Raw genomic sequence first — 144,179 nt, 5'->3', positions numbered from 1 at the left:
GAGGCACAGCCCAGATTAATTATCCATCACTTATAACTCAAATAATGAGGAAGCTTTTAAGGTGGTAGAAATTAAGGCTCAAATGAGTCCCATACTGGATGAGCAGATGCCTGGCTCATTTATGGACAATCTGTGGTTAACAGGTCCCAGGAGAGGATATGCCCTTTATCTGGCCTCCAACCTTTATGGGATGGGGGCAGGATCAAAAACCTATAAAGATAAGGAGATATTAATAAATAACCTCATGTAATAATGAGTCTTTATAAACATTAACGTGAGCTATATCTCCATTTAAATATAGGACAGGAAAATGGGAAGGTTTTTAAGTTTGTGTGAAACAGTCAAGGGGCATTGAACTAAGAAAGATTATAGCTGAGACAAGGTAGAGACCCATTTAGGGGTTTATTTGTAATTTTGTCATCTAAATAGAAATGTTTCGAGGAACTCACTAGGCTGCTTAGGCAGCCTTAGCAGCTTAACCAGCTGCTTAGGACCTAGCAGGTAGATGAACATTTTACCAAATGTCTTTTTCAAGAGTTTCAACCTTGTATATTTTGAGTAATGAAATATGTGACTTGATTACCATCGGTAATGTCTGGAACTCTGAAGTGATAAGGAGTGTCCTGGTGAGACCTTGTTTTGTTACCTTAGTATACATAAGGATATGTGTGACCTTGATTTATATTTTGAGTATTTGCAAGGCAATGAGTTCCCAAAATTATCTACTCTAAAGGGAACAACTCTTAGGCAATGGCTCATTTTTATTTTCATTTTTTAGTCTGTGTATATAGAGTCATTTGCTAGCCAGAGCAGCCAGTGGTAAAATGACTGAGGTTTGGCCTGATTCTTCAGTCCCTTCTGAAACTATCAGGAACATTCTGTTTAAAAGATGGAAAACAGCAACAGTAGTTATGATGGTGGTAATGAAATATGCAGTCTATAAACTCCCTTTGTTATTCACTCAGTGAATCCCAAAAGACTCCCCTGATACTCAAGGAGTCTTGGGGAGCTGTGACCTCCCTCAGAACCACAGCATCTGGCAAGAGATTGAGGCCACAACCTCCTGCAAGCAGAATACACCAGAGGACTAGGGTTTGACTATATTCTGTATCAAGGAGGCCTCAGTAACTGTGCAGAGCTTGTGGAGTGCTCCTTTTATGATTCAAGTCATAATGGGAAGCTGGATATGAAGGGTCATAGACAGAGACTTTGAAAACATCTCTTTCCAGGAAAGCACAGTATAAGACCAATAATTTTTGCTCTAGTAGTGTATAGAATGAAGGCGAGATGGGGTTTCTTGCATTAGAAATCCATGGCAACTTGTTGTCATCATGTGTGGTCCAGAGACTCCAGGAGGCAGGAAAGGAGGTGGTGAAAGCCTCTAAAGTGAAGAAGTCTCTGAAGACGCTAAAGGGAGTGCCTGACAATTTTAATTTGGACAGATTCTAGAGCCTTTTTAAAAGAGGGTACCCCCATTTAAATAAGGCTGATTTGTAAGTAGCAGCATCAGTGAGATTAAGTAAAATCTGTAAATGAAGAATATCTTGCTTCATAACCCAGACCAAACTAAAAGATCTTAGGCTAGTATGCCCTTAAGGAGTATCTCAAATGGCTGTCCTTGGAGGAGGATCTCAACAAGGTTATACCAATGGTATACCATCATTGTTATACCATACCTGTACTCCTGGTGAAAGGAAAATGCAACCAAGATAGTAAATATGTACTGTGTCCTATTGAAGGTAAAGACAAACTGTGGCTGAGAGGCTGTTTTGGAAGTAGGCACTGAATAGAACATATTAGCCCATTCTATAATAGCAAAATATTTACTAGTTGTTGATTAGGTGAAGTTAGTTATTATTGTAATAATTGGTAGCGGATATGGGGGACTTAATGGCTGTAACCACAACATTAAGGTGGTAGTAATCTACTATAAAGCACCATTTATTTTTTCCCGATTTTAAAACAGGTAAAGTCGGGCTATCAAATGAAGAAGCAATAGAGATAATTATCTATTTATTAATAATATCCTATATAATAACTTTTCATCTTTGAAGGCCCTGTTTTAACTTACATTGTGCCATATTCACTATTTTAACTGGGTGTCCATGAAGTCCCATTTTGTCAAGCAGTTTTGTAAAGTGCCAGAAACTTAATTTAATTCTAATTTATTCCTCCTTGTATTAGAGTATACATGTGTACTAAGGCATATTTTAGGACATTATTCAAGGCTATAAATTAAAGCATACCTATTTTTTCTCTGTTTTATATTTTGTTACTCTCCTTAGTTTACAGAGAGCACAATGTTTAAATTTAGTGGAATCCTCATGTATAACTGTAATTTGAGCCCCAGTGGAGATTCCTGTCAACTTAGAATGGAGTTATATCCCAATAAACCCATTGTAAGTTGAAAATATTGTAAGCAGAAAAAGTATTTAATACACTTGGCCTACCAAGCATCACAGCTTAGCCTAGCCAATGTTAAATGTTCTCAAAACACTTAAATTTGGGCAACATGAATTTAAAATTAAGGCTATTTTATGACAAAGTGTTAAATAATTTATTGAATACTGTACTGAAAGTGAAAAACAATGGTTCTTACAGGTGCTCAAAGTATGGTTTCTACCGAATGCATATTGCTTTCATACCATAGTAAAGTCAAAAAATTGTGAGTTCAACCATTGTAAGTTGGAGACTGTCTTATGAAGTCAGTGAAGCTTTGCTAATTGGTGCATTTTAGCAAATGGTAAAGTTAATTCACAACCTATGATTTACATGAACACAAGCCCATAAGTGCCATTTTAACCATTTTGTTCAATACATTTTAAGTAAATTTTGAATGTGTAATTGGGTTAAATTATGGACCTTGATTTCAATTTAATCACATATGATTAAATAATCATATATAATAATATGTATGATTAATAGATAATAAATACTATATATTCTAATATATATGTTATTTTATTAATGTTGGAATATTATATATTATAATATATGTATATTGTATATAATTGTGTATATATTTATATTATATATAATTATGTATAATCATATATATAATTGTGTTAAATATGTGTTATATATGTGTGTGTGTCATACACATAGATTTTATTTGATATTTTTCCTCCTGTATCCAGGGTTTTTTATTTTTCCCCTTTTTTATGAGTGGGGAGTGGGTATCAGGGATTATGCTACCAGAGGTCAGGAGGGTGGGAGTGATTCTCTTTATCCTGATAATATTCATAATTTTTTCCCACTAGAGAGCCTCAAGCCAATATCATCATTAGGGTTACGGACCTGCCTGGTGGCTATGATCGTATGATTTAAGAACCTTGGGCTTATGTTGGATTTAAATCAATGGCTTTTCTTTACCAAAGGAGATCACTCATATTTTTCCTCGAAACCTGGAGGATTATATTTTTGTTTGTAACACAGGCATAGGTTGCAGAGTGGTACAGCTGAAAATTGCTAGGCTACAACCCAGAGGCTGATGAATCAAACCACTCTTTGCTATAGCTCTGCCTTTTCTGGTTTCAAGGCTTTCAGCTTCTGTGTCCATCCCATAACTCATACTGTGGACCTTCCAAGTGGTTACAGAGAAAGGGTATGGGGAGCCCCAGACACCTGCCTCCTAGTGTTCTCTATTTTAAGGGTTCCCAGTCCATCTCTAAGGATTCAGGGTTTGTACTAAAAAGAGCTATAGCAGCCTCTCCTTGGGACAGTGCAGTTAGCTACCTTGTTCCTTTGCATGTAGATATATGGTGGCACTTAATAAGTCCCAAGCATACTGTCTGCAGTCTTGTATAATTTAAGCAATTGGATAACTAGTTGGTGTTCTGGTGGGAAAGGGAGAAAGGACTGCTGCAGGAATGAGATATTTGTTCCCTTGATCCAGAGGCCCCTTTTGGAGTAAACATTGAGATATTGTCTTCCCAGGGCACAACCCATGATACTTCTAAGGGTCTGGAAGCAAGAAGTTCACTGGCAATAGTAGTTAGGAAAACAACAGCAAGTAAGGCAGGTAATACCACAGTCCTTACATGGGCAACGTAAAATTATATGCTGGGGAGCCATTATTTCTCCCAACTAGGAGCAACACCTCTGTTGCCCTTGATACAAGGCAGTCTGAGGCACATGAGCTAATAAGAGATCAGCCCCTTATACACCCCCCCAAAAGGTCTAAGCTCTATGGCCAGTGTCAAAACACATGTAACATTGGGTCTTAGGGGATGTGGCTCACGCTCAAGCTTCCTTTGCTTATTAAGGTGGCGCTCATACCTAGGCCCTTTTGTTCTTGGAAAATTATACCATTAAGCTGTTTTGCTTTTATTATAATTATTGTGGAGTTTTCCACACTGAAGCAACTAGGTAAGGTCAAGATAAGGCAAACATTGACCACGCACTAGCAAGGACACTCAGCTAAAGCAAAGCTCTCCAACAGACAGGAAATCCATCCACCCAGACAAGGTAGTGGTTTGAACACATTTTTTCAAGCAAGAGAAATCCCCTAAGGAAGATGCCCAGGAGTCAGCAGTTAGCCACTGTACTCATTATACCAGATGTTTTTTAAAAATTTTTAATTTTTTTTAATGGTAGGACACAACACAATGACACTTGGCTAGATGGAATGCAGAACCCTCTTATTTACAGATGTGAACTAGAGAAGGCTGTGAGAAAAGACCCCATAGGTGGTTGTAAACAGTGCCAGGGTAATGGCAAGCTGGATCTTTAGTGGGTAACATGTATGGCAAACAGGGTGTGGATACCTAGATTTTACAGGGTCACTGTGGATTGGCTAATCTGAATAATTTTATCAGTCTCTGGGGTTTAGGAGCTATTCTCAGTTAGCTGGGAGCTGGCTCTCAAGTGATTAGATTAGGTATATAATGGCCTGGAGTGTGAGAGTTCCATAAGGGAAGGGGTTCTCATGTGGATTTAATCAGCTACTCAAAAAGGGGAATTGATCAGTTTCTAGCCAGGGTCTCAAAACTCTGTCGAGATAGCATTTTACAAAATAAAACCAACAAACAACTATCTGTATTACAGGGGAATTATCACTGCTGATCCCATGAACATTAAAAGGACAATAAAGGAACACTATAAAGAGTACACCCACAAATTTGATAACTTAGGTAACAGCAGCCAATTCCTTGAAAGCCACAAATTATAACACACACAAAGATAAATAAATGACCTGTATTACTTTCTGAAATCAAATCAGTAATCAATAACCTTCCAAAATAGAAATCTCCAAGTCTAGATATACAGTGAACTCTACCAAAAATTTATGAAAAAAAAATGTGATCTTTTTACAATATGTTCAAGAAAATAGAAGCCAGATGGAACACTTCTACCTCATTCTATAGGTCCATGATTACCCCAATATCCAAACCAGATTAAGATATTATGATAAGATACATGCACCCTAAAATTTAAAGTATAATTAAAGAAATGACAAAATTAAAAAAAAAGATATGATAAGAAAAGACAGTTATAGATCAATGTTTCTCTTGAGCATAGATGTGAAAATTCTCAAAATATATTAGCAAATCAAATCCAATGATGTGTGAAATGAATTATACACCACCACCGAGTGGGATGTATGCCAGCTATGCAAAGCTGCCTCAACATTTAAAAATCAACACTATATTTGATTTTTAGGCTAAAAGAGAAAAAGTAATATGATCATACCAATTGGTTCAGGAAAAGCATTTGACAAATATTAAAATCGTTGATAATAAAAACTCTCAGCCAACTAGAAATGGAAAGAACTTTTTAAAATTGATAAGGAAAGCCTACATAAAGGAAGGAAAGAGAAAAAGAGAACATAATAAATATACTGCAGCTAAAACTGATCTACAGAATCTCTACATTTAGCATCATATTGATGGTGAGAATCTGGATGCTTTCCCACTAAGTTTGGGAAGAGGAGAGTATGTCCTGTCTCACCACAATTATGTGACATCATGCTGGAAGTCCTAGTTTGTGCAATATGGTAAGAAAATAATATAATAAATGGATGAATTTAAAAGAAAGACATAAAATTGACTGTATTAACAAATGACATGATTGTCTATGCATCAAACCCCAAAAGATTTACAAGAAAACTTATAGAACTAATAAACAGTTATAGCAAATTTGCAGTATTCAAGGTCAATACAAAAAAATCCAATTATTTCCTTATACACCAGCCATGCAAAATTGAAATATAAAATTTAAAAAGTTGGAAATGCAGTTATATCAGTAATAATAAAAAATAAAAATAATAAAAATGAAATGTTTTCATATAAATTTATCAAAATATGTACATATCCATATTGTTAAGATGTCAGTTGTTCTTAACTTGACCTATAGAGTCAACACAATACCAAACAAAATCCTGCCAAGATTTTTTATACATATTGGGAATCTGATTCTAAAATTGTTATGAAAAGGCAAAGAAGTCTAGAATAGCCAGCACAATACTGAAGAAGAAGAAAAAGAAAGATAAAGGACTCATACTAACTAATCCCAAAATTTGCCATAAAGCTGCAGTAATCAAGATAGCATGGTATTGGTGAAAAAAATAGATACATAGATAAATGGAACATATTGGAGAGTCTAGAAATAGAACAACACAAAGATAGTCAATCGATATAACAAATGAGGAAAGGCTGTCAAAGGAGAAAGAATAGTCACTTAAAATAATGGTGCTTGGACAATTAGAAATTCACGTGCAACAAACAAATGCATAAATAAATAAGTAAATAAACTTAGTAACAGATCCCTCACAAATATTAACTCAAAATGAACCATACACTTAGATGTAAAATGCAAAATTATAAAATTTCTAGAACAGAACATAAGAGAAAATCTACATGACCTTGATTTTGGTGATGAATTTTTATATACAACACCAAAATCATGATCAATAAAAAACAGATGATAAGTTGAACTTTATGAAAGTAATCATTTTTGCATTGTGAAAGACATTGCTAAGGGAATGAAAAGACAAGCCACTGATTGGGAGAAAATTATTTGCAAAACATATATCTGTTAAAGGACATATATCCGAAATATAAAAAGAACTCTCAGTAACGTACAAAGACTCAACAATAAGAAAAAATTCCAGTGTAAAAAAAAAAAAAGACCAACAGTCTAACAGACACCTCATCAAAAAACATATATAGGGGACGATAAGCTTTTTAAAAATACATTGGGCATTTTTTTTTTTTGGTCATTAGGGAAACTCAAATTAAAATAACAGTGAGAAACCATTATACACATATCAGAATGACTAAATTTTTCTAACATCGACAATACTAATTGCCGGTAAAGAACAGAGCAACATGAACTTTTACTCATTGCTGATGGGAATGCAAAATTACACAGCCACTTTGGAAGACAATTTGACAGTTTCTTACAAAGCTAAACCTTTTCTTACCATATGATGCAGCAACTGTGTTCCTAGGTATTTGCAAAACAAGTTTGAATCCTTTGTCCTCCCAAAATGCTGCACGCAAATGTTTATAACAGCTTTATTCATAATGCCCCAAACTGGAGGCAACACAGATCTCCTTCAGTTGGTGAATGGATTAAAAAGCAAACTGTTTTTTTTTTTAATATATATAAAGGCATACTATTCAAGGATAAAGAATGAGCTATTAAGTTACTGAAAAACCTGGGTGAAACTTAAATGCATCTCACATGAAAGAAGTCATTGTGAAAAGACTACGGTATGATTTTATTCAGATGACATACTGGTAAAGAAGGACAAAACTATAGAAACACCGGACATATCAATGGTTACCAAGGGTTCAGGGCCAGGACAAAGGAGAATTGAATAGGTGAAGCACAGGGACTATCTTGTGATGGTGTGACTATTCTGTCTGATACTGTAGTGCTGGATATGTGACACTGTGTTTTTCAAAATCAATAGAACTCTACAGGGCAAAAAGAGTAAATTTTAATTTATCCAAATTTAAAAAAATTGAGATCATGTGATCCAAGGATAAAATACAAATGGTGGCAAACAATGTAACTACATTATAAATATAAGAAATAATGTCACTAAAAGTGGTGGGAAGAAACAGTACTGATTAAAGCAACTTGAGTTTGTAAAACTAAAGGCAAAATAAACTGCACATAAGCACTGTTCTCTAGTTGATGAAGTTGCTTCCCATATGGTATAGATCAATGATTCTGAAATCTATATATATTTGTAACAGATTTGAAAAATTAAATAATGGATGACAGATAATGGCTATCATGTTTCTTAATACTGGGGCAGGAGATTTCAGATAATCAAAGGAAGAAGGCTAAAATGATTCACAAGGTAATGGGTTAGAATTAAATACCTAACTGTAGTCCACAATCAAAATGGATTTGAGTTATAAATTCATGTTTAGCTTAGTATATAGAAAAACATATAAATGTATATGGAAATATTTGTAGATATGTGTATATATATGGGTTAGTATATTCTTAAGTATGTCTTTGATCTGTCATCTGTGAAGGCCTAGAAGGAAAAATATGCTAATGGCAATAAGTGTACCTAGTGCCAAAATTTCAGTGTCTAATTCCATTCTCCAATAAAAGGAATCATAACTCCAGGAGAAATGGCTGATTCTAAGAGTGAAGCAATGAAGTATACAAGATGAGCCTAGACAGACTTGTAGTGCCTAGACAGACTTGTAGTGCCAGAAAGTAAGAAAGTACTAAACACACACACACACACACACTCACACACACACACAATATGTGGGATATGTCAAAGGGACAACTGACAGAATTTCAGGTTCAAAGCTGGAAAAATTTGAGCAAGAAAGTATATAATACAATGTTGGGTTAAAACCCAAAATATAAAATATCCATGAGTCCATACAGATACAAATAGATGACTGAATTTAATAATGAAAATAAAGAGACAAATATTAATTTCTGAAGAACCCCAAATAATTTAAGAAGTTGTGTTGCTCTCAAAGAGGTGGAGCATAATTCCCTACTTCTTAAGTGTGGTCTGTGCATCTTGCCTTCTTTCTAAAGAGTACAGTATGGAGGGTGGGAGGGAAGTAACTTTACGGTGAGGAAATCTGACAAACAGTACCTTAGCCAGCTGAACAAGACTAACATCATAAGTAGTACGTCATGTTAATAGTAGACACCTAATGTAATATGATGAGAATGGCAATTATCTATGAGATTTTCATTTTAAAAAGCCATTAACCAAGCACGATCATAAGAAAAATATCAGACAAACCCCAATTGAGGATTAAAATACCTTGACCAGCACTCCTCAAACTGTCAAGGTCATCAGAGAAAGAAATGTCTGGCAGAAATATCACAGTCAAGAGGAGCTCAATGAAACATGACAACCAAAAGCAATGTGGTATCCTGGATAGGATCCTAGAACAGGAAAAGAACATTGGGTAAAAACTGAGGATACCTGATTAAAGTATGTACTTCTAAAAAGGACATGAGGTGAAAAGGAAGGATATTTGATTAACGTATGAACTTCATTAATAATAAATATGAATTCATTAATTATAACAAATACTGATGTAATGAGGGATAATAAGAGAATGTAATAATAGGAGAAACTGGATATTGATATATACTCATATTAACAAACAAGGCATAAGAACAATGTCATAAGAGGAACATGCTTACAAGCCACTTCAGAGAAGAATGAGAAAATGTTTGGCTGTAAGTGAAAGATTATTTTATATATAACAGTTTTACAACACTTATTAATGATACATCATTCTGGCTTCTCAATAAATTATTATCATTAATACTTTAAATAAGATATTACAATATTTCCAAATATTTCCATGAGAGTATGATGTATAATGCTTCATTGCTTCCAAAATGCTTTAATACCCAGTGACGCTGACTTTTGAATATCTAAATCTAAGTCACCTCATTTATTAATTTAAATGTAATACAGATACATGTCTGATAAGATGAATAAATTCTAGAGATCTAATTCACATCATGGTGCCTATAGTTAATGGTACTGTAGTGTATATTCGAAATTTGCTGAGAGACTAGATCATAAGTGTTTTCACCACACACACACAAACACAAACACACACACACACACCACAAATGGTAACTGAGAGAAGTGATTAATGTATTAAATAATTTGATGGTGGTAATCATTTCACAATGTATATTTATACCAAATCATTACATTTACACTGTAAATATATACAATTTGTCAATTATTCCTCAATACAGCTGAGAAAAAAAGTAATGTAAACACAGAAAAGTGCACACATCTTAAGTGTATGTGTGGCGAATTTTCAAAAGTGAGCACATACATGTAACCAGGATCCAGATCAAGAAACAGATCACTGCCCACATTCCAGAAGTGCTTTGCACACTTCGGATGAGGAGGACAGGGAGGTCAGAGAAGGCTGCATGAGGATGATGTTTGAGCTGGATCTTTAAGGAAAGCTTGTTTTATCAGATGGAAATAAGACATGGTAGCAGGAGCATTCTAAGCGCAGAAAATTAAGTGGGAAAACCATGCATGTGCATTCCAGGAACAAGGAATAGTAAAATCTGCCAAACTCTTTGGTACACAAAGTGTACTGTATGCTCTGTAAATTCAAAGTTGCTTTTTCTGTAATTTCTAGATGGCGTCAATGATCATATTTTATTTTATCTAATAGAGAGGAATTAGAAATAATTTTAAGTTCAGAAGTGACCTACCCTAAGATGATAAACCAGAAAAACTACAGAGTAAATTGGAAAGAAACAAGATGCAGAAAATCCAAATAGAAGGCCATTACTCCTTGTAGTTTAGTCTCTAGATGCTTCTTTACATGGAAACCAATAACATTATGCATGTATAGTTTATGTATCAGAATCTGTGAAGCGTTACAACTCTTCGAGGCAACTTGATTTGTCTTCTAGTCTTTCCTAAACAAACATATGCATCTATAGGGAATATGACTCTAGATCTCCCCTTCCATGCCACTGATCAAGTCAGCTCTGGATAGAAGCAGATCATAACTTTCTTTATGTATTCTTGAGAGGAATTTCTTAGTACAACATGCATATGATCCATATAATATTATAAACATGAATCTTAGTGACCACACAGTATTCTTTAAAAGTCTCCCTTAGCACCAGAAGGACTCATATGAAAAAATTTACCCAAGAGAAGTAGACAAACTAAAGAATAATAACCTGGAGATGCAAATACACATTTACACAGTTCCTTCTGTGTGTTTTGCATTATTCTTCCATACATAATGCTAAATTCAAATACCTATTCAGTCCTTACATAATTGATTATTTCACTGGAAGAGAGATCCACACATATAAAACAGCTATGTATAATCTGGCATTTTCAACTGCTTCAATTGATTCTATAGAATCATAGGGGTAAAATATATTTCTGTTGAAGTGAAAGAGTGTTATAGGATGGAGGAAAAGGAACAATTTAAAGGAGAGGAGCAGGGAGAACATTTCAGACTTGAGGAAAATATGAGCAGAGAAATCCTTTCCATAGAAAAAGGATGGAAATCTTTATATCCAAGAGAGTTATCCAATATACACAAAAATACAATAAAAACTATTCACCAGGATAAAATATGGTATAATAGTGATTTTGCATTATACCATAGATAGTATAGATACCAGTTCAGGTACCAGGATAGTATCTGAACATATTCGTAGAAACCCAAAGACCGAGTACAAAACTGCTTCTTGGAAGAAGTTCCTGTCCCCTTGCTTCCAGGTTTGTTCTACTATTTGAAAAATAACTGTCCATTTATGGCCAAAGAAAGGAGACCTATAGATTCCTTTTATAGTGAACACATTGGCAAACAACACATTAGACTGCTCTTTATTACATAATTATTCTCATTTTCATTTAAATGTAAACTTGATTGAGTAATACATAAAAAAGAGAAGTAATAGATTTATTTATTCACATACCAAAATCTGTATTTAGCGGTCTGGCTTCTTGGAGTCACATAAAAGGTGTAGACACTGCTATGTCTCAAAGAGTTGAGAGACTTTTATTGATTTCATGAAGTTTAAGACATCATGGAAGCTAAATGTTAAATTTCTGTTTCTATGTCAAATTGGTATTCCCATGTAATAAAGAATTTGGCTAGGCCTCATTTCTGGTTCCTGGGAGGTAGCCTCTAGAACCTTGGAATTTTCTGAGTGATAGGAGTATCTTTTTTATTCACAATGTTTCATGCTATGAAGATGACTCATGATAGATCCTTAATAGTTTATACTAACAAGATGACTCAGAATGGGGTCTGGCTATACCAGAAAGATGGACCATGTGATTAGAGGATTGAGGCTTTGAGACATGCAGTATCAGTTTGACATCTGGAGAGGGAAAAGGATGCTAGAGATTGACTTCAGATGTGTAGCCAATGAGTCCTTTGATCAAATCTATGTTATCAAACCTCAATAAAAACTCTGAACATTGAGGCTTGGGTAAGCTTGGGCATACTCTGCATATTTTCACACATCAGTAAGCCAGAACATATCCTGATTCCACAGACAGAAAAAATGAAATCTTTATGTTTAGGATCCTACCAGACCTTGTCCTGTGAATCTCTTCTTATCTAGCTTTGATTTGTACCCTTTTGGTATAATAAAACTGTAATCATAAGTATACTGCTTTCCTACGTCGTATGAGTCATCCTAGTGAATTATTGAACCTGAGAGCTTAGTGTGAATGTCCACATTTGGAACCAGTTATTTGAAAGTGAGGATGGCCCTGGGTACCTCAAAACTTGTGGCTGGTATCTGAAGTGAAGCCAATCTTGTACAGGTTTATGCCCTTAACCTGTGAGGCTTGTCTTAATTCTGTGTAGTTGGTATTAGAAATAAATATTTGTAGGTAACTTTTAATACCTTTATTACAGATATCTTTTTGCCAACTATAAATTTTAAAATTACTTTTTTTCTGACTTTCATGGCTTATAGGAAGTGTCTCACATAAATAATAAAATTACAGTGAATACAATGGATTTTAAGTGAAAGCAAACATCATACATTCTAAGACTAAGAGAACCTCACTATTATTGCACAGCTCCGTTTATTAAACAAAATAACAGAGGTTCCAATATTAGCTCATGCTGGGGAATTATTAGCAAAAATGCCAACCAGATTAGCTTTGACTCAGACCACTACTTCTTAATCAGAGAATCTAAATAAATGGTCCTAAGTCTAATTAAAACCATAAAATCAATGCAGGCATTCAACAACTCTATCTGTACTACTGGACCCAAATGCAATGCCAGAGTTAAGTCCAGTAAGTTAACTGACATGTATTTTATCTGTAATTTTCAATATTAAAATCGTGTTTGTGCACAATTGTAACCAGCAATCATGCTTCCTCCTTCTGTCCACCTTCACGCTCCAGTGACCAGAATCTCTTGACAATTTGCAAATTGATAGATGCTTTCTGGGGCTATTGTTATTTTCTGATAACATAAAAGTGTTTTCTTAGTCCAAAATAGAATTAAACAAATGATGTAGGCAACATAAAGACGTAAGATTCAGCTTTTCAGTGTAAAATAATGCAGATCAATTCAATCTAACTTGTTTCCCATAAATGCTATGAAATGTAAAACTGCTGAAGAATAAGTCATTGGAATACAAGAACTTAACCGTGCATAGTTTGATTGAACTCTTTTGGAAATTACTGAGCGGGGGTTCAAAAAATAAGTCACTTATAATATGCATTAAAAACAAGGCAAAACAGTAAAATGGCATTTGGTCCAGCTGAGGAACTCAGTCATGCAGAACTGCCTGTAAAATCTTATTCATCAGATTAAATTTAGATTTGATAAACACTTCAAGGATAGACTATATTTACAGCCATAGTAACATACACAAGCCCTGGGAACTAAATAGATTTATTTACCATTTATGTATATGAGAAGTAAAAAGGTATTTTATTACAAATAGAAGACATTTTGCTATTCTAAAAAAGTTTAAAGTTATTTTATTTATGCCAGTAAAATGTGGGAAGAACAATCTTGAAGAATTTATATGCCTGCTAGGTGATTTGAGAACCAGCTTTCTATTACTGAATGCACTCTCTTATTTTAGCTAAAAATTTCTGGCATATTAAAATATAATGAAAGCTGAATGTTGAGCATTGCTGATAAAAATAAGACATTTTGAAATTGACAAAAATTTTACATATATTTTATAATCTACCTTATAACTCATTTCTTGCCTCCCTCCCTTATATATCCTAGTCTTCAGTAACACAATTTTCTTTAATATGCCATGTGCTGTCAAGTGGTGTAGTCTTACCTAATTGAAGTCTTATTCCTTCTTGGGACTTGTAAATGAATGACTCAGAGTCTGAGGTGGGGATGAACCTTAATGAATAAATTTCTGTAGCAGGGTCTTACTAGCATGGATACAGCCTTGCCTAGTGAGATTTGAACTTCATCACTTGAGAATTCTGTTGGCAGCCAACAGACCCAGAAAAACAAGTGAACATCAGTAGGCATACAGTAATACATAGCTTAGAATAGTACGATGATTTAAAAGATATCCTTGGGAAGATGTTATACCTAATTTAGTATTATCACAAAGAAAGTACCATGTTTGTGATAATATTAGGCTCATTGGAACTGGAGGCATCCTCTGCTCTACTAAGAAGAATATGGGACTTGAAGCCTGAGTCATTTGAACACTTATCAATTTTACTTTCTAATTTGTACAAGGAAACAGAAAAATTACTTCACACATTTTTATGTGTTAAAGATTTTATTCAGTTTTAATGGGGAAGCAGGCAGATGCCACAATCAATTCAAAATAGAAGTTAACAAGTGCAGATTTATATGTAGTAAGGAATAGTTGAAATGATGCAGAAAGACATGAAACTTTCTTCATCCTGGAAGGGGAGGTCAATTGAACCTTCACCAGAAATAACAAATAACTTATTTTCATGGCTATAGATGAGGATTCTTTTGCATTGCTGTGAATTATCTGCACGGTAAAGAGTGTGAGAGCCAAATAGCAGAGAAAGGATAGAATCGCCTATAAGGATATGTTCTAAAAATGCAGTCTTCCATTAGAGACATCTAGTAGACTTTTCTTCCTTGTTTTTTTTATTTTATATCAGTTTTCATAACAGTCTCCCCTTTGTGATTTAAGAAAACTCAGTGAAATAATATTCTTGAGCACAAATTAAAGCTGGTTTTATTAGGTTTGGCTTCATAGATACATGGAGAATGTTAATTTTTCACATAAGTCTTCTTACATTTACTTTGCTGAAAATTAATTTGCTGAAATTACTTTGCTGAAAATTTTTGTAAGGAAACAGATTGAATTTGTAAAAGCCCCTATTATTTGCTATCCTGATTTAAGGAATTAAAGTCCAAGAAAATCTCTCGACTGTATTTTACCTGTGACACCTATACATTTGGGAGAAGTCCTCTCTTCTCAAAGTTCTTCAAATACTCTGAGGTCCTTTGCCTGCAACGAAAAGATCTTTTTCAGCATCTCTAAACCTGAGACCCTACAAAGCAAATCAGGTTTTTCTGAGAGGGATTTATGAGTTTTTGGCTCCAGAAAGTGGACCTCAGTTCTTTAAAGTAGCGTACCTTTCTGATTAAATGAGCAGCATTCTCAAATGTGATATTTCAGACAAGGCATTTGTTGCCTAATGAATAGTTCCCTTTATATTTTTTATTTAAAAAGGACAAATTCTTAATGAATCTATGCAAAGATATTGCCATGGGAATTGAGGAAAACTTAAGGGGAATTCCTGATTTGGAAAAGGGATGATAGTTAGAAAAATATATTATTTTTTATTTTAATTTATTTTGTTGAGACAGGGTCTCACTCTGTCTTCCAGGCTGGAGTGCAGTGATGCATTCTTGGCTCACTGCAACCTCCGCCTCCTGGGTTTAAGCGGTTCTCCTGCTGGTTGATTGCAGAACTTCCATGGAAGCCTGAGAGTAAAACAAAACTTATCTGTAGGTGACAGAGACTTAATATGGCTGTGATTAAATCAATTACTGATAACTTTCAAATTAGAAGGTCTGATGAGACTTCATGACAAGAATAATATATAACTGACAAGGAAATCTGGTATTTTTGTGGCATGCAAAAAAATAAAGCCATTTCAAATGCATTTTAGGAAAAATGTCTCCAATTATGGTAAGTTTCATTTTGAAGAACACAGGGAATATCAGGTCTAATTTATAAAATGAAAGGACCTAATTTTAACAGGAAAAAAAGTTGATTTAAAACATGCAATAATCCTAGAGCATTATACATCTATACAAATTATAATATCATATAATATGGTATTATATTATATAATATACTGACTACATACCAAGAATTTAATAAGAGTATCAACTAAAGAAATTCTATGATTGTGAAATAGGTCCTAGATATTTTTGTCTTTATAAAACTCTATAGGTAAGTCGAATATCCATTTCCCAATTGAAACCCACTAACCTAGAAGATAGTAAATTCAAATAAAAGAAGTAAAGTTCTGAACAGGTTAACATTTTAAATAATAACTAAAAGTATGACTTATAACATTATGCTGTTGTTGCCTATTATCATTAGGCAAAGCATCACCAGCTCTGATATACAAGAAAGTTTGACAGAATGTTGATACTAATTACATCAGTGTTTTCCTTGAGTTTAAGAGACAGTATGAAAAGCGAAGACACTGATAAATCTCTAGAGACTTCTCATAAAGCATACAATTTCTAAAATATTTATATTAATAACATTATTACTGATATAATTTAAAGAAAACTAGCCATATCATCTGGTTCAATAGCTCTTCCATTCTAGTTTATCAATAGTACCATATCAAATAAACCTGATTATCTCCAGCATCCTACTAGATGGTGAAAGAACAAGTCTTTGTGATTTTTTAGGGGCCCTTCAGAGTATTTAAAAATTAGTTTTTAGTGTAAAATATATCTTAAATATTTTATTTTATTTTTTCTATAGTTAGGATATGATGTGGGAAGTCACAAAAAAATTGTTAGAGGAGATTTAAAGACAATTAAAATAGAATTGTAGGTCCCTGGTAAACAGTATGTGGCTACACATTTTACTCAAATGACAATAAAACATTTAACAATAAACATACAAAGTAATACAATTGTAAAGAACCTTAGCTCTTTTATAAGGTAGGAACTTTTGTGTTTTCCTGAATAATCAAGGGCATGATAAAGCCCAACATAAAGAACAGAAAATTATTCTTGTAAATCATAGAATCTAAGCATATTATACAGAGAAAAAGAATATTCTTTCATATTGCAATGGCAGCAAGTAATAAATCATGGAAACAAATCCACCAATATCAAGTAAACGTTGCTAAGAATTTAACATGTAACTTTTCAGACTCAGATATTATAAATAAGGACAAATAAAATTCACTTTGAGATTTTGTCTTTTATTACACTAATCTATTTTCTTTATGATGTAACACACTGACATCTTACTTTAAAATACATCTGAGGGCATCTGGAAGTTTAGACTAATTTCATAATAATATAGAAGATTATTCATATATCATGTACTTATTGTTGCCTCGATCAAATGAATCAATAAATAATGTTTTAAAAATTCTTAGTTCAAGTTTCTGCAAGGTAAATATTGATAGTTTTTCCCACAAAGACAAAGGTTTTTAGGGGATTCATCAAAAAGTTTTAGCTCGTACAAGCATCTGAATGCAAAACATGTAGATGCGCACACGCACACACACACACACCCACACACACACTCAACCCTCCGTTTTTTGAAAAGCAGAAAGCAAGCATTGTTATATTTCTATATCACTATTTCTCCTAAGTATGGTCAAAACCACTTACAATGATTATAACTTTTAACTATTATAACTCAATATTAGTAGGTTAATCCTCCTGGTTTTTGTAGGTTTTGGCACTAAAAGTCCTACATCCCAAAAGAACTTAGCTTGTTTTCTTAGCTCCAGACAAATTCACAGGCGGAGTGAAGAATTGAGAATTGTCTTTCATACACCAGTACCTTAGCAGACTTGCAGAGCTTACGGCTGCATGGAACACAGCTTTCTGCAACTACAAATGTTTCATGCATAGCTTCTCAAAATGGCAAAATTTAACACCTTTGTTTACATGGCCCAAAGATATAACTTATTTGTAGCATGTAAAAAATAGGAGGAAAATTCATGTAGCTTAAAATTGTACATAATAGTCAATGATGTTTCATCATTTCATCTTCTTAGGAAGATTGCCGTATAAAGTATTATCTATTAATTAGCTTGGTATCAGTCAAAGGTTCTGAATTATCTGAATATCTTGGAAATTAATTTCAAGTGGACTTACTGCAAAATATAGTTTCTGCTGAAATTTTTTAAAATGTCAGAATAATTATTCAATTTAGTTAAAAATGAATTTGCATTTTTCATAACTTTGAATATTAAATATGAATGTTAACTTATTTGGCCATTCAACTTGAATACATTTATGGAAACATCCCCAAATTGAATAAAAATGTACATTTGTATTGTACTTAACATTGATAAATCAGAGTAGACATGGCTATTTTTATCAAACTAAAATTATTAAATTAGCCTTGTCAAAGTTTTACCTAATTTCTGTGAACAAAGACTCATAACATATTTCTGAATTAGTTTTTATAAAAATTGTAAACTACATGTAAAACACACTAAAAGTGTTAAACATTAAATTTTATTCCTGTGAATTTTAGGATTATTCAATTTCTATAAGGATTTATTATTTTCCATAAGTCAATCCAGTAGTTTTAATTTAAGAGCCTTTGGAATCTAAGTTATTAATAATACTGTGGAGGAATTAAAAATGTTCCACAACCGGACAACAAAGGGCAAATGCCTTTCTGAATAACAGACACTTAGAAAAATAAACACACAAAGAGATTATAGCTTTAATTCCATAATTTCCATCATGGATCACGACTTAGTACAAAACCATAAAAATGTCATTGGTTCTTGTATCAAAAAACTATTGTCCTTCCCAAGGGGCATAGGATTCTTAACTGAGTTAAGCTTAAATGGAGAAACAAACAAAAAACACTAGCTGAGCAGAGATATTTCATTATCTCTCATCCAACAGAACGTTGCTATCTCTAAATTATTAATCCATTTAACAAATATTCAGAGGATAAAATTGGAAAATTAGATTTTTTTTTTTTTTTTTTTTAAATTTGAGACAGGGTTGCCCAGGCTGAACTGCAGTGGCGCTATCTCAGCTCACTGCAACCTCCGCCTCCCGGGTTCAAGAGATTCTCCTAATTCAGCCTCCTGAGTAGCTGGAACTACAGGCATGCGCCACTACACCTGGCTAATTTTTGTATTTTTATTAGAGACAGAGTTTCGCCATGTTGTCCAGTCCGGTCTGGAACTCCTGACCTCAAATGATCTGCCCGCCTTGGCCTCCCAAGGTGCTGGGATTACAGGCGTCAGCCATGTTAAAATCAGATTTCAATCATTGCTGCCACCAATGGGGAATAGCTTAACAAATGTAAGTTAATAAACCAAAACCAAAATACATTATAGGAAAGAAAACTGAAATTAGAAAAAAGTAGATTATATTTCCATGTGGGGCTTACCACTGAGAGCTAAGAAATTGTGTCCGGAATTGGGGGGTTCTTGGTCTCACTGACTTCAAGAATGAAGCCGTGGACCCTCGCGGTGAGTGTTACAGCTCTTAAGGTGGCGTGTCTGGAGTCTGCCCTTCTGATGTTCAGATGTGTTCGGAGTTTCTTCCTTCTGGTGGGTTCGTGGTCTCGCTGGCTCGGGAATGAAGCTGCAGATCTTCACGGTGAGTGTTACAGCTCATAAAAGCAGCGTGGACCCAAAGAGTGAGCAGTAGCAAGATTTATTGCAAAGAGCGAAAGAACAAAGCTTCCACAGTGTGGAAGGGGACCCGAGCGGGTTGCCAATGCTGGCTCAGGCAGCCTGCTTTTATTCTCTTATCTGGCCTCACCCATATCCTGCTGATTGGTAGAGCCGCGTGGTCTGTTTTGTCAGGGCGCTGATTGGTGCCGTTTACAATCCCTGAGCTAGATACAAAGGTTCTCCACCTCCCCATCAGATTAGTTAGATACAGAGTTTCCACACACAGGTTCTCCAAGGCCCCACCAGAGCAGCTAGATACAGAGTGTCGATTGGTGCACTCACAAACCTTGAGGTAAGCACAGGGTGCTGATTGGTGTATTTACAATTCCTGAGCTAGATATAAAGACTCTCCACGTCCCCACCAGACTCAGGAGACCAGCTGGCTTCACTTAGTGGATCCCGCACCGGGGCTGCAGGTGGAGCTGCCTGCCAGTCCTGCGCCGTGCGCTCGCATTCCTCAGTCCTTGGGTGGTCGATGGGACTGGGCGCCGTGGAGCAGGGGGTGGCGCTCGTCGGGGAGGCCGCACGGGAGCCCATGGAGTGGGTGGGAGGCTCAGGCATGGCGGGCTGCAGGTCCCGAGCCCTGCCCCGTGGGAAGGCAGCCAAGGCCCGGCGAGAAATCGAGCGCAGCGCCGGTGGGCCAGCACTGCTGGGGGACTCAGTACACCCTCCGCAGCAACTGGCCCGGGTGCTAAGTCCCCCATTGCCCAGGGCCAGCAGGGCTGGCTGGCTGGCTGCTCCGAGTGCGGGGCCCACCAAGCCCACGCCCACCCGGAACTCCAGCTGGCCCGCACGTGCCGCACACAGCCCCGGTTCCCGCTCGTGTCTCTCCCTCCACACCTCCCTGCAAGCTGAGGGAGTGGGCTCCGGCCTTGGCCAGCCCAGAAAGGGCTCCCACAGTGCAGTGGGGGACTGAAGGGCTCCTCAAATGCCACCAAAGTGGGAGCCCAGGCAGGGGAGGTGCCGCGAGCAAGCGAGGGCTCTGAGGACTGCCAGCATGCTGTCACCTCTCAAAATGACACAACTAGGCTTAAAAGCTCAAATAAACAGCACTGCTCTGGAAAAAAAAACCACCATCTCTCTCAGGTGAATTCATTGGGCATCTTGTTGGAAGACCTCCAAACAGGTAAAAGTCATAAAATTATATAAAATTATTATATGATACTTTCTTACAGCTTTTCTAATGAGTAAAAGTTTTTATGAGTAAAATTGTGACTCACATGGATTAAAAAACCTGTGGAATATTTAATTAACTTATTAATGAGGAAATGAGGTAGATGTTATAAACAAAGCCAGAACATCTTATTAGTTCCAATTTATTGATATAAAAATATATTGTAAAACATGCCATCATGCTATTTTATAGTTAAGGAAACTTATAAACTAGTGCTTTTCCATTTTTAGAATTAAATTTTAATTCAGTTTTATGTTTTAGTACCAGAGAGATATTTGGGCTTTCTTAAATTTTGAATATCTTTGTATTTTGGCAGTTTTATACATGTCCCATATTCTTTGATCATCACTGATTTTAATATTCATGCTAGTGATCAATTTAAAATTGACTTTAAAGTTATCAGCTTCCTTAATTTAGAGAATATTTCTCTACTTTCCACTTAAGACAAATTGTCAATATGACCAAAATTTGAACCTGACCATTAGGCGAAAATACTGTATTACCAAGATTTCAAATTTTAGTTTTTTAACTGATACCATGGTTTTGCTACTGTATATGTTGATCAAAATTGATAAAATGAATTCTGGTTCATGCTTGCAACTTTACCATGGTTACCTAGGACATGCCACATATGAATCTCAAATACTCCTTTTCCTGTGTGGACTGAAATCAAACCTAAATATTGACTTTTTTCTCTTAGTACCATATTACTAATGTTGGCCTTCTCAGTATTACCACACTAACGGTCAGAAGAGTCACAGAAAACTACAAGGAAAGACATCAAGGAGAAGAGAATACTTTTTATTTTTAAATAATATCAACATGTAACTTGACTCAAGCCAAGTTTATTTTAATGCAAAAAGCAGAACTGCCAAGGGACTTATTCATGGAGTCATTTTCTCTCTCAGTTCCTGAAAAGCATGTCACAGAATTCGTTGTGCCTTTTCTAATGGCCCTAATTATCTACCTGTTACTATCTTATTTAAGAAACAACCTGTTTAATCCATTAAACAGCAACATTGAAATATTAATTCAACAAAAATTTGCTGATGCAAGTTTTTACATAAATGCGTTTTATTAAAAACACGTCAGTCAAATATTTAGAAAGACACATTTAGCCCATTTTGCTTATGAAAAATGCCAGTCACATAAACTAATTTTCAAAGCCAGTCCTTGTTGTCAAACCAATCTTACTCTGCTAGAAAAACTCTGACACCAGTTTTAAGTTTAAATAGCTATATCAAAATTTATTCTGAGGAATATTATAAAATGCATTGAAAACCAAATTACAGCGAGTTTTTGAGACATATTATTAAAAGCAGTCAAGCCAAGATGAGATGATAAAAATTTAGATTGACCATATAATTATCCAAACTAGAATTTTAAGAAGACATTATTAATAATAATGCCGAAAAACTGATAGAAAACAGAAGTCTTCATGTTTAACTCAACCATATGATGATTTATTCATCTAATGACAAATAAAAAAGAACAAAATAGTCAATATAATGACCCTATCCACTTCATTTAAATCAATGCAACATAATATACAGCTAAAATTATTATATATTAAGTGAGAATTACGAGAAAAAGGGGATTTTCCTTCATTAATCACAAATGAGGGCAGTGTCAAACTGATGTAAAACTTTAGTAATTTTTAGTAAGAATTATTGGTAAAAGTTGGACATAATTCCAAAAATGTCATACATTGTGAATGTTTTTTCTGTATTTAGCACATAAATGAATTACATGCTGTCAAACCAATCAGTATATTTAAGCAGAGCGTTGTTTTAAGCATTTTTAACATTATTCAAAATTTTAATCTCTGTATCAGTCCTATGAAGTAAATATTTCTGCTATCCCTATTTTAAAGATGATCAAATTAAGGTGTGGCAAAGTTGAATGGCTCAACTCATGCTATGCATCATGCCCAGGCAGAAATTTCCAGCCAGGCCATCTGGCTCCAGGTTGCAGTGTTAATCACAGTGCCCTCTGCTGCCTTTGGTCAGTCATTAAAAAGGGTCCTCCAGAACAAGCATTGTCTTTTTGGTCCCCACAAGGGTTTTTTGCATTCTGGGGCAATGCATAATGCCAAGATTAAGGATTACTGAAGGTCACACCTTTATATTTATGTATTTATTTATTTTGAGACAGAGATTTGCTCTTCTTGCCCAGGCCTTTATTTTTTTAAACTGAGAAGGAGAAAATGAAAGATGGAAAAGCAGAATGTATAGAGTGCCTCAAAGGCACAGTCTGAGACAGATCAATTATAGGAAGAGTTCATACAGAAGTTAATGATATGGGCACTGATTACTTGAAAAACATCAGGAACCCAAAAATACCTTTGAGATTCTTCAACTACCCTCCAGGGTACAAGTACTCCAGTCAGAAGACCATGTAGTAATATTTAGTGGAATAGGGCAAGGCTAGCAAAATTCCTGAAAACAGTTAGTTGTTTCTGAAAGCAACGACTCTAATAGGGTTTATGCATTAATTACGTTTTTAATTTTCAGCTATATAGTATCTTAAATGAAAAGAAATTTTATGTGTACTGTCCAGATATATTTTCCTTTTGATTAATTGTTGTCATTTAGCTTTTTGTTTCAGATTGAAAAATTAAATAGAAAAGTCATCTCTAGTCTGCTAATAATTTAGTTAAAATAAGAGTATTTCTTAATATATTTATGAGAAATAAATATTCATCTTGTAGGAAAATTTCTTAAAGTCTTGGTGAAATTCAGGTTATGAAAACTTCCAAAGAGAGTTCAACCAGAGAGGTTTTACCAGACATTATGAATTACTCAGAGTAGCTTCCATTTTATATGCCTATAAATGTGTGTGGTATTATTCCATTAGTCTGTGAGAAAAAAATTAAAAAAATAAAACCTGAAAGAAGAAATTAAGCCTAAAGAAACTGCAAAATTAGCTTAAGATGTTGGACAAATACAATGCAGAGAAATGCATTGCTCCTTTTTAAGAAGTTGAAAATGGTATCTAAATTGCTATAATTTCTATTGCATTCAAGTAGTAATCAATAGAAAAAATAGTTTAAATCTAATTAAATGTGCTGTGCAATTTTCAAAAAAAGGATATATCCAGAAATTAAATAATTATGGTTAGTATTTTCAAAGATTTATCTTAAAATAGAATTTTCTCTAATTCTGTTGTTTAACAAAATATCAAACTATGTCAGAATGAAAAGCACACTTATTACATGGGAATATTACTTTTTCTTTGACATGCCTACCCTTTTTTTAAAGGAATTCTATTTTGTAAGGAGTTGAGCTATATCTGTTTATGTATATAACATGCAATGAAACTTCTTTGATTCCAATAGAGACCACAGTGTCTGCTAGAATTAGAGGTTTTTGTGGTGTTTTTTGTTTGTTTGTTTTTCTCCACCTATGAGATATTAAAGAACATCTTGCAGAGATAAGTAAGAAATTAAAAGGTAAAAATCAATGTGAAAAATAATAGGTCTATAATTTAGGATATCTGAAACCCTAAATGGTATTTAATAGCATTTTCTGAAACATATCAGATTATTACATTTTCATTTTGCAGTTTCAAAGATCTTGTTAATGTCTATTCAATAAAGGTCTTGATTGCAACTAATTTTTAAAAGTAATGAATTTCTGTCTGCCCTATGTAAATGACTAAGCTGGATGGACTAGTTATGATTATTATGAGATTGCAGATGTAATTGTGTAATTTTCTTCTAAATTAAGAAAATAAGCTTTACCACATCATGAAATTATTTTACAAAGAACATTTGAAAACACTAGGCTATATATTTTTATCCTCATTTCTCCAAACACAAAACTGATTGAAGAAAATACTTAAGAGATTTCAGATGTTTATATAGCCTATTACAATTAACTCAAAACTATATTATACTAGGGATTATTTTGCTCAATAACTTCTGGGTTTTTCAAATTTCCAAATATTGGTTGGAAAGCACGCTAACTAAAATGACTGAATGCCAATATCACCACAAACTTCATCAGCAGTGACACTAATATTTCCATATACTTGAATCATGAGCTTCTTCTCTGGACTCTTTTACCTAAAGTTTTTTATCTTGACTATTGTGATTATTCAGGTAAACAATGTGGTTTTTCCAATGAGTTTTCGTCTCAGAAGTCCTACGTTTCCCTTCATAAGTCATTATTGCAAGTATTAATTTTCAAATTTAATATTGGTATTTTAAATGATTTTAAATATAACAATTAAGGAGAAGTTGAATTTGTTAAAGTATCATTAATAAGAAAGATCAAGTGACATGAGTTGATTCATTTATCCTTTGTTCATTCCTTTCTCTGTCCCTTTCCTTTACAATTCTTACAATTTACTAAGGGTTTGTCCTGAAGACACACAAAAAAGGAAAAATATGTGTAGGTCTGTAGTAGCAAACAGCAATCAAGCAGAGAAGTGCCAAATTTAACATCTGGACTCCATCTATTATTTTATAAAGTATATCCACAGCACCAACAAAAGTTAACGTTGCATGTTTCACTATTTGGTTTTTAACCTACATTCCAAATGGCTTTTACAACAGTTATAATAAAATGATAATTGCAAAGGCATTGTGTAGCTAAATGAAAATGTTGTAAATGTGATAATGAAACACGGCCAAAGTTTTGACAATTAGGCAATAGATGGAGATAAAAATTTTAGACTAAAGTGTACAATGAAATACACACACACACAGCGCCAAACTCACTCCAAAAAAAAAAAAAAAACAGCAACTAACTTACTGCTGACCAATTCTGTTCACTTTGGAAGAGCAATATTTTGTCTGAATTCAACTCAGAAATAAACCAAATAGTATTACCAACTACTAATAAACCCACTAGACCCTGGCCAAACATCTGATCTTCTCTGATATATCTTTGTTCTTGATGGACTGAGAGGTATAGTAAAAATCATAGAATTTTCTTTTAACTTTTCTTGCAAATACATTGTGAATAGAAAGCAAAGTGTATGGAAGTTTGCTCTAAAATAATGCCAAGTCCTAGTCAACCATGTTATTAAAACGAACTGAAATAGTTGAAAGGTTTTATATTCACTTCTGTAATTCCTTAACACTTACATAATTTTGGACTCTTAATTCTACTATCTTAATTTATACAACTTTCAGCATGTTGAAAATTATTTTAAAATGAGTTTTCTGAGAACAGCAAGGAAAATGTTATTGCAGATAATCAACTTTACAGATAAATGTTCACACTTTGGATCAGTTTGCTATCTTCTCCTCCAATATTGAAGGCAGGCAATATCCAATTTTGTGTCCGAAATTTATGCCTTCTGGTGGGTCCTTGGTCTCGCTGACTTCAAGAATGAAGCCAGTGACCCTCACGGTGAGTGTTGCAGTTCTTAAAGATGGTGTGTCCAGAGTTTGTTCCTTCAGATATTCAGATGTGTGCAGAGTTTTTTCCTTCTGATGGGTTCGTGGTCTCCCTGACTTCATCTCCCTGACTTCAGGAGTGAAGCCGCAGACCTCCGCAGTGAGTGTTACAGCTCATAATAGTATGGACCCAAAGAGTGAGCAAGCAGCAAGAGTTATTGTTAACAGTGAAAGAACAAAGCTCCCACAACTGGGAAGGCAACCTGAGCAGATTGCCGCTGCTGGCTTGGGTGGCCAGCTTTTATTCCCTTATTTGGTCCTGCCCACGTCCTGCTGATTGGTCCATTTTAGAGAGTGCTGATTGGTCCATTTTACAGAGTGCCAATTGGTCCGTTTTTACAGAAAGCTGATTGGTTCATTTACAAACTTTAGCTAGACACAGAGTGCTGATTGGTGTGTTTACAATCCTTTAGCTAGACAGAAAAGTTCTCCAAGTCCCAACCCAAACCAGAAGCCCAGCCAGCTTTACCTTTCAATTTTATAGGACTTGTGAGTAAAAATAAAAGTATCCATTATGTGATATGTGGTAGATACAATTCCAAGATGGCTCCCCAGATTCCCATGTGTACAACCTATGTATTTATTTCCTTTGAGTGTGGGCGAGCCAGTAAATATAATGTGATAATTCTCCCTGGATTAGGTGACTAAACAGTTTAGTTTAAGTTTAATCAAAAGAGAGGTTATTCTAGGTAAGCTTTTAAAACTCATCTAATCATGTGAGTTTTTACTGCTCTTTGAAGATGAAGCCTCCATGAGTTATATAGCTGCAGGGTAATGCATTCTGCCAACAAACATGTCAGATGGGGAGATAACTCAGAGGATCAGATGAGACTCAGTGCTCAGCTCTGTGCTAGGCACAGTAGGCACTCAGTAAAAACTTTTTGAATGAATATATTTCTTGATATATGTGATTTAAGAAAAATTAGTTATCAACAATAAATATTCACTAAATGTGAAACAAACTCTTTAATCTTCACTTAATATGTAAAAATAGTTTCCTCAAAATAGTATTGAGATTTGAATAAACTAAGCATAACCCTATATTTATTGTATTTCTTTAGAAGTTTATGTTCCCTATAAGTCTTGAGAGCCTGTGTTTCTTACCTACTTCTGTGCCTGGTTTATAACACACCCAATTAATGCTCATGGATGGTTCTTTGAGCCCACGTTTACCTTTCTTTATTTAAAAAACCTAATAAAACTGTCAAAAAGGCCAGATGCGGTGGCTCACGACTGTAATCCCAGCACTTTGGGAGGCCGAGGCGGGCGGATCATGAGGTCAAGAGATCAAGACCATCCTGGATAACACGGTGAAACCCTCTGTCTACTAAAAATACAAAAAATTAGTTGGGTTTGGTGGCAGGCACCTGTAGTCCCAGCTACTGGGGAGGCTGAGGCAGGAGAATGAAATGAACCAGAGAGGCAGAGCTTGCAGTGAGCCGAGATCGCGCGCCACTGCACTCCAGCTGGGCGACAGAGCAAGACTCCGTCTCAAAAAAACAAAACAAAACAGAAAAAAAAAAAAACCTGTCAAGAAATGTGTAAATAATGAAGGTGGTGGTTGTGTCAGGGGAAGAAGGACAGGGCGATATTAATGGCGAAACACATCAGGAAGGATTTTGGAAGAGAACTATAAAGAGAAAATGGTGACTTTACAGTGGAGGAGCATGGCAGATACCACATTAGAAATTTGATCAGCAAAATTAATATTACAAATATTAATGTCTACACCAGGTGACTGTGATATGATGCATTGAGAAAAGCACACCATCAGGTAAAAACACATAGCCTCAATCTAATCATGAGACCACATCATACAAACACTAATTGAGGGACAATCTAAAAAAACTGGCTTCATCATTTCAAAAGTGTGAAGGTCATGGAAGAAGAGGGATAGATGACATTTCATATATCAAAAGATATTAAAAATTTGACAGTATAATACAATTAGTAATCCTGGCTTGAATCATAGACTAGAAAAAGGACATTATTGGACATTATTGGAAAACCATCAAAATTCAACGAATGTCTGTAGATTGGTTAAAAGTCTCATATCTATATAAATGTTTTGGTTTCCACAATTTTACTGTCTTTGCATAAGATGTTAATATTGGGGAAAGAATAGGATATATGGGAACTCACTGTATTATTTTTTGTTAGTTGTCTTTTATTTAAAAAAAATAATATATACACCTTGATTAATTTGGGGATAGGTATATACCCATGAAACCATCACCACAATTAAGGCCATAAACATGAACGTCATCTCTCGAAGTTCCCTTCTACCTCATTTATTATTGTTATTTTTGTGCATGCATAAGAAACTTAAGATATACCTTCTTAGCAAATTTTAAGTATACAGTAAGTTATCAATAGATATCAACAGATATACCATGCTGTATAATAGATCACCAGAACTTAATTACCTTGTGTAATTGAAACTTTGTACTCCTTACCTTATATTCCCCTTTCCTATAACTTTTCTGTAAGTCTAACATTATTTGTTTTTTAATAATTAATTTAAGTTAATATTTTAAATTGAGGGTAATTTTACATATTCATTGGGTACCTAGCAATGTTTCAATACATATAATATATAGAGTGATCAAAACAGAGTAATTAGCATATCCATCATCTCAAACATTTATCATTTCTTGTGTTGGGTGCATTCAATATCCTCCTAGCTATTTAAAGCTATAGATGTTATTGTTAACTATAGTAATCCTACAATGGTATAGAACACTAGAACTTATTCCTCCTATCTAGCTGTAATTTTGTATTCTTTAACAAATGTCTCTCTACCTACTCTCTTCTTAACCTTCCCACATATCCTCTGTTCTACTTTCTACTTCTATGAGATCTTTTGTTAGATTGCATATATGAGTGAGACCATGCAGTATTCCTTTGTTTCTGGCTCATTTCACTTAACATAATGTCCTCCAGTTCCATAATGTTGACATGAATTACAGGATTTCATTATTTTATGGATGAATAGTGTTCCATTTTGCATATATACCACCTTTTAAAAATCCATTCATCTATTGTTAGACAACTAGGTTGATTTAAGATCTTGGCTATTGTGAACAGTGCCGCAATATACATGGGCATGCAGATGTCTCTTCAATATAATGATTTCCTTTCATTTGGATAAATGCCTGTGTATTAGTCCATGCTCACATAGTTATAAATACTTGATACTGGGTAATTTATAAAGAAAAGAGGTTTAAGTGGTTCATGTTCCATAGGCTGTAGAGGAATCATGACAGCTTCTGCTTTTGTGGAGACCTCAGGAAGCTTACAATCATGGTGCATGGCGAGGAAGAAGTGAGGCATCTCACATGGTGTAATCAGGAGTGAGGGGAGGGGAGTTTCCACACACTTTTAAAAGACCAGATCTCATTAGAATTCACTGTCACAAGAATAGCACCAAGAGGATGGTGCTAAACCATTCATGAAGGATCCACTTTAATGATCTAATCACCTCCCACCAGGCCCCACCTCCAAGACTGGGGATTAAAATTCAATATGAGATTTGGGCAGGGACACAGATCCCAACCATATCAGCCTGGTAGTAGGACTGCTAGACCATATGGTAGTTCTATTTGTAGTTTTTTTGAGGAACCTCCATATTGCTCTCCATAATGGTTGTATTATGCTATTTTACATTCTCACCAAGGGTGTATAAGTGTTCCCTTTTCTCCACATTCTCACCAGCATTTGTTAATTTTTATCTTTTGGATAATAGCCATGGTAACTAAGATGAGAAGATACCTCATTGTGATTTCAATTTGCCTTTCCCTGATAATTAACAATGTTGAGCATTTTTTCATATATCTGTTGGCCATTGGATGTCTTCTTTTGAGGAATATCTGTTCAGACCATTTGATCATTTTTAAATCAACTTATTTGTTTTGCTTACTGTTGAGATGTGTGAGTTCCTTATATGTTCTGGGTATTAATCCCCTGTCATGTGAGTAGTTGGTTAATCTTTTCTCCCACTCTGTATGTAGCTTGTCCTTTCACTCTGTTGATTGTTTCCTTTGTTGTGCAGAATCTTTGTAGTTTGCTATAATTCCATCTATTTTTGTCTTGTTGCCTGTGCTTTTGAGGTCTTATTCTTAAAATCTTTTTGCAGGTCAATGTCCTAAAGTGTAACCCTCATGTTTTCTTGTAGTAGTTTTGTAGCTTTGAGTCTTATATTTAGATCTTTGATCCATTTTGATTTTCCTATAAGGTGAGAGGTGGGTGTCTAGCTTCACTCTCTGCATATGAATATCCATGTTTATCACCACCATTTATTAAAGAGACTGTCCTTTCCCCAATGAGTATTCTTGGCACCTTTGTCAAAAATTAGTTGGCTGTAGATACATTGATTAATTCCTGAGTTCTCCATTCTGTTAAATTGGTCTATGTATCTGTTTTCATGCTAGTTCATGCTCTTTTGGTTAGTATATCTTTGCAGTATATTTTGAGGTCTGGTAGTGCAGTGCCTCCAGCTTTGTTCTTTTTGTTCAGGATTGCTTTGGCTATTAGAGGTTGTTTTATGGCTAGATTACAAATTTTAGATTTTTTTTCTTCATTGACTCTGTTGATTGCATTGGATAGTATTGTCATTTTAAGAATATTAATTCTTCCCATCCATGAGCATGCAATGTCTTTCCAGTTGTATCCTTTATCCAATTTACTTCATCAGTGTTTTTTAGTTTTCCTTATAGAGGTCTTTCACCTCTGTGATTAAATTTATTTATAGATGTTTTTGTTTGTTTGTTTTGCTACTGTAAATGAGATTGCCTTGTTGGTTTCTTTTTCAGCTAGCTTGTTGTTCCTGAATAGAAACGCTATCAATTTTGTATGTTGATTTTTTTATGCTACAACTTTACTGAATTTGTTTAGCATTTCTAAGAATTTTTTGGTAGAGTCTGTAGGTTTTCCTAGAAGTAAGTTTATGTCTTCTGTAAATAGGGGCAGTTTGATACCCTCCTTTCCAATTTAGGTGAACTCTATTACCTTCTCTTGCTTAATTGCTCTGGTTAGGTAAAATTATTTTAAAGTTTCTTAAAAATTGAAAATAAGGGCCATGAATTAAAAAATGAGTTTAGAAATCAAGCAGTCATTTAGATACATTGCAATTATATTTCTATTTCTAAGAACAAACAATTTTTAAGTTTCTTGACTGAAAATCAAATGGAGCCAAATAAAATGTCTTTAAGAAAGAAAGAGAACAAAAATAGTATTCCATGTCTTCTCTACCACTCTATGCAAATGAAGACACTAGAATAACATTTAAAAAGGGTTGTGAGGAGAAAAATGTGTTTTCCTGAAAAAAACATACTTGAGCAGACCTTTGCAATGGGTTTCTAACTGATCTTATGATCTACAATCCAGTTTCTCCTTTGCAACCATAGTTTATTTCTAAAATTTAATTTTCTTATTGTCTTGCATAAAGCCTGTCAGTTCCCCATTGACCGAAAGTCTGTTGTATAAAATTGTTGTTTGGTAGCTTATGTGGTAAACACAGGTGGCTGCCTAACATCTGAACCCACTTTCTAAGTTCAGAGATTTTTGCCAGCCACTATTTATTATAATGCTGAAAAGAAGGTCTTTGAGTCATTTTTTTCCTGTTTTGAATTCTGTGACATGTAACCTTATCTTCCAATCAACGGACCAATCCAAATTATGAATCTGCAATACATACAAAAAAGAAGCAAGGATAGTGCAGTCTACTCTAATCTTCATGATTATAGTAATAATGATTTCATCCCTTTTCTATGGTCAGTAGTAGAAATAGTTGTAGGAGTAGTGTTCAGGGTCTGTTGTCATTGGTGTTAATGGGTGAGCTAGTGTCTATGCCCAATTGTAGCAGCAATGTCTCAGGCAAATTCTATTTCTATGTTGTATCCAAATCTGATTATTTGTCCCACCCAGAAGTTTTGAAATGTGAAAATCAACAGTATCCTTTATGAATTCATTTTTTGCCTGATTTCATTTTTGCTATTTGCAAGTAATAATTCAGATTCTACTAGCTCTTCCATTATGCTTCCAATAAATACTTCTTCAAAAGCATGTCAAGGATTTGAATAAGCAAAGGCATAGGCAAGAATTTTTTTTAAATGTGATAAAAATTGACGTGACTTAGAAACAATGACTCAGGTTTAAAGTGAATTAATATATTTTCTCTATATTAAAAAATACTTGTTCACATTTAAGTTTAGTAGTTTTGAAATGCAATTAGTTTGTGTTGAACCTAGACATGCTTTTTTGGTCTTTCTCAAAAAAACTCCTGAAATTAACAGTAAAATAAAATTTTTCTAGTATCTTAGTAGTAGGAAAATGTTGTATAACAATCTTGAGTTTCTGTTTCCAGAATTTGTTCATTTTGTTTTGTCTATTGCTCTGCTTAACACTCCTATTTTGTGATTCTTCTTGAGATCTAAGTTTGGATACCTACTTAGCCAATAACAAACACTCAATTAAAAAAATTATATATAATATACACATATGTATAATTTTTATATATACACACACAATAGTATGCTGCATTTGTTACAATTAATAAACCAGTACTGACACATTACTAAGTGAAGCCTCCTTTATTCAAATGTATTTAGTTTATATTCAGTGTCTTTTTTCTTTTTCAGAATCCCATCCACGAAAACACCTTACATCTATTGGTCATGTCTCTTTAGGCTCCCCTCAGCTGTGATAGATTTCCAGACTTCCCTTGTCTTTGATGACCTTGACCATTTTAAGGATTAATGGTCAGGTATTTTGTAGAATGTCCTTCGATTAGGATTTCTTTGATATTTTTTCCATAATTAGCTTGGGGTAATGTGTTTTGAGGAGGAAAATCACGGAGGTAACATGCCATTTTTAGCATATCATATCAGGAGTACATGCTATCAACATGATATGTCACTATTGATGTTGAACTTATCACCTGGCTGACATAGTATTTGTCAGATTTCTCCACTGCAAGAATCATCGTTTGTTAAAGTTTTAGCCCCCCTTTCAATATTATGGTCTTTGGAAGGAGGTCACCAGACCCAATCCACACTTAAGGAGTGGAAAGTTATGCTTTAACTACTTAAGGTGCAGTATTCATACAAATTATTTGAAATTCTACAGGGGAAGATGTCTCACTTCTCCCCCATTTATTTACCTGTTCAGTAATTTGATTATGTCACTATGGATTAATGGATATTTCTTTTAGACTTTGGGTTGTAATCTGGGACTACTTTATTTTATTATTCAAATTCTTCCAGCTTTGGTCATTGAACTCTTTTGCATTTGACTCCTGATCCCCTTTGACATATCCATTAACACTTGTTGTTGCTATTTTATAGGAAAAAAAAACATTTTCCTCATATTCTGGCACTACAAGATGATTTAAACTTATGTATTTTCTGCTCCAGTCCTAGAATCAGCCCAAATTCCACTAATGTTAATGTTTTGTAATGTGCTATCCTTTATTATTCTTTGTTTCTTTCTCACTTTTTCTTTCCCATTCTCCATCTCTCTGTTCTTCTCTATCTTGCTCTTTAGAATACTTTTGATAATCTTTCCAACTACTTCTGTAATTTATTTCTCAATATATTTAAAATTCTTCAAAATAAATATTAACATGTTTATTTGGATTGAAAAATACTATAAGCTAGTCCGCAGAACTTATAATTCACGAACTATTCCTGTAAAATCTTTTACAGCAAAATAAAATAATATTTCCTAGCCTAAGATCTAATTATGAATTTTCATGGCATTGATGTCATGGTTTGTGTTAGTAAACTGTAATTGGGAGCATCCTCATAAGTATTTTTTTTTTTTTTTTTGTCTTTGATGACCTTGTCATTTGTGATATTTCCACATAATAAGATTTTGGTTAACATTTACAGCAAGAATAACAGATACATCTGCATTATATATCAACCATATTATACAGTATTTTTTTTCTTTACTGGTGATATGAACTTCAATTACTAAGGTAATGACCATTACATGTCTCAACTGTAAATTTACTATTTTTTTTCTCTGCAGATAAAAGTACCTTGGAGGGAGACAATTTAAGACTCTGTAATTATCTTATTTCATTTTTTAAAACATTTTTTATTTTATTTGTCTTAGAGACAAGGACTTTCTCTGTCACCCAGGCTGGGGATCAGTGGCATTAACATAGCTCACAGCAGCTTCAAACTCCTGGGCTCAAGAGATCTTCCACCTCAGCCTCCAGAGTAGTTGTGATTACAAGTGCAAGCCATTGTGCCTGGCAAAACATTTTATTTCTAACCAAATGTTTTAGTACCAATTATTTGTTTTTCTGCCTGAACCTACTGTTTCTATGGTGATTACCAAATGGCAATTTAAAAAATTCCATAATTTCTTCAGTATTTTGCATTTTATTATAATGAAGAACTTTCTTTCTATATCTTTATTTACTTGACTACATCAGTATGGACTCATGCATTATTTTATTCAATGGCTCAAAATACCTTACTGTATTTATTTATTTAAATGCTCTATTTACCTCACATTTGGTGAGATCCTCTCCAAGTTACAGTCTATATATTTTGATTTTTGCAATTGATTGCTATACAAATAATAGTATCTCAAATAATGCTTTCCAGGAATTTAGACATACACAATTATTATTACAATATAAATTCTCATCCTAACAAATTATTAAATATTTAGATTGCATTAACAAAACATAAAACAATAATAGCATTTTAAACAAAATTTACCTAAAAATAATTATTACAAAACCTTAAATCATTTTAATAAATGTAGATATACTAGCTACAAGAAGAATGATTTTCGTTAGTTTTATTTTCCAAAACAAACAATCTTAAAAAGGATTGACTGAATGATAAAATTAGATTTCCAACCTGGGGATACATGTTACTGTGAAAACTCCAAATGAAGTGCATGCATTTCTTCAACCTATGTTCGTCAGGCTTCAGTTTTTCTGGACTTCATTTGGAAGTGACCTTGCATAGTAATAACTATTGAACTTAGTAGGTATTCGTGATTTCTGAAGTTAATTATCATTCTTGCTTTAGTGCCTTCCTGCTGTGTTTGCTCATTTAAGAACAATAGATGATGATGGCTAAATAATTAATTCCAGATAGGGAATTTGAGTAGGTTTTGTTGTTGTTTCTGTTTGTTTAAATTTATGCATAATTTGAGGATTGTGAGGGAGAATGAAGGAATTCCTATTTTATTTCGAAAAGACTTTTGTTATTTTTCATAACGTTTATGCCTTTGCTGTTATGCTCAGAATTCTGGTTGAGTATTCTAATAAAAAAGGAAAAGTTTGCCATATTTGCTTTATTATACTTTAAATAAAATGCTTACTATTTTAAAAGTTAGACATTTGACACTATGTATAATGTTTAATTTTATTTTTTGTTTTTTAATTAAAAAGTAAATATAGTATATATTTATGACACAATGTTTTGATGTATTTGTACATTGTGGAATGGCTAAATCAAGCTATTTAACACATGCATTACCTCACATACTTATTATTCTTATTTTGTGGTGAGAGCACTTAAAATCTATTATCTTAGCAATTTTCAAGTATACAACGCATCATTACTAGCTGCAGTCATCATGACATGTAATAGATCTCCTGAAGTTACTCCTTGTATCTAACTGAAATTTTCTGTATTTTGACCAACATCTCCCCAATTCCCAACTTATGGTCGGTCTCTAGTAACCACCATTTTACTCTCTGTTTCTATTTTAACTCTTTTACACTCCACATGTGAGATCATGTGGTGCTTGTCTTTCTGCACCTGGCTTATTTCACTTAACATAATGTCCTCCAGGTTCATCCATTTTGTTACAAATGGCAAGATTTCCTTACTTTTAAACAATAAGTAGTATTCCATTGTATATATATACCAAATTATCTTTATCTATTCATCCCCTGATGGACACTTATGTTGCTTTTATATGTTGGCTAATGTGAATAGTGCTGTAATAAACATGGGAGTGCAGATAACTCTTTGGCATACTGATTTCAACTCCTTTGTATGTGTATACCCAGAAGTAGGATTGCTGGATCATACAAGAGTTCTATTTTCACTTTTTTTGAGGAAATTCCATACAGTTTTTTATAATGGCTGTACTAATTTACATTCCCACCAACAGTGTACTTTACAAAGATTCTCTTTTGTCCACATTCCTGACAACACTTGCTATCTTTTTTGTTTTGATAATAGCCACGTTGATAGGCATGAGGTGACATATCATTTTGGTTTTATTTGCTTTTCTCTGATGATGAGTAATGTTGAGCATTTTTCCATATACTTATTGGCAATTTATATGTCTTTTTTTAAAAGAAATATATATCCAGGTATTTTGCCCATTTTAAAATCAGGTTTTTTTTTTAACTATTGAGTTTTTTAAATTTTCTTTTGTATTTGGATATTAGCCCCTTATCAGATGTATGGCTTGCAAATATATTCTCCCATTCATAATTTGTCTCTTTACTGTGTTGATTGATTCCTTTGCTATGTAGAAGATTTTGTTTGATGTAATGCCATTTGTCTATTTTTGTTTTTGTTGCCTCTGTTTTTGGAGTTGTTTCCAAAAGGTATTTGCCTAGACCAAAGTCATGGAACTTTCCCCCTATGTTTTCTTCCAGTAGTTTTACAGTTACAGGTCTTATGTTTAAGTCTTCATTTAATTTTGAGTTGATATTTGAGTATTGTATGAGGTAAGGGTATACTTACATTTCTCAGCATATGGATATCCACTTTGAATGCCATGTTCGTTGCAGAGACTGTTCTTTCACTATTGTGTGTTTTTAGCATCTTTTTGAAAGATAAATTGACCATAAATGCATGGATATATTTTTGAGATCTCTATTCTGTTCCATTGGCCTATATGTCTGTTTTTATGTCAGTGCCATGCTGCATTGATTACTATAGTTTTGTAGTAGATTTTAAATCAGGTATTGTGATGTCTACAGCTTTGTTCTTTTTGCCAAAGATTGCTTTAGCTAATTGGGGCCTTTTGTGGTGTTATACAAATTTTAAGATAGTTTTTTTTCCATTTCTATAATGTATGTCATTGGAAATTTGATAGAGATTGTAATGAATTTTTAGATTGTTTTGAGTCATATGAACATTTTAACAATATTAATTCTTCCAACTCGTGAATCTGGTTATCTGGTTATCTTTCTATTTGTTTGTGTCATCTTCTCTTTTATCATTGTTGTATAGTTTTCAGTGTGCAGATTTTTCATCTCCCTTGTTAAATTTCTTCTTAAGTATTTTATTATGTGGTAGCTATTGCAAATGGGATTGTTTTCTTCATTTCTTTTTTGATAGTTCATTTTTAGTGTACAAAAATGCTACTAATGTTTGTATGTTAATTTTGTATCCTGCAAATTTACTGAATTCATTTATTAGTTCTAAGAGGTTTTAGTGGAATTTATAGGTTTTTCTATATCTATGATTATGTCATCTAGAACATTACTATAATGTGTAAGAAAATTTCACACATTCCTTTCCAATTCTAATGTCTTTTATTTTTATTTTTATTTTTATTTTCTTTTTTGCCTAATTGATCTGGCTAAATTTCCCAGTAATATGTTAAATACAAGTGTGATATGGTTTGGCTCTGTATCCCCACTCAAATCTCACCTTGAATTGTAGTTCCCATAATCCCCATGTGTCATGGGAGAGACAAAGTGGGAAGTAATTTAATCATGGAGGTGGTTACCTCCATTCTGTTCCCATAACAGTGAGTGAGCTCTCACAGGATCTGATCTTTTTATAACTGGCTTTTCCCCTTTTTGCTCAGCACTTTATCCTTCCTGCCACCATGTAAAGAAGGACATGTTTGCTTCTCCTTTTGCCATGATTATGTTTCCTGAGGCCTTCCCAGCCATGCAGAACTATGAGTCAGTTAAAGGACTTTCCTTTATAAATTACCCAGTTTCAGATAGTTCTTTATTAGCAGTATGAGAACAGACTGATACATAGTGACAAAAGTGTTCACATCCTTGTTTTGTTACTGATCTTAAAGGGAAAGTTTTCCTTTGTTCACTGTAAAGTATGATGCTAGTTAGGAGTTTGTCTTATACGGCCTTTTGTGGTGTTAAGGTACATTTCTTCTATACTTAATTTGTTGAGAGTTTTTGTAACAAATAGATGTTAAATATTGCCTATTGTCTTTTCTACATCTTTTTAGATTATCATATGGTTTTGTCCTTCATTCTTTTAATATTGTGTATTACACTTATTAATTTGCATATTTTGAAACATCTTTGCCTTCCAGAGATATATCCCACTTGATCATGGTGAATGATCTTTTTACTATCCTGTTGAACATGGCTTTCTAGGATTTTCTTAAGAGGTTTTTCATTAAGTTCATGAGGGATATTTGTTGGAAGTTCTTTTCTTGTAGTATCCTTATCCAGTTTTGGTTTCATAGTAATGCTGGCTTTCTAAAACTTGTTTGGAAGAATTCCCTTCTCTTCAACTTTTTGGAAGAGTTTAAGAAAGATTGGTGTTAGTGTTTCTTTAAATATTTGGTAGAAATCAGCAATGAAACCATCAGGTCCTAGGAATTTCTTTTATAGGAGACACTTCATTAGAGAATCAATCTCATTACTTATTATTAGTCTATTTAGATTTTCTATTTTTTCATGATTCAGTCTTGGTAATCATATGAATCTAGAAATGTATTTATTATTCTAGGTTATCCAACTTGTTGGCATATAATTGTTCATAGTTATCTCCTATAATCCTTTGTGAATCTTTTGTATCAGTTGTAATATATCTTCTTTCACTTCTGATTTAATTTTTGTGAGTCTTCTCTATTTTCTCCTAACCTAGCAAAGGTTTGTCAATTTTGTTTATCTTTTCAAAAAACCAACTCTTATATTTATTGATCTTTTCTATTGTTTTTCTAGTCTTTATTTCATTACTTCTGGTCTTTATTATTTTATTTCTTCTACTAACTTTGGGCTTAGTTTGTTCTTCTTCTATTTCCTTGAGTACTAACATTAGGTTGTTTATTTGGGAATCTTTCTTCCCTTTTGATGAATTTGGTTATTGCTCTATACTTCCGTATTAGACCTGCTTTTGCTGCATCCCACAATTTTGGTATGTAGTGTTTTCACTTTTGTTTATCCGAAGGTATTTTTATATTATTATCCTACATATTTGTAAATTTTTTGAAATTTCTCATTGATTTCTAGTTTCATATCACTGTGGTTGAAAAATATCCTTGATACCATTTCATTCTTTTTAAATACGTTAAGGATTTTTTTAAGCCTAACATGATCTATCCTGGAGAATATTTCACATATAGTTGAGAGAAATGTGGATTCTACTATGTATAAATGGAATGTTCTGTACATGTCTGTTAGGTTCATTTGGTCTTAACTCAAGTTCAAGTCGAATGTTTCTTTATTGATTTTTTTGTCTGAATGATCCGTCTATTATTGCAGGTGGATCACTGTATTGCAACCACTCTTTCTCTTTAGATCTACTGATATTTGCTTTATATATTTAGATGCTTAAATATTGGGTCCATATACACTTATAATTGTAATATCTCCTTGACGAATTGATCTCTTAAACTTTTTGGTCTCCTTTTATAGTTCTTCCTTAATTTCTATTTTGTCTTATATAAGTATGGCTACATCTGCCCTGCTCTTTATTGATTTCAATTTGCATGAAATATCTTTTCTATCTTTTTATTTTTCAATCTATATGTGTGCTTAAATGTGAAGTGAGTATTTTATAGGCAGCATGTAGTTGGGTCTTGTTTTACTCAACCATTCGGCTATTCTATGTCTTTTGATTAGAGAATTTGATCCATTCACACTCAAAGTAAGAACTCATTACTGTCATTTCTTTTTTTTTTTTTTGTATATCCTTTGCTTTTTTCTGCCTTTCTTCCTGTTTTCCTTCATGTTTAGATAATTTTCTCTAGTATATGCTTTGATTTATTGCTGTATCTTTTGTGTATCTACTATGGGTTTTAGCTTTGTTATTACCATGAAACATGCGTAATATATCTTATAGTTATAACAAGCTTTTTTAAGCTGATAATAACTTAGCTTTACCACATAAAATAACTCAATAGTTTTACTTCAACATCCCCAATTGCCAGCATCTTATTATTGGTGTCACAATTTACATTTTTTTATATTGTATATTGTTTAACAAATTATTGTATCTATTATGATTTTAATAGTTTTGTCTTTTAACATTCATATTTAAGATATACAAATGATTTACACACCATCATTATAGTATTAGAATATTCTGAATTTGACTGTAAACTCACATTTACCAGTGAGTTTGATAAATTTACATATTTTCATGTTACTAATTAGTATCAATTTCTTTCAGTTTGAAGAACTCCCTTTAGCATTTCTAGTAAGACAGGTACAGTGATGATGAACTCCTTTAGCTTTTGTTTCTCTAAGAATGTCTTTATCTCTTCTTTATTTCAGAAGTAGAGCTCTGCTAGGTAAAATATTATTGGTTCCCAGTTTGTTCTCTTTTTCTTTTCTTTTCCTTTCTTTTCCCCTTCCCCTCCCCTCCCCTCTCCTTTCTCCCTTCTCCTTTCTCCTTTCTCCTTTCTCCTTTCCTTTCCCTTTTTTTGCTTTCAGCACTTTAAATATATCATGCCCTTTCCTGGTCTGTAAGAATTCTGCTGAGAAGAAACTCCCTTATATGTGATATTATTCTTTTCTCTTTCTGCTTTCCAAATTCTCTTTGTCTCTAATTTTGACAGTTTGATTATACAATGTCTGGTAGTAGCTTTTTTGAATAGCAGCTAATTGAAAACCGTTGACCTTTCTATACCTGAATATTTACATATCTCCATAGATTTGAAAAGTTTTATGTTATTATTTAAGTAAGCTTTCTACCCATTTTCTCTCCTTTCTTGTCTTTCAGCTCCCTTGGTTGCTTCACAAATACCTGTGCCTTGCAAACTATTGCCAACACAGTAACAAAGGTGTCTACACACTGGCACCGATGCCATTACTGGCCCAGGTCCCCAAACTGCAGTCCCTCCACATAGGCCCATGTTTCAGGCCTCTGCTCTGTGGCCGCTCCATGGGCACCTATAATTTAAGGTTTGCTCTCTTGGTCATGTTCCATATATCCTGTAAGCTTTCTTCATTTTCCTGGCTTCTTTTTTTTTTCTCACTTCTTTTTTTTTCTGCTCTCACTGTATATTTTCAAATAACCTGTCTTCAAATTCAAATTTCTTTCTTCTGCTTCGTCAGTTATGCAATCGATGCACTCTATTGCATTTTTTTCATTTCATTCATTGTAGTTTTTCAACTTCAAGATTTCTGATTTTTTTTTTTTTTTTTTTTTTTTTTTGAGACGGAGTCTCGCTCTGTGGCCCAGGCGGGAGTGCAGTGGCGCAATCTCGGCTCACTGCAAGCTCCGCCTCCCGGGTTCACGCCATTCTCCTGCCTCAGCCTCCCGAGTAGCTGGGACTACAGGCGCCCGCCATCACGCCCGGCTAATTTTTTTGTATTTTTAGTAGAGACGGGGTTTCACCGTGTTAGCCAGGATGGTCTCGATCTCCTGACCTCGTGATCCACCCGCCTCGGCCTCCCAAAGTGCTGGGATTACAAGCGTGAGCCACCGCGCCCGGCCGATTTCTGATTTTTTGTAACTTCAATTTCCTAGTTAAATTTCTCATATTTGCACTTATTTATTATTTTTAGTTCCATTGAATTATTTTTTGTATATTTTCTTAAAGTTCACTTATATCACTTTACAAAATTATATTGAATTCTTTGGCAGTTCATATATGTCTATTTTTTTAGCAATCAGCTACTGGGAGATTACTGTGTTCTTTAGGTTGTGTTATGTTTTCTTGTTTTTTTGTATGTGTTTCTGCTGCCATATATTGATGTCTGTGCATTTCATGAAGCAGTCATCTCTTGCAGACTTTATGGACTAATTTCAGTGTGGAAATATTTTCCCCCAAAAAAGACAGTGTGATGTTCTTGCTGGGTGGGATTCAGCACTTCTGGCACAAATTATAGCGCAACTGTGTTGTCTCTATGCAGCCCTGTCAGCTGACCTCTTTAAGACTGCAGAAACACTTAGCAGCAAATGCTGTAGATTTCCATAGTGGCAATGAGTGTTGCTGGGGTCTTTGGTGGCAATCGCTGGTAAGGTCCTTGCATTTTTTTTCTCCCATCAGGGAATTTGCAGTTAAGGGCGTTTCTCTACCCATTGGGTCTGGCTTGTGGTCCTGCTCCCAATGGTGGTTGTATCAGTGTCTTGTGAGTGATGCCCATGAAGTAGCCACAGAGCAGAGGCCTGAAACATGGGCACAGGTGGAGGGACTGAAGATTGGGGACCTGGGGCAGTAATGGCACTGGTGCCAGTGTGCAGACACCTTTGCTACTGTGTTGGCAATAGTTTGCAAGGCACAGGTACTTGTGAAGCAACCAAGGGAGCTGAAAGTAGGAGCACAGCTACATTTAGAATTGGAGCAGCTCCAAGGTCAGAGTGGGGCCTAGCTGTCTATGGTGGCTGAGCTGATGCCTGGCTGTCATGCAACCCCATTGCTGTGTTAGTAACATTTTGTAAGAAATAAATGCTTGTAAAGTCTCCAGGGAGTCAGGAATGGGAACATAGGCATGCACAGAGTTAGACTGGCTCTGGGGTGTGGTCAGTGCTTAGTTCTCTATGGTGGCTGTGCCAGCATCTGGAGCACAGGCATGCACAGTGAGTGATTGGCTCTGAAATGAAATATAAGCTAGTTCACTGTGCCAATGGCTTCAATGTCTGAGATATGGACAGGGCCACTGCAGCCATAGAGGCTTGGCCTAGAGCGTAGACACTTGTGGTTTAGCCATAGCTCCAGGGTCAGGATACACTCAGGTTTGGGAGAGGCAGGCGCTCCTTTTTTTTAACAGCTCAACAGCAGTCACTTTTGTGGTTGGAGGGGGTTGTATGGCTGTACCACCTTCTCTGGTATTCTCTGGCAGGAATACCTGTTGGTTACCTCAGTGGCAAGAGATGCTTGTGTCTTCTGCAGAGCAGGTTCATAGGGATGGTGGTAATTCCGGCCATGTGGCTTTTACTTATAGCTTCTACCTTTCTTCTTTACTCCTAGCAGTCTATTGGTATCTCAGATATGCTGATCTCACCAATGATCCTTTTCATGTGGATAATCTCCATTGCTTTTGCCTTTTTCTTTCTTTTTTCTTATTTGTATGTGTTTTTTTTTTTTTTTTTTTTTCCTCACTGTGTTGCTGTAGATTCTTTAGATTGCACTTAAGTCCTTTCTGGGCTAGTCTGTTTTATGAATAGCTGTCTACATTTTGTGTGTGTGGGTGGGGGGAATGTGGTCTGGTATCTCCTACACTGTCATCTTGGTGACATCATTCTTAATCTGTTCTTTATAAAAGAAAATTTTAAAGGCTAAATATTTGTATGCAATAGCTTGCATTTTGAAATAATAAAATAAATAACAAAATTATAATATTCATGTGAGTTGAAAGAAGTGTGTTTTCTGTGGGGAATATGAACTTAATCTAACTTCCTGAAGAATGTTGAAAGATGTGATTAATTTTATGTACTAGATACACTATAAGGGGATATCATCTATGGGTACCAATACAGAAGTAAGAAGGACAAAAGGTGGTAGTAAGCCTGGTAAAGAATGTCAGAGTAAGCACAATGTAACTCCTGATATAAGTTGAATATATGATAACTATTTTCTAAAAGTAGGATGATATTTAACAACCATATATACAAATTCTACATGAATAGACTGAAAATTAACTACAGCTTTTTACCATACTACTTGTAGTTCTTAGGGTATTTGCTTACCCAAAAGTAAAATCAGCTAATTTTATATTTATGAATTTATATATTCCTTTGGGTCTCTATTTCTTCCTCAGTACTCCATGAAAGTTTACTTCAACCAACTGGAACCTCAAAGAACAGATTATATTATAGTCTTAATTTGGGTTTGGGTTACATGAATCAAAATAAGAAAAACAAGTTAGAGGTTTTTTCTCTAAATGTATCCTTGTGAGATGCCTATCATGTAATCATGGAATGACATAAGGTGGAAATGCAGTTAATTCACAGGACTTTTTTATTCTCTTGTCTTAAACATGAGATATTATTAATGACTTGCTCTTTCAGAATCACTGAAAAAGCAAAGAATGGTGGTGATGATGGTTAATTAATCTTATTCTAATGCAGACTACTCAAGTAGTTTCTTTAATCATATTTTCAATTTGGAGATAGTGATGGTGACAATGGCCCATTCAGAGCAGCCCCTGTGAAGACACTGGCTGCAACAGGGGAGGTGTGTGGCTGGGGCTATGCCCTCTGTAGGGCCAGCAGACACTAGGAACAGTTGAGATACACCCACAGTTCCAGCCCCAGCATTTCTGAGTTCTTGGAGGCCCTGGAAGTCCCTTTCCCTGACAGGCTTGGAAGTGACTGATCTCACTCCCTGGCCTCTCCCAGCTCCCAGAGACTGTTCCAGGGTGGAGCAAAGCTGTGGCCAAACCCAGCTGCTATTACAACCCTGCTGGGTATGTGGGTGTTCCAGGGGGGACTGACATGCCAGTCCCCTGCCACCTCAGCCTCCTCTGGACTTTGGGTGCCAATGAGCATGGAATGGATGCTGAGGGGCTGCTGAGGGTGGCTCAGCATGGACCTGCAAGCCCCCCATAGAACAAGCAGCCTGGGTGCCATGGACAACATGTTGACAGTCACAGGAGGCAGAAAGCCTCCTGGGTGGAAAGGGGTGGCTCCCTTGTGAAGCCTCACCTTCAAGCCAGAGACGGCATGAAGCCTGGGGGCCAGGCTGTCAGTTGCAGGTGGAGTCTATGGCCCAGAGGGAGAACTTATGATGCTTTTTCTGATCCAACCCATGGCCCAATCAGCACATACTTTCTCCCTTATGAACCCAAAAAAACCCAGCTGGACTCACACAGATGTCGAGACTACCAGCTGGGGAAAGGAGCTACCCACTCCAGGTCTCCTCTCCACTGACAGCTAGACACTTACTGGGGTAACCTGCCTGCAGAATGGAGCTACCCACTCTGCGTCTCCTCTCCACTGAGGGCTGCACTCATGAGAACAACTTGCGTGGGGAAAGGATCTACCCACTTTGAGTCTCTCAAGAGCTGTTCTATCACTCAATAAAGCACTTCTTTGCCTTGCTCACACTCCAGTTATCTGCGTACCTCATTCTTCATGGATCTGGAACAAGAACTTGGGACTTGCCGAATGGTGGTACGAAAAGATCTGTAACACAAACAAGGCTGAAACACACTCTCCATCTTGCCACATTGTGGGCAACAAGGAAAGAAGAGCTGTAGCCCTTCAGGGAGCACAGACCTAGGGGCTTTCTGAACCAGTGTTTGACAACCTCTTTGGGGCTCTGCAGTTTCTGGAATCTCTAAGCTTCCAGGCACCAGTGCATTCCCCTCATCCAGATGAGGGTGCCCACAGCAGAAGCCACTTGCCATTCATCTGATCCAGCGACAGGTTTGCATGGAGCCAGAACCTGTGCTGGCACCTGGAGCTGATTGCCCCACCACACCACAGTGGCTGGACCCTGTGCTCACTCACTCACACACCCCTTGCACTCCACACCTGGCTTGCGCTTGGCAGTCATGGGATCTGGGCCAGTAGCGCAAACTGAGCACGGCCTGCCAGGCCAAGTAAGCAGAACGAGCCCAGCAGGCCCAAGCAAGACTCAGGCAAAGATGCCACTGGCCACAGAGGTTTCTGGCTGGAAAAGTGACACCTGAAATATCCCAAGACAATAGTATTGTAAAGGTGATGTTTCATTCTTGGGCTTTCAGATCTCCAAAAGCAACAAGAATGAAAAAATAAACATGCAAACTTTATATCTGATGAAATCTAAAGAAATTTGAAACCGCAAATGACAAAAACAGAAAAAATAATTTGTAAAAATCAGAGATTGCTAAACAAAAGGATAGGAGAAAAAAATTGCCAATGGTTGATAATCTCAGAAAGCTCCAACATAATGTACATTTCACAGATGAAAGATGCATTAGAAGGAACTGCACCAATATTTCAGTGGTGTGGGTCATGTACTATTCACCCGAGCTCTCCTGGATTGACTAGTTCTGTAATGCAGTGGAGCCAGTGACCAAGGGAAATTTAGGCACTGATTATTTGTAGAAAGTATTGTAATTATTGCTATATGGTATTGAACAGAAAAGATAAATGATGATATGAACACTCACACAATTTTATGTTTTCATTGGCTAATTACACTCAATCATGCCAACACTGTAAAAGAATCACCACACAAAAAGAAGTACAGCAATGGGAAAAGTAAATAAATGACAAGTAGAATATAGAAGGAAGGAAAGAAGGAAGGAAAGGAAGGAGGGAGGGAGGGAGAGAGGGAGGGAAAGACACAAGCAAGCAAGGAAGGAAGGAAGGAAGGAGAAAGAAAGTAAACAGGAAGGAAGAATGAGCTGACATAGAACAGGGCTTGACATGTTTTTCTGTCTAATGGAGCAGATGGTAAATAATGTAACTTTGTTGGTCATATCATTTCCGTTGTGAACTATTCAAATCTGCCAATGTAGTGTAAAATTAGTCATAAACCATACATAAATGAAGCATGGCTGTGTTTTAATGAAACTTTATTTGTGGAAACTAAATTGATTTTTGTAAAGTTTTCATGTATTATAAAAAGCTATTCCTTTGAGTTTTTAAAAACCATTTAAAAATGTAAAATTCATTCTTATCTCATGGCTATACAAAAACAAGAATTGGAAGTGATTTGTTTTCCAGGAAGTAGTTTGCTCATTCCTGCCACAGAATATATAAAAATAATGAACACAATTAAATATCACAAATTAAATATCACTGTATATATCAAGGTCATTGCTCATATAAAACAGTAGCACAGAATAGAAATATAAGAACAAAGAAGAGATTTTGAGACAAAAGTAGATAAAATGTGAGCTAGAAAAGTTTATGAAAGAAGTGGAAAAAATCACTTAAGTGTGTGTAAAAATAGCGACAGTATAAACAAAAATATTTATGAAAATATTATAAAAAGAAAAAGTAAAAATACATTGGGGAAGAAGAGCAAATGATGGTTATAAACATCTAGGCAAACACTATATACAGATTATCCTGAAGAAAGAATATGGAATAATGTAACAGAAAAATATTTTGCCATGATATAATTCTTATAAATTTTCAAGGCAGAGCCAATAGAGTCTCCTTATGTTATTGTTCTGATGTTCACTTCTACTTTACTTTGAGACAAAGATGGCAGTCAATGAGTCCTAGTTTTGGCCAGGAAATATGGAGTGAAAACAGAAAACAGTAATTATGTTAGATATTGAGGGAAAGATAGGAAGTTTAGCTATTCAAATTATAGTTTGGGATATCTGCATTCATATTTTAATTTGTTTAATGAATGCAAGACATCCAATAATTAGTAATTAGTAATTTAATCTTGTTTTGTGAACACTTCAAATATTAACCATATCCGATTAAAACTTCTCATCTATACCATAGTATATTTTAATGAATCTGAGCTATCCTTACCTCATTATTTGTGAGAATGCTTTAAATGAATATAGCATTTGAATATTTTGTTGAAAAGTTAGAAATTATAGAATTTCAGTAAAAAACTTGGAAGTAGAATCAATGTCTATGACTATTGTTTAAAATGATAATGCTTTCACCAATATTGCCAATAATGTGAATATTGGCAATACTGGTTAGCTCCTTAATCATATTTTATTCCCAGATATAATATAGTCACTGATACTACTCCCCAGTATATTTGCATATTTTTATCAATATCAACCTTATTTTCTTAGAAATGTTATAACATTTCATGTAAAATTTATTTCTTGGAAATCCATTTACTAATATTTTAATAGATGTGTTTAAATCAATAGTAAAAGGATCATCAACAAACAGATAATCTCTCATATTGCTAAAGTGCCAAAAGATGAGAACCACCAAACTTCTGAAAATTGCTCAATTGGCTATTGTTAATCTTAAAATTCATCTCTGAACAGCATCTATAGGTGTCATTCTCAAATAATGAAGCTTATAGATTGATGAGATCTAAGATAGTTCCCTGTTACAGAAAATTCCCCTTCATAGAAAATTGAGTAAATTTGTTTCTACTTACACACAAGTACTTGTTTCTCTTGGTCAAACAAAATATATTTAACAAAGACATTATATAATAATAATCATAGTATCTCATTGCTGTGATAGCCTCACAAATATCTCAAAAAGGACTTTTGACAGGACTTATGGCAATTTTCACAGTAACACAACATTTTTAAGGTAGTTGTGATTTTTGCAAAGCTAAGTTTAGACTCCTTTATAATAATAATTTTATGAGATTACTATGATGCTTCTCTCTCTCTCTCTTTCTCGTCTACAAATTATGAATTTAGAGACCTACCTTTCCTTTTTTTCCTTCTCACCTATTTATTTCAGAATAGGTGATTTTTACATAAAGATTAACAAATTACAATTTTTAAATAAATGCTTTTTTTCATCCCAACAAATAAAATTTGGCAGGGAGCAGTGGCCTCACACCTGTAATCCTAGCACTTTGAGAGACTGAAGCAGGCACACTGCTTGAGCTCAGGAGGTCGAGACTGGTCTAGGTACCATGGTGAAACCCATCTCTACAAAAAATAAAAAAAAAAAAATTAGCCAGGTATGGTGGTATGTACCTGTAGTCCCAACTACTTGGGTGGCTGAGGCAGAAGAATCTCTTGAACCAAGAAGGTGGAGGTTGCAGTGAGCTGAGATTGTGCCACTGCATTCCAGCTTGGGTGACAAGGTAAGACCCTGTCTCAAACAAAAAATGAAACAAAATTTGAGGACACAAAACATTTAAAATTGCATGGTGCATTTCAAATTAATTTTGGTTTTAAAAATTACCCCCAAAGGAAATACACATTTTGATGGGCATATATGGGCTTTAAAATATTGTGATTTGAAAAAATCATGATCTATTTAATAAAGATTTTTTATGAGGTAAAAATATGTAAGATTAAACTATAATTAGAAAAAAATTATATACCACCTGAAACTGAGATTATTATGTTTGCTGATTTTAAGATACAGAGGATTTTAAGATACAGAAGTCTATTTTCATAGCAGAAGCTCTTTCAAGCTCTTAGAATAATTTAATAACACTGTGACTAAATAATTAAAAAAATGAAGTCCATGTTAATGAGTTGTAATTTCAGCTGGAACAAGTATCAAATGTATGCTTTGCAAGGAAAGAAATAAAATATTATGTGTACATGGAACTAGCAATTACTGCAGTGAGATCTAAATCAAGTTATATTGATGAAACACTAAAAACCTACAGAAATATTGTTTAGATGAGATTAGATTTAAATAAATCCAAGCGAAAGAAAAGCAGTCAAGCAGTTTAAAATACATTTGATGTGAATCATAATGTTTCTAAATTGTATACCTGGGTGGCCTGAGAAATATCTACACTTCTTATCTTGAGTATTTCATATACTTGTGCATAGGCAATATAGATATAAGTGTAAAGTTTAAAGAGATTCAATACTTGAGCTGTACTATTTTCACTTTAATTGCCACACTCACTCTTTTTCTAGGTACTTTCTGCTTTAACATTTCTGACTACTTAATTTTTAGATTGGATTTTTTGATACATCACATTCTTCATTTTTGGTAGGGTGGGAAAAGGAGATTGCACTGCCGAAGGAGTTTAAACTAGCTCAGAAAATGAATAGAACACTGCAACCTTGAAAAGCCCTTTTTCCTTTTGATGTACATTCAGATAAACTCTTAGCAATTATTGCATCTTTTCTATAAAAATATTTGTACAACTATCTATCACGGTAGGCAGAATCTTTCCTTCTGACACTTAGAATTTTATTTTCATTTGTTAATCATCACTGATAGATTCAGGAAAACTTAATATTTTGTTGCAGTCTAACATTGGTTGCAGCAGAACCTGAAAGTCTGGCCGTATTCATGAATTCCTCTCCCATCCCAAACTGTCTCCAGAATCTAGTCATGAGTTAATTTTTTGAAGAACATTAATTTTCAACTCTAATAATGCTAACATGCCATTTTTTAAAGATATATATTTCAGAAATTCCATCTTCACTGTCCTGAAATTAAATTTAGAATAATACCTACTAATATACTTTCAAAACAAATAGTATAACAAAAAGGTGAAATCCAACAAAGGTAATTTATAGAACACTAATCTGTATTGAATATGTAATGCTTGCTAAAACTGCCATTATACACTTTGGAAGAAAGTCACTATGTGCAATGCACACCAAGGAAACAGAGATTAATTCTCCTCCTTCTTCAGAGCAGTTGCCCATAAATTATTTAAAAATTGCATGGAAGATGTGATGTACAGACATACTGTTCTCACCTATTTATTTACTCATTTAAATATTTAGTTATATCGGTATGTACTTATGATTAATTGCTTTATACTTTCGGGTGCAATTCAATACACTTTTCTTGCTCAAATTGTTCAACCTTTGGTCATTGGAAGCTCTTTCAATTGGCTCCTCTATCCCTTTAACATTTCATCTTAACATAACGTGTATGTGTGTGTTTGTGTGTGTGTGTGTGTGTGTGTGTGTGCCTGCATGTTCAAGTGTATGCCAGCTCTTTCTTAGCTGCTGACACTATGAGATGTTCCAGGCTTAGTATGCTTCTTGTACCAGTCCTAGCATCAACCATTTCTTCAAGAATCCCTAAGTGTTTTTATTGGAGAATAGTATTAGAAACCAAGATCTGAATACTAGGTGTGCTCAAGATGTCTCTATTTGATAATAATTATCTCACGCATAGAAGGAGTATAAAGCACAGCTCTTGGGAATATCCAGAGGATATTTCTGGCTCTTTAAATACTGCAAAATTCACAGACTTGCTAGAACTTCTGGCTGCTCTAAAGCTTCTTCTGATTATTGAACAAATTTCCAAATAGTCTTATTAAACTCTGCTGTCATTTTAGAAAAAGACAGTGCTATATAGTAGTTATGGGCATGACCTGCCAACGTTTGAATTTCAGTTCCATCACTAAATGGCTGTGTGACCATGGACAGATTATTCAATCTCTCTTTCGTCATCTATAAAATAGTAATCTAAATATTGCCTGGATTGTAGAGTTGTAGGGATTAAATGAATTAATATATAAAAAGCTATAAAACAATGCTGGCATATAGTAAGCAATCTGCATGTTAGCTATTATTACCCGTATCCTTAGAACTAGAGATATCATTTATTTGTTTATATTAGTATGTATAGGAGTTTGATTTCACAGGCAATGCAAGATATGGACAGGCATATAAACACTAAACAGTATATTATTTTCCATTCATATATTTATTCATTCAACATATATTTATTGAGAATCTACCATGTGTTCTGCAGAGATACTGAAGATACAATGAAAAACAAAGAGAGCAAGTCTCTGCTCTCATGGAGCTTACATTCTAATAGACAGAAAGAAAAATAAACAAAGGGACATATAATTCCAGGTAATGATAACTACTATCCAAAAGTTAAGAAGGAGTTAAGAAGGGAGACAACATAGACAGCTCTTCAGAGGGTTAGAGTGTCTGCTATTTTAGAGCATGATCATTAAATGCAAGGGGCGTTTGAACAAAGTTACGAATACAATAAAGAAGTAAAGCCATGAAGATATCTTTCAGACAAGTATTTCAGGCATAGGGAACAGGAGAGTGGTCAGAAATGAGAATGGGTGGCAAGGAACAGCCAGATAACATGCCTCTATAGGAATTTATTTTAAGTATGATAGGAACCACCAAAAAAGAGACAATCTAAATTCTGTTTTGGCAAGATCATTGTGGCAGCTGTGTAGAGAATGGGTGTAGGTGGGGGAACCTGTTTATAGGTTCAGTTTAGGGAACAGATGAAGATGACTTGAAATAGGGTGGTAGTGCTGCAGGACTTGGTTGAATTCATTATCCTTTTTTTTATTATCTATTTTGATTGCAGGAGAACAAAAGCAATTAACTGGGGTATGGAGATATGAGAGTATAGATCAGTTGTTTTCAGAGTTTAGTAGCCATCATATATGGATGGTTTTTACACTTTTTTTTTTTTTTGGTCTTTTTTTTTACCTTTTTGTGGAGAATGGGTTCTCTCTATACTGCCCAGGCAGGTCTTGAGCACCTGAGCTCAAGCTGTTCTCTCACCTCTGCCTCCCTAAAAGCTGGGATTACAGGCATGAGCCACTGCGCCCGGCCTGGATGGCTTTTTAAAACACAGATTGCTGGGCTGCACACTCCATGATTCTGATTTAATAGCCCTGTAATGAGACCTGAAAACATGTATTTCTAACAAGTTTCCAGGTGCTAATGCTGAGCCACATTTGAAGAACCTTTATTTTAGAGGATAAGAGAGGTGGTACTATTACTTATGGGAAGAAAATTGTAACTCCTTTTTATTAAAATCCATTTTCATTTTAATTTGTTTTTAGCTGTTGTGTAGTGGACATGATTTTAGTAGAATAGGACAGATATATATGCATATATAAAAACTGATAACATAAATTTGTACATACTATGGCTATTGGACAAAATGTCTTACAAATGATACTTAGTTTATATTTATTTATTTATTTATTTATTTATTTATTGAGGCAGAGTCTCACTCTGTCACCCAGGCTGGAGTGCAGTGGCGCAATCTTGGCTCACTGCAACCTCCGCCTCTGGGGTTCAAGCGATTCTCCTGCCTCAGCCTCCTGAGTAGCTGGGATAAGAGGTGCACACCACCACACCTGGCTAAGTTTCTGTGTTTTTAGTATAGATGGGGTTTCACCATGTTGGCCAGGCTGGTCTCGAACTCCTCACCTCGTGATCCAGCCACAGCCTCCCAAAGTGCTGGAATTCCAGGCAAGACTCACCGCACCCGGCCAGATGATATGTAGTTTAAAAGTTCAGAGATTGTTAGTCTCAGTGAATGGGTTTAAATTTAAGTTATAGTCTGTGTACTTGTGTATGTGTTAATTGGTTAGGAAGAGCAGCTGTTGGATAGTAAATATAAAACATTGTTTGAAGAAATAATTATCTCAAGTTATAAAAAAAACTAGCAGGTCATAAAAACATTGACTAAAATAAAGAAATTGAAAAGTTCTCAGTTCAGTTTTACTTACTTTTAATTAGTACTACATTTAATATTTATTAGACTTTTAACGATCAATAGGGCGTCTAAATTGTGATCCCTCATAGTTACTTTCCTATATGATAACTGAGTAAATTGACAGATCAAGTTGGGAGGTTTGGCCACCTTTATATTTTAATTTTCATTTATACAATTGTGTATTAGTGAATGCATTTGGCTCTTTCATGGGAATGTATTTCCTATTTACTTATTTTTATTTATTTTTAACAGTAGATAACTGTAGTCTAAAATTTGGCTAATAAATTTTCTATTAATTGAACAAAATAGTTTTAAAATACTCATTTAATTGATTTTGAGTTTCTGACTGGCTTTTCAAAATGGTTAAAAATTTTTAATTATATCAATTCAAATATTGAAGCACTGAGTGAAAAACAAAATACATTTAAATCATTTATTTGCATATATTAATCAATTTAAATGAATCAAATGTTCAATCAAATGATTGTTCTAATTGGCTTTGAGTCCAGGCCCTGAAATCTCTGATCTCTTATGAAAGTCTTTTTGTAAACATGGGTTTGTAACACATTTCTCAACATATTTATGCATTCTCTGACATCTTACTGTAATTTAATTTGTGTCATTATTTCTATTTTATCTAATTGAAGTTAAAATGTTTACCACTTATTTTTTAATACAAGGCCCATAATCAGAAGTTCTCAGGGTGGGGTGTAGGGCATGTTGAGTGAAGACAAGTATGAGTCATAAAGGGCAAAACATAATAAATGTGTGCTGTAAGACTCCACTATGCATTTTGGTCTGGTTTTTAAAGTTTCTACTTTGTAAAATGGGTAATATTGCCATTGAAAGAAGATTCCTATGTTCTTTTTATGTCCCAAGCTTCATTAGCTTTCTTTTACCATTCAATTTTTATTGAATTTCAAAAGCCATTTTGCTGCCCATGCTCCTGGTATATCCAAGTTATTCGAATGTTTAATATTCAGCTCCTTTTCAGTGATTGGCTTACTGCTCTTTTCCAAGAATCAGCAGATTACATCCCCTCCATGTGCACTCCACCAGGTCCTTGCTCTAAGTCCTTGTGTCGGGAGCTATTTCTCTGTACTTCTGTTCTCTGACACTGGCTGGGAAACACTTCATTCTCCACTGCTCAGCAAGTTTTTTATTCCACTTGCAGATTAACCTTCACTAGCCTGCATTTTCTAGTGACTACAACTCCATAGAGTTCTTAAAAGAGTGAGGTAAATCTAGGGCTCAGTTTTTGTGCCCTAGATATTGAGAATTTATTCTACTTATATATAGTTATTTTGCTCAAAAGTTGTTTTGTCAAGTTTTGCTGAATGTACAACCTAATTAAGTGTTAACACACACATACACACACGTACACACACTCAACAAATAGCTTTCTCTGAACATGATTTACTAAGAACTTGCCTGCTTTTAGAAGCAAAATATATTAATAACATCTGTTAATAATTTGTTATTCAAATTCTCCCTCTTTTCAAACCCCCTTCACCAATTTAGGGCAAAACAAATCTATCCCCAATCAGTGTTGCCACTAACTTCATCTGGAGAGCTAACATTTTTTATGGTTTTGTATTATTTTGAAAAAAAAAAAAGCTTTTCCCATTTTTATTGCATTATACTTGGTTTTGATAATGTGAAAAGAATCCTAATAATTCTGATGCATTGGACTACAGACATACAATACTGTAAACATTAATGGACATAAAGCAGAATTTATTTTCTTAATCTTAGTGGTAAAAAACTGTTTTTAAAAAATTTGTAGTCCAGTCCAACTTATCAATTATGGCTCATTTAAAACAAACAAATTTTGATGTCACTCTCATTAAATGGCATAGTTTTAATGGCTAGTGTGATGTATCACGAGGCACTACTCTATTTTAGAGGAAGCATGAAATAGGTCATTGATGAACTATTGGAAAAAAAGAACCTCACTTATAGCCCCTTCAAAATCAAATATCAATATTTGTGTAATTTTCTAGAGAATGTATTTAGGCTTTTGTTTTCATAGATACTTAGATATGATTCCCACATTTCATATACTCCATTTTCATAAAACAAAAATAAGAAGGTAGTATAATGAGCAAGTTTTCAACAAAAATGATACACCAGATACCTCTTAACTCACCTTCCTATGCTCAAGGTGAATTTAATGTATCAATTAGTTCTCAGTCATTCCATGTAAATGGAATGCCTCTTAACTCACCTTCCTGTGCTCAATGTGAGTTTCATGTATCAGAGCTCAGTCATTCCCTGTGCTGTCTGCCAAACAATATTTCAATTTTTATCAGTGTTGTTTTTCCATTGGCATAAGCATATGTTTTTGTATAAGCACTGGAATATTATATTTTGCTCCTTTTATCTTATAAAAATATATGTTGAAAAAGTTTGTATTTGTAATACAGCAATTAAGGTTATAAAAATCAATAGGCATGTTCAAAGTACTGAGTGTTATGCCTTAATGAGATGCTTATTGGGCCTAACTTGTCTTTTGTATTCAATTATGAATGCAAAAATAGAACATGTAAGAAATTCTAGAAATACGTTATAGAGAATTATCCTACCATTACAGAAAGGTAAGGTAATTGAATAAACTGCAGATGTCTTGCATACTGTGTGAAGTTCCCTTTGACTAAAGATCAGAAGAAGGCTTTTCTTATACATTTCTCTCCCTATACTGAAAGAAAGTAAAACCAGTTTTTCTATATTAAATGATAAATTTTGATGATATAAATTTTCTTAGTACTAATTTACACTATTTTATTTAATCAAAACAAATGTCACTGTATTTCAATTTTTCCCATTTGTTTACATATCTGGTCATAAGATGAGCAGGTGATTATATCATGGCCTTATTAAATGGAAAAGTATTCAAATGTGGAGTTTCTGGTGATTAATATGAATAGGTGTCTCTGAAGCAAATTGATTATGCTCTAAATAGCTGTTCACGTTTCAAAGACAAGCTAAAATATAATCTCAGCAAAAAACAAACCATTTATATTTTCTATCCTATTACTTTGTTTGGAATAACCGCACAAGTAGTCACCCTAACCTTCACTAAATTATCTTAATGGGATTCATTAACTTATTCTCGGATAAGATCTGGTGTATCATTTTTAACTGTGGAGAAGCTGGCTCAGTTTCTAACCATCTTGAAAAAATGGGCAGCTCTATCTTGTAACACCATAAATATAGCAAATATAATAGCAATCCGAAATGAAGCTTGCTGGAATTGAGTGTTAACTTCAAATCCAGTCATATCCTCCTTCATTCATATTTACATGGTATATGGTACTTGATTACATATGAGAGTTTTGTTAATAAAGTTATTTAGAACTTAAAAATCTTGAAAAAAATAAATATTTAAAGTATATAGTGGCTCAGATTCTTTATAGAGGAAATGAATGTTTCAGCTAAGTAAATATAATTTTAAATATAATTACATGTATAGTTTGGTGACTTGCTACACAAAGTATGATTCTCCGAGCAGCTGCTGTATTACCTTGAACTTTGTTAGAAATAAAAATTCCTGGGCTATTCTTTATTCCTCCTGAATCAGAATGAGCAGATCACACAGATAATTCCAATGCACGTGAAAGTTTAAGAAGCACTCCTTTGTTTTATTCTCAATGTATTTAGAGTTCAAAATTAAATTATATTTATCCCAAGTGCACCATTCAATTGTGTCTGTGTCCACTTAGACACAGGATGACAATAGTGGTTTCTGTTTATTTAACATTTATTAGTAGGTGTGTAGTAAGTCCTAATACATGTTGGGTTCTGCTCTAGGTGATGATTGAACCAGAAATGGCCAAAACACTACTCATTCCCTGAAGGAGGTCCAAGTCCAGGGTAAGAACAAAGAGAGGAATTATTACACTTCAGTATAACAATGCTTCTTCTAAAAACATAAGAGTTGTGAAATTCACCTCCATATGGCAAAACTATTTTTAAAAGTGGTGGAAATAATTTGATAGAAATTCCTGTCTGTAAATTTCCTCCAAAACCCAAATAAACAAGTCTTCTTAGAAATTTGATGAAGAGTATGTTTAGCAAATTTTACTATAATTTGAATGATACATACATTGATATCTATTGACATATAATTTAACATACATATGATAGAAATAAAAATAATGTAATATTCAATTTGTATATTCCATAAACACAGTTTACATTTACATTTTAAAGACAGAGAGATAAAGAATGAAAGGGTAATAATGAGGTCAAGGAATGGGTAAAAAGTCAACTTGAAATTCAACTTCATTCTTGCAAATAATGTAAATAAATATTTTCTCACTAAATCTAATTAGAGAATATTCAAGAAGTTAACAGTGTAATAATATTTTTCTCTGCAACTGTCATTTTTAGTTATGTTGCTGACAAATCTTTGATTAATGTATAACAGGCAACCTTTTATGACCAAATATATAACATATAGGGCCAATTTATTTAATAGGACATATAGCTTAATCAGATCTAAACACAACACCTTTTAAAGACAATCACTTCTGTGAAAAACTGATGGAAAGAAAAAAAGCAATCTTCAATTCTTAATTCCACAATTCGAGACCATTAATTTTTTAAAAAATATTTTAAAGAGTTTTAACTCAGTCTTCTAACTAGGATACATTTTTAAACACTAAAATCACCATTCCCTACATTAACCGTTTAGGGAGATTTTCACTGCTGTTGTATTCAGGAAGCAATAGAATAAACTTGAAAGTTTGTGCCCTCTAACAGAAGCAGATGGCCTGTCTGAGATTTTGCAGATCAGAAGTAAGTCTCATTTAAAAGCAGCCAGAAAGCAATGGATGGTATTCAAACCCTGAATGCAGGAGAAAAAACACTGTTTCTAGGGTTTATTTGATAAAATCTGTGACATTTGGGCATATGGATATGATAGAAAGAAAGAATTTTAAAGCCATCATTGAAACCTGTCCAGTTGAATTAGATGATCCATTTCCTGTAATTAAGACTAAGTAGTTGGTATGTGTCATGAGCCAAATTAATACAAATTAATTCTAAAACCTTGGAAGGGACATGCCATGCTCATCTATGTAGCATGACCCTGAAGAGGACATTTGATTATGTGGGTAAGATTTCACTGTTAAAAAGAAATGTCACTCTGGCAAATGCTGAACAAGGCAAGTAAGTTTTTCAGAGGGTAAAGTGCATATTAATTAGATGTAAATTAGCATGCTGAGGGCATCATTTAAGTGACAGCTTCCAGAAAACTCAATGGTACCCTCTTCTGTAGAAGAGTTAGTCACTTAAGGGTGAGGATACTGTTCTTCAATAACAGCCTATTCCATTTATAATCTTACTTGCTTCCTCTGTCGTTTAAAGAATGACATAGTGAGGTTCAAATGTTCAGTCATTTTAGGTTTGTGAATTGAAGGCTGTAGAAAACAATGGTAACATCCTTCTGTATGTTTACTATAACCCACTTAGGACACATTCGTAGAGGTGGACACCTATCACAGGAAGTCAAGGCTGATCAAACTTGTCATATTGATTTATTATAATGTCTACAATCTTCATAATAATTTCAGGCTAGAAGAATATAAGGTTTATTTTTTTAAGAAGCTTTCCAAGATACATCAGCATAGGCTTCTCTTCATCTACTGAATTTGGATCCTAGCTTTCTCTTTTATTTTTATTTCCATTTCACCTTTCTCTTCAGGTTGCATTTTTATTTTATCTTTCTCTTATATTAATTTTCCTCTTTTCTTCCTCTGTTCTCACATGCTGTATTTAAATGTTTCTTCTCTCCATCTTTTCCTCTTATCCCCTTCTTCTACTACAACTTATATTATTTTCCCCCATCCTTTGTTTTCTTGATCTTACTTTTTTTCCTCCCCACTTCAGCTTTATTAAAATATAATGGACAGGTGAAATTGTATATATTGACAGTATCTGAGGATATTGGCAGTGTACAAAGTGATATTTTGGTATATGTATACATTGTAAAGTGATCATATAAAGTGAATTAGCATATATATCCCCTCACATAGTTATCATTGTTGTTTTGTAGTGAGAAAAATTAAGATCTAATCTCTTAGTAATTTTCAGGTATATGATACATTATTATTAATTACAGTTGCCATGCTGTATAATAATTAGAAATTATTCATTTTGCATAGCTCAAACTTTGTACTCTTTGAACAACATCTCCTCATCTTTCTCACTCTCATGCCCTGGGAAGCCCCACTCAACTGTCTAATTCTAGAAGCTCAACCTTTTTAGATTCTACATATAAGTGAGATCATGCACTGTCTTTCTGTGGCTGGCTTAATTTTAATTGGCATAATGTCCTTCAGATGTTTTTAAAATGGGAGGATTTTTTTTTTCTTGTTTAAGGCTGAACATATTACAATGTGTATGCATATTGTGTGTGTGTGTGTGTGTGTGTGTGTGTGTGTGTATATAATTTTATTTATCCATTTATCCAGTGATAGACACTTAGGTTGATTCCTTATCTTGGCGCTTAAGGACCATGCTGTGATGGACAAGAGAGTGCAGATGTCTCTTTCAGATTCTGATTTCATTTCTCTTGTGTATACAACCAAAAGTGAGATTGCTGGATCATATGGTAGTTCCATTTTTAAAAATATTTTGAAGAACTTCTTTACTATATTCCATAAAATCTATACTAACTTACATTCCCACCAACAGTGAACAAGTGTTAGCTTTTTCCACATCTTTCCCGACACTTGCTATCTTTTGTCTTTTTGATGGTAGCCGTTCTCACAGTTATGAGGTGTTATGAGGTGATGTCTCATTGTGATGTAATTTGCATTTCCCAGATGATTAGTCAAGTTAAGCATGTTTTTCATAAGGTTGTTTGTCATTTGTGTGTCTCCTTTTGAGAAATGTCTATTCAGTCCTTTGTCTATTTTAAAATCATGTTATTTGTTTCTTTCCTATTGAATTGTTTGCATTTCTTATATATGTCAGATATTAACTACTTACCAGATGTATTCTTGGCAAGTGTTTTCATCTATTCTGTAGGTTGTCTCTTTAATCTGTTGACTGTTGATTGTTAGCTGTTTCCTTTGCTGTGTAGGAAGTTTTTTAGCTTGATATAATCCTGTTTGTCTATTTTTGTTTTTGTTGCTTGTGCTTCTGGGGTCGTATCCAAAAAATATATTTGCCCAGATCAATGTTACAAAGCTTTTATCTTGCATTCCTGTAGTAGTTTTACAGTTTCAGGTTTTATGTTTAAATTTTTAATTAATTTTGAGTTGATCCCTGTGTTTAATGCAAAATAAGGGTCCAATTTCATTTTTCTGCATACAATATCCAGTTTCCCAACACCATTTATTAAAGAGACTTTCCTTACCCTGTTGTGTTTTTGATATCTTTGTTGAAAATCACTTGACTGTAAATGCATGTATATATTTCTGGGCTCCCTATTCTGTGTCATTGCTCTATGAATCTGTTTTTAATGTCATGACCATGCTGTTTTGGTTACTATAAATTTGTGGTAGATTTTAAAATCAGGTAGTGTCATGCCTCTGGCTTTGCTTTTGTTTTTTGCTCAAGATTGCTTTGGCTATTCAGGATCTTTTGTGGTCCCACAGGAATTTTAGGATTTTTTTTTTTTCTGTGAAAAAATTGTCATTGGAGTTTTGGTAAAGATTGCAGTGAATCTCTACTTGTAGATTGCTTTAGGTAGTATGGATATTCTTCCAATCCATGAACATGGGTATCTTTCCAATTATTTGGTGTGTATTTGTTCAATTTCTTTCATAAATTATTTCATAGTTTATTGAGGACAGATCCTACACTGTGACTGGAAAAATGGTCCAGCTGCTTGCTGCTTGTAAAAGGAGCTAAAATAATAATGAGATGTGATAAAAAGAGGAGACTTTATTATCCACGCTAGCAAGGGTCAGAGTGGGTAGAAAAAATTTTTACTCTTCAATTGGTGGAGGAAAGACAGGGGTTTTTAAATGGAGAGTTTGAAATGCAGAAGAGGTTGTGGAGGTGGGTAGTAGGTGCCAGGCAGGGTGACTTGCTCCAGTGGCTCATCTTGAAATATTTTTCCATCTAGTGAAGGGGCCGATGCCATTGTGGGCCCCATCAGGTTACAAATTAATCACAGTCAATCTTGCAGTAAATCTGTAGCCAGGAGTGTGTTCCCACCTTGAAGTAACCTTTTGTTGGAGAAAAAAATTCTGGAGGTGTCTGGTCCATAACAGTATCTGACCCCTGAAGCTTCTAAGGAAATATATGGCCAGGTACATGAGCATGGTGTGTGCTTTACAAACACCTAGGTAGATAAATGTGCATGAGAAGAATAAAGTGGGAAAGGGAAGGGAGTGGAGGAAAGAAAACAAGGCTGTAAAACACATGTGTAATTTATCTCAGAGCTACATCTTGAAACTGGGAAGAAAGGAGGAAAGGAAAAAGAAAATTTTAAGAATGCAGTTTAAGGCTTAGCAGTTTAAGCTGCTAATCTGCTTTGTTACATCACCTTCTTGGTTAAATTTATGTCTAAATATTTTACTTCTTTTTGATACTATTGTAACACCCCCTGTACTTCCACTTGTTACCACCTCCCTGCTTCTTTTTGATGTTTCTCCTTTCCCTCTTATTCCCTTATCTTCTCTCCTTCAACCATACTGATTTCTGTATCCCAATCATCTGCCTGTTTTCAGTCTCTTGATCATCAGCTGAGAAGGGTTTCAATCTTGTCTTATTGTTGTATTAGTTAAAGTTTTTCCACACAAATGTTACTATCTCTATCTATCTATCTATCTATCTATCTATCACAAAATCAGCAGGATATATATATATACACACACACACACACACACACACACATATACATATGTGTGTATGAGAAATTGCCTCATGTGACTATGGAGACTGAGGAGTCCCCAAATCTGCTGTGTGCAAACCAGCAACCCAGGAAAGCTGACAGTATGATTAAGTCCAAGGCCAAAGGTCTGAGAACCTGGATAGCCAGAGAAGATGAGAGGAGATGTCCCAATTCAAGTAGGCAGGCAGGAAGCAAAAGTAGAGAATTTCTCCATCCTCCACCTTTTGTTCTATTTAATCTCTCAATGGATTGGATGATGCCCAGTTTCACACATTGAGGAGTCAAGTCTACTTACTGAATCCACCCATTCAAATGCTAATCTCTTCCAAGAACACCCTCACAGACACACCCGAAATAGTGTTAAATCTGGGCACCCTGTGGCCATTCAAAATGACACATAAAAGTAACCAACACATGATTCTGCTTGGAGTTTCATTGAGTTTTAATGCATTTTTTTGCTGTTGCTTGTAAGGTGGAACTTGTTATTCTTTCAAAATTATATATTTTTATTTTGTTTTGAGTAATAGATAAAAGCAAGCTAAACTTCCTGTTCATTCTTAGGTAATTTCAGTATGATATAGGAAAATTCAAATATAAGATGATTTTTTAAGAATTGAATTAGCTGTCTTTGTTTCAGTATTTCCTAAAGGTAATCAATTCATGAATAGCTACATTGCTGTAATTAGTTACATTGTATGATAGATCTAATTCAATTAATTGAGGCAATTTCACAGTAAAATTCCTGTGCAAGACAATGATTTGGAGGTCATTTTTGGTATTTTATGCCACAAAATTATCATTATCTATGTTCTATTATCATCCTAAATATTTCCTCCCATCAGTCAAAAAAAGCCTTTAGGCTCATAACCATGAAATTATTTCAAAGATAGGGAAACTATGCCTGACATTATCTAAGTACCAATGGTGTTAGTTAATGACAACTTATCAAGTCCAAATGTAACAGACTATTAGTATATATGGAAGTGTGGCAATAAGACATGAATTAAATAATAGTTGATGATGGAGGCTTAATAAGATATGTATTTTCTTACAGTTCTGAGATTTTATGATTATTTGGTTGCCCTTCCAAATGGTGAGAGTCCAGTGACCCCACTTCAAGCAGTCAATTCATGAGTATTGATGCGTATAAATAAAGGAGGTTAAAAATCTCTGCGTGTGTGTGCGTGTGTGTGTGTGTGTTTACATTTTATCAACTTATCAGCTGTCTCCACCCAGTATTTGAAGAAAACTGTCATTTTAATAAATACAGGAGGACACAGATAGGTAAAAAATGAAAGGAACTTTTAGAAACTCAAAAGGAGCTTTGCTGGAAAAAGACTTTGGGGACATAAAAGAAAACATAAAATTAAATATCTATTCTCTTAATTCAAGTTTTTCTGATATGCCATCTCTAAAGTATTACTTCCCACTGATTTTGTCCCTAGTTGTGCTGCTGTTCCTCTGTCACTCCAGAAAACTTGACCAGCTGAAAGAGCCTTTGCAAAATTATGACTGAGACAGTGAAAGAGATCTAATCTAACTGACTCTGTCTTTGTTCTAAACTTTAAGCTGTCCTTGTTCCTTCCTGGGCATAGGCTGGACTAACTTTAGGAGGAACTCAATTTATAGGGTTTATAGTGTATGGTTTAAAACAAAGGTAATAGTAGCCCTTTCCCAAAACAAACCTCCTTCTTTCCTGGGGACTAGACTACCTTTGTAGGACTAACAAATTAGCCACAAGATTAGACATTATGGTTTAGGAGTCATGCAGCTGGAAGCTACAAGATTCTGACCCTCCCTAAACTGCTCCTTAGATCAGTGCTTGAGATATTTGTAGACCCAGCACTTTTGGATCAGCTGTTGGATCAGCTGACACCACCCAGATGGATAAACTGGCTCATCTGATCTTGTGGCCCCCACCCAGGAATGGACTCAGCACAAGAGGACAACTTCTACTTCCCAAGATTTCATCTCCTGTCTCACTGGCTTCTCCCCATGCACCAACGTGTCCTTAAAACCTCTGATTCTCAAATGCTGGGGGAGACTGATTTGAGTAATAATAAAATTCCTGTCTCCAGCACAGAGGCTCTATGTGAATTACTTTATCTCTATTGTAATTCCCCTGTCTTGATAAATTGGCTCTGTCTAGGTAGTGGGCAAGGTGAACCCACTGGGTGGTTACAAAGTTGGGTGCTCATCTGGGATTGCCCTTGAAGCTACCTGCCCATGGTTCAGTAGATCCCCTCCAGCGATGGTTCCAGAGACCAGCCCAAGCAGCTGCCTAGTTCTCTTAGACCGGCGGCTGACTCTGGTACTCTCTACTGGTGGGGTGCTGCCAACTCAATGTGCATGGATTTAATTGCAATAGAGAAATAGTCCTGAGGAGACATCCCTTTACTGTAGCCCTATCACAGGGTGTCTTTCTGTAGCCCCATGATGGGGTATCTGTCTGTAGCCCCACTACAGGTTGTATGGATTGGTGAGTATCCTAGGCATTGCCAAAACCTCCTTCCTTCTCCAGACTGGTTCTGTAGCCCCACAGTGGGATATGTCAGTAGCCCCACTGTGGTGTGTCTGTTTGTAGCTCTACCATGGGGTGTCTGTCTCTGTTTGGCTCCTTTTAGGGTTCTGTTTGTCTGTAGCTCCATTGAAGGTTTGTCTGTAGCCCCATGGAGGGGTGCCTGTTTCAGTTCAGCTCCTTGCGGGTCTCAGTTGGTTCTCCCTAACCAGTAGGAAGAGTCTTGGTTCAGGACGACTCTCAATCAGGAAGATGTAGGGGAGATATCTCAGGTAGAGAATAGGAGCATAGTTTGGAAGGGATATTCTTGGAATTCTTGGTTAAGGATCTGGGTTGGAAATCCTTCTGTCCATCTTGTCTTTGTGTGTGTTCGTATATGTGGAGGGGATCCCTGAAGAAATTGCTAATGGAAGTCCAGCAGGCCTAACTCAGAGAACCCTCTTTATGTGTCTGTTCACATTCGATGAGCCCTGAAGATAACTCAACAGACCTGCCTGGGGTGAGCTTCTCTTCATCTTGCCCAGAGACCCCACTGTGAATTGTCATCTGGAGATCATCCCTCCTGACCTGGAGTGGATCAAAGAAAAGAGGGATCAGTAAACTTTGAGCTTTGCTTGGCTGATATTGAGGGGTGAATAAGGTGACTAGTGTCTATTTTGTTATGTGTATTGTGTTTTGACTGGGATGGAAAATGTTGATTTGGTTCTCCATGCAGCCCATTGGGCTAAAAAATTGAAAATATTTTGTCTATGTTTCCATAAAACAGAAAAGAGTGATTTTCATTGTAAAGTGGCTTGAACCCCACAGCTATGGCACAGTGAACAGGGTCATCAAAAGCTACTCCATTATTCCAGAAACTGGAGAGGAAGGGAACCTGGAAACCTGGTATGATGGCAAATAGGGTAAGAAATTCTTACCAGCCAAGTTTCTGCTGTCTCTCTCTCTCTTTCTCTCTCCCCCTTTTTCTGTGTGTGTGTGTGTGTGTGTGTGTGTGTGTGTGTGTGTGTGTGTGTGTGTAAATGGTAAATGTCACTTTTTGTCTCCTCTGCAAGGGTTTGATTAGTAGAAAAAAGGATTCATGAGACTAGTCTTCGAGGCTGTAGGAAATCTGGTGTACTTTGTGCTAAGAATTTGTCTTTCTTTATTTTTCTGTAATGGAGAGAGGAGTGTCACCGGATGGAATGTGGGTTTAAAATCCCTATATAAGCCTGCTTTTCAAGCCAGCCCAGCAGGCTGATCAGTTAAAAACTTTGCTGTGTGTCCCTGAAACCAATATCAGATGAAATTTCTCTGTCTTGCTTTGTGTCTTTATGAGCTTAACCTTGTGACCATGTGGGGATACTTTCTCTTGGTTTCCACCATCCAGAGGATAGGAATTTGGGGGTTCATGTCAGAGTTAAATTATCTTGAGCAGTTAAAAGCCTTTGCAAGCTTGAAATTGGCTGCTCTAGGCTTCTTCTGGGAAAAGGAACAGAAACTGTTCAATGTTGTATAGTTTAGTAGCGAAGCCTGTATCTTTTGAAAATGATGGCCCAGGTTCAATTATTGGCCTTCAGAATCATTCATTTCTGGTTTGTTATTTGTGTAACTTTGACATTTATTGAGGTTTTTTCCTCCGATGGATAGCTTCTGATTTTCTGTCTTGGGATTTTCCTTTCCTAAATTACCCTTGTAGATATTCTAAATCTTAAAAAGGAAGAAAGAACTTGCTTACCATCTCTTTGAGATACCTTATGCATCCATGGTTAAGTTATAACCTTAGTTAAAACTTATTAATTTCATGTGGGAAGTTACCTGTGGTAGAATTCAAAAGCCAGCAATATTGGCTGTGCTGGCAAAAGTCTGGTAATAAGATATTTAAAATAACTTTTTTTTTTTTTTTTTTTTAGAAAAAAGAGCTCTGTGGTTTAAATCAGCTTAATTAAGAATGGATATCCAAGCTATATGTATTTAAGAGGCTTTAACTTTTCCCTCTTCGTGAATTGTATTTTTCTGAAAAATTCTGTTTCTTCACAGTAGATTAAATTATTCTTTTCCATTTTGTCTTCTTGACACTCTTGATGCCCACAAGAGAAAACTTAAGATAAATTCTAACAGTCTGGGACTCCCTGGGAAGAACAGAGGAACCACAGACTCCATTGTGGGAAAAAACTTGGTTTTCCTCACTGAAGCCTGGAAATTGAAATAGCAATTGAAATAGATCCCTCTCAAAATCTAAGGCTCTGTTCTGCTTTGCATTGTGTTATCTGATGGTTTTGAATTTTGGGGGTATCAAAAATTACTTTGCATTAAGGGAGAGCTTTTAGCCTTGCTGTGTAATATCTAGGTAAAAATATATACTTCAAGAAATGGCTAATGTCAGTTATGAAGAGATACTTAGCTCTTTGTATGCTTGAATCAGAGAAGCATGCTGTTGGCCACATGGAAGATACAGAAACATCCCCAACCACCACTGAGGGAAGATGGGACTCCCATGGGGGATAGGTGATTATAATATGGGCTGATTGGCTTTGGACAGCCTTGCAATAAAGTGCCTAGTGGAAGCACTGTACTGTCTTCTCCCATAATATTTCCCTCCTTTTGGGGATCCAGGATCCAGTATAAAATGGCACCCTTAATTTGGGGGATCAGTTTTTGCCTTCCAGCTGTGCCTCCTTATGAGGCCCCAGAAACTGGATGCTTTCCTGGCCTTACTCTTCCAAAGACTCCACCCTGAAGCCAGTAATTCAGTTCAGAAACAGGCAAATGAAAGGCTTACAAGTGCTGAATCTTCTGTCTGTCTTTACATGTATTGTGTGTGTAATGTTTATATAAAAAGAGTTCTGATTCATTGGCTCAGAAAAATAAGTGCTTAAATCAAATATTTTATCCAAAAAATAAAAACTTTAATGTATTTTGTTCATCTGACTTAAGTAATTTTCTGAAAATAAAGACAGTTTAAAAAGTGTTGGTAAAATAAATATATCTTCAAAATTTAGACATTTTGTCTAAATTAAGGTGAGATATTAGATTTGCTAAATGTTTTAAGGTAACAAACTGCTTCTTTAACTTTTAAAAATTGTTCAATTTATCAACTTTGGAGCATTAGATTCTGGATAAGGCCTGGGGATATGTGAGGCTTGCCAGGCCCCATAGCTATGCTGAAGAGAGTCAGACTTTATCTGCACTTCTGTCTGATATCCTAGGTTCCACATGTAGTACATAAGTAAAATCACTTACTTATCAGGTTTTCACCAAAAATAAAATTTGCTAAGAGTTAACATTGTGACATATAATTGAGACTACTGGAGAAACAGTTTTACATACAAGGTGTGTAAGGAAAGTGTAACATGTTTTTGGTTAAAGATTATAGGAAGACATGGAAATATGTCTTGTGTTAAAGGGAATGTAATTTTGTGTAGTTCAGAGGGTTTTAATGATTGTCTTAACCTAAAAGAGTACCAGGAAAAAACAAGGTTTAAGCAAGGTGAAAGAGGTTTATGAAGGGTTAGTCTTGTAAAGAAAGGGTTAGTCTTGTAAAGTCTGTGGATATCAGCAAGTTGGCTAAGATTTAAAGGGGATTATTTAATTATTTTCCATAGGTTGAACATTAAAATAAAAGCACACTATGCAGGGCCAGAATCTGGTCTGAGTCCATCTGTGCAAGTAACAGAGTTTTCTTAGAAAACTGATGTGCTGTTTAACAGAAAATTATAAAGGGTTCTAAACAGTTTATGAAAATCTTACCTTATTGTCAAATTAATTAAAACTGGATAGATATATAAAACTTTATTCAAGAACTATCATTAGCATTAAAGATGCACTCATGCAAACATAAAATTTGATACCCTCTTTTGAAAAATATTTTTATATAATATTAAAAGATAATGAAAGGGTTTTGTTTGCCTCTTGTGTAAATAGCAGCAAAAAAAGGGGAGGAGAGAGAAAAGACAGATTCATTTGGCCTCATGCTATCTTCATTGGGTCTTGTTGTTTGAAAAGCTAAGTCTTCTTTATCAATGTAAAGGTTTTTCTTTTTTTGGAGTTATCATTTTGGCCAAATAAATGACTGATGGTGACCTGGGATTCTATTTTGTAATATCTAGTGTTTTAAACATTTGATATTTGACAAACTTTCCAAAATCAAATTATGCATTATGTCTCTTTGTAAACTAATCTTGTAAGTATTAGTTCCCCTGAAGTTCAAAAATGGCATGTTTGGCTTATTTTGTATAAAAATAATACAGGAAGCATTGTCAAATATGAAATGGTGTTTTGGCCTTCTTTGGACTGTATTTGTATAAATATGTTGTTAATAAGTGTTCCAAAATTATGAGAAACTCCTATAATTCTATGACTTAGTATATGTTATCAGTAATAATTTTAACTTTTATGTCAAATTATTGTGTACCACTGAAATAACAAATTTACTTGGCAATTGTATCTTTATCTGTGGCTGCTCTAATATTTTTGTAATCCATGGACAATTGTCTTCTTTTGATCCTCTTTAAATGATAGTTCTGTAATTAGCTATGCAACTCCAATAGGTGCTGTTAAATGAATGTTTCTGATTAATAACTCTGGAGAGTGTGACATTAGAATAGAGGAAAAACTTTCGAATAGAAGACTGAAGTAATTTTTTTGACTTTTTGCTTAAAACGATGCTGGTCCTTTTTTGTTTTCCAAAGCTAAGAAAACTTTTCTTTTGAGCTATTTACCACTTTTAACAAATGAGTAAAATATACTCATGTGAACAAAATTTGGAGCATATTTGTTTCCCTCTACCTGATTTTTTCAGAATTTTAAAACTATTTTTGAGTATTCTCAACTTATGGCAGTATAATTATTTGCATAAGGACAATAAGAATCTGTTCTCTTTTGTAGCAGGACACAATTGGAGAAACTGGTTGTTTTACCAAGGCTTTGACTGGAATGTCATGCTTTCTTTAAATAATCAAAGTTGACTTATAGAGCCAACAAAAGCCCCTAGGGAAATCTGCCTTCATACCTTGTCTACACAGTCCCTATTCAAGGTTCCTGACCTGTTGTAAGTAAAGAATGTAACTTTCTAACAGGCTCAAGAGCCCCAAGTTATCTTGGGACCTCAAGAGGAATTTATCCAACTCCTAGGTATTTGAGGGTACAAACCTATGGCTGGGCTCAGCTTTAAAATGTCTTACCTGAGATTCCTTATGGAACAGAGTTCCATCAAAGCCAATTTTAAAAGCTGATTTGAAAAATAATTATTCTTTATGCAAATAATCAGGCCAAGTACAATAAGACTAAAGTTTATTTTGTAAATAAATCAATTCTATTATAAGGTGTTTTTAATAAAAATGGGGATTGGAGAAAGAAAATGTATGCTTCAAAAGAAAAGCTCTAGCACACAGGTTATTAGCTGTTCTTGAGTTTTATTTTTTTCCTGCAATTTGGAGTCAATCCTAAATTATTTGCCAGCTATAAGTACCCAAACTAATGTTTTCAAATCTTTAATTTTAAAACTAGGAATTGCACACCTTACTCTAGTAGTCATTATTTAGCTTATAGTATGCTCTTCCCTTAAATGCAGTACTAAAACTATAGATGACAATACTAAAGCCTCTGCCATGCAAGCCTTGGAACCCCAGCCAGGACTGCATGAGTATACGCAGACAGTTGCAAAGTGGTCCACGCCTCTCACCTTGGGATCAACCGCTAACCCCACTATGCCCCTTGTCAGCAGGAAGAAGCCAGAGCAATTGATAGCCCATCTTCACAGCCTACACCTTAAGATTAAGGTGTTTTAAAACCCAAAAGGAGAGGTTGGAACCAACTTTGCAAAATTATCACTGAGACAGTGAAAGAGATCTAACCTAACCAACTCCATCTTGGTTCTAACCTTTAATTGTCTTTGTTCCTTTCTGGGCATAGGCTGAATTAACTTTGGGAGAAACTTAGTTTAAACTTTGTTTAAAACAAATAAGATAACAACTCTTTCCCAAAACAAACCTCTTTCTTGTCTAGGGTCTAGACTGCCTTTATAGGACTAACAAATTAGCCACAAGATTAGAAATTATGGTTTAGGAACCATGAAGCTGGAAGCTACAAGATTCTGACCCTCCCTAAACTGCTTCTTAGATCAGTGCTTGAGATATTTTTCAGACCCTGCACTTGACAGATCAGCTGGCACCACTCAGATTGATAAATAGGCTTATCTGATTTTGTGGCTCCCACCCAGGAAAGGAATCAGCACAAGAGGACAGCTTCAACTTCCCATCATTTCATCTCCTACCTAATCAATCAGCACTCCTGGCTCACTGGCTTCCCCCTACCCACCAAGTTTTCCTTAAAAACTCTGATCCCCTAAGGCCTGGGGAGACTGATTTGAGTAATAATAAAACTCTGGTCTCCTGTACAGCCCACTGTGCATGAATTACTCTTTCTCTATTGCAATTCCCCTGTCTTGATAAATTGGCTCTGTCTAGGCAGTGGCAAGCTGAATCTGCTGAATGGTTACACAACCTTGTCTATGGTGGATATTGAGTTTAACAGTTATAACTTTGCCACTGTGTGAAAAGAGAATATTTTAGAAACAAACAAATTTGAGTTATATCCCCAGTTATATCTGTCATCTATTAGTTTTGATATATTAAACATGTTATATAATTATTTGGGCCTTTGTTTTCTCATCTCAAGTCTGGAATTAGTAAAACCATATAACTCACAATAGTATTCTAGATATTAAATCACCTTAGGTAGTATTTATTTAGCAAAGTGCTATCATTTTTTAAAACAAAATGTGTTATCCCATTTAACTTTCATAACAATCCTATGACATATGTATTGGCCCATTGTTCAGGTTAATCCATTGAGTTTCAAAGGGCCTAAGCCATTCCCAAGGCTAGCGTGTCAGTGAATGGAGAAGCATATATCTGGAAGGTGGCACACTCTTCCTCAGGTTTGCCCAGTTGGAGGTTAGCAATGGTTGCCATTCTTACATAAAAATATCCATTGTAAAATTCATAATAATAAAAGTAGTTTCATGTAGACACTGTGTAGGGAGGTTCTAATGAAAGAGAGAGAACCTACTTTAACATAGCAGGGAATAATTAGCCACAAAGTAAATAGCATCTAATTCCTCTTCTGTTTCCCACTTTAATGTTTTATTTTTGAAGGAAAGCTTTAAAACTACTGATCAACAGATAAATTGACTTTATCAAAATTATAAACTTTGAAACATCGAAGGATAGTCAACGGAGTAAAAGGCAATCCACTGAATGGGAGAATACATTTGCAAATCATATCTGATAAAGCTGGTAAAGCATTGATATCAAAAATATATAAAGAACTCTTACAACTCAACAGCAACAAAACCAAACAATCCAATTAAAAGTGAAAAATTCTAGTAGATATTTCTCAAAGAAAATATGCAAATAGCCAAAGGCACCTAAAAAGATGTTCAACATCACTAAACATTAGGGAAATGCAAATCATACACACACCCAAATGAGATACACTTCACATCTATTAGGGTGGCTGTTAAAAAAGAAAGGAAAAACCAACCAACATAAACAAAATAATGAGTGGGTTAGAATGTAGAGAAATGAACTGGGATCTTTGTGCACTGCCAGCGGGAATGTAAAATGATATATCCACGGTAGTTCCTCAAATTTTTTTAATTACCATATAATCTGACAATTCTACCTCTGGATATATACCCAAAAAAATTTAAATCAGGGAGCAAAAACTTGAACAGATATTTGTACACAAATGTTCATACCAGTATTATTCACAATAGTCAAAAAGTGAAAGCAATCCAAATGTCCAATGGACAGGCAAATTAATAAACAAAATGTGGTGCAAACATACAATGAAATACTAATCAGCCTTAAAAAGAAGGAAATTCTGATACATAATATAGCATGGGTAGACGTTGATAACACCATGCTAGGTGAAATAACCCAGAGACGAATAACAAATATTATATGATTTCAGTTATATGCAGTAGTAGACCAGCCAAATTTATAAAGACAGAAACTAAAATAGTGGTTCCTGGGGCTGCAGGAAGGAGATATATTGTGTGATGGGTATACAGTTTCAGTTTGGGATGATAAAAACAGTCTAGAGATGGATAGTGATGATTATTGCATAACAATGTGAATGTACTTAAGGCCACTAAACTGTAAATTTAAAAATGGTTAAAATGGTAAATTTGATGTTATATGTATCGTACCACAATTTAAAAACAAACTGATATGTGAAAGATAATGTGTCTTAATTTCAAATATATGTCATGTTACATACACAGGTTCCACTTCATAAAAGGAATGATAGAAGCTTAGCTAATGCACATTTCATTACAATGGATACTTTAAAGCAGTACATAAAAATTTCCCCAAATAAAACTATTAGCTGATTTACATTTATGAATTTGTACAATTATTCTTCTGGCTAAAGCTGATTTACATTTATGAATTTGTGCAATTGTTCTTCTAGCTGACAATAATCTAGTTATTTCTTCAAGCATAATATACATACATACATACATTTATGTTTAGCTTTCATATATAGGCTGGGTGCAGTTGCTCACGCCTGTAATCCCAGCACTTTGGGAGGACCAGGTGGATGGATCACCTGAGGTCGAGTTCAAGACCAGCCTGGCCAACATGGTGAAACAGCATCTCTACTAAAAATACAAAAATTAGCTGGGTGAGGTAACAGGGGCCTGTACTCCCAGCTTCTCGGGAGGCTGAGGCAAGAGACTCACTTGAACCCAGGAGGCGGATGTTGCAGTGAGCCGACATCATGCCATTGCACTCCAGCCTGGGTGACAAAGTGAGACTGCATCTCAAAAAGAAAAAAAAGAACGTATGTAAGAATATAATATATATATAAAGTATCTTCTTTAGTAATAATATAATAATTAATGCCAGCTTTATTCTTGAAAAACATTTTCATCATAAAAATAACAAGCAAACTCAAAAGATAATTTAAACTCTTTGAATATCATGACCAGGAAATATTTTATTCCAAAAATATGCTGACATATTTTATTCCCTCTTGATTCAATTAATTCAACATTTCTCATCTAAATTATAATAAAAATCTTTCAAATTTTCTTCCAGAAAAAAATCATTCATATATATTATAGAATAAAGGGAGCAAATTTTCCCCAGGTATCTGGAATATTAGCAGTAGTATAATACTTATATAATGTAATAATTATTCAAATGTAATGGTTCTGTCTACTTTACAGGGGTCTTAATCATATTATATCTCTTTGATCTTGGTCTTCAACACAGCACTATAGGATGATAAGGGAGTTATAATAATGAGATATGAAATATAAAGAATTTTAACCTTTTCAAATTTAATTAAATTTATTTCCTTAATCATACAATAAATATATGGAAATTCATGTTATTCTTTCAATAGCAGTTCCAACTTGAACATGCATTCTTAGAATTGGCCTAGCAAACTCTGTTCATGAACAAATACTTCTTAGCTTGATGACAGTAACATACAATTTAATGGATTTGTTTTTGTAGGTTGGGTTTCCAGAGAAGCAAACGGTGATAGAGATTACTGTGCAAAGTGTATTAAGGAATGTTCTTGGGTTCAATACCTGTGAATGAAAAACTAACAAACAAACAAACAAACAAGCAAACAGCATTGGGCAGGGAGAAGTTGGGCTGTAGTATAGTCTCAACAAATTCCTACACAAACTTCATAAGAGCTTCTGGAATTTTCCCAAGTCAGAGAGCGGTGTCAGACCTTTACGTAGTTTAACAACTGATAATTTGATGCATATTTCCCTGCGAATGTGGTGGGAACATAGACCTGAGGAATTTTCTCAGCCCAATCATTTCCAAAGCTAAGATCTGAGGACCGTCTGGCGGCAACAATGCAAGTAGCAGAAAAAAGACATTTTTGTTACTGAAGGAACATCTGGGCAGCACATCACAGCAACCACTATTGCGTTTTTCCATATAACATTCTGATTTGTTCTTGATAACTCTACCAGATAGCCAGGGCAAGCATTATCCAAAGTTAAGAATAGGAATTTAAGGCAAGGAGTTTATTTATTTTATTAAATACAAAATTAGCTTACACAACATTAGAAAGAAAGATAATGCAAAGCATTCACATATTGACACTAATTTGTGATATATGTAGGAATGATTTAGCATAGTTTGATGCTAAGAAAAAAAGCCACATAGAAAACCAAAGTAGAAAAAAAAAATCTCATCAATTTCTGATGATTGATTAGGGAAGCTCAAATCTCTTGCTGTAATTCAGAATCATCTCTAGCTAATATTTGCATTTAAATGTTACAATGTCACTTAATATGAAGTAATTAAGCTGGAAGGCAGCATAGAAATTTATCTTTGTCTAATATTTTTCTATGTTTTTGGTGCATTTTCTTACACTACAACTTCAGACGGGCTCCTGCTGAGAAATGAAGGTAGACACAGCAGTAGATCATGTTTTTGACAAGCCTAAACTTGGTGACCCATGCACAATATCCTTACCTGCTGCCTTTTTGCAACATCTTGACAAGGTCATCATGCATTAAAAGGAAACATTCAGGCTCTAACACCCTAATGCTTACTTTTCTTAAAGAAAGTGTGCGAAAAGGTATAATTTTAACACATCACCATCATTTCTGACTACATAGTAGGCAGTTTTGTTCATTATAAGTGTACTTCTTGCACGTAAATACATCAATCAGAAAGTAAAGTGTTCCAAGTAATAGCCAGCTACAACTTTGAAAGATGAATTTGTTGACCTCTAAGTATCATTGTGGCTTAGAACTAAACCAGGTGTTTTCAAGCGTGTTTAGTAGTGGAACCCTTTCATTAAGCACAGATTGAAAATGGAGTTGTTGGGTATATATATAGATATAGCTCCAGGGCTTGGAGGCCAGCTAGCTTGTTCCTCCTTCCACCTCAATCATAACTAAGGCTTTAATCTCAGAGGACCCCAAAGATACTATAAGGTAAAATTGGGAAAACCTCTTACTTATTGTCAAATTTTAGAAAGTATCAGGGTACTACAATAGGTATGTGTCTAACCCTACAATGACACATTTTGAACATCTATTTTAGTACCTAACACTGTATGAGACTAGCTTACACATGTATACTGTCTACCTGCCTATATTTTAAATCAGAATTGTGTGTTTTTGTTCTCTGTCTATATATCACTCTCCACATTACCTGAGTATAAGTTTGGCACAGTTGCATTGGATTGAACAGAGCAAACTAATAAATATAACCTTAATATGGTCATAAAATCCTTCATAGCAAGCAATATTTCTGCATTAGTATTCCATTTGTAAAATCCTAATACTTACATGAAAAGAATATGAGCCAAAAGCTGTAATTCCTGTACATCAGAATCTTTTCTGATTAGCTAATCTTTTTTTCTTGGCCTACAAAGTCTACTGTCTGACTAGGGGTGCAATTTCCTCAAGGTTATATTTCAGACAAAGACATCCTGGATAAATGGCATATGACAGTGAAGAGGAAAATAAGGATGTACTTTAAATCACAACATAGTACTTATTTTGGATAGAACAGCCTCAGGCTTGCCTCTTGGCAAGCAGAGTGGAGCTTGGAGAATTCACCCTATTCTGTTAGGAATATAATAGGGTAATCCAATCTTACATTCATAGGAATCTAGGTGTTGCTAGATGTTTCTTTCTTTAGAGTCCATTGATTTGTATTTCCAGATCCTAGACATCTAAGGAGACTAATAGCTGATAATAGTTTTTCCTTATCTTTTAAAGCCCAAACAAATAGGTGTTACATATGATATTCTAACGGCTTCTTCCTAATATATAAATGTTCCAGTTCTCTAATGTACACATATACACATAAAGAGGATGTACACAAATAATACTCATATTTGTATTCCCACATTTTAAAAGTGCGAGAATATGTATATATATATATATATATGCACACACACATGTGCATGCATACATTCATTTTATAGTACAGTATTAGGCTGATAACTTCGATACATTCTTGGAAAACTGTGAGTTTGTTAACTTGTAGATTTAATCCTCTAACATGCTAATGAAAGAAAAATCTTACAATTAATAAATGCATAGACAAAGGTTATAAATATTTATATAAAAATGTACCCTTAAAATCATCTACATAAGAAAGGAAACAAAAGACTTCACAATCAATTACAACACTTTTATTAATGCTTTGCATTCCATCATTCCTCTTGAAAAGCTATTTAGCTCCAACAGAGGTACACTAACCAACACTATGAAGAATCAAAATTGCATTTATGTGACTTATACTGGTTCATCAGTTCCTGTAATTAACATTTATGAAGCACAGACAGTTTCCAAAATTTTGCATAGAACATGAAGAAGATAAATGTACTCCCTATTGGGATTCCGATTAATAAGCTTTCTCAAGGAAACTTAATATTGGCCACTGTTAAATGAATGGGGGAATAAAAAACCCCTAGAGCTGAAGGATTTGGCTCCAGAGTTATTTATGTTACATATGTTAGTGACAGGTACTTAATTTCATGCCTGTGAAGTATGATTCAATGTATAAAATCACACAGTGAATTGACATTAAAGACCACATTGGTTTCATTTTAGATATTTTGTTTAGGTGTACTTTATATTTAGGCTTCAAACTGTTGACAAACATACAGAAACATTTTTCAACTCACTAAGCAACTACTCTGTGACTTGAAAATTGTAATGTATTTTTTAAATGTATGCATACATATAATCTAAGACAGATTTGGTCAATATTGAAAGACAAGTTTACAAATTTGTAAAAGTGTGTGGTTTGTAAACCAAATTGTGTTCACATTACAATACCTCATTCAAAGTTAGATCTTCACAATTCAATGGTCTTGAAAACCCAAGTATTCTTATTTCCACTTTTAGATGAGAAAACTGAATCTGAGAATAAAGGAACAAAAGTCAACAGCAGAATTTGGATTTGACCGAGTTCATTTCATTTATTTCACATGCTAAGAACCTGTGTATTCTCTTTCATAATATTAGCCAATTGCAAGAAAAGTGAATATTAGATTTGAAAAATTTTACATGCTCTTATTTCTATGCCTTTAAAACATTGTAGTTATTAAGCATTCATTTCACAAAACGGCCAGGCAAAATTCCACCCTGGCTTGCTCCCAGGTCACTGCTCTGGTTTGGCTCTCACTGGTCCTGAAAAAGGATAAGCCAAGAACAGCTGAGCCTAAAGGAGCATCCAGAGAATCGTTGTCATCACAACAAGGCTAATAATGATCACAGCTGCCAAAAGGAAATACAACAGTGATGATATGCGTACTGAAGCACTCAATAGTTTTGTTGAGTCTTGAAAGTTATTCGTAAAATGCTGTGATCACAGTGTTGTACCACTGAGAAAGTAGGATGTGTTTAATCATCCCCTGGCAACTCTTTGCTTGTTTCTTCTTTGTCAGTGTCATACTTGCCTAGTCTTTTAAAGATTTCAGCTTTAAGTATGAAAGAAAATGGAAAAAATATAAAAGTGTGCAATTTTGCGAGAACTGAATTTCTAATAGAATGACATTATAATAAAGTTAAGTTTCAAGCAATGGTAACAGGTAAAATTAACAAATAAACCTGACAGCACATACAGCAATCTTTAAGTACAAGTAAATTCCCTACTAGCTGTCATACAGGCACAGAAAAACTGCATTGCTAATGCTATTTCTAAACTTAATTCACTATTTTATAAAACTATGTCTCTCAAAATGACAGCAAGCAGTAAGAAGCTGCATAACGTTTTACTTCCATGATTTAAATGGAACATTTTTAAATGATAAAAAAATTCACTGACTCAAATAAATGATATAAACCAGTAGTTTTAATTGCCTTTGGCTGAATATAAAATGAAAACCTACAAAACATTATTATATGGTCAACATTTATAATGATAAGCTCAAGAAAGTCAGTGTCATTTACATATGCTTTTAAGAAAGACTGAAAGTTTTTGAACATATTTATGATTCTGATTCAAGCAGAATTTTTTTGGATAGTAAAATGTCAGATAGAAAAGGCAAGGGTATGCTAGTAAAAGTTATTGCAACATAGGCACTTATAATCCTATAAAGATTCAGTTGCCCATGCTTGGAAAAAGGGTTCTAAAAGTATCTGCAGTATGGAATATAGGGAAATGCCTCCTATGACACTAGATTTGTTCCACATTGAGATGAGCACAGAAGGGACATACTGGCAGGAGGTTCTATGTTAAGAAGATTTGTAGAATTATATAATTAAAGGGAGTAATTGAGTCTATTTGATTGAATCCCTCATTATGTTAGTTCATTTTCTTTTGCTTATTAGAAAATATCTTAAGCTGGATAAATTTAAAGAAAAATGAATTTATTTCTTTTAGTTATGAAGGCTGAAAAACCCAAGGTCAAGATGACACATATAGTGAAAATCTTCTTGATGTTGGGAACTCTCTGAAGAGTACCAAGTTGGTGCAGGGTATCACATGGTGAGGGGGCTGAGCATGCTCACATGTTAGTTCAGTTCTCTTTTGCTCTTCTTATGAAGCCACCAGTTGTACTTCCATGAAAACCCATCAATCCATGAATCTAGAATTAATTAATATAATTCTGAGGGAGAGCCTTCATGATCCAATTACCTCTTAGAAGCCTCACCTCTTAATATTGCCACATTGAGTGTTCAGTTTCAACATGAGATTTGGAAGGGACAATATTCAAACATTATATCACACCCATTTAAAAATGAGAAAAACAAATCCTCCACAACTTAAATTAATTTCCTAAAGTCACAAAATGATGCATGACAAATCAAGTCTAAAATGTATATCCTTATTCTTCCCCTTTAACATTTTAACGTCATTCTTCTTTTAGCCTTCCTAGAGGGCTAAAAACATAATGGTATCATTTAGTAAATATTTGTTAAGATGACTTCAATTAAATTAAATCAATTGTCTTAGTCCGTTTGTGCTGCTTTAACAAAATACCCAACACTGGGTGATTTATAAAAAACACGAATTTATTTTCTCATATTTCTGGAGGCTAGGAAGTTGAGGATCAAGGTGCCCACATTTGGTTGCGTGTGATCTTCTTGCTGCATCCTTACATGGCTGAAGATGGAAGGGCAAGCCAAAGCTTCATGATGCCTCCTTTATAAGGGCCCTAATCCCATTAATGAGGAAGGAGCCTTTATGGTCTAATCCAGTTTTAGAGGCCCTCCTCTTAATAGGATCACGTTGGCAACACCCAAATTTTGGAGGTGACACAAATATTCAAGTTAGCATTGAGGACTAACTTTAAAAGTACTGTGTAGAGGTTACAAAGCTAATAACTGAACATAGAAAGAATGATTGTATTGCAAATGTGCTAATTTGTGCTCTCCTTCAGCTTAATTTTACTTGTATTTTTCTTATACTAAACATAACTGGTTGCTGCAGGATTTTAAATCACAATATGCCCAGGTAAGAGATGACAATAAAATGATGAAGTTTCAACTTCACTTGCCACACAACAAATTTGATGTTGTTAACTTACAAAAGAGAATCACTTATTAACATATGTAACTTTTTTCCTACATTTAACTTTATTTTATAAATGTTCATATTTATACTCATCCTCCATTCAAGGCAGAGGCTGCTATATATATTAATATGTATATATAAATAGATATATATCTATTTATAACTATCTATATCTATTTGAATCTATCTCTATGTATATCTATTTCTATCTATATCCTACTTTTGACATATCTGTTAAGCTGAGAATTTACTCTATATATCTATATATACATTACATATTTATTATATATTATATACAATTATTTTATATTATTGTGTTATATAAAGTAAACCCTTTTTTTGGTGCTGATTCTTTTTTTTATTATTATTATACTTTAAGTTTTAGGGTACATGTGCACATTGTGCAGGTTAGTTACATAAGTATACATGTGCCATGCTGGTGTGCTGCACCCACTAACTCGTCATCTAGCATTAGGTATATCTCCCAATGCTATCCCTCCTCCCTCCCCCAACCCCACAACAGTCCCCATAGTGTGATGTTCCCCTTCCTGTGTCCATGTGTTCTCATTGTTCAATTCCTACCTATGAGTGAGAATATGCCATGTTTGGTTTTTTGTTCTTGTGATAGTTTACTGAGAATGATGATTTCCAATTTCGTCCATGTCCCTACAAAGGACATGAACTCATCATTTTTTATGGCTGCATAGTATTCCATGGTGTATATGTGCCACATTTTCTTAATCCAGTCTATCATTGTTGGACATTTGGATTGGTTCCAAGTCTTTGCTATTGTGAATAATGCCGTAATAAACATATGTGTGCATGTGTCTTTATAGCAGCATGATTTATAGTCCTTTGGGTATATACCCAGTAATGGGATGGCTGGGTCAAATGGTATTTCTAGTTCTAGATCCCTGAGGAATCGCCACACTGACTTCCACAATGGTTGAACTAGTTTACCGTCCCACCAACAGTGTAAAAGTGTTCCTATTTCTCCACATCCTCTCCAGCACCTGTTGTTTCCTGACTTTTTAATGATTGCCATTCTAACTGGTGTGAGATGGTATCTCATTGTGGTTTTGCTTTGCATTTCTCTGATGGCCAGTGATGGTGAGCATTTTTTCATGTGTTTTTTGGCTGCATAAATGTCTTCTTTTGAGAAGTGTCTGTTCATGTCCTTCGCCCACTTTCTGATGGGGTTGTTTGTTTTTTTCTTGTAAATTTGTTTGAGTTCATTGTAGATTCTGGATATTAGCCCTTTGTCAAATGAGTAGGTTGCGAAAATTTTCTCCCATTTTGTAGGTTGCCTGTTCGCTCTGATGGTAGTTTCTTTTGCTGTGCAGAAGCTCTTTAGTTTAATTAGATCCCATTTGTCAATTTTGGCTTTTGTTGCCATTGCTTTTGGTGTTTTAGACATGAAGTCCTTGCCCATGCCTATGTCCTGAATGGTAATGCCTAGGTTTTCTTCTAGGGTTTTTATGGTTTTAGGTCTAATGTTTAAGTCTTTAATCCATCTTGAATTGATTTTTGTATAAGGCGTAAAGAAGGGATCCAGTTTCAGCTTTCTACATATGGCTAGCCAGTTTTCCCAGCACCATTTATTAAATAGGGAATCCTTTCCCCATTGCTTGTTTTTCTCAGGTTTGTCAAAGATCGGATAGTTGTAGATATGCGGCATTATTTCTGAGGGCTCTGTTCTGTTCCATTGATCTATATCTCTGTTTTGGTACCAGTACCATGCTGTTTTGGTTACTGTAGACTTATAGTATAGTTTGAATTCAGGTAGTGTGATGCCTCCAGCTTTGTTCTTTTGGCTTAGGATTGCCTTGGCGATGTGGGCTCTTTTTTGGTTCCATATGAACTTTAAAGTAGTTTTTTCTAATTCTGTGAACAAAGTTATTGGTAGCTTGATGGGGATGGCATTGAATCTGGGATGCCCTCTCTCACCACTCCTATTCAACATAGTGTTGGGAGTTCTGGCCAGGGCAATTAGGCAGGAGAAGGAAATAAAGGGTATTCAATTAGGAAAAGAGAAAGTCAAATTGTCCCTGTTTGCAGATGACATGATTGTATATCTAGAAAACCCCATTGTCTCAGCCCAAAATCTCCTTAAGCTGAAAAGCAACTTCAGCAAAGTCTCAGGATACAAAATCAATGTACAAAAATCACAAGTATTCTTATACACCAATAACAAACAGACAGCCAAATCATGAGTGAACTCCCATTCACAATTGCTTCAAAGAGAATAAAATACCTAGGAATCCAACTTACAAGGGACGTGAAGGACCTCTTCAAGGAGAACTACAAACCACTGCTCAAGGAAGTAAAAGAGGATACAAACAAATGGAAGAACATTCCATGCTCATGGGTAGGAAGAATCAATATCGTGAAAATGGCCATACTGCCCAAGGTAACCCTTATATTCTTAACAGATCAGGAGTAGGAAATAACTGTTCATTGAAGCATTGTCACTCAGTGTTGTGATGACCAGTTCCACAAAGGCTCCTAATGACTTCATGCAGGTGTAACCTGACAGTCTCACTCCTTACCCATGCTGCGTACTGCTTGTTTTTTGCTCAGTTTCCATGATGCTGCAACATGAAATGCCAGTAGAGATTATCTCTGTACTCACAAATGCACATTCCTCACATATGCATAACCTGTAATTGTTGCAGAGCGAGTTTCCTCTAAGCTACTCTTGAACAATGGGAGCTAGATTCAATGAATAATGCTTCCCCTTTTTTTACCCTGGGTAGAAAATCTAAAAGTACATTTTAAGGATTGTTCCAAAGTTCTCACAGGATCAGGTATCACGTGCATGTGGTGGTAGATAACTTTATAGCACACCTTTCTATTGACTCCCTCCCTCGTATAACCCACTTCCCTTAGTTCACTTCACCACATTTCCCATCTTGTCCCTTACACCTGATGCTTGAGATCACATCGAAAATATACCAGCTGCATGAACACCATTGTCTAAGGCTCTGATTTCAGGAAAACTGAGATTAAAATTTAGAGATGTGCTTTTTTTTAATGTAACTAATTTTACTCAGTATAGTTATGGAAGGGACCAATCTAAAAGTCCATAATTCAAATGTGAGCTCCAGCAAAATTCTAATTTTATACCTACTATATACCATGCATCTTTGCAATTGTTCATGAAAAGTTGAAAAGGCAAATATTTCTGACACTAACACTAAGGTTAATTCAAGAATATTTAAGGGGTGATTCAAGCAGAAAGAATTATCTAAATGCATGGTAGAACTGCAAACAAGAAACTTTTAGTTAATTGATTTTTAATTGAAATCTGTTGCAGGTGATGGCAGAGGTACTGCTAATATTCATAGCTGCCTACAGATGTTAGGAAGTACCATCACTAACATTTTCTTTTTTGATTGACTAACAACTCTATAATTGTAGGGGTTTCTTTTGTTTGTTTGTTTGATTTTGTTTTATTTGAGATGGAGTCTCACTCTGTCCCCCAGTCTGGAGTACAGTAGCGTGATCTCGGTTTACAGCAACCTCCGCCTCCTGGGTTCAAGTGATTCTCCTGCCTCAGCCTCCTGAGTAGCTGTGATTATAGGTGCCTGCCACCATGCCTGGCTAATTTTTTATATATTTTTAGTAGAGAGGGGGTTTCACCATGTTGGCCAGGCTGGTCTTGAACTCTTGACCTCAGGTGATCCACCTGCCTCAGCCTCTCAAAGTGCTGGAATTATAGGTGTGATCCACTGCACCCGGCCAATAATTGTAGTTTTAAAGCTGTGAAAACTGAAGCTTTGGGCTTACATTCTCTCTCTAAGATATTATATCTTGAACAATGTGCCATTAAATATTGACTCAAAATTCTATTCACTTGTGTTGGAATCCTCTCACTCTGTGTTTGCCATCATCTTAACCCTATAGTATTGTCAGGAAAACTTTTGTGGACCAAAGAAGGCACCAGTCAATAGTGGTCATTTGACAATTTATGGTTATATATGTACACTCTCATGAAGATATATACTATGTGTGAGTACATATATGAGTAGATATAGCATTAAATACTTGTACCCTAAATGCAGTATACTTGTACTGAAAATATTTTTATCTCTGTGTAAAATTGAGCTTCAAAGCATTAGAGCTAAAATGAACTGCTTTTAAGTAGTAGGTCACATGGCAAACTCTTACATACAATTTATTCATATGTTCTTATTCAGCAATGGTACACATTAGATAACAAACTCTAAACAACACATAAGACTTTATCTGACCCTTAGCTGCCACTCTCCCTGCAAGCCTTCTCATCCCATTGTGTATGAATTCTTGACTCTTCTTTGTGACAATGAAATGAAGCACTGGTATCCTGATATTTAAAATTCTGTTCAGAGGGAATTCCAATTAAGAAGAAAAAATAAGAACTTCTTGGGGATAGGAAAGAGTATGAGTTTATTTCACTAAGATTTTTGAGATTTAAGGTGTGTTTTCCTTAGGTGTTATTTGGATTTTTAGAAGGTGATATTTATGATTATTGTGATACACAAATATCTATATCTCTCTAGTTTGGCTGCATTTATCATGAATGACCTGGCAGTTACTGGTTAGAGCAGTAGATAAAGGTAAACCAGGGAGATTGGAGCTGTTTTTATTCTCCATTCTTGCAGTTTGAAAATGTAAATGTTGTCTTCGGGGGAATACACAGAAATCCAATTTAAAGATATTTAAAATATACCTTTTGGCAATTTAGCAGTTGTAAATGCCAAGTGCACCTAATTATATCCTCTCTGCTACTTAAATCTATTCTTGAAAAAAATATCTTTTTAGTGCTCAAGACATTTTCTGACTAAGCAGATAAATATTGGGCTGACAAGATCTAATACATAAAGAGAAATATTACCTATTATTTGCACCCATTTAATTGATTCTCCATGCTGCCCCAAGGGAATCTTTCCAAAATACCAGCATCATCATTTCATTAATATTCGGTAATTATTTAATATAGTACAGATGCCAGTTAGGGATCATCTCATGGAGTATGACTACTCCAAAATATTGCTAGTGACTGTTTGGAGTTACATGATAAAAATTCTGAGGTCACAGACAAGATAAGCAGAAGAAAATTCACCACATTGTTCCATTTTATCTGTCATACAGAATGAAGCAGAAAGTCCCGATACCACTTTAAAGTATCAAATGTGTGGTTGGCCTCTCCGTCAAACCTTTCAGCCTGAGCTCTTCCTTCTTCTACTGTCCCACAGCCATGTGAATACATTCACAGTTCTTGAATGACCTATTCCATTCCTTGGCTCTGAGCTTTTGCTCAGGTTCTACATTGTGCTTGGAATGTTCATGCCCTATATAAATCAGTTTGGCCAGCTCCTTGGTGTCTTGGGAGACTGAACTTAATTGTCTCTTCTACTATGAAGACTTTCCTAATGTTTTCGAGCACAGGCAATTACTGCTTCATTGGTGGGTCTGATAAACTTAGTAAGTGTTAAACGTAGCAAGAGTTAAACTTATTTAGTAAATGTTAAACTTAGTAAGTGTTAGACTGACTTACTTTATTTGCACACTCATTCCCTTAGCCTTATACACAACAACTCTTACATCAATAAATGTAGCACAAACATACACACACACACACACACATATATATATATACACACACACACACACATTATATATATATAGTCTATTCAAGGAACTGTATGTATAATTGTGAAGGATATAGAACTGGTAACTGCTTGTATCATGATTTTAATGTAGTCTTATATACCTTAAGGCTTCTGCTAAATATTATAAATATATTGTAATTATTTATGTTTCCCATATTAACCTATAAGCTCTTTGGAAGAGCAATTAGAACGTAGATTTATTTGTATTCCTAGCACTTAGCATAGTGCCAGACGTAATGTAGGTTTGTAAAAATGCCTTTAATGGGATAAAATTGATTTAATAATGCATTGGGATAGTAGCCACTAGTTGTATGTATTTTTTTCAAGCCAGTTATCCATGCCTAGATTGTATATATATATATATATATATATGTGTGTTTTACTACCATGGACAGTCTGAACTGGATCATGTGGACAGAATAGTGAGCAAGGAAGACTACCTTAGGTGACTGCTAAAATCCAGTGTAAATCCCAGGAGTACTTATTGCTAAAGGAAAATGCAATATTATATAGATCATTACATAAACAAATGTGAGTTATTTGTTAGAAGTTCAAATGAGTCCTCTTAAAATAATACGTTTTAAAATAAAGCAATTATTTTTGAAGATTATAATAACAAAAAACAAGTAAGTGAGTTGTGCCTGGAGAATCTAGGAAACAATGGTAATATTAATCTAGCAACAAAAGTCAAAGGAGAAAATTCAACTCACGGCTTCATAATATTATTAAGATTTAAAACCATAAAAACTTAGATATACTCTATGTAAAAAGGAAACAGAAGAAAGAAGTTATCAATATAATAAATTTATTGTTTTTTCTGCTTGAAACTAAATATGTATTCATAGACTAATTTGCAATTCAGTGTAGAAAAATATTTTTAATATCCCAGCTTGTTCCTTCTTTCCTAGTGGCAAAATACAGAAAACAGAGAAAGGGCTTTGATTTACACATGTTAGAGCTCGTAAATTTTCTTTTTGCAAATTATACAGTGGCTTGAACAATTAACTATCTTTTCCCTTATCGTCATTGTCTATATAGAAGATAAACACAATTCTTAATTCTTTCTCTCATGTGCACACACACACATACACACACCCAATAGTATTGTTTGATCTATTCACAAAGCAAGGTCCTTTAAAACATTTGCTTAGAAATGCCTCTACATAGGATCCAAATCCAAACATAATTATATTTTTTCCATTTACTGCATTCAGTGTACTTAAAGTAATATATAAGTAAGCTCAATAAAAGTGAATCTGACAAAATTCAATCAGATCATTCAAAACTGTTGACTAATGTTAGCAATTAACAGATTATTAACTTATACTTGTTTTCTTATCATTTAAACTTAAAGCTTTAACATTTAAAATTAATCAATTTCAGGGTCAGGCATGGTTTGGGAGACCAAGGGAGGAGGTTTGCTTGAGGCCAGGAGTTCAAGACCAGTCTGTCCAGGAGTTCAAGACCAGCATAGCAAGACCCCATCTCTCCAAAAAATTAAAGTAAAAAAAGCGAAGTGTGGTGGTGCACACCTGCAGTCCTAGCTACTCAGCAGGCTGATGTGGAATGATTGTTTGAGTCCTGGAGTTCAAGGATGAAGTAAGCTATGATCACATCAATGCACTCCAGCTGGGTTACATTAAATAAAATACAATTAGTCAATTTCATTAAAACAACTATTTTATTTTGCAAAAGAACTTGTATTGGTCCATTCTCACATTGCTATAAAGAAATACCTGAAACTAGGTAGTTTATAAAGAAAATAATTTTAACTGACTCACAATTCTGCAGGCTGTACAGGAAGCATGGCTGGGGAGGCCACAGGAAACTTACAATCATAGTGGAAGGTGAAAGGGAAGCAAGCACATCTTCACATGACAGCAAGAGAAGGAGAGCAAAGTGAGAGGTGCTACACACTTTTAAACAACCAGATCTCATGAGAATTACATCATGAGAACAGGAAGGGGGAAGTACTCCCCCATGATTCAATCCTCTCCCACCAGGCCCCTCCTTCAACACGTGGGGATTACAATTTGATATGAATTTGGGTGGGGCACAGAGCCAAATGGTATCTAGGCCCATTCTTTATTTATTCTTTCATTTCATCATAATCATTTTAAATTTATTTGTTGGGAAAAGGATTCTGGAGTAAGATTTATAAAGAACTGGGGACAGAGAAGTTTGGAAACTGTGTTTCAAAGCAATGAACCTGATTTAGACTTCAGAGAATATACGAGATCATATATAATTATAATACCAGGTAGGTTGGTAAATAATAGGTAGATAGATCAACATTAGTATATAGATATAGATACAGGGATAGGAGTAGATGTTAATATGCATATATATAGATAGATAAATATGTAGACATAGATACATAAAAAGATAAGGGTACAGATATCAAATGTTGACAATCTTCCCTCCATTTTACAAAACTCTATGTAAAATTACAGGATATCACATATTTCAAGACACTGCTAGTATACATTAACACAGATGAGTTCAAAATTTGCCAACTATGTGGATTATCTCCTAAAATACATGGATCCATTTTCTTATTAAATATATAAGATAGGAAACATTTTAAAAAACACTTTAAATCGTAAATTATTTTTCCATGAGCTGGACATCTGAGTATTACATTTCTAAACCAGGTAAAATAATGCTACATAATCTTATTCTACTTGACCTAATTGCTATGAGATGTTTCACAATAATTTTAATCATTTTGAGTAGTATTCCTTTGCATCAGAAATCAGGTTTGCATCTCACACCAGTCAAAATGGCGATTATTAAAAAGTCAAGAAACAATATATGCTGGAGAGGTTGTGGAGAAATAGGAACATTTTTACACTGTCGGTGGGAATATAAATTAGTTCAACCATTGTGGAAGACAGTATGGCGATTTATCAACGATCTAGAACCAGAAATTCCATTTGACCCAGCAATCTCATCACTGGGTATATACCCAAAGGAGCATAAATCATTCTACTACAAAGACACATGAATGTGTATGTTGACTGCAGCACTATTTACAATAGGAAAGTCATGGAACCAACCCAGATGCCCATCAATGATAGATCATATAAAGAAAATGTGGTACATATACACCATGGAATACTATGCAGCCATAAAAATCACTTGAATCCAGGAGATGGAGGTTGCAGTGAGCTGAGATCACGACACTTCACTCCCACCTGGGTGACAGAGCGAGACTCCATCTCAAAAAGTAAAATAAAATTAAACTAAATAAAAAAGAAAAACTACCTATTGGGTACAATGGTCACTTTCTGGGTCACTGAAAGCCCAGAATTATAGGCATGTGACAAATTGGCATCGTACCTTCTAAATCTATAATAATATATCATAAAACAGCAATATAATAGGTTGAATTCACATATTGATACTGATATTCATAAATTTATATGTTTGAGGAAAAATAACTTTTATGTTAACAGTGTTTTCTCTTAGATTTTTGGAAAATGTATATAAAACCCCACTCTGTCTTTATTCTCCTATCTCTCTCTAAGGCTAGGCCTCATTTTGGCTGACAAGCTGACTTTGGTCTGGATAGACAAGGGACATCATTTTTATTTTTCCAAACAGCTATTGCAACATTATCTCTAAACTTCCATCTCTAATGTTTCCTCACTCAGAAATATTCCATGTCTGAACTCTTGAATTGCAATGCTCTTTATTCTAACCACAAATGCTCGTCTTTCATTGAGAACACCAAGCACAATGCCCTTTAATTTTGCCTTTAATGTTATTGCTCTGTTTTCTTCCCTTTCTTTCTCTGTATTTCTTCAAGTACTGTAGAATTTTGTTAAAAGCAAATTTGGATCTCATCCTCATCATGCATCAGGCCATTATTCTTTCTCTTCATTTTCAACTTTTCACTCTTTAGTTGTTTATTGCTTTCAGCATATGGATATACTCAAGCTTCTTCCAAAAGACCACAACAAGCAAAGCTATGAAATCCAGTCTTGCCTTTGGGGTGTATTGACACTGTTATTTATTTCCCCATTGAAATTCTGTCTTAAAAATGATTATGTCATTCTTGCTCGTTTCTTCTTAGGTGATTTTGATGGAATTTCCTACCTTCCTGCAACACTTGAAATGTAACTGTTCCCAACCTTCTGTTCTGTCTTCCCCTCTTCCTTCTTCATTTCATACTATTCTGCTTAAAACTGCCTTTCATTGAGAGTAAAAGGCAAAGTCCTTCCAATGACCTGCAAGGCTGTCATAAATACTGTGATCCAAATCTCTCCTGCAGGGTTAAAGCACTTACTCCACCCATGGTTGCTTTTAGCATTCCCATCTAACTGAGAAATACTCCAGCTAAAAAGAGCCAACGTGCAGCCCATGTCTTAACTGGGTGCTGGAGTATTATATGCTGGCCTTGTTCCCAAAGAATAATTGCTCTGAAGAGCCACCTCAGTTTTAGACTTTTCTCCCAAATTTTCCTATTCTATGCCTCTTAATCTTGCCACAGCAGATTTTTATCCTGAGAGCACTTGGTAATAAACATTGCACATGCTAATCTGCATCTCATAGTCTGCCTCCCAGGAAACCTAACCTATAACACTGGTATTGGAATTGTCCTAGGAAGCAGACGTTTAAATGGGATTTTGGAGTTGGATGATCCCCAGTGAGTATTCCTATTGTTGGCAGCATATGCAGTCAGTATACGTGGCCCCTGGAATAAAGTAGCATTGCAATTGTTACCAATGGTAACATTTACCAGTAGTAATGGTAAATGGTAAGCTAGAATGTGCCAAACTAGAAATTGTATTGGTAGATGAAAATGAACCAGTAGGATATATCAGGTATTATGAAATATAGGAGAATTACAATTTATGTAAACAGTTTAACAGTGGTTTCTAGGGAAAATTGGTACTTTAAAAGCTGATAATAATTAATAATTAAAAACTAAGGGTAAAAGCTATAGAACCAACTTGTTGGGAAACTAATTTCCTGAACCTAGAGAGCAAAGAGAGCTTAGAACTGAGCACAGAACTTAGTCATAAGAAGAGAAGAGCTCTAGAGATTAATTCCCAAGCCAGAAAAATATGCTATGCCAAGCTCAGTTCCCTGATGAAAAAAAAACAGACCTTGGACAATGGGATAAGCATGTCTAGGTTGATGCACTTGGATTGCAGAAATGGTCAGCTCCTTTTTATTAAAGAGCTAGCACTCCACTTTCCTTGAAGATGACCAGAGGACTCTGTCCTGCAAGACAACATATGCTTCCTCAGGATTCCTCAGGATATTACACACATTGACCTCCTGTCCACTTATCCATAACTTGAGTCAAATAGTGTTACTAATTGCCAGACCTGCTAAAGGAGGAAAGAAATAATATCAAGAAAGAGTTGCAGGACCAGAAGGAGAAGGCAGGATATATGCTCAAGGTGTTAGATCAAAGGGGAAAAATAACAAAATTGGATATGGGAGACCTTATTAATTTGAGAGCAATTTCCTGGAACGTAATACTTTGACCAGAATTCAAGGAAATTATGCTAACAAACTCCTAGAATGACTATTAAAAATGATCACCATCATTAAGTAAGAAAGAAATGCCAGATCTGATGTAGGAAACAGTGGAAATGGGGAGGAAAGGCTTACAGGCGTCATCATGGTATTGTACATATAACATGTAAGGACAGGCAATCCACTTTCTGACCATGTCCTTAGGAGGGCCTGTAGGAAAATATTTAATAAACAATGAAAGAATATACTGAGGAAGATACCAATTGATATGATTTGGCTCTGTGTCCCCATCCAAATCTCACCTTGAATTGTAATCCCCATAATCTCCATATGTAAAAGGCAGGACCAGGTGAAGATGATTGAATCATGGGGGCAGTTTTCCCCATGCAGTTCCTGTGATAATGAATGAGTCTCATGAGATCTGATGGTTTCTTAAGTTTCTGCCATTTCCCCTGCTTGCACTCATTCTCTCTCCTGCCACCTTGTGAAGACATGTGTTCCTACATGATTGTAAGTTTCCTGAGGCCTCCCCAGCCATGTGGAACTGTGAGTCAATTAAACATCTTTGCTTTATAAATTACCCAGTCTCAGGTATTTCTTCATAGCAGTATGAGAATAGACTAAAACAGTAAATTGCTATCAGTAGAGGGGGTGCTGCTATAAAGATACCTGAAATGTGGAAGCAACTTTGAAACTGGGTAACAGAGGTTGGAACAGTTTGGAGAGGTCAGAAGAAGACAAGAAGATGTGTGAAAGTTTGGAACTTCCTAGTGACTTGTTGAATTGTTTTGACCAAAATGTTGATAGTGATATGGACAATGAAGTCCAGGCTGAGGTGGTCTCAGATGGAGATGAGGAACTTGTTGGGAAATGGAGCAAAGATGACACTTGCTATGCTTTAGCAAAGAGACTGGCAGCATTTTGCTCCTGCCCTAGAGACCTGTGCAACTTTGAACTTGAGAGAGATGATTTAGGGTATCTGGCAGAATAAATGTCTAAGCTGTAAAGCACTCAAGAGGAAACAGAGCATAAAACTTTGGAAAATTTGCAGCCTGACGATGCAATGCAAAAGGAAAACCCATTTTCTGGGGAGAAATTCCAGCCTGCCGCAGAAATTTGCATAAGTAATGAGGAGCCAAATGTTAATCACTAAGACAATGGGACAAATTTCTCTCAGTCATGTTAGAGACCTTCACAGCAGCACCTCCCATCATAGGCCCAGAGGTCTAGAAGAGAAAACTAGTTTTGTGGGCAGGGCCCAGGAACTTGCTGCTTTGCACAGTCTCAGGATGTGGTGCCCTGCATCTGAGCTGTGGCTACAAGGGGCCAATGTACAGCTCAGGGCATTGTTTCAGAGGGTGCAAGCCCTGAGGCTTGGCAGCTTACACTTGGTGTTGGGCCTGCGGGTGCACAGAAGTCAAAAATTGAGGTTTGGGAGCCTCTGCCTAGATTTACAGAGGATGTATGGAAATGCTGAATGTCCAAGAAAAAGTTTGCTGCAGGAGCAGAGCCCTCATGGAGAACTTCTGCTAGGGCAGTGCAGAAGGGAAATGTGGGGTTGGAGCCCCCACAGAGTCCCCACCTGGGCACTGCCTAGTGGAGCTGTGAGAAGAGGGGCACCATACTCCAGACACCAGAATGGTAGCTCTACCAACAGCTTGCACCATTCACCTGGAAAAGCTGCAGACACTCAATGCCAGCCTGTGAAAGCAGCCAGGAGTGGGGCTGTATCCTGCAAAGCCACAGTGGCAGAGCTGCCCAAGGCTGCAGGAGACCACCTCTTGAATCAATGTGCCCCGGATATGAGACTTTTAAGTTCCAAAATGGTCTCCTTTGACTGCTGTAATGAACTCCAAATTTGCATGCGGCCTTATAGCCCTTTTGTTTTGGCCAATTTCTCCCATTTGGAAGGGGTTTATTTACCCAATGCCTGTACCCTCAATGTATCTAGGAACTAACTAACTTGCTTGTGATTTCACAGGCTCATAGATTGAAGGGACTTGCCTTGTCATAGATGAGACTTTGAACTTGAACTTTTGGGTTAATACTGGAATGATTTATGACTTTGGGGGACCGTTGGAAGGTCATGACTGTGTTTTGAAATGTGAGGACATGAGATTTGAGAGGGGCCAGGGGTAGAATGATATGGTTTGGCTCTGTGCCCCCACCCAAATCTCATCTTAAATTGTAATCCCCATAATTCCCATGTGTCAAGAGGGAGACCAGGTAGAGGTAACTGAATCATGGGGTACTTTCCCCCATGCTGTTCTCATAATAATGAGTGAGTCTCATTAGATCAGATGGTTTTATAAGTGTCTGGCATTTCCCCTGCTTGCGCTCATTCTCTCTCCTGCTACCCTGTGAAGAGGTGTGGGCCTCCATTATTGTAAGTTTTCTGAGGCCTCCCCAACAGAACTGTGAGTCAATTAAAACTCTTTCCTTTATACATTACCCAGTCTCAGGTATTTCTTCATAGCAGCATGAGAACAGACTAATAAACCAATATAGCTAAGATTCTATTTTATGATCCAGAATGAACAGTAGTTTATACATTTCAGGACTGGGTTAACTGGGAGTAATGGCAATTATTTAACCCTAAAACTATAAGTCAGATGGTGACACTAAACTGTTAGATGCCAAGTGGGTGCCATTTTGGTAAAGAACAGAAAAAGTAAAGTGACTACCAGGGATCCTAACATACTGAGAGCTATGACTGGTAAGTAATATAACTCAGCATTCCCAAAGATTAGATAAATGAACAACTAGAAAGAACATTTCTAAAAAAAGTTGGGGCAAAACTTCTAAAATGGTGGAGTAAGGACCTTGATGGACCAACTCTCCAGCAAAAAAAATATAGGTGATGAAAATTATTTTTTATGAAAAGACCATTTAAAGTATACTCAAAGGACAAAATTCTCAATCAGGTCTATCCTGATTACCTTAAATACACAGATGAAAGTATGTGCACACACACACACACACACACACACACACACACACACACACTAAGCAGGTACTCCTAACTCTCTTTTGTACTTTCTCTTTTTCTATTTTCACAGCATTTACCAAATTATAATAAACTATTAATAAATTTTATTTATATAATAATAATTTTTATTTATATAATAAATTAGTATTTGTATAATTTTATTTATATAAAAATTATTATAATAAATGGATTTTACATATTTATTACATTTAATTTTCATTTTTGTCTCCACTAAAAAAAAATGTAAGCTCAACTAGGGAATAATCGGTGACTGCTTCTCTTTTGCATATTACTTATTATTTATTTTAATATGCATATAAAGACACATAGGAATGTGTCCTAGCATACATTAGACACTCAATAAGTACGTAAAATAAAGGAATGCACTTGGCTTGAATTTTTCACTATGTGATTATGATTCTCATATTTATATTGCTAGTTGAAACTTCTCTCCTGATGCTTCAATCCATATATTCAACCAGCTATCAGATATCCATTCACAAATTTCACAAGCATTGCCTAAATTACTTATCCAAATTATCACCAATGATGAACTTTCCAAATATGCCTTTCCTTTAACACTTCATGTATATGAATTATATACTAATATATCTAGAAAGCAGGTAGCCATTCTAGGAGCATATTTATTTACATCAATTACCTTTCCAAATTATCCCCAAATTTTGTCCAACCCCATAGTTACTCATTAACATTGGTCAGTATATTTTATGGATTAAACATGTTCTACATATGCCTGTTGTTCTCAGATTCAAAACTTCACTAATTTTTCCTCTGTACACAAAAGTTTTAATGTGCAAGTTGACTCTTACTGTACTCCTACTTAAAACAAACATGGAACCTAATTTCCTAATTTAGTACATCATTTGTTTTTTTTTTCTGTGAAAATAGTACGCACTCTCATGGTGTATCAGATAAGATGTATTTGGCTGCAAGAAACACAATGACAGCCAAATATGGTTTCAAAACTAGACATTTATTTACCTCACATAAAGAAAATCTGGAGACAGACTATTCCAAGTTTAGTATAACAGCTCAAGCAGGGTGCGGTGGCTCACACCTGTGATCCCAGCACTTTGGGAGGCCAAGGTGGGCAGATCACGAGGTCAAGAGTTCGAAACCGGCCTGGTCAGATAGTGAAACCCCATCTCTACTAAAAATACAAAAATTAATCAGTCGTGGTAGTGCACGCCTCTAGTCCCAGCTACCAGGGAGGCTGAGGCAGAAGAACCACTTGAACCTGGAAGGCAGAGGTTGCAGTGAGTCAAGATCACACCATTGCACTCCAGTCTGGGTGACAGAGGGAGACCCATCTCAAGAAAAAAAAAAGTTCAAAAAATCAACAACGACCCAGGTGTTATCCAGCTTCCTGCTTTGTCATACTCAGTACCTGGCTTTTGGTTCTTTATCTTGTATCCACATGCAAAAAAAGAGACTCACCGTATCTCCGTGAAAATATCTCATATACGGGAAGACAAAGGAGGAGCAGAAGTATGGGTTTTCCCTCAGTTGATTAGAAAAAGCCATCTTTCTTAGTGGACATGTGTTTCTCCCTCACCACTCATTTGAAGCCCACATAGAGACAAATCACATACTACAAAAACAAGCACTACTTAGATGAGCTTAGCTGGAGCCTGTGGTAATTTTTACCAAAAAATGAAAAAGAATATTTATTTATTTATTTATTTTATTATATTTTAAGTTCTGGGATACATGTGCAGAATGTGCAAGCTTGTTACATAGGTATACATGTGCCATGGTGGTTTGCTGCACCAATCAACCCATCATCCACATTAGGTATTTCTCCTAATGCTATCCCTCCTCTTGTCCCCCTACAAGTGCCTTGTAGATTCTGGATATTAGCCATTTATCAGATGGATAGACTGCAAAAATTTTCTTCCATTCTGTAGGTTGTCTGTTCACTCTGATAATAGTTTCTTTTGCTGTGCAGAAGCTCTTTAGTTTAATTACATCCCATTTGTCAATTTGGGCTTTTGTTGCAATTGCTTTTGGTGTTTTAGTCATGAAGTCTTTGCCCATGTCTACGTCCTGAATCATATTGCCTGGGTTTTCTTCTAGTGTTTTTATGGTTTTAGGTCTTACATTTAAACATTTAAGCCATCTTGAGTTAATTTTTGTATAAGGTATAAGGAAGGGGTCCCCTTCAGTTTTCTGCATATGGCTAGCCAGTTTTCCCAACACCATTTATTAAATAGGGAATCCTTTCCCCATTGCTTGTTTTTGTCAGGTGTATCAAAGATCAGATGGTTGTAGATGTGTGGTGTTATTTCTGAGGCCTCTGTTCTATTCCATTGGTCTATATATCTGTTTGGGTACCAGTACCATGCTGTTTTGGTTACTGTAGTCTTGTTCTTTTTGCAAACCACCATGGCACATGTATACCTATGTAACAAACTTGCACATTCTGCACATGTATCCCAGAACTTAAAATATAAATATAATAAAATAAATAAATATTTATATATTTATATATTATTTTATATATTTTGAAGTCAGGTAGTGTGATGCCTTCTGCTTTGTTCTTTTTGCTTAGGATTGTCTTGGCTATATGGGCTCTTTTTTGGTTCCATGTGAAGTTTAAAGTAGTTTTGTCTAATTCTGTGAAGAAAGTCAATGCTAGCTTGATGGGAATAGCATTGAATCTATAAATTACTTTGGGAAGTATGGCCATTTTCACAATATGAATTCTTTCTATCCATGAGCATGGAATGTTCTTCCATTTTTATGTGTCCTCCCTTATTATTTTCAGCAGTGGTTTGTAGTTCTCTTGAAGAGGTGCTTCACATCCCTTGTAAGTTTTATTCCTAGGTATTTTATTCTCTTTGTAGCAATTGTGAATGAGAGTTTGCTCATGATTCGCCTCTCTATCTATTATTGGTGTATAGTAATGCTTGATTTTTGCACAATGATTTTGTATCCTGAGAGTCTGCTGAAGTTGCTTATCAGCTTAAGGAGATTTTGTGCTCAGATAATGGGGTTTTCTAAATATGCAATCATACCATTTGCAAACAGAGATAATTTGACTTTATCTCTTCCTTTTTGAATACCCTTTATTTCTTTCTTTTGCCTGACTGCCCTGGCCAGAACTTCCAATACTATATTGAATAGGAGTGGTGAGAGAGGGCATCCTTGTCTTGTGCTGGTTTTTAAAGGGAATGCTTCCAGGTTTTGCACATTCAGTATGATATTGGCTGTGGGTTTGTCATAAATAGCTCTTATTATTTTGAGATAAGTTCCAACCTGTACCTAGTATATTGGGAGTTTTTAGCATGAAGGGTGTTAAATTTTGTCGAAGGCCTTTTCTGCATCTATTGAGATAATCATGTGCTTTTGGTCATTGTTTCTGTTATGTGATGGATTACATTTATTGATTTGCATGTGTTGAACCAGCCTTGCATCCTAGGGATGAAGCCAACTTGATTGTGATAGATAAGCTTTTTAATGTGCTGCTTGATTTGTTTTTCCAGTATTTTATTGAGGATTTTTGCATTGATGTTCATCAAGGATATTGGCCTGAAATTTTCTCTTTTTTTGTTGTGTCTCTGCCAGGTTTTGGTATCAGGATGATGCTGGCCTCATAAAATGAGTTAGGGAGGAGTCCTTCTTTTTCTATTGTTTGGAATAATTTCAGAAGGAATGGTACCAGCTCCTCTTCATACCGCCGGTAGAATTCAGCTATGAATCCGTCTTGTCCTGGGCTTTTTTTTGGTTGGTAGTTTAATAATTACTGCCTCAATTTTAGAACTTGTTGGTTTACTCAGGGATTTGACTTCTTCCTGGTTTAGTCTTGAGAGGGTGTATATGTTCAGGAATTTATCCATTTCTTCTAGATTTTCTAGATTTTTTGCATAGAGGTGTTTATAGTACTCTGTGATGGTAGTTTGTATTTCTATGGGATCAGTGGTAATCTCCCCATTATTATTTTTTGTTGTATCTATTTGATTCTTCTCTCTTTTATTCTTTATTAGTCTCACTAGCAGTCTATCTATTTTGTTAATTTTTTCAAAAAACCAGCTCCTGAATTCATTGATTTTTTGAAGGGTTTTTCATGTCTCTATCTCCTTCAGTTCTGCTCTGATCATAGTTATTTCTTGTCTTCTGCCACCTTTTGAATTTGTTTGCTCTTGCTTCTCTAGTTCTTTAATTGTGATGTTACAGTGTAGATTTTATATCTTTCCTGCTCTTTCTGTGGGGATTTAGTGCTATAAATTTCCCTCTAAACACTGCTTTAGCTGTGTCCCAGAGATTCTTGTACATTGTGTCTTTGTTTCTGCCTTCGTTTCGTTATTTACCCACTAGGCATTTAGGAGCAGGTTGTTCAGTTTCCATGTAGTTGTGTGGTATTGAGTGAGTTTCTTAATCCTGAGCTCTAATTTTGATTGCACAGTGGTCCGAGAGAGTGTTATGATTTCTGTTTTTTCTCATTTGCTGAGGAGTGATTTACTTTCAATTTTGTGGTCAATTTTAGAATAAGGGCTATGTGGTGCTCAGAAGAAAGTATATTCTGTTTATTTGGAGTGGAGAATTCTGTAGATGTCTGTTAGATATACTTGGTCCAGAGCTGAGTTCAAGTCTTGAATATCCTTGTTAATCTTCTGTGTCATTGATCTGTCTAATATTGACAATGGAGTGTTAAAGTCTCCCACTATTATTGTGTGGCAGTTTAAGTCTCGTAGGTCTCTAAGAACCTGCTTTATGAATCTGGGTGCTTCTGAACTGAGTGCACATATATTTAGGATAGTTAGCTCTTCTTGTTCCATTGATCCCTTTACGATTATGTAATGCCCTTCTTTGTCTTTTTTATCTTTGTTGGTTTAAAGTCTGTTTTATCAGAAACTAGGATTGCAAACCCTGCTTTTTTTGCTTTCTATTTGCTCAGTAAATCTTCCTCCATCACACAAAGACAAAATGCGTGTCCTTGCATGTGAGATGGGTCTCCTAAATACAGCACACCAATGGGTCTTGACACTTTATCCAATTTTCCAATCCGGGCCTTTTAATTGGGGCATTTAGCCAGTTTACATTTAAGGTTAATATTGTTATGTGTGAATTTGATCCTGTCATTATGATGCCAGCTGGTTATTTTGCCCATTAGTTGATGCGGTTTTCTCATAGTGTCGATAGTCTTTACATTTTGGTTTGTTTTTGCAGTGGCTGGTACCAGTTTTTTCTTTCCATATTTAGTGCTTCCTTCAGGAGCTCTTGTAAGGCAGGCCTGGTGCTGACAAAATCCCTCAGCATTTGTTTGTCTGTAAAGGGTTTTATTTTCCCTTCAATTATTAAGCTTAGTTTGGCTGGATATGAAATTCTGGGTTGAAAATTCTTTTTGTTAAGAATGTTGAATATTGGCCCCCACTCTCTTCTGGCTTGTAGGATTTCTGCAGTGAGATCCGCTGTTAGTCTGATGGGCTTCACTTTGTGAGTAACCTGACCTTTCTCTCTGGCTGCTCTTGACATTTTTCTTTCATTTCGATCTTGGTGAATCTGATGATTATGTGCCTTGGGGTTGCTGTTCTCGAGGAGTATCTTTGTGATGTTCTCTGTATTTCCTGAATTTGAATGTTGGCCTGTCCTGTTAGGTTGGGGAAGTTCTCCTGGATAATACCCTGAAGTGTGTTTTCCAACTTCGTTCTATTCTCCCTGTCACTTTCATGTACACCAATCAAACATAGGTTTGGTCTTTTCACACAGTCTCATATTTCTTGGAGGCTTTGTTATTTTTCATTCTTTTTTCTCTTATCTTGTCTTCACGCTTTATTTCATTAAGATGATCTTTAATATCTGATAGCCTTTCTTCTGCTTGATTGATTCAGCTATTGATACTTGTGTATGCTTCATGAAGTTCTCGTACTGTGTTTTTCAGCTCCATCAGGTCATTTACTTACTTCTCTAAATGGTTATTCTAATTAGCAATTCCTCTAACCTTTTATCAAGGTTCTTAGCTTCCTTGCATTGGGTTAGAGCATTCTTCTTTAGCACGAAAGAACCTGTTATTACCTACCTTCTGAAGCCTACTTCTGTCAATTCTTCCAATTAATTCTTTGCCCTGTTGTTCCCCTGCTGGTGAGGAGTTGTGATCCTTTGGAGAAGAGACATTTTGGTTTTTGACTTTACAGACTTTTTGCTCTGGTTTTTCCTTATCTTCGTGGATTTACCTACCTTTGCTGTTGGTGACTTTCAGATGGAGTTTTTGCTTGATCATCCTTCCTCTGGAAGCTTTGTCCCAGAGAGGCACCCACCAGATACCAGCCAGAGCTCTCCTGTATGAGGTGTCTGTTGACCCCTGCTGGGAGGTGGCTCCCCGTCAGGAGGCATGGGGGTCAGGGACCCACTTGAGGAATAAGTCTGTCCCTTAGCAGAGCTTGAGCGCTGTGCTGGGAGATCCACTGCTCTCTTCAGAGCTGTCAGGAAGGAACATTTAAGTCTGCTGAAGCTGCGCCACAGCCACCCCTTTACCCAGGTGCTCTGTCCCAGGGAGATGGGAGTTTTATCTGTAAGCCCCTGGACTGGAACTCCTACCTTTCTTTCAGAGATGCCCTGTCCAGAGAGGAGGAATCTAGAGAAGCGGTCTGGGTACAGCAGCTTTGTGGCACTGTGGTGGGCTCCGCTCAGTCCAAACTGCCTAGTGGCTTTGTTTACATTGTGAGGGGAAAACTGCCTACTCAAGCCTCAGTGTTGGTGGACTCCCCTCCCCCGACCAAGCTGGAACATCACAGGTTGACTTCAGACTGCTGTGCTGGCAGTGAGAATTTCAAGCCAGTGGATCTTAGTTTGCTGGGCTCCATGGGGGTGGGATCCACTGAGCAAAACCATTTGGCTCCCTGGCTTCAGCCCCCTTTCCAAGGGAGTGAATGATTCTGTCTCGCTGGTGTTCCAGGCACTACTGGGGTCCAAAAAAAAAGAAAAGAAAAAACCTCCTGCAGCTAGCTCAGTGTCAGCCCAAACAGCTACCCAGTTTTGTGCTTGAAACCCAGGGGCCCTGGTGGTTTAGGCACCCAAGGGAATCTCCTGGTCTGCGGGTTGCAAAGACAGTGAGAAATGTGTAGTATCTGGGCCCGATAGCACTGTCCATCACAGCACAGTCCCTTATGGCTTCCCTTGGCTAACATAGGGAGTTCCCCTATCTCTTGCACTTATCAGGTGAGGTGACACCCCATCCTGCTTCTACTCGCCCTCTGTGGGTGGCGCACACTGTCTAACCAGTCCCAGTGAGATGAACTGTTTACTTCAGTTGGAAATGTAGAAATCACTCACCTTCTGCGTTGCTCTTACTTGTAGCAGCAGACTGTAGCTGTTCCTATTCAGCCATCTTGCATGGGAGCCCCAGGAATATTTATTTTTCATTACAGGTTTTATGAGGAAATGCTTACTCTAATATTATTGCATCTGAGAAATTCTGTTCTATTCTATGATTTTGTATATACATATATAAATTCTGAATCATTTATATATTTTATCCTACTTATTGAAATACAAGTTATGATTTAATCAATTGCTTAACAAATTTCTAATGAGTAAGGACCAATTTTAATAACAGTGGATAAGAACCAAAGTGAATTATTTCTATGGGTATTGGAGTGAATGAAAACCCCTACCTATATGTCCCTATGAACTTTATTATTATTATTATTATTATTATTATATTTTTATTGATATTTCATAGTTGTACATATTTCTGGGGTACATGTGATATTTTGATACATGTTTACAAAGTGTAATGATCAATTCAGGGTAATTGAGGCATCCATCCCCTCAAACAGTTATATTTTCTTTGCATTAGGAAATTACTATTCTTCTCTTCTAGCTACTATGAAACATGCAATAAATTATTTTCCCATGCACTTTACTGCTGGAGTGGTATCTGAGCAAAACTGAGGATTCTTTAATAATGAAGAAGGGGAAAGCCAAGTGTTAGATAAGTGGTGGTATTTATAACACAAGTTATTCTTTTCATGTACATAATCCATATTTTTTTGTTTCTCGGCCTAATTACTAAAATAATGTCAAGATCTAGAAGTACGCCTTTCTATAAGAAGCTGCATGTGATTACCATGAAATGGATTAACTATCTTTCTTGGACTCTCTCACATTTTCCTAACTTTAATTATGCCCTTCAAAAAGCTTTGGTATAATTGTTAGTCTAAGATTATACTTTCTTTATTTTTTTTAAAAAATTATATTGGCCTGTGTGCTTCGCAAGTCATCTCCTCACAGAGTGCCTGGTATATCTGTTTTATATATTTTCTGAATAACTGAATTAATACCTTTCAGATGAAACTTAAACATTAAATTTCTAAATTTGTCATAATTTGAGTGTGTATTCATAATGTACACTTTAATATACACAGAAAAATTTTCTTAAGTCTGGATAAAAATTGATTTTGTAAAGTGATGTACAACAAGTTATATATCTTAATATATCAAAAAGTTGGTTGGTCATAGCAGTTCCCACTAAAACTTTCTGACACATAAAGTGGACTATCATTTTTGTTTTCTTTCATGCAACATTTTCCTTTCCTTGATCATGCGTGTATGAATGGTAAGCATAAAAGAGAAAGGACAGTAGAAAGCTATTATTTTTATAGTAATATGTTTATATACTAAAAAGGAAGCATAAGAATATCTGGAAATGCTCATATCAGGTCTTTGCCTATGGAATACATCACAATTCCATATCCAGAAACACATTTCAATCTCAATGTATTTTATTTCTAAGACATATTCCTGAGGTTTGCTTTGTGTTTGTTTGTTCTAATCAAAATATGATATAGTCCTTGTATTCTGGAAACCATTATATTTTTTCTTGGAATTTTGGTATAGTCTCACTTTCTTGGGTAGTTTATATTTGGTTTATAATAGAAGCTTAATACACATACACACATGCAAGTACATGTATCTGTGAAGAATTTTATTTGTTGAACTCATTTATGCTATGCACTCAAATGGCATAAATGAGTTAACTGGCATTTTGTGGCATTTAAAGCTGTTGAAATGAAGCAAATGTCCCTCCCTTCAAAATGTTTAATACAATAGTTTTACTTTTTTAATTAGTCAAATCAGAGTTAGCTAGAAAAATTAAAGTGACTGAGTATATTTAATTAACTAAGCACTCTAGTAAGTCAAGGTAAATGCTCAAGAAAATAGTCTTCATTATGTAAAGAATTCTGTAAAAGGAATCAATATTTAATAGTAGCTCTATTTTTACAAAGATAGAAACTAAGATTATATATTTTATTGGATGTTTTCTTTTTATGTATTTTTTTCCTCACGCAAATGGAAAATGGACTCAAATCAACATTTTTTTGTTAAGAGTTAATGTTTAATTTTTCCATTATACATAACTCTCTATATATTAAAGATGATACAAACAGTATATTTTAAACACAAGTAGACGGGCTGTAATTGTCAAAATACTTCTATGTATGAATTTAGGTACTATTAGATAACAACAACAAAAATCATTGTACCTTCATGTTAAGAAAATACTTTATTTTATCTAAAATTTCCTGTAGTGATGAAAGGTGAAGCCAGCTAGACTTCCTGGGTGGAGTGGGGACTTGGATAATTTTTCTGTCTAGCTAAAGGATTGTAAGTGCACCAATTAGGACTCTGTAAAAACGCACCAATCAGCACTTTGTGTCTAGCTAAAGGATTGTAAATGCACCAATCAGCATTCTGTAAAATGGAACAATCAGTGCTCTGTGAAATAGACCAATCAGCAGGACGTGGGTGGGGACAAATAATGGAATAAAAGCTGGCCACCCAGCTAGCAGTGGCAACCTGCTAGGGTCCCCTTCCATGCTGTGGAAGCTTTGTTCTTTAGCTCTTTACAATAAATGTTGCTGCTGCTCAATCTTTGGGTCCATGCCACCTTTACGAGCTGTAACACTCACCATGAAGGTCCGTGGCTTCATTCTTGAAGTCAGCGAAACCAAGAACCCGCTGAAAGGAACCAACTCCGGACACAGTGATACATGATAAAACATGATAAAATCTCATATTAAGTAACATTCTTCTCATATTTCATTGGCTGTATAACAGTATAATAACTATCTTGAGGGAATGGCATAGGACAAGACAATGTTTTTAAGAGTTTTGATTTCACAAAATTATAAAGAAATTATGGGCATGTGCAACATAATCACCAAATTTCCTTTTATTAGGTCAAACTGTTAAGTGGCAATTGAATAGGCAACTCAAAGAAGGAAAAATAAGAAAAAAAGAAGAAAGAGGAGGAGGGAAAGGAGACAAAGGAGAGGGAGAGAAAGAAAGGGAGGGTAAAAAGGAGAGAACCAAAGAAAAAAATGGTCATTTATCAGCATTTGGACTGTAAAAGAGTTTTGGGCACTTTAGGTCCTTTATTTTGGTGGAAAGGTCTTACTGAAATGCCAGGGTTTGGGGCTATGTCTTGCTGCTTACTGCACAGAAAGCCAATCACTGAGGCATGAGTATTGCCAGGGAAGAAGGCTTTATTCAGGTGCTATAGCCAAGGAGATGAGAGACCAGTGTCAAATTCATATCCCTGACCAACTAAAATCAGGGGCTTATATAGCAAGGAAGAAATGTATACTATATGCAGCAAAACAGGAATTAGAGAGGTGTAAAAAAGGAGTTGGTGAACAGGAAGCAGGTGGTCCACTTAGGCACTCATGATGGGTTAATTGCCTGGTGTCTCATTGACCAGATGTGATAGTCTGGTAAGTTTCAGTTCCTTTATATCATCTAGGAGGCCTGATGGTTGGTTTCCTGAGAAAGGAACTCAGTAAGACAAATGTAACTTTCTCACGTTTTAACACTGGGAGGGCCAATTTCTATGTTTATTCAAAACAAACCATACACATTAGTTCTATGGGTCATTTTGGCTGGTTTCAAAAGAAGATGCTTTTAAGAAGTGTTGCTAATTTAAAACTTCTGTTAAGCTGGAGAGCATTATCTCCCAAATAAGTTATTTAAGACTTTATATGACTTAGATAACTATTACATTTTTTCAAATATTTCACAGTACATCATTACAGAGAATTTTTACCATGAAGTTTGCTAAAATAAACAGCCGTTTTGTTTGCTTAATAATAAAATTACAAGACTTTGGAAGTATTTATTTGTAAATGCTTTATAGGGCACAACGAAAGATACAAGCAGAGGTTGGCATTGTTTATTTTGGGAGAAAGAAATTAACAAAGCACAAGTGCCAAACATACAAACAGGACTCCCAAATCAATATAAGGTGGTCAATGAGTCTGCAGAATTTTTACATTCTATTAAAGTCACTGGGAAGCCACCACTAGGAAATTAGGTGGAAAATTTTTTCTCAATGAGAAAGAACAATTTCTGGAGAAAGAATGTTTTGAAAGAAAATAGATAATAATCATGAAGATGGTGAACCTTCCTGTGTCCAGCTTTTTTTTTTTTTAAGTAGATCTATCCCTTTCCTACTCTCAGCCTATAAATAACACTGCTGCATCTGCCTGTTATGACTTACTAATAAAGATAATCCAATTCCTTTCCTTGGTTCTAATTTCACACCATGTAACAAACTTCCAGGTATAGGTTATCTTCTAGTGTACTATTCTACAGGGAGAATATGAACTAACCTGGAACAATTTTGTAATCATTCAAGCAGTTTGAGGTCTCCAGAAATAAAGCAAATTTATTTCATTTGTTTCTGATCCTTGAGCATGTTGTTCTATCTACTAAGAGAAAATTCTTGTTTGTTGGTGTAAGTAAATAACATTTAGAAGAAACCTGTGTGATAGACACTTGGTATTTTTTATGATGGCCTCACAACAACTTAGATAGAAGTAAGGAGCAATTTTTTACAGTTAGGAAATTTAAGCTCAGAGGCATAAAAATATTACTTTACAGACATAAAACAAGTGGAAGAGCCATAAACCGAAACCAATTCTTTCTGAATGCAGTCTTTTTTCCTATTACACATGCCACCTTCTTATCATATTTATGGCACCACTGGCTGAGAATTTCTTATAATTGAGTGAATAACATAATATTTAACAGTTGTGCATTTTATCTTTACATGTCTGATAATTTTAACAAATAAATTGTGAGTTTGCACAAGAAGACATATGTCATGTACTTTTGCATTTTCTACTATGCCTCATGAAGACTGAGGCCAAATGGTCAGAATTTAATTCCTATCAATTGACACGTTGATTTGTTGTGATTTCAGAAAAGCAAAAAATAATGTGAGTAATATGATCATGCTTAGACACAGGCTTATATTTTTGTTTTGTTAGACTGTAATGCCAAATAGTCATTTTTGCCTAAATTTTTCACTTATACTCTAGTTGTTTTAATCAACTTTAAATATAATTTGTAGAGCGAAATAAAAATATCATAGACAGTAATTTATAGTGAAGGCCATTTATCATTTGGGAATAATTAAAATTTTGTAGCTTTTTCTCATTAGCTTTTCCCCCAAACTTAATTTCTATTGATTTTTGTCTGAGATAATTGAAGAAAATTATTACCAATTTTATGTACTCTTGACCACGGATCTTAAACTAAAGCCTAATTGCTAAGTTTTAGCTTCTATATTCATCAAATTTACCTGTGCTTGCCATTATTTTGCTCTCTCGTAAGTAGGCTCTGTCCAATATTATAAACTCATCTTAAGACTCCAGGAAAGTTCTTGGGCTAATTTCTTAGTTTTTCATCTGATAAGTGAAGGTAGTCTTTTATTTATTTATTTATTTTTATTTTTATTTTTATTTTTTTTAGACAAGTCTCACTCTGTCGCCCAGGCTGGAGTGCAGTGGTGTGAGCTTTGCTCACTGCAAGCTTCGCCTCCCAGGTTCACGCCATTCTTCTGCCTCAGCCTCCCAAATAGCTGGGACTACAAGCACCCGCCACCACGCCTGGCTAATTTTTTTTTTTGTATTTTTAGTAGAGACAGGGTTTCACCATGTTAGCCAGGATGGTCTTGACCTCCTGACCTCATGATTTGCCTGCCTCAGCCTCCCAGAGTGCTGGGGATTACAGGTATGAGCCACCACACCCAGCCTTTTTTTTTTTTTTTTAACTCTATCTTAAGGAAACTGACAACATTGCTAGGCCTAATTTCCATCAAGTTTTGAACGTTTCCAGTGGTTAGGACAAAAGTGCTCCCAGAAAAGCTAATTATAACAGTTCATAACATTGCTATTTATTGAATTACACCCAATTTAATTATTGTCTTTTTAGTTTATGGGTTTCTAGTCAAATCTATATAAAACTTCAAGATAATTATTGCAATTACCATTATTACTAGAACCATCCCGTTAATATTAAAATACAATTCCAAAATTGGGCTACTATTTATTTCTCTACTAATATAATGTATTTACTTGTTAATAAAGTGACATGTACTCATGTACCCATCAAATGTTTGTTAATATTTCCGGAAGAACAAAACTCAATCAGTCACATATAAATCATAAAAGGTTGAATGAGTTTTCTGGCTTCCCACAGACACTAATAGCTTGTCTAAGAGAGATTGTCACCTCTTTTTCCTTTCATTGTAACATTAAGCAAGAAATCTAGTCTGCATTAAAAATAAATGCAGAAAATGCAACTGGGCTAAAAAAAAAAAAAAAAAAAAAAAACCTTGCCATAGAAACGCTGTGGGGACAATCTAAAGGATTGACTTTCATTTCCTTTTTTATCTGTTCTTTTTCTCATATTTTTTAGGGTGTCCAGAGAGAAGGATGGTATAACATCTATTTGGTTATGAAATTTACAATAGAGTTTTTGATGCAAAAAGAAACCTTATCCCAAGGTTTAGAAAAAAGGGATATATATATAAAGTATATATATACTAGTATATATATGTATGTTTGTATATGTATATGTATTTGTATGTGTATGTGTATGTGTATTTGTGTGTGTGTGTGTATACACACCTCGTCATTTGCTGTAACTCATAAAGACCTAGTTTTCCTTTTAAGTGAAAGCTAGAGTAGCATACAATAAAAGGCCTTTAGATCTTCACTCAGTTATTACATCCATTTTAAAAATAAAATTTATTTACAGAATATGTGTATGTATATTAGTTTGGTGCAAAAGTAATTGTGGTTTTTGCCATTAAAAGTAATGCTAAAAACTGCAATAACTTTTGCACCAACCTGACCAAACTGATATTTATGTATACACACATACACATAGATATACAAATACATATACAATATATACATGTGTGTGTATACATATATACACACACACATATATGACCTTTTTAATCATCTTCTGCAAAGTAGTTCTAAATTGACCAAAAGTAACATTTTCTGTTTAAGAGATATGTGGATTCTTAATCAGGGAAAATAAGTTGGGCTGGTGGGACCAGGTGAAAGCAAAAAGAGAAAGAATGTAAGTTATAAGTTTGCCTTTATATGGAGTCCAGGACACATATCCCTCCTGTGCAAATAACTCACAGTCTTCCTGTACCCAGCTATCATCACACCCTTGTTTTATAGAAAATTGCAAGTTAACTCACTGCAACCTTGACATTATTAGTACTACACAAAGCCCTCTTCTGAACACAGCACAAGTACCATTCTCAAAAATGCCCAACAAGCCCTTGTCTTCTTGCAGTCAGCTCCTCTCCTACTGGTCTGCCCATTGCTCCCTGGCAATGTATTTTCATACTTTCTTTAATAAATCTCTCTTTCTTTACCTACAACTGTCTTGGTAAATTTTTCTTACCCTGGTACCACTGGCCTCAGATATTCACTGTTCACCTGCCACAAGGTGTACCTTAGAGAAGACAAAGTGTGTGTCTAGGGTAGTTGCACGGAAAAGGTTTGCAAATTTTACGGGTAAAGATAAAAGATTAGGTTGGCCAAGGTACAAAGCTGACAGGGATTTGGATAAACTGCTCCTAGGACAACACAAACATACGCATAGTTGCTATTCCCTATGATTTATCTTTCTAAAAATGCTGAATGGAAAAATAATACAAAAAAAGATTTAAAATTTAGATATTCAATATTGTGAATGAAGCACCACAAGTACTGCATGGTGATTTACATAGAGTTTTAAAGTATTTATCACATTCTTTGGGAATTAATGATTATTTAATCTTCCCACCTAGACCATATGCTCTTTGAAAGTTAAAATTTTGCTTTGTTGTATTATTATATCCACTCCCTGGCTTAAAGACATTGAATAGAATAGAACTAAGCAATCAATACACTCAATATTTGTGAGTGACTGTGTATGTAAGCTGAGTATTTTAATCTATCAATTACTTAACCAACTTGGAAAATAAAAGGTCTTAGTGATAGCAGTGGTGACCCATCTGGAGCAGCCTCTGCTGCAGTGAAGGAGGTGTGGCCAGGGTTGCATGCCCCACTGAGTTGGCGGAAGCCAGGGGGAAGTGGAAGCCTTGCCCCCTTCCAAGTTGGCAGGGTGGGATTCTCGCCCTTCTGTCGACAGCTGCAGCTGACCAGCTGTTTATGTGGACCAGACACCTCTGCACTCTCAGGGGCCCAGGAAGTCCCCCTGCCTCCGTAGGCTCAGAAGTTCCTGATTGCACTGCCTGGCCTCTCCCTGCTCCCAGCAAGCACTCCAATTTCGGAGCAAAGTTGATACTGAGGCCAGATGCTGTTGCAACATGGCTGGGTGTGTGCACACTCAGGACAGTGCTGACATGCCAGCCCCTGCCACCTTGGTCTCCTCTGGAATTTGGGCTCTGATGAGCATGGGAGGGAGGCCTATGGGGGTACTGAGGGTGGCTTAACATGGGCCTGCAGTCACCCCTTGGCAAGGACAGCCTTGGCACCATGGGCACTGTGAATGGCAGGTTCATGGCAGAAGAAGGCAGACAGGCTCCTTGGAAGAAAGGTCTGGGTCCCCGTTGAAACCCCACCTTCAGGCAAGGGATGGCCTGAGGCCTGGGGGACAAGCTGCCAGTCCCATGGACCAGATTGAGAACTTACAGTGCTTTTTCTGGGCCTGCCCTTGGCCAGTCATGGAGCAATCTGCATGCACTTCCTCCCCTCTGAAGCCCATAAAAATCCCAGACTCAGCCAGACTCAGGTAAATGACAGGATTCTCTGCCTGTGGAGAGGAACTAGGCACTGTGGGTCTGCTTTCTGCTCAGAGCTGAAGAGACTTTTGGATCACCTGCCTGCAAAAAGGAGCTACCCACTGTGGGTCTCCTGAGAACTGTTCTGCCACTCAATGAAGCTTCTCTCTTCCTTGCTCACACTCCAGTTGTCTGTGTACCTCATATTTCCTCCTGGACATGGGGCAAGAGCTCTGGACCTGCTGAATGGTGGAACTAAAAGAACTGTAACACAAGCAGGGATGAAACATGTCCTCCACTAGCCACATTGTGGAAAATGAGAAAGAAAGAAGACCTGTAGCATTCTGGGGAGCCCAGACCTATGAGCTCCTTGAGCCAGAGCTATGAAATCCTCTTTGGGGCTCTGTGGTTCCTGGTGTCTCCAAGCTTCCAGGCACCACCGTGTTCCCCAGTGTCAGCCGTGGAAGTTGCTTGCAGTATGCCTGGTCCAGCTGCAGCCTTGCAGGGAGCTGGCACCCATGCTGACACCTGGAGCTGCCTGCCCTGTGACAACCAGAGTAGTTGGCTGTGCACAGTGGCCGGACCCCATGCTAACTTGCTCACACAACTCTCACTGCTCTGTGACTGGCTCAACCTTGGCAGGCATGGGATCTAGGCCAGTAGTGTGAGCCAAGTGCAGGCTGCCAGGCCAAGTGGGCAGAAGGAGCCCAGGAGGTCTGAGTAAAACTCAGGCAAAGGTGCCATCAACCACAGAGGTTTCCAGCTGGAAAAGTGACACCCCAAGGATCCTGTGACATTAGAAACATATAAACATGCTATGTTCATACATATTGTCAACATTTAAAAGAATAAAATTGCACATAGTCTTCTGAGAAGCAATGTTAGAGAAATATAACATTAAAGAGTACTAAGCTTAGCTTTAATATTTCAGTTGCATTTTTCAGTTAGGTACATTTAATGCTCTTCCAAGAAAAAAAATTTGAAATCATAATTTATCCCCCAAAAAGTGCATTTAACAAAAAACAAAAAAGAAAGAAAGAAAAAAAGGAACTTTTTTTCAATTACAACTACAAATGAAAAGAGACTCTAATATCAGGCAGCAAGATACTGATAATGACTCATAAACTGTGTAAATTGGGCATTTTCTCACTGTGTGATCCTTTATAAATATTAGGTAGGGAAATGTTCAAACCTGACTGAATTTCATATATGCAAGACGTAGCTGACACATTGATTACTAGAATTTTAGGGGAGCTATTATTTTAATGATAATATATGGAAATTTGAGTGCATTTTCTTTTATGTTTTGCATATTAATGTTCACTTGAAGATAGGAAACAAGGTACCACATCATTTACTGCAACTCTTGAAGACCTAGTTTTCCTTTTAAGTGAAAGCTAGAGTAGTATACAAAAAAAGACCTTTTAAATCTTCACTCAGTTATAACATCCATTTTAAAAATTAAATTTCTTTACAGAATATGTTGAGGGAATACAAATTTCAAAGCATTTAACATATTAAGAGATCTAAAACATTACTATACTTTCTTATTATTGACTAAAATGATGTTTAATTTTGAAACATTGGCAAATGACAGTCATTTTTGGATGTAACATTTCTAGTCACCTTGAATACTTAACATTTTACCTGAAAGCATACCTCATAGTACATTTTAAAATAAACACTTAAAGGACAACGTGTGTTTTCGCTTATATGATTTTTTAGGTCATTTACAAAATATTCTTAAATCAAATTTTACTTAGGAATCACAGCCCCAATACAGTTTTAAGTCATCTGTACTATAGTATCTCTATAAAATGAATTATATTATTTTTTACTTAATAATAAGTGTACTAAAATCAACTAGTGATTTTCTTATATTTATTTTTTTATTTTTGCTAGTAAACATTGGCATCAGTGATAATATATGTTAGACATGATTACCAATGATCCAACTCATAAAATCTTAGAAAATGGAGCTAAAATGGAAACTAAAGATAACTTAAAAATAAAATCACCAAAATTCTGTGATTTGTTCAATGTCATATGACTGAGTACATATTCTTCCTTTTTGATTTGGCTAAATTGGCAAAATACACATATATTTATGTCAAACATGATTTTGGAGAGCCTTCACTATGGTTATTCAGTAGCAAGTAAATGGATGTGTGAATTAGCCAGTTTGCCGCTGCTGTCATTCTTTACTCTGGGCCTGACACTGGCAGAAATTCATCGTAAAAACAGCCTGTAAGTTGGGATAATATTTGTTGATTATTCTTTTATGTGACTTAATTGTATAAAACATTCCTTAAACCACCTTTTCCTTGTTGCAAGTAAGTTTTCAGTGTATGAGAGACTACTTTCTCCAAAGTTTATAAGATCTTCATGTTCTAAGTATTTAACAAGGCTTTTTAGTAACCACTTCATGAATCAGTTCTCCCATGAGAACTGAAAAAAATATGTATCTCCTTGGAGGAAAATATCTAACTTCACAGCTGACAGGCACTCTTAGTTATCATTTTATGTTTAAAAAATGCACATTAAGGCTTCTAAAATAAATAATTTTCTATATTAATCATATCTGTGCTCCCTTTAAGAGCATTATTTATGACTGTGGTTTCAGCATTTTCTTACCATACATAAAAGAGAAACTCCTATATTATCCATCATCACCCTGAATACTGTGAAGTATATTAAAATAGCTGTACCAGAGGTATAATTTTATCTCTCTTTTCCTAGCCACCAGTGAGAGATTTGATGTTTTCTTGAAAATTTATTTGCTTGAAATTCACCTCTTCAATTCCCATTGTGTAATAGAAGCTGGATTAAATTTGGCTGCTCTAAAATCATATACAAATGAAATCATAGAGTCCATGCCATGTACATTTCTGTGTCTGTTCTCCTTCATTCAACATATAATTTTGATCATCATCCCTGTTTATGTGTGTATCACTTGATTACTGTTTGTTTGCTGTTAATTGCTAAGTAGTATTGTATTATTCCATTTTACAAATATAGCATTCTTCTGTGGATGGACATTTAGATTGTTCCTTGTTTGGGGCTATGACTAATAAAGCTGATATGAAAATTTTTACACAAGTTATATATGTTTTATTCCCATTTGTCTTTTTTACCTAGAATAAAATTTTTAACTATTAGAGTGTGTGTATATTTATCTTTAAAAGAAACTAAACAGTCCAAAGAATTGCAGCATTTTTGCACTCCCACTAGCAATGTATAGAAGTTCTAGTTGCTCCAGGTCTCTTACAAAAAACAATATATGTCTAGAAAAGGTTAGTGAAAAGTAACAAAAAAAGGTCATACACACACACAGTAAGTTAAAATAAGTTAGATATTATCTGATCATATTCTCTTATAATAATTTGAAAGAAACAAAATTATAAGAAAAATAAACATTTTTTCTTAGAAATTACATAATGGTGTTCTATGTAATCTCTTAATCGAAAACTATAATTATAAATTTTCTACACTTATATCACATGATAATAATTACCAAAAAGCTTGTTGACAGAAGTTGAAACTAGTACCAGAAGGTAATTGATAGAATTCATTTTTTCATTCATTCATTCTTTTTTTAGTGCTATTGTTATAAAAGATACTGAAGATCACTGGGCTTAAATCATTTTAAGAGGCTAGAGAAGAACCCATTCCCAAACCAAAACAAATCTAGAGAAAGAAATTATTATGATGAAACTGAAGTTAATATAATATATAAAGAAAATTTGTGGAAAGGAATACTAAAATGAAAACAATTTTTGAAAAGTCCAAATAGATGAATGCCTAGCAATCTTGATGAATAATCCTTGCTGACATATCTTGTGGGAATGTGAATATGTTCAGGAATTTTAACAAATAATGTACAAATGCATTTGAAAATTTTAAATACCCAAATCCATTGACCTAGCATTGCCATTTAAAAAAATATAATCCTATAATTAAAGCACATAGTATTATGGACATATCTATAATATTTCTTCTAACATTATATGTAGAGGCAGATAAATAATTAATCACATAGGAAATTAGTGAATTATTAATGACATATCCACTCTAGACATCATTATGTAACTATAAATGGAATGAATTGGATTTTTACATAGTTTCCTTCTGGAAATCTATAACACACAGGTTTAAATGTACAGTTGTAGATAATACATACATTATGATCCTTTTTTTGAAAAAAGTAACTTTTTATATTTTTATGAATTTTCCACATTTTTACATTTGCATAAAGAAATTTTGAAAGGGCATATGCCAAAATGTTAATATGCCTTAACTCAGAGCAATACGATTTGGGGAAGCTGTGGGGGAGATTATTAACTTTTTAAATACAATTCTGCAATGCTTGACTTGTTAAACACGTAGCAATTATGTGGTTTAAAATACCATAAGTTAAAGTAAAGCAGACCAATTTTTTCTCATGAGTGGAATAATAAACAAACCTGAAGTGCCCAGCTTAGAAGAACTGAAATATTAATGGATGATGTGAAGAAAAACACTGATAGTTTTCTTTAGTCTATAATAGAAAGACAATCATAATTGAGTGAGAATTGAAGCAGAGAATAATTAAAACACAAATAACAGAACATGTTGAAACTTTTAAAATACATAATATTCTCTAATCTCAGAAAATTCATATTCTAAGACCCTGACATAACTTATAGGCGATAGTAGCAACAAATCTGACATTATTAGAGGGTAAAATTGTTTAAAAAACAAAGCTCAAAGAAAAAAAATGGATTCAGGAAAAGCTACCCTAATTTCCAAAAGAGAAAACTGAATACTAAAATTTGAGGACAGAACGCTCAGTCTCCCTCAAAGTCACAACAGTGGAAATGAAAGTGTTTTATGATCATTAGGAAAGGGTGGTCACCAGGCACTAGTGCAGCTTTAAGAACAAATTGTGCACAAATCAGGCTCCTTTTATCCTAAATAATTTATCCATTGACATTTGATAGAGACAGTGTGTGTTATTTCACTCTGTTAGAAAAGCCTTTTATAATATCTAAAGAAGATGAGATGAAGACTGAATAATGATGAAGTCAAATTGTTGAACAACTATTTGCTCATTGGCTTAAAGAGAGGTTTATTAAATACACTCTGAAATTTTAAATTATCTTATGTAAATAATTACCTGGCAGGTAGTTCATTCTCAATTACTTAAAATACGTATTAGTTTTTCAGAACTGTCTATATATTTCAGTGTCAAATCTAGCAATGGATATGTTTTCTATTTTCCCTACATGTAAATTGTTCAAGTCTGTAAAGTGGAATTCCAAGTAATTTTCAGTAGTTAAAGATGAAAAAGCCTGGTTTCATACATTTAGATTCCATTTTCCTGGCTCTGGAAGAAATAATAATAATACTTTTGGGAGAATTAAAACTGAATGGAAACTTCCAATTTTATTAAATAAAACTCAAGCAGCTATATTATATAAAAGAGAGTTATAAGGGGAAAAGCATGCTATTAAAGTTTGGGAGTACAATCACCTTGGTGAGATAGACTATCTAGAATATAGAACTTAACTTATTGTAGATTTCAGTAACAAAAGTATAGTCCTAGAGGTGTAGTTTATAGTATATTGAAATAACCACTAGATCTATAAATAGAAAATTGTGTACATGAATTATGGTACCAAATACAATGAAATAGTATACCACTGTTAAAGCTTAGGATATAGCTTTTTATGAGCTAAGGCTAAAAGATCTCTAAAATACATCTTGAATGAGAAAGAAAAACCAAGATACAGAACTTATATAGCGTACGTCCTTTTTTGTTAAAAACACTGATTATATATGGTATACATACATACACAGTCGTATATCTATATGTCCACATATATAGCCAAACACTTGTTTTTACACAAAACATTTCTAGAATACTGAATATGTTAAACAATAAACTATTGACAGTTGTCATTTTTTGGAATAAGCCTGATATACAGAGAGACAAGATACTCAGTTTCCATTGTATATAGAACATATTCAATTACTGCTTGAATATTTTATGATGTGTTATTATTAAATAAATACAACAAATTTAGAACATTATATTCAAAGTGCATACATAAAATTATTGCTTAACTTTAAAGTAGCTCTAAAAATCTATCATAAACTAATAAATTGTTGACTACAGGTAAGCCACACAGATTAAAATTGTCTTAGAACATGTACTCATCCTATTTCAATAATGATACATTATTTGACTGATTTATCTGATAGCCAATGATATAACTGATAAATCACTGTGAGTATTTTCTCTGAACTTTGGCCTTTATAAAACTCCATAAATGTATATCAATTCTGAAATTATCAATTTCACTAATGACAGAAATGGCTTTCTATTTTTAGGGCTTGGTACTCTAAGGTCCTTTGACTTATGTTTATATTTCCCAAATTACCAAAATGTATAAAACATTAAGACACTCTGAACTTTATTGGTACCTTTTCTATACTATCCTACTATCCTACATTAATTTTTACATCTACTTTAGTCCAGATAGAACAGAACAAAACCTGGGAGATCCAGTAATAATATTCCTATGTGAAGCTGTTGAGGCAATGATATCCACTTTACATGCAGTCCTTTTAAGCAATAATTGATTCTAATTCTTGGCCTTCTCTGATATTTTCTAATTGACTTTAAATTCACAAAGATTATGCATACAATTAATATTTACATTGCAAATGACATTTCAAAAAACTGATCTTTATAAATGTGTATATTACTTTATGAATATTTCTTACATCCAACATCCTAAATTATCACTCTCACATCTTACATCCTAAATTATAGATCTCACATCAATTATCTTGAGGTGCTCAAGGAAACTCAGACCATATTCTAGAGTAATTGGTGAAATACATTACTATTTAAATAGCTTTTTAAAAAGTGAACAATAGAGATTGCTATACCATTTACTCTATTATACATATAACATTATTAAGTATTATTAATTACATTGGAGAATGCCATATTTCAAAAAGTTAGCAATATATTTTCTCCTAGCTTTGAGAAAACTCCTTTTGGAGGCTAAATGCAGACTTAGAGAGAATTGTGTTCTTTTCATGTTACTCATTTTCTAAGTCACCATTTGTGTAGTTTCATCATCAGGCATCTCGAAACATGAGTAAAATTTTAAAAAGTAATTACATAACTACTCACAGAAGAAACAAAATTTATATTTGTTTACAGAAAATAAGAAAAAAATTGAAGTTAATCTGCAGCATAGTGATATGCCCAAAAGGCATCCATTTTTCACCAAATATTTCTTGAGAGCCAACTAAGTCCCAGCCTCTTTCTAGAAACTTAAAATTTTACAGCGAATAAAAGTAATTAAAATATCTGTCTTAAAGGAACTGAAATCCAATTGAGCAGAGATGGACAAAACGCATTCTATGAGTAGAATACATGGTACCCTGGGTGGTGCAATTTCAAAATGACTGGCTATGAAAAGCTTCATTAACACAGTGACATTGTGGCTAAGTCCTGAAGAGGTGAATGGGTTGAGAGGATTTCTTATATTACCATCTTGGGGAAAGACTATTCCAGGGAAAGGAAACTGAAAATGCAAAAATTGTGAATTGAAAGTGTGCCTCGTCTTGAATGCTTTGAAAAGAACCAGAAGGTTGGTTTGGCCAAAATATAGTGAGCCAGGAGGACAGACATGAGGTAGCTATGATAAGGATTTTGACTTTGCTGAAAAGATGGGAAATCATTGCAGGTCTTGGAGCAGAGGAGCTGAACATGTGACTTATGAAGACCAAAACGCTTTGGGTGCTGTGTTGAAAGGGAAAGAGGGGTAGGGTCACAGTAAGGGAATTAATTAGGAAGCTATTGTAAAATACTTAGTACAGAAATGATAGAGATTTGGACCAGTGCAGTAAAGAGAAGGCACTGAAGTAGGTAGATTCCGGATATATTTTGAAGGTAGACTAGACAGAATTTATGGACAGATAAGATAGGGGGGTGCAAAGAAAAGAGAGCAGACAAGGATGACTCTGAGACTTTTGGCATAAATGACTGGAAAGATAAAGGTGCTTTTTACTGAGATGGGGAAGATAATGGGACACGCTGGATATGTTGGCCCTCAAGGTTTGCTATTTGGGGATGTGAAGATAAAGCAGGTGGATATGTTGAATAAAAGTGTGATACATTAGGTCATAATACACAGGCAAAGTCTGGAATGGAAGAAGTAATTTAGGTGCTGTCTGCAGTTAAATGGTATTTAAGGCTCATGACAATGAGTGAGATTGCCAAGAAAGTAGGTATAGACAGCAAAAGGAAGAAAAGATAAAGCCCAAATCTGGGAGATTCTAATGATTAAAAACAAGATAGGAAGAATATTAGAAAGAGTATGACAGGCCATAGTTTGGTAGAAGAGTCCAGTTCCCTGTGAATTAAGTGGAAAAAGGTGTCACAAAATAGTGACTAACTGTGTCTAACTTATTTATGGATTAAGAAATATGAGGAATATTATGAAGCATGAAAATATAAATGGATATTTTAAAACCCTCTTGTGGTTAGGACAATTACAAGTTTGAAAAACTAAAAGGTAAGATTAGCCATAAAGTATGATTCACACATACACTGAATAATAATAACCACTTCATTTTAGGTGTATTGGAAATAGTTTAATGATTTATAAATAAATTTAATAATCATGAATCTAAGTATTTTAATCTAGGGGACAATAATTTAGGAACTATCCAATTCAAAATCATAGTGTTGCGATCAGAAAAGGAAGTATACAACTTATACAGATATTTTCTAAAATGTCCTAAGCGTTCTCACAAACTTGCTCTGAATAAAATCTCCATAAATATTTTGTAGAGTGTTTATAGTTCTTCCAAGAATGAATAGAGTCAAGCATGACCTCAAACCTTTTATGGTAGAGTTGAAAGAACAATTTTATTTCCTTCTAAGAAAAATCATAGCCATGGTAAGTATATTAAACTAATGTTCAGAAGCAAGAAGAAATTTTCAATCTCATCAGAATTGAGTTGAGACAGATGTTTTAAAGCATCAAAAATGTAATTTCTGTCAACTAGACTGTATTGAGTATATCAGGAAAATAGAACAATAAATTTTAGAATATATACCATAATAATAATGCCTCAAGCCATCATACTGAATATTATTAGTCAGCATAACACATGGATACTAAAACACATGGTGCCAATAATTGAGAGCTAGGACAGGATTCAAGAGGTATCATTATTGGTAGTGCAAAAATAATGGGAAGAATTCACAGAATCACATTCTTAAAGTCAATACGTGGAATAATTTCTCATTTTGTTTTTATTTTATTTTTATTTTATTTTATTTTATTTTATTTCTGTAAGCAAGAAAGCAATGTTTAAGTTCTATAGAATGGCAATAATAGGGACTTGGGAATAAGAATAATTTTAATTGTATACTTTAAAAAAACCTATGCTTGCAAAAGTTAATCATGCAAAAATAATTTTTTGAAAATACTGGTTAAAATACAATAGCATTCTATTAATATGTATAAAGTAATTGTTCCGTAAATATAACTTAATTTATAAATATCTCTTTTAGTTATTTAAATATGTGTGAAATAAACAGCCCAGGACTAGAATAAACTTCTAAAGATATCCAGAATGCTAAATATTTCATAGTAGATTTGATATATCTGTTCTATAAGGTATGTTTATGCCAGAAATTCTGGTTTGCTGGGGTGGGAGGAGGCTTAACTTTTATTCCACAGCACCATATAACACCCTAGTCACTTGCATGGTAGTAACGTTCTTTTTGCTTTTAACAAGGAAGAAAAGGGATGCATCAATCACGACTCTCCTTCCTCCCCTAAAAATACTGAAATACGAAACAATAAAATTTGAAATTAGAGCTGTACAAAATAGAAATCACTGCCTTGTGCAATAAAAATGCATGGCAAAAGAAAACATATAGAATCAGAAGAAATAGATTGGAGATCCAAATCTCTCCATAACCACTTCTATGACTGTGGTCTGTTCAAACGGTCTAAGTCTTAATTTCCACATCCACAAAATGAAAATATGCTTGGGAAATATGAGAAGACTTAGAGTTTGGGCTCCTATGGGATTGCTAAGAGTTCTCCTTGACACGGCTGACACCTTACCTTAAGCATGCACATAAGAAGAAAGAGTAGAAAAGAGGAGAGATTTGCATATTCTCGCCTGGTCTTAGCAGTTTTCTGCTCCTTGGGTCAAAGCTAGAGCACTTTTCCTGGAGCTCTCTCTCTTCACCCTCATGCCCACTTCTGGATTTGACAGTGTATTGCATTCATGTCAGGGGATACTGCAGAGAGAAGAAAGGTGGGAGTGGATATGGGATGGGTAACCTCACTGCTGGTTTGGTGGTGCTTATTTATTTATTTAATGCATAGTATAGTTTTCTAGGCATTAGCCTAGAAATCACAACTCATAAAATACTGTTCTTGCCCTGATGGGAATCAAGCCATAGATGATAAGTTATGCAAGTAAAAATTTCAAAACAATGTAGAAAATTGAATAAAGGTCTAAATTTTATATTAAACAATGCATATATATTTACAGTCATTTGCCTAAAGGGCTAATAGCCCAACTGTTAAAGGTACCTGTGCCAACATCAAATGTGATAAATTCCCTGCTTGGGTCTAGCATACTCTTCCCTGGGGAAATTTGAAGATCAGAATTGGAATGTGGGAATTATAGACAGATGGATGGCTAGCAAATACCAAAACTGGCCCTCAGTAGTACCCACCTCAAACTGCCCTGGTTTGGATTGTAGCAAAGACAAAGTCTGACTGCCATGGTGAAACAGACAGGGAATAATCATTCACAACAGGCCCTAGTATGGCATATGGATAAACCTTTAAGATAGATATATCTTATGGCTTGAGCAAGCTGTTTCTTGCAGTTTCCGCAGTATGGGATATTAACTTAGCTAAATCTTTTAAAGTTGTGGATTCTGGGGAATTGGGTCAGATTCTTGGCCACAGGTATGTAAATATGTTAAGAACCTGTGTGACCGTCTAGTATGTGTTAATAAAATGTTTCTATTCAGGGGGTGAGAAAATAAATGAAAGCAAAAGGAGCTAGGCAGCATCAGAAAATATTTAATATAGGAATGACAATAGTATGTAAGTTTTAAAAATCTCTTTAGCTGTCTGAATATAGCAGAGGATATTTTTTCAGAAATGTATAAAATAGTAAAATTGTATCTTGAGTTGAAAATATTAACATTATTAAAAGCTGAAAGTCCTGAAAACTATTTTTATTTTAGAGATAATAATTTGTTAATTCAAAACTCTTGAAAATAAAATAAAAATGTCAACCCTAAAATTTCAGAGGAATATTCTGGAAGTCGAATACAATGTGAACCAGAAATTATTATTGGTACCATTATTATTGTTGTTGTTATTATTATCGCTATTAGAATTAGAGGAGAGGCAGAGAGTTATGTTAGAGCAATGTCCAGGCTTTAGGATGAACAAGAAATGGAGTTGGCTAAGAGTGCAGATGAGTTGCCCTCACAGAGTTAGATGAAACGAGAATAGAATGTCAGCTATGTGCCTAATGAGACGGGAGAACTCCCTGAGCCCCTTGCAGGCCTTGCAACAGGGGTGTGGCTTGTTTGCTCTGCTGCTGAGCACTCAAACCCCTCACTGGAGAGGGAGCATGCAGATGGGCAGGTACAGGAGCCAGGACGAGCGCTTTTGGGCTCAGACCCCATAGTAGCATCTATGGGTGTGTTACAATTAATGCTCTTTTAGCAGTTGCCATCTGCGGATTGCTAAGTGTTAAACCAGCTCAGTGGAGAGTCAGGGTGACCACGTTTTACACCCTGTCCTCTTGGTACCCGGGTACTTTTATGGTATCCAGGAAGAAACAGGTCACTCAAACAAGAAGGAGGGTGAATGTGGGGATTTTATTGAATGATGGAGGTAGCTTTCAGTGGGATGGATGGGGAGCTGGAAAGGGGATGAAGTGGAAGATGATCTCCTCCTGGAATGTGGCCATACCACAGCCAATTCCTCTCCGATGTTCCAGCCAAACTCCTCTCGATGTTCAGATGCTCCTTCTCTTCTCTTCTCTCCTCTGCGGTGCTGCTCTGCTGTTCTGCTGCTCTTCTGCTAGTGGAACCTTGGGTCTGGGGTTTATATGGGTACTGGATAGGGGTGTGGTGGGCCAGAGTGGTTTTGGAAAAGGCTACATTTGGGCACAAAAACAGGAATGTCTGTTCCCATTTAGGGCCATGGGTTTCCAGGCTTGAGGGTGGGACCTTTGCTGGGGAACCACCTTCTTCTACCCAGTATTTCCCTGCCTCCTGTTCGTATCACTAAGACAAGACTATAAACTCTGATTCACTGGGAGCTTTACAAAATAATACCTAGCTATTGATTTATTAATTGATATAGATAGATAGATAGATAGATAGATAGATAGAGGTATAAAAATACCCGAGTACAAACTCAGACACAATAAATACAAATTTGGGAAAATTATACCCAGAAATCTGCTTTTAAAAACATTCTCCAGACATCCCGGCCCTAGCTCAGAAACACAATTGTAATGATTCAATAATGCCTAAATTTCATAGGGTGAAATTAAATGAGAATCAATTTATGATAAGAGCCATGAAATTTTTTATAATGCATTTATATTATCCAATTATTTCAAGTTATTTAATATATGAATAAGAGAACATTTTAAGTACATTACAACTTACTTTACCAGTTATTTTGCCTCAATTAGATTACGTTTTTATGATTTTTACTCCCGTAATATAAAAATTTTTAAGAATTAAAGGATTCTATATAAAAATTGGATTATATTTAAATATGAGTCATAATTATAGGGTTTCTACAAAATTAACTTTAATAGTGAAAACTGAATAGTCCTATAAAATCAATTACATCTTCATGCTTCAATTTTAATTTCTATTTTTATAGTTATACATTATTCTTGCATTTGTAAAAAAAGTGATAAAATGCAATATATATTTTTTATTTTACTTTTTTGAAATTCTTAATTGTATATTGAGTTCTAGATTTTGATACGTGAAATTATTGATTTGGTATGGATTCTCATGACAACGTAATGTCTCTTTTCCACACTAATGCTGTAAATGGATAAATACTGATGTAATAGAGTGAAATACACGTGGTCTTATTTTAATGACTGATATCAGAGCTCTGTTTAAAAAGAATAATTGAAAAGTTGTTGATGTTGTTATTGTTGTTTTAAAAGAAAATTAGATACCAGCAAGCAAAAATTTTGATGAAATGATTTGGAGGAAAACCCTAAAATAAAGACATAATAGTTCTTATACTTCTCTGGATAAGAACTTTAGTAAAGGTTATATACAGAAGTGTAAGACAGAGAATTAACTGAATAACATGCCAAAAAGCCGGAACATGAATGAAATGAAAAAAGACGGCTGAAAAATCCCCCATGACCAGAAGCAGATGGGCAATCAAGATGCAGTCAAGACTCTTATTTATTCATTTATGTATCATTTATTCATTCATTTCATTTCAGAAGTGTACACTTCTCAATAAGTATTTGCTATGTATAGCCACCATTTTGAATAGGAAGAAAAAATTTCAGTGTCGAATATGAGACGAAAAATTGGGGGGAAAAGAAATGTAAGGTCAAATAATCCATAAATGAAACTTAATTCAGCAAAATAAGAAATCAGAGCCAGGAGACATAGAAACCCCATGGCAAGATCCCATCTGAGGGACTGGATGTGACAATGTTATTGCAGCTTGCATCCTGAGTTCTGTGTCTCCCTCACATAAGCAGATATTAACCCCCAGGCCAAACAGAAATTTTTCTCAGGCAAGGTTTAACAGACTCAAGGCTCAAGCACCGCAAGGGAGCAATCTACAAGAAAGAGATCCCAGTGCTAGCTCTCCAAAGGGTTTGATCTTGTCATTTTAAGGAATCCAGAAAGGAGCGATGTGTAGCCATATAGAGGTAAGGAACGTAGCACCCGCACAGTTTGATAACATGTTTCTTCAGGCATGATGTGTTTCATTAGCATGTTAAATGTCTACCCCTGGGTGTGATTTGTAGTATTATAATTGAAATTTGTAGTATTATAATTGAAAGGTCAGCGCTGGAGTGCTTCTTATCTTCAGACGGCTAGATCTGGTCTGGTTTTTATCAGGAGTAACAGTCTCATTTCAGTAACCTCGGGGGATGGCCAGGTTCTTATGAGGGCTGCTAGAGTCCCACTTTAGCAACCTTGGGAAGCATCACTCAAGGAGATAACTGGGTAGACTCTTCCTTTTATAGGTAGGAATTCAGTCTAATCAGCTAAGTTAGGAGGGAGCAGCTCTCTGCTACTTGATTTGGGTCAGCTTGTTAGGAGAGGCAAGAAGGTCAGGGAGGAAATATGTCTGGTCATGTGAGGCCCATGGCATCTTGGTTACCATGTCTCTGATCTGCCAGGATGGAGTCTCTTCTCTATACTGTCTCAGCAAGGCACATAAAATGAAGTTTCAAGCCAAATCTGATATAAATTATAAAGCATAGGATGGTTTGTGCTGACATCAAAGCTTTATATGTTTAGTCCACTAGTTATACATTTACTTTCAGATAATCTCATTTAAAGTCACCTTAAACCTTATTATGTTTTTTCTGTATACCATGTTAAAAGTTATCCCCCAAAGTGGCAGTAATATGTTAATTTTGTTATGCCTTTTAAATTGGATACCATTCTACTCTACTGAGATGCAAAATTCAAACACATTTTTTTGTTTAGCTCTGTATGTAAAATATATTATTTTCATATTTTATGGTACCTTCTTTCTGTTTATTTTATTTCCTAGAGTATGCTTACAGAAAAGTGTATTTTGTACCCTTGTTAATTAGAAACAGCTGAAAACCAGCTGTTTCATTCTCCAAATAATTCTTATTAGAAATTCACCCATAATTTCATCACACACTCTTATTTTCATGCCAGTTTCTAAAACTTATTATGTCTGTTTTAATTTCATGTATATTTATTTGCCTTTTGATATAATTTTATATAATCTCCTTTAAGGATTGCTTTAACTTATACATTAAAAAAGTCATAATTTTAGAAAGAGTTAAATTAATTCAAAACATGACAATTATCAACCAGTTCTATAAGAAAAGTAGTGGCAAAATATTTGCATATTATGTAATGTATAATCATACACTATTATATAGTGTATGAGAAAAAACTGTAACACCTAATATTTTATCAATGTAGCAAGCCATAGGAAAGATTACTTAGTGGGACTTTTTTCATTCTTCTTTAGTTGAAGAGAAATTATATGACAAAAGATTTTGGAAATACTTTGTCCAGTACTAACACGTGGTGTTCATACAAAATGGGACAATGGTCGTCACAGGTTAAAAACATTGCTTAAAGGAAAGAAGGCTTTAATATGGTCATTTGTAGGTAACAATAACAACATGCAGAGCTTACTATCAATCTCTGCTAAAAAAAAACAAATAAATGGATGTGTTTTCAGAGTAAAAGTATTAATAACTTATGTATTTTAAAGATCTTCTAGCAAAATGACAACCCAATTTTTTAAAAAATGAGCAAAGGATTTGAGTAGACATTTCTCCAAAGAAGACATACAAATGGTCAACAAGCATATGAAGATACGCTCAAAGTGACTTATCCTAAGGGAAATGCAAATCAAAACAACAATGAGCTAACACTTCACACCTGTTAGGATGGCTATTATTAAAACAAACAAACCACCAAAGATAACAAGTATTGGAAAGAATGTGAAAAAAAATGGAATCTGTGTATGCTGTTGGTGGGAATGTAATATGGTGCAACCACCAATCCCACTTCTGAGTATATATCTAAAAGAATTGAAATCATAATCTCAAAGAGCTATCTGCATTCCCATGTTTATTGCAGTGTTATTCACAATGGCCAAGATATGTAAACAACCCAAATGACTGTCAACAGATAAATGGATTTGAAAAAATGTAACACATACACACTGTTGAATATTATTCAGTTCTAAAACAGAAGGAAATCCTGCTATATGCAAACACACGAATAAGCTGGAAGACATTATGCTAAGTAAAATAAGCCATTCACAGGACAAATATCACATGATTCCACTTATATGAGATATTTAAGACAATGAAACCCACAGAAACAGAAAATAGAATAGTGATTGCCAGGGACTGGAGGGAGAAGGAAATGAGCAGTTGCTGTTCAACAGGCGCAAAGTTTCAGTTATGCAAAATTAATACATTTTAGAGATCTGCTATACAGCATTGTGCCTATGGTTAACAATGCTGTGTTGCACACTTAAACATTTAAGAGAGTAGATCTTATGCTAAGTGTTCTTAGCACAAATACAAAAAAGAAAAAGTTATTCCTATTGTGCTATTTCAAAAGAAACTGCTATTCATACAATGAAAACAGATTCAGATGAAAATTTAAGATATTATTATCTTGAAATTCTAGTACATTTTTCAGTTGCTAAGCTTCTAAATCCATGATTTAAAGAAACATTTTCGCAAATACTTATGTGAAGTCAGTATATGCACATATATTAGAAATAAAAATGTAATCAAGGGCAAGGATTTTAAGTAGTCATGTACAGTGATCAGAAAGCTTCTTCCTCAGAAAATGCACAAAACTTCAGAGTATGTAATAGCTTTAATGACATTCAATAGATACCATAAAGTAAACATCAAGTCTTGGAAACAAAAAGTGGTTAAGTCTTACAGTTGCTAATAATTTGGTAACCACAGCATCATCAGTGATAATATTCACTAGAAGTGTGAGACATAAAACAATTCTTGATTCTCTAACAACCTTATATGAAAACATCTAAGTTAGGGACAATATTTGTAAATATACTAAGTGTTAATATCTCTAATAAATGAAGACCTTCTGAACATAGAAAATAAAAAAAAAACTCCATTATAAAAAGGACAAAAGGTACAAAAAACAGGAAATCCACAATGAGATCACATCTTACCCCAGTCAGAATGGCTTTTATTAAAAAGACACAAAAATAACAGATGTTGCCAAGGATGTGGAGAAAAGGGAATTCTTACACATTATTGGTGGAGATGTAAACTAGTACAGCCACTGTGGAAAACCATATGGAGAGTTCTCAAAAAAATAAATAAATAAAATAAAAATAGAATTAACATCTAATACAGGAATCCTGTACTAAGTGTCTACCCCCTCAAAAAAGAAATCAATATATCAAAGAGATACCTAGATACCTGCACTGGCATGTTTATCACAGCACTATTCACAATAGCAAAGATATGGAATCAACCTAAGTGCCCATCAATTAATGAATGGATAAAGAAGTTCTCTTCCGTCACAAAAAGAAGGAAATCATGTCCTTTGCAGCAACATGAATGGAACTAGAGGGCATTATCTTAAATGAAATAAACCAGGCACAAAAAGACAAATATTGCATGTTCTTTACTTAACTGTGGGAGCAAAACAAATAAAATAAAATAAAATATGAACACTTGGAGGTAAAAAGTGTAAAAAATAACAGAGACTGGAAGTGTGAGCAGAGTCTAAGGGAGAGGATGGAGAAAAGTGGGTTCAAATTTACAAACATGCAGTAGTATAAAAATAAATTTGCTGTTTGATAGCAGAGTGGAATGACTGTATTTAACAAAAATGTATTGTACTTGGATGATGGACAACCTAAATGCCTTGACTTGATTACTGAATATTACACACATGTAAAAAATCACTCACGTACCCCATAAATTTGCACAAATGAAAAAGAAATCATAGTAAGATGAAAGCAAAATGTGTTCAGTTTTGCTCCTAATATGAGGAGTGTCCATTTAGACCCCACTGACTGCCATTTTCCTCAATAACCAAACTGATGATAAACAATAGTTCAACAAAACACTCCATAGGTGAATTTTTGGGGAAGCAGGTAAACTTTCTCATATTGCTGGTAGGAATGCAAAATGCTACAAATAATATGTAGGGTAATTTGAATATGCTAGGAAAATTAAAAATGCCTATTTCCCTTAATTCAGCAATTCTACTTCCAGGCTTCTATCTCAATGACACTCTGACAACATTATGAAAAAAAAAAAGTATGTTTAAAGCTATGTGTATAAGGCTACAGGATGATTTATAGTAGGAAAATACTGGAACAGTCCAAACACTCATTCCATCAGGAGACTTGCTGAATATAATATAATATAGCCACAGAATGGATGTCATGAGTTTTGAAAAGAAATGGAGTCTATGTTGAGTGGTGTCCAGATTATGTTAAGTTTCTTTTAAGAGATACTATATTTATTTATCTATCTCTATATAGATATATACACACATACACACACATATATGTGATAGATACATCATTTACAAATATTTAAGTAAAGTATATTATCTTACATTAAAAAATAATGGAGCTGGACTTGGGGTCAGGGACGGCAGAGCCAGTGGAACCTTCAAGACGAGGACATGCTGCTGCACCTGTCACAGATGACCAAGCTGCCCTAGCATCCCAGAGTGTCCAGGCTTACCTGTGAGGTTGTGGGTTGCTTCCAGGTATCTGACATCTTCATGGGTGATACAAGCCACTGTCACACGCTGCACAGGCACAGCAGCTCCTTTCGAATTATCCAGAGTGTTTCCCTCTGAATACTTGTAAGGCCACATCCTGAATTGGCACAACATATTCGTACAGATTCCAAATGGGAGGTAAGACATATATGAGTGCTTGGTAGAAGGCTGCACAGAGAAGTTAGGGACCAGCACAGACACTGGCTGGAGAGTCATATGGTAAGACTTCATGGATATTTTGCGATTTCTGGTTTGGTAAGTCCAAGAAAAGCAAAGGTCCGGGCACACCTGGGGAAAGAGAGGTGAACCCATGATCATAGAATACCTCCTACCATCTGTTTTGGTCAATTCACAAGGATTTTAAAGCACCAAGAAAACAAACAATGCCACTTTAGATTCAGACAGAGGTAAAGGATGACAGGCCTCCAAACAGACATTGAGGCAGTTGACCATTTTTTGAATGTATGCTTTTTCTGTCTTTTAAACTCCAGTGGTGAGAATCTCTGGTGAGGACACTCTAAAACCCAGGACTTTGTTATTCTCCCTGTCTTGGTTACTCAGCCAGTGATTTCAGTGTCTCCATTATCAGAAACAATAAGAAACCCACAGATACATAATACACTGAAATAAATACATGAGATATGAAGACTGGTCCACTTTCCTCTGCAGTGGGTCACTGTAAGAATTTTCCTTTTAAACATGGGAAATAAATATTTTTCATTACAAAATGGAAAAGGAACACAAAATAGAAAAACAATGTTTAACTTAGAGGGAGAAGTAGAAATAATACTCTATTTCAGGTAGAAGTTGCAGTGACATGAACTAAACCTTTTAAAATATAACTTTAGAACAACAAATATTTTTTATAAGGCAAATTTATATTCTGAAAAGAAATATCTCAAACAGAATGATAAACATGAATACATATGTGCATCAAATTGCTGGTGTGACGATAAGGGAGAGGGACTAATTCAATCTTTGTAAAACATAATATTAGGTTGGTACAAGGGTTATTGCGGTTTTTGCCATTACTTTCAATGGGAAAGAACCGCAATTACTTTTGCACCAACCTCTAATTGATCTACTTATTTCAATAGAAAAGAAAGATAAAACAATGCAAAACAAAAGAAAAGCCTCAAAAATCTTAAACAGTTTTCATATTGTTGATAGAAGTATTCACTTTCTATTCCAAAACCAAGTGTGTATTTAGTGTCATGCCAGCCATTTGCAATATATACATCTAAATATATATATATTTATATACTTGATACCTCATTTGCATAGATTACTAAAACATTCAGATAACCAGAGACATTTTTATATTGGCTGGATATTTGATTATATTAAGGCAATACATTAAAATTAATTGTGAAATTGGTATTTTGCTTATTTTTAAAAATTCTTATAAAGATACATAGTAAAATGTTTATGGATGAAATGATATCTGATATTTCAGAATTAATTTTTGGAAAAGGGTACAAGTGTATGGGAGAATAAATGAAGCAATATTGGCCATTAGTCATTCATTGAAGCTGAATAGTGGGTACATTGGGATTCATTATATTTACTAGTTCTTCTACTTTGTTATATATTTGAAAATTTGCTTACTCAAAAGCAAAAAGTCATCGTTTTCAATGATTAAAATACTAAGTATCTAATTAGGATGGCTAATCAATAATAAAAGGATTTTAGGAGAAATCCAGCACAGGATACTGCTGAGGAATTATTTTCCGGAAAAAAATATTGTTAAACACTTAAACTTTGATTGTTATGGACTCAACTGTGTCCCTGAAAAATTCACATATTGAGGCCTTACCTAGGACACCTTGATCTTGGACTTCTAGGTTCCAGAATGTTAGAAAATAAATTTCTGGGTTTTTTTTTTTTTTTTTTGAGACAGAATCTCACTCTTGTCTGCCAGTGATAGGAACAGGGGGCAGTGAAATTCTAGGCAGAAAAGGGCAGGTCCCCAGTGAAACCACACTCTCAAGCCAAAAAGCCTGAAACTGTAGCCCAAAGTGAGAACTTACATCCCTGTTTTCCTGCTTGAATGTTGCCTCTTTCTAAACAACCATGGCTCCACCCCACACCATCCTGTGTCCATAAAAACCCCATACTCAGCCAGTAGACAGGACTGTATCTGGACATCAGAGAGAATTGGCTTGACTTCAGAGGGAAAGCTTGACAGTGTAATGCTTGAGAAGAATCTGGCCAGAGATGGCGGGACTTCAGGGGAAGATTACCTACTCTATCCCCTATTCATCTCCCCTTCCTGCTGAAAGCCACTTTAATTAGTAATAAAATCCCCTGCACTTAACCATCCTTCGATTGCTTCATGCCACCTAATTTTTCCTGGATGCTAGACAAGAGCTCAGGAGCCACAAGTACAGATACAAAAGGTTGTCACACTGGCCCTTTAACCTTTCTGGCAGAGGGCAGCCACCCTGTGCAAAAAGGCAAAGGGCCCACTGATCTACTAACACTTAAGCTGTGTAAACAACACAGCTAAAAGAGCACTGTAACATGCTCTCTGGAGCTTCAGGAGTCACAGGCACCCCCACCTGCTGCTGCTGTGGGGCCTGCACACAGTTTACTCCTGCTGGCACCCAACAGCAGCCGTTTGGAGCCCATACTCACTTGTGTGCTTCCTCCCACAAGGAGTTTGAGTGTGGCGAGCTTAGTAAATGGAGTTTGTTCCTGCCAGGACCCAAAAGTGCTCTCTCTGTTTCCTACACCCTCTTGTGTCCAGAATTGGTGGGTTCTTGGTCTCACTGACTTCAAGAATGAAGCCGCGGACCCTCGCGGAGAGTGTTACAGCTCTTAAGGTGGCGCGCCCGGAGTTGTTTGTTCTTCCCAGTGGGCTAGTGGTCTTGCTGGCTTCAGGAGTGAAGCTGCAGACTTTTACGGTGAGTGTTACAGCTCATAAAAGCAGTGTGGACCCAAAGAGTGAACAGCAGCAAGATTTATTGCAAAGAGCAAAAGAACAAAGCTTCCACAGTGTGGAAGGGGACCCGAACGGGTTACCACTGCTAGCTTGGGCAGCCTGCTTTTATTCTCTTATCTGGCCCCACCCACGTCCCGCTGATTGGTAGAGCCGAGTGGTCTGTTTTGACAGGGCAGTGATTGGTGTGTTTACAATCCCTGAGCTAGATACAAAGGTTCTCCATGTCCCCATCAGATTAGTTAGATACAGAGTATCCACACAAAGGTTCTCCAAGGCCCCACCAGAGCAGCTAGATACAGAGTGTCGATTGGTGCATTCACAAACCCTGAGCTAGACACAGGATGCTGATTGGTGTGTTTACAAACCTTGAGCTAGATACAGAGTGCTGATTGGTGTATTTAAAATCCCTGATCTAGACATAAAGGTTCTCCATGTCCCCACCAGACTCAGGAGCCCAGCTGGCTTCACCCAGTGGATCCCCCACCGGGGCTGCAGGTGGAGCTGCCTGCCAGTCCCGTGCCATGCGCTCGCACTCCTCAGCCCTTGGGTGATGGATAGGACTGGGCGCCGTGGAGCAGGGGGTAGCACTCCTCCAGGAGGCTTGGGCCGCACAGGAGCCCATGAAGTGGGTGGGAGGCTCAGGCATGGCGGGCTGCAGGTCCCGAGCCCTGCCCTGCAGGAAGGCAGCTAAGGCTCAGTGAGAAATCGAGCACAGCACCGGTGGGCTGGCACTGCTGGGGGACCCAGTACACCCTCTGCAGCCACTGGCCCAGGTGCTAAGCCCCTCATTGCCCAGGGCCGGCCGGCTGGCCGCTCCGAGTGCGGGGCCTGCCAAGCCCTTGCCCACCAGGAACTCCAGCTGGCCCACAAGTGCCACGCGCAGCCCCGGTTCCCCCTCGCGCCTCTCCCTCCACACCTCCCTGCAAGCTGAGGGAGCCGGCTCTGGCCTTGGCCAGCCCAGAAAGGGGCTCCCACAGTGCAGCAGTGGGCTGAAGGGCTCCTCAAGTACTGCCAAAGTGGGAGCCTAGGCAGAGGAGGTGCCAAGAGCAAGCGAGGGCTATGAGGACTACCACCACACTGTCACCTCTCACTCTTACCTGTGAACTCCCTCCCATGAGAAATGGAAGGCAGCAGGTCTGAGTGAGTGGAGTTAATTCTTACTGGTGCAGAAGCTGCCAGCCGGTTCCAGTGCTCATTCACTCCAGTTCCTGCACGTATTCGCTTGCAGGCTCCCTCCTGTGAAGAGTTGAGAGTGGCAGGCAGAGCAAATGAGGCACCCTTGTCACAAGTCCCGTGAAGGGGTCAGGGAAACATCCTGCTTCACCAGACTGGAGTGTGGCACCATCTTGGCTCACTGCAACCTCCACCTCCTGGGTTCAAATGATTCTTATGCCTCAGCCTCCCGAATAGTTGGAGTTACAGGTGCATGCCACCACACCTGGTTAATTGTTGTATTTTTAGTACAGACAGAGTTTCACCATTTTGGCCAGGCTGATCTCAAACTCCTGACCTCAAGTGATCTGCCCACTTTGGCCTCCCAAAGTGCTGGGATTAAATTTCTGTGTCTTAAGCTACCCTCTCTGTAGCAATTTGTTGTGCTATCCCTAGGAAACTAATATAATTACTAAGATTTTAAACAAATAAATTATAATAATAATTTTCAAATAAAAATTCAAATTTTTCTTGTGTTCCAGAATTTCATATTATGGTGGTGATTTTTACCCTTAATTTTACTTAGGAAAGCATTTTAGCTTGGATTTATACCATTTGCCCCAACATATGAATTTGATGCATCATTTACAGTTCTAAGAAAGTGACATTGAAGAGTATCAAGATTGTATTTAAAAATCCTATTAAAAATGAGAAATACACAAGCATCCAATAGACAGACAAATGAACATTAGAACTGAATAGGAATTTCATACAGGAGAGAACACATCAGAGCAATGAACATATGAAGAGATTATTAATCTCTAACGATCAGAAAATTAAATCAAATGATATACCATTTTAGATTCGTTTCATTGAAAAAATTTATATTTCTGACAATACCACATGTTGGAAAGGATATGCATCAGTAGAATCTCTCGAGATTGCTCATGGAGGATAATTTGGTACAGCCACTTATAAAAAGTTTGATTTATCTAGTAAATTGAAAACCTCAATTACCTTATGACACAACCAATTTGCTCCTAGATATATAACCCAAGAGATTTCCTCCTATCTCTGCATTGTAAAATAATGCAGAAGGTCCTTCATAGTAGAACTTTTTATAAAAGCAAGAGTCTTATAACAATCCAAATGCCCATCAACAGGATAAGTTACATATGAACATCAGTAAATTAATAGAATGGCATGTCACAGTGCAGTCTGAATAATTAAAATATAGCCCCCACAAAAAACCAAAATGACAAATCATGGAATAACTATTAAGTGAAAGTTTTGTTACAAAATATAAGTCTCATAATAACAGCTTTATAAAGTCAAAAAAAGAGAAAAAACACAGTTATTTAGGAATATATTATAAAAAGTGCACTCTGTAAGGTGTAAATCAAGAGAATGATTATCAAAAGATTCTGGATGACATTGAATGCGAGAAAATACATACATGCCCACACACACATGGTTTTGTATATATTTAGAGAGAATCTTTTGTTCTTTTAGTTGTGTGTGTGTATATACGCACACACAAGACCGCCTATATGAGAAATGGTTTCAGAAAGTTTAGGTCGCAATCTATGATTATATCAATATTTGACCTGTAATTAATCAAACTCTAAAGCCTCAGTTTCACACATGTAAAGTAAATAATCCTTAAGAATTTCTATCTCAAAAGAATTATGTGATGATTAAATGTGCTTACCACATTTACATGGTCATTGTAATATTGACTAATTTTGAACTTTTTTTCTGCATTACACTGAGGACGTGCGAAAGTCTTATGTCAGAAAAAAATTAAATCAATGTAATAAACCACACTTTATGAAATTTAAAAATACACAGTAGAAGGATTATAGGGTTTTTATTTTTCTCATATTTTCTTCAGCTTATGGGTGCTAACATTACTTCCTCAATATACAAGTCTCACAAAGATAGTGCCTAGATGAGCTAATGCCATATATGTATTACAAGCAACACCAAAATTCAGTTGCTTAAAACAACAATAAATATTATTTCTTATGTATCTACTGAGTTCAGCTGATTGAGGTTGAACTAGGCGAAACTTCTGCTGACCTCTGTTGGTTATTAGCTGGCCAAATCTGGATTTTGATGGACTGATTCATCACTGTGTTACATGTTCCTTATCCTTCTCTGGCATGAGCCAGTAAGCCTGGCCATGCCACTCATATGACAATGGGAGATTTATAGTGCAAGAGGATGAGAGGAACTCATTTTATGGTTCCCAAACAAATTATAGCAGAACTCCAAGTCAAAGGGTGAAGAAACAGTTGTGCCCCACTTTGTAGGAGGAACTACAAAGATACACGCTGAAGGGAATAGAAAAAGAGTGGGGTAAAACATTGAGACTATTATTGTAATCTGGAAAAGGTATATATGCAATTGTGATTTTTTAACCTATTATTTTGAGTACTTTAATAACATTTGGTAAGCATTTACTAAACAAATAGCAAGAAATGGGTAAGTGGTGATAATAAAATAGTACTAGTAAATTGCTACGGAAAAATATAGAGAAATGAAGAATGAATTTATTCATGTTTTGAATGTTCAGCTAAATACTACCTAGCCTTCTGGGAAGGATGCGAGGCTAAAAGAATAGTAAATAAATCACAATGGAAACTTAAGTAATTCTTAGAAAAATAAAATAAACTGAGAGTTGTGTACCTATACCAGGTGGAAAAGCCAGTGTTTTCAGGGAATAGGTAAAATATGTGTCTTTTTAAGGGTTAATAGAAAGATAAGTAGTTGGCAAAAAGATTCTGTCAAAGTCCACAAAATTAAATTTTGGTTTTAATTTGCTTAAAAATATATGAAGTCAGAAAAATAATACCTTTACTTGTAAATATTATAATAAACATTGAGTTATAACATTGTGGTTTCAATATTAAAACATACAGAAATTTCATTTTTTTAAATTTTGAACTGAAGATCTATATAATTATTTTTTTATTTTTTATTTTTTAAAGAAGTACCACAGCAATACGAACCTTCCTCTATATCTTTTTAACTTTCTGGAACTTTTAAGTTCAGACACAGAACTATCCTATAGAAGACAGTTGGTTGTCGATTGGAAAGGAGTTTTTAACTTTAGAAATTCTGCAAACCCACTAGAGATTTGTTTCAAAATTGGGCTTCATGTGTATTTCCTTTTCTCCTTGGGGACTTAATTGAATGAACTATTTTCTAAGTGGAAAAAATAATGCTTCTTATTTTAGTATCTTGAATTTATACTCAGATGCCAATGTGTTAGAGTCACATTGTGTGGCACTTCTATTAAAGGCAGTATGACTGCATTTATGATGACACTATCAAGTGATTTATGTGTACTTATTTCAAATTGTTAACATAAATTGAAATACATCTTGTAATACAAGAAAGTAAAATTAACTCTTTATGATTTTATTTGTGGTCATTTTCCCAGTATTATATTTTGGATGATCAATCTTTACAAGAAAAAAAATTAATACATTTATTTAATAAGCAATCAAAAAAGAGAAGACAACAAAAAAGAAAAATTGCTCATTGCTCTATTTTGTTCTTAAGAACTTTCAAAATATCTGTCATCAAATGTCAAACGTTACATAATATCGAATACAAATACTTAGTGCCTATCTCTTTTCTTCTATATCGATGAAGCAATATATGATATTGCAGTAGTTTAGTCAAAAGTAACATATTTGTGCATGAAACTTCACTTTTCTTCCTTTTTTCCCCTTTCTCCTTCACTCTCAGTCAATAGAAAGACACATTTGTTCAAAGAAAGATTTAATAATAGCAAAAGACAGTCTTTACAGCTTTGTGTTCCTTTGGGGAAAGGCCATTTTTAGGCAGAGGCAAAGTGTGTTGGACATAAACAATAGAAAAAAGCAGACTTTCCAAATCCAGATATTAACCCTATCTGCAAATAAATCCCTGGGTGGCAGCTGGGAGAAAAGAGTGAGAAAGAGCAAAGGAGACTTAGGACCAAACTTTTAGGGAAAAAAATAAAGAACTGTACAGTGTATTTAGAGGGATAAAAGTTTAGGCTGCCTCATCAAAGATTTCTGAAACTCAAGAACAGTTGAGAAGTCACAGAGAGCAGCAATTCCTGAGAGGCCACGTTAAAGCCTGGAATAGATATCTTTGTAAATTCATGTGTAGATGGATGAACAATGTCTAAAGCCTTAATTGGCTCTCTTCTTTTTACTTGTAATCTTGGTGTATGTAAGTTCCTACAACCATAGTACAACCCCTGGTAGAGGGGTGGATATCCCAAGAATGACTGAGGTAAAACTTTACACTGGAACATCAAAAGGGGTATCTGGATTCATACGTTTTATTAAAAGAAATCAAGAAAAGTTAACTTTTTACATTCTTGAATTTAAGGACAATTTTAAGCCTATTATCTTATTTCTTTGTAGACACTACATATGATACACATAATAAATTATATTTAACATTCCCTATTATGTTAAAATATATTAAGCCTATGCAGTTTCTTGTTAAACTGTGGCCATATTCATGAATAATAGCTATGTTATGCTGCATAAAATTTAAATAGGATATATTTTAGCTTGTATGTTAAGTACCACCCAAAGCTCTTGAGTTTCATTTCTTGCCATCAGATTTGTTAGCCCTTCCTCTTAACCTTCAGTAACTTTCCTCTTTCCACTTAATGTTCATCTTCTAACCTTTATATATTGAGAAATATTGTAATTAATTAGCTTGTAATGATTTCTAAGTATCAGTAGACTTTGAATTATGAAGCTTTATTTAGTATGTAATATGAGTTAGGTTTAGCAAATTTATCTGTGGCAATTAGATAACCTTTCTGCTTTTATAAATGGAAATTGAGTTTTGGCTTTTGCAATAGTAGGATATGAATACTCATTTGCTACTGAATGACCAATAGAGACATTTCTTTTCTATATGGAGCCTGATCTTATTGAATTGAATCATGAAGATAAAACCACCAAACTTACACAATTTTACATTAACTTCTCACCTTTTGGTTTACTTGGCCTTAATACAAAGGGAGGGTGGAACATATTTTTAAAATGTTGGCCAGGCACAGTGGCTGGTGGCTCACGCCTGTAATCCCAGGACTCTGGGAGTCCGAGGTGGATGGATCATCTGAGATCAGGAGTTCAAGATCAGTCTGGCAAGATGGCAAAACCCTGTCTCTACTAAAAAATATGAAAATTAGCTGGGCATGGTGGTGCGCACCTGTAATCTCAGCTACTCCGGAGGCTGAGGCAGGAGAATTGCTTTAACCCAGGAGGCGGACGTTGCAGTGAGCTGAGATCGTGCCACTGCACTCCAGCCTGGGTGACAGAGTGAGACTCTGTCTCAAAAAATAAATAAATAAATAAATAAACAAATAAATAAGTAAATAAACAAAATGTCTTGCCCCCTGCATCTGGCAAATTATGTATTTAATTCCCTTTGTTAATGGCAAGATTGATTTATTTTTGTAAATCACTCTCAGAATGAGAATACGCCAGTTTTAGTATCCCATTTTATGAGAGAAATAGATCCTATTTCCAATTTCAATCGTTTCACAGGGCTGTTGCCTTGTTTTCTGCTACCCAAGAGTTATTTCTGTGATATTGCTGTTTTAATCATGGTGATACAGGCTATTTTAGAATAAATAATTCAATGTACAGGACAAACATACAAAAACATCTATTTGAAAGCATTGGAAAACTATCACAGCAGTTGGTACTTGAAATTATAAAATCCAAGAGAGAAGGAGAATATAAAGAAGAGAAGTTAACAACCTATAGTACCTTTTTTTCTCTAGGCATTTCCTTTCTGTAAATGCCTTAGGATGCAGACAGTGATAAGACACACATATTTTTAAAATTAAGAGGTTGTTTATCTCAACAGAGTGCGAATAAGAAAATATATAATTGAAGTTATTAGTTTTATATATATATAGGACAGTCAGGAAAGAAACAGTGAAGGTACTGAAAGAAAGTACACTTAAAAGCAGAAGGTTGAAGAGCTAAGAGACTGGGAAGCTAAGCAAAGATTTGAAAGTCTCACTGGATTTAGTTTTTTAAATAATTGAATTTTCAGTCAAATTAGAGAAATCCTAAAAAAATTACTCCAACTTCCAGTTTGACTATGAAGGGAGTAAACATCAGAAATTTGTAAATAAGAATGAAACAGAAAAAAAAATTAAAGAAAAGAGAACAGAGTCTAAGGGACCATCAAGCAAACTAGCCTATGCATTGTGGGAGTTCTAGAAGGAGGAGAGAGAAAAGGACTGAGGAAATATTTGAATAAATCATATCTGAAAACTTCCCAAATTTTATCAAAATCATGAATATAAACATCCAAGAAGCTCAACGTATACCAACTATGATGAACTCAAAGAGAACCACACCAAGACAAATTAAAATCCAACTTTTGAAAGAGAAAGAGAAAATCTTGAAAGCACAAAGAAAGAAGCAATTCATCACATACAAGGAGTTCTCAGTAAGACTATAGACGATTTCTCATCAAAAGCTTTAGAGGTTAGAAGACAACAGGCTGATATATTTAAAGTTCTAAAAGGAAAAAAAAAAAGCTGTCAACCAAGAATTATATATCCAGCAAAACTCTCCTCCATCCAAAAATAAGGGACATATTGGGACATCCTAGATAAGCAAAAGCTTAAGGGGTTCATTACCACTAGACTTGCCCTGTAAGAAAATGCTCTAGGGAATCTTGTAGGTGAAATAAAAAGACACTATGCAGTCACTCAAAATTATATAAAGAAATAAATAAAGACAAATACATAGGAAATTATAAAAAGCTTGTATGGTTGTAGCAATTATTTGTTACTGCATTTTTTGCTTTCTACATGAGAAAGAGACTAAAAAATGTATGAGTCTAAATGCTAGTCTTATTGTAATTTTGGTTTAAAGAATTATTATGTTTTGGGGTGTATAATATATAAACTTATAATTGTATGAAATCTAGAGCTAAAAGGGGTGGCAATAGAATTATTAAAGGAGTAGAGTTTTGTATGTTACTGAAGTAAAGCTCATATAAACTCAAAAGAGGTTGCGGTTGTTAAAATCTTAGGATGTTAAATATAATCCCCATGTAACCACAAGGAAAATAAATATAGAATATATACAAAAAACAAAGAAGAAATTTAATCATTTTTTACAAAAAAATCCGCTGAACAAAAAAGAATGCAGAGCTGTAGAAAATGAGGCACAAAAGAGCTATAAGAATTATAAAAAATAAACAGCAAAATGACAAGTAAATTCCTCTTTATGAATAACTACTTTAAATATAGATTAAACTTTTTATAGAAAGATCAAGATTGGCAGAATGGATTTAAAAGAATGATCGAATTATACACTGTCTACAAGAGACTCACTTTAGATCCAAAGAGTTAAATAGATTGAAAGTGAGAGGATGGAAAATGATATTGCAAGAATATTGCAATCAAAATTGGGTAATGGATGGCTTTATTAATATTAGCCAAAATTCACTTTAAAATTTAAAAGGTTATAATAGGTAAATGATATTATATATTACAAGTAATAATAGTAAAATAGAAAGATAATTATTAACATTTATGCACCTCATAACAGATCATCAAAGCCAGCAAAAACTCACACACTGAAGGGATAAATAGGCGTTTCTACAATAATAGTTGGAGAATTCAATACCCTACACTCAATAGTGGATAGAAAAAACAGATACAAAATAGGTAAGGAAATACAGGACCTAACACAGTAACCCCACTAGATCTAACAGACAGATACAGAACACTCTACGCAACAGCATCGGCATACACATTCTTCTCAAGTACACTGAGGAATTTTCAGAAATATGTTAGGCAGCAAATTTAGTTACAATAGACTTAAAAACATAGCTATCATACAAAGTATCTCCTCTGATTACAATGAGATGAGCTTAACTATCAATAATAGATGTAAAGCTAAAAAAATTATAAAATTGTAGAATTTAACACAGTTTTGAGCAATGAATGGATCAAATAATAGAACACAAGTGAAGTTAGAAAATAGATGTGAAAAAAAACACAAACAACATACCAAAACTTATGAGATACTGCCAAAACAGTGCAAAATGGGAGATTTATAGATATAAATGATTATATTAAAAAATAACAAGTTCTCAGATCATCAACCTAACTTTATTACCTAAAAAACTAGAAAAACACTACATCCAAAACTAGCAGAAGAAAAGAAATAATAAAGATTAGATCAGAGAGCAAACAGAGAAAGATAAATAACAAGATAATCAGTGAAATAAAATGTTGCTTCTTTGGAAAGGTTTACAAAATTGAATAGAAGTGGTGAGAGAGGACATCCTTGTCTTCTCCCAGTTTTCAAAGGGAATGCTTCCAGTTTTTGCCCATTCAGTATGATATTGGCTGTGGCTTTGTCATAAATAGCCCTTATCATTTTGAGATATGTTCCATTGATACCCAGTTTATTGAGAGTTTTTAGCATGAAGGGTTGTTAAAAGTTTGTCAAAGGCGTTTCTGCATCTATTGAGATAATCATGTGGTTTTTGTGATTGGTTCTGTTTATTTGCTGGATTACATTTATTGATTTGTGTATGTTGAACCAGCCTTGCATCCCAGGTATGAAGCCAATTGATTGTGATGGATAAGCTTTTTGATGTGCTGCTGGATTCAGTTTGCCAAAATTTTATTGAGGATTTTTGCATTTATGTTAATCAGGGATACTGGCCTGCAATTTTCTTTTTTTGTTGTGTCTCTGCCAGGTTTTGGTATCAGGATGATGCTGGCCTCATAAAATAAGCTAGGGAGGATTCCTTCTTTTTCTGTTGTTTGTAATAGTTTCAGAAGGAATGGTACCAGCTCCTCTTTGTGCCTCTGGTAGAATTCAGCTGGAATCTATCTGGTCCTGGCCTTTTTTTGGTTGGTAGGCTATTAATTATTGCCTCAATTTCAGAATCTGTTATTGGTCTATTCAAGGATTTGACTTCTTCCTGGTTTAGACTTGAGAAGGTGTATGTGTCCAGAAATTCATTCATTTCTTCTAAATTTTCTAGTTTATTTGCATAGAGGTGTTTATAATATTCTCTGATGGTAGTTTGTATTTCTGTGGAATCGGCGGTGATATCCCCTATATCATTTTTTACTGTGTCTATTTGATTCTTCTCTCTTTTCCTCTTTATTAGTCTGGCTAGCAGTCTGTCTTTTGTTGATCTTTTCAAAAAACCAACTCCTAGATTCATTGATTTTTTGAAGGGGTTTTTGTGTCTCTATTTCCTTAATTTCTGCTATGATCTTAGTTATTTCTTGTCTTCTGCTAGATTTTGAAATTGTTTGCTGTTGCTTCTCTAGTTCTTTTAATTTTGATGTTAGGGTGTCAATTTTAGATCTTTCCTGCTTTCTCTTGTGAGCATTTAGTGCTACAAATTTCCCTCTGCACACTGCTTTAAATGCATCCCAGAGATTCTAGTATGTTGTGTCTTCATTCCCATTGGTTTCAAAGAACATCTTTATTTCTGCCTTCATTTCATTATTTACCCAGTAGTCATTTAGGAGAAGGTTTTTCAGTTGCCATGTATTTGTGCAGTTTTGAGTGGGTTTCTTAATCCTGACATCATGGAATACTATGCAGCCATAAGAAGGGATGAGTTCATGTCCTTTGCAGGGACATGGATGAAGCTGAAAACCATCATTCTCAGCAAACTAACACAGGAACAGAAAACCAAACACCACATGTTCTCACTCATAAGTGGGAGCTGAACAATGAGAACACATGGACATAGGAAGGGGAACATCAAAAACTGGAGCCTGTCAGTGAGTGGGAGCCTAGGGGAGGAAGAGCATTAGGAGAAATACCTAATGTAGGTGACGAGTTGATGGGTGCAGCAAACCACCATGGCACGTGTATACCTATGTAACAAAACTGCACATTCTGCACATGTACCCCAGAACTTAAAGTATAATAAAAAAAGAAAAAAAGTCTACAAAATTGACAAAGCTTCAGCTAGATTAAGTAAGGAAAATGAAGAATGACTCAAATTACTAAAATCAGAAATGGAAATTGAGACATAAGCTATTCTACATAAATTGTAAAAAGATTATAAGAGAATACTGTGAACAATTTGTATGTCAACAAATTGGATAGTCTAGACCAAACAGACAAATGTCTAGAAACACAAAATTACAACACAAAATCGCAAAGTAAGAGGAAATCTCAATAGATATATACAGTAAGAAGATTGAATCAGTAATTAAAAATTTTCCAAACAAGAAAACCCCTGGACCTGATGTTTTTACTGGTAAATTTTGCCAAATATTTAAAGAATTAACACCAATCCTTATCATTGTTTTACACCAGCTGAAAAAGAATGAACACTTCTAACTCATTCTATGAGACCAACACTACCCTGACACTAAAGCTAAACAAAAATATTACAAGAAAACTACAAACCAATATCTCCTATCAACATTAATACCAAAAATGTCAACAGAATACTAGCAAACCAAATTTAGCTGCATATTAAAAGGATTATAAATCATGACAAATTGAGATTCACTCCTTGAATGTAAGGATGTTTCACCACAAGAAAATTGATTAATGTAATACACCATGCTAAGAAAATTATAGGAAAAAAACCTTGAATATCTAATTGATACAGGAAATCAACTGACAAATTTGTTTATCTTTTTGTGGTAAAAATACTTAACATACTAGTTGATATAGTTTGTATGTCTGTCCCTTTTGAATGTTGAAATGTAATCTCCATTGTCACAGGTGGGGCCTGATGGAAAGAGTTTGGATCATAGAGGTACA

The sequence above is a fragment of the Pan troglodytes genome, chromosome 7, assembly GCF_028858775.2.
Source record: "Pan troglodytes isolate AG18354 chromosome 7, NHGRI_mPanTro3-v2.0_pri, whole genome shotgun sequence".
Lineage (NCBI taxonomy): Eukaryota > Metazoa > Chordata > Mammalia > Primates > Hominidae > Pan > Pan troglodytes.
Note: the sequence above shows the minus strand (reverse complement) of the source record.